This window comes from Culex quinquefasciatus, chromosome 1 (genome assembly GCF_015732765.1).
Source record: "Culex quinquefasciatus strain JHB chromosome 1, VPISU_Cqui_1.0_pri_paternal, whole genome shotgun sequence".
In the NCBI taxonomy this organism is placed as follows: Eukaryota; Metazoa; Arthropoda; class Insecta; order Diptera; family Culicidae; genus Culex; species Culex quinquefasciatus.
Window position 1 is genome coordinate 79852126 of NC_051861.1, and position 106291 is coordinate 79958416.

At 37.7% G+C, this 106291-nt stretch overlaps 4 protein-coding genes across 6 annotated transcripts; 1 reads left to right on the forward strand and 3 right to left on the reverse strand.

Annotated features, from left to right (window-relative positions):
* Nucleotides 1–2196: 2196 nt before the first annotated feature.
* LOC6039059 lies at nt 2197–12277 on the forward strand. 3 transcript variants are annotated; one of them, XM_038266611.1, is made up of 4 exons: nt 2200–2813; nt 2871–3122; nt 11031–11265; nt 11391–12277. In XM_038266611.1, the coding sequence occupies exons 1-4, from the start codon at nt 2516–2518 to the stop codon at nt 11506–11508; spliced, it is 903 nt and encodes a 300-aa protein (XP_038122539.1). In that variant the 5' UTR covers nt 2200–2515; the 3' UTR covers nt 11509–12277. The 3 variants fall into 3 exon arrangements, with proteins under 3 accessions (XP_038122540.1, XP_038122539.1, XP_038122538.1); XM_038266612.1 differs by having other exon boundaries at nt 2197–3122; nt 11031–11261; nt 11391–11519; XM_038266610.1 differs by having other exon boundaries at nt 2210–3122.
* A 4440-nt stretch (nt 12278–16717) lies between these two features.
* LOC6039058 (protein FAN) lies at nt 16718–24517 on the reverse strand. Its single transcript, XM_001848683.2, has 8 exons — nt 24090–24517; nt 23562–24018; nt 23256–23441; nt 18421–19327; nt 17919–18351; nt 17732–17860; nt 17219–17676; nt 16718–17062 (listed from the first exon to the last, which is right to left on the reverse strand). Exons 1-8 carry the CDS (start codon nt 24101–24103, stop codon nt 16962–16964), a joined length of 2685 nt encoding a protein of 894 aa, XP_001848735.2. The 5' UTR covers nt 24104–24517; the 3' UTR covers nt 16718–16961.
* Nucleotides 24518–28582: 4065 nt separating this feature from the next.
* Nucleotides 28583–31468, reverse strand: LOC6039057 (proteasome subunit alpha type-7-1). The gene is made up of 3 exons (XM_038248542.1): nt 31433–31468; nt 29458–29634; nt 28583–29380 (listed from the first exon to the last, which is right to left on the reverse strand). The coding sequence occupies exons 2-3, from the start codon at nt 29557–29559 to the stop codon at nt 28733–28735; spliced, it is 750 nt and encodes a 249-aa protein (XP_038104470.1). The 5' UTR covers nt 29560–29634; nt 31433–31468; the 3' UTR covers nt 28583–28732.
* Nucleotides 31469–37840: 6372 nt separating this feature from the next.
* LOC6039055 lies at nt 37841–71165 on the reverse strand. The gene is made up of 7 exons (XM_001848681.2): nt 70607–71165; nt 47625–47718; nt 43255–43358; nt 38989–39096; nt 38688–38922; nt 38508–38628; nt 37841–38452 (listed from the first exon to the last, which is right to left on the reverse strand). Exons 1-7 carry the CDS (start codon nt 70694–70696, stop codon nt 38044–38046), a joined length of 1161 nt encoding a protein of 386 aa, XP_001848733.2. The 5' UTR covers nt 70697–71165; the 3' UTR covers nt 37841–38043.
* Between the last annotated feature and the right edge of the window lie 35126 nt (nt 71166–106291).

The window sequence follows — 106291 nt, forward strand, 5'->3', positions numbered from 1 at the left end:
TTCGAAACCGATCCGGATGGCGACGGTGTGTCCACGGCCTGGCACAATCGACACGAGGAACTGCTGCAAGAGAAGAAGGTGCACTCGCTGGACAAGTTGGCGGAAGTTCATCTGTGTAGGAGCGATGGTGGAGGTGCAAAAGTGCTCCAGCAGCAGGTGCTGGCTGGATCGTGTGAAGCTTGTGGTTGCTGTGATGACGTCATCGAGCACCTGTCTGAAGCGAACCACGACTTCAAGGTACACTCACCGCCGGATCCGTGGCCCAAGCCGACGGGACCGTGGCAAAGTGGAAATGTTGAGTTCACCGGACTGACCGAAGTCCCACTGTCGTTGATCGTGAATGTCAACATCGGTTGCCTGCTGGTGCAGTTCGGCTCAGCTGTGATCAACAGAACGCAGAGCATCGCGGATGCTGCAAAAGATAATGCGGGGAGAAGTACTGATGCGGTGCACCACAACACGCTGCAGACTGGTTGGAGGTTCGGAGAGTGCATCCGTTCAAAGCTGGAGTACGAGCCACCCCCATCACCATCAGCAACAACTCGGCGAGGTGAGCAGCAAAAACGAAAATTTTGCCTGAATGTGCCAGACGCGATCAACAGAAAGGTCGGTCGTGTGCTGTTGTGGACAGTCGACCTCCGCGCAGTTCGGCGAATTAGTTGTTATGGATTGGAAAAACGTTTCAAGTCCATCGATGTCCGGTCGGTGTCGCGCAAACACCAGAAGTCCTCTGCGGTGTCGAGTTCAACAGCGCCGACGCGGTTCGGCACATCGAAGCAGCGAATGTGGAGTCTAGGACGGCCCCCGGAGCACCCAAGGATCGGTGGTACGGTGCTTCCAACGTTTGTCTCGTCTAGAACTTCAACAACAGCAACACCCTCGCGATCCGTTGCTTGCTGAGCGGATGTGCACGTGTACTGGTGCCACGTGGATCTTCACCAGGAAGATGCCTGACGTTGGTAGACCGTACCACCTCAATTGAAGAGGGGGGATGTTGTGGCGACTGGAATTGCGGCCCCTTCCTGGGTCTACGCCGCTGGACTCGCACTTGGCAGCTTTGAGCTTCCACCTTGCGACTGTCAACACAGCGCGTCAAGGGAAATGAGAGTTGTCATTGTTGTTGTAAATAAATGTTATTCTTGTTTTGTGAGTAGAAGAATCCTCATGTGTTTTACTTCGTTGGACGAAATTGTCTTTCTGTCCTTTTAATTGTTTATTGTTACACCCCCACGACCTGCAACTCGACCACCCTGCGGGTGTCGTCCGGGGGTTGTAAAAATATCAATCTTATAATAAATACTCATTTAATAATTTATTACATATTCAATCCTGCAAACCCATAATCCCTACACATGGTTTCAGAGGAATTTGATGATACTAAAAATACTAAAAATACCAAAATGTGGTATCCTGACTTAATTCTTTTTCAACAGTTTCAAGTCATTTCTCTAGGGGTAACACTGCCCACCATTGAAAAAGCGGCTAATATTCACTTTTGGCAAAAACGAGATATTAGCACCAAGTGGTAGAGGATGTTCCAACGCATCTTCTGGAACTTGAATTTCACTGAAATAGTGTTTAGACTTGGCTGCCGATGCGAAAAACCAAACGGCTAATATTCCACTCTTATGGGAAATTACCTTAACGGAAATTTTGTGACAAACACTAAAACGCGTTTTTCTCGGAATACTTGATTAGGCATAATAGCCGAATTTTCAATTATGGGCAGTACATCAATAAAAAATGATTTTTTTCCATGAAAGCATTCACTTTGAGGCATCATTTTAGCGCAAAATTAATTGTTTAAAAAATTTCTTCGGTTTCAGAGAATTTTGATAAAACACATGTAAATAAAGTTTTGTTTCATAAAAATCATCAAATAGGGGAACAGCATCTAACTCCATCGTGCCTCTAATGTTGCCATATATGCACTTTGACGTTCAATTACAGCTCAAAAAAGTGTTTTCAACTGAAATCGAGTGATAGTGAAAATCAGCACATTGGATGGAGTTAGGAGCGAGTGCTTAACCTGCAAAACATACGATAATTTCCCATACTTTAAAGCAATTCCCTTCGATTCCGTTAACGATTAGTCTCGTCATAAACGCACCAACCAGTATATATCTTCAACTAAGTTCAGCCAAAATCTGGGATCGGCAAATCACTGACTCGCGACCAACCTCAGACATGGGTTAAATTCGGTAAGCTATAAAAGGTTTCACCGATACTGTCAACCCGCTCATAACCGTGTGCACCGGGTATTCGAACGGACGGAACGGAACTCGCAAGAATCCGGAATTCTAAGGCAGGCTGCCAAGTCCGGACTGGTTAGAGTGTGTGCGTGTGCGTGTGCGTGTTTAAAGTTCGTGAACTCAGTGATGAAGTGAAAGTGCGTGCGTGCGTGCGTAGAAGATCAAGCGTGGCTTAAACTCAAGGATAGAACTGCTGGACAAGCCGTTTGGCAACGGGTACAAAGTTACAAAGAAGCGTTTTAAGCAAACACGCCACAGCCAACATGTCCTACATCGGAAACGCATCGGACGTTGAGCAGGAGAAGAATCTGACCGAGTACAGGCGGCAGCGGAGTTCCAGCAATTTGCTACCGGCCGGATCCAAGGCCGTTAGTAGCTCGAAGCTGTCGGACGTGCTGTGGAATGACAAACGTGCCAACCAGGGTAACCAGACGGACGACGATGACAGCGAGGTCTCGGACAGTGAGAACTTCCTGGCCAAGGGGGCCTTCCTCCTTACACCATCGCACGAGCTTTCGATGGATAGAGCTGCGCTGATTTGCGAAAAAATGAATTTCAAAGGTTGTTTTAGCCTTACAAAGACGGCCACTGGAATATTATTTAAATTTTCTAACCCAGAAGATTATCAGGCTGTGTTCAAAAAGGGATTTCACAAAGTGACGGGGGCACGTTTCTACAAGAAGGTGGCCATCCCATGCAGGCCCCAGAAAACTTTTATGCTGTACGTATTCGACGTTCCGGATGATGTTCCCGTGGAAGACATACGCCACTCGCTGTATCGCTTCAACTCGGTCGTCGAGGTCGTTCGGCTGGTAGTGCACTACCAGAAGCAATCGAATGCCCAGAACGATCAGGAACAGATGCAAGCAGGTACGAGTAAAATTACACTAAATCATTTACAGAAACGATTTCCTATTTCGAATCTCGCAAATTCTTGTTTATTCGAATAACCGCATCTAAACTCTCTAGTTTAAAATCTGCTCTGTATTATAGTATTTAAGCAAGCTTTCTATCAGCATAAATTTAAATAGTTAATGTAGCTATTAGTCTGGGGAGCAATTCTCTACCAAAACCGGAAATTGGCCTTCCCTATGACTAAAGAAGCTATTTTGTGTCATTGGTTCACCCATACAAGTCTCCATACAATTTTGGCAGCTGTCCATACAAAAAAAAAATTGAAAAAGTAGTGATTTTTGAAATTTTATGCACAAACAAATTTGAATTATTTTTTTTAAATGTAAAATTAAATTTGCAATCGGAAAGTACTTGACAGTTTTTTTTTGAAAAAGGGGTTTCAAGATATAGCCACCGAAAGTTTGATTTTAACGAAGTATTTGCAGTTTTTCGATTTTTAAATATAGTGATCATGAGTAACCATTTCTAATAATATTTTTTTAAAGGTTCAAAAAATTGGCTATAAATTTGTCTAAAAGATTTTGAAGATTGGAGCTCTGGTTGCTGAGATACAGCGGCCTTAAGAAAAAGAAACAGGAAAATTGAAGTTTTCTTAGTCTCACCCAAACAACCCACCATTTTCTAATGTCGATATCTCAGCAACTAATGGTCCGATTTTCAATGTTAAAACATGAAACATTCGTGAAATTTTTCAATCTTTTCAAAAACAATACTTTTAAAAAATTTAATCATGACTTACACTTCAAAAGGGCCAAGCAGGGCCAAAGCCCTTTTGAAATGTTAGTCTTGATTTAAAAAATTGAAAATATTGTTTCCGAACAAATCGGAAAATTTCACAAATGCAACTTATGTTTATGCTCAAATATCTTTTTATCACAAATATCTTAACCCGGGCATGGTCTTCGGGTCTATATGACCCAAGAGCATGATAAAAGTTATCGTATCTTTTAACCGTATCTTTTAACCTTTTTTCGCTGTTTCATGAAGTTTGATATGTCGCATGATATGCTTCCCTGCATACGCCGGAAGTGTCCCCCAGTGGCCACCGGTAACCGGTTCCGGCGTGAACAGGTTGGGTCAGAGGATAGCGGCATGACCTAAGATGGTCATAATTTTCAATTTCATGAAGTTTGATATGTCGCATGGTAGGATTCTTTGCATACTCCGGAAGTGTCCCCCACTAGCCACCGGTAACCGGTTCTGGAGTGACCAGGTTGGGTCAGAGGATACTGGTATGACCTCAGATGGTCATAATTTGCTATTTCATGAAGTTTGATATGTCGCATGATATGCTTCCTTGCATACTCCGGAATTGTCCAACAGTGGCCACCGGTAACCGATTCCGGCGTGACCAGGTTGGGTCAGAGGATATCGGCATGACTTAGATGGTCGTAATTTTCAATTTCATGAAGTTTGATACGTCGCATGGTAGGATTCTTTGCATACTCCGGAAGTGTCCCCCACTAGCCACCGGTAACCGGTTCCGGAGTGACCAGGTTGGGTCAGACGATACTGGTATGACCTCAGATGGTCATAATTTGCTATTTCATGAAGTTTGATATGTCGCATGATATGCTTCCTTGCATACTTCGGAATTGTCCCTCAGTGGCCACCGGTAACCGATTCTGGCGTGACCAGGTTGGATCAGAGGATATCGGCATGACTTTAGATGGTCGTAATTTTCAATATCATGAAGTTTGATACGTCGCATGATATGCTTCCCTGCATACTCCGGAAGTGTCCCCCAGTGACCACCGGTAACCGGTTCCGGCGTGACCAGGTTGAGTCAGAGGATATCGGCATGACTTTAGATGGTCATAATTTTCAATTTCATGAAGATTGATATGCAACATGACGGGGTTCTAGCGATACCATTATTGGAACTGTTTTGGTGGTACCCTGGAACCGGTTCCGGATTGATTACAGTTGGTCGGAACGATCCCAAACAGTCAGGGGTAGTATGTAGTGTACGTATGTAATGATTTACAAAAAATCCGGTTGAAAAAATTGACTAATGTGTTGATTTTATAACAAAAGCTGAAAAAATCATGTTTTTCGGATGTTCCGGGTTAACGGAACCGCTGTCCACTTTAGACAAATCATCTCTACGGGAGCTTAAAGTTGAGGTTATTACCCGTCAAATGCAACTGGAAGCAACCAGCTATGTGTTATCGTTCCGGAGATACAGGTCCTCAAAGTCGGGGCCTCAAAAAGGATTTTTTTCGGTTGTAGCAGGTTCCCGGTGGCCACAGTGCCCAAAACCGGTTCTGCCAGTCGGAATCGCTAAGTAGACATTCTAACCTTTCATTTTCAGCCAAGACATCCAAAATCGGTCAAGATTCCGAATTATGGCAGCCAAAAACATTTCTGGGTCATATAGACCCGAGTACCATAATTGTATGTTGTTGTTGTTGATTTTATTGGGGGAACTTTAACCCTATGGGTCATTGGGGTGTAATATCAAAATCGATTTTCCAGCACAGCAATTTTTCAGTTCCTTTTGGGATCCTAAACAACTCCCCAAAGTTTGGGAACGATTGGTTTAGTCCTCACTTTGCGCAAAGCGAATCAATTTTCCATATAAATTTGTATGGGAAAAACCATTTTTTTGGATTTTGATATTTATAAAATCCACGTTTCACGCTGTACTAAAACCGGATTCATATTCGGATGCTCTGGAATGTGCTCTACAACTTTCTCGAAGAGAGTATGGTGCTAGCTTGTCCCTGAAAGAAGATACAAACTTTGGGGAGTTGTTTAGGACCCCAAAAGGAACTGAAAAATGGTTGTGCTCGCTAAATTTGGACAACTTTATTTTTTTCCATACAACCATATTACACCCTAATGGGTCATTCGCTCCCGACCATAATTGTATGTACCGTAAACCGGGGTGACTTTGATAGGATTTCAATTTGTTTTTAGAATATTTTCCAACAGGTAAGATTTTTCTCAATATTATTATTTTTAAAACATGTACTGGGGTAGGCCACACAAAGTCCATGCACTATATTGGAAAAAAAAGTTTTTTCAATAGTGTTTAGAAAAATAGTTACGTTAAAAATTCTTAGTTTTAGTTCCGGGGTGACTTTGATAGTCATAGTTTTTCTTGTTAAAATCATATTTAAGATGTTCAAACTTTATTTGTACGTTAAATGTACCATCACTAAAGTAGCTGATATAGTTTGTAAGCAAAAAAATCAATGTTTATGTTAAGTTAACTAAGTTTATAAGCTTTTTAACAAAATACATATAAATTTTAGGTAAAATTGTTAAACTGTCGAAATTTTGCCTAAAATTTGTTAAAACTAGTTTTGTTTATAAAATTATCGATTTATATTGCATTTTATACTGAATTCGAAGCACGAATCACAAGTTTTCACATTTTACATGAAATTTGTTCAACTGAAATTGCCTATAAATTTGGAGATTTTTTTTTAATTGTGTTTCAAAAACACATATTATCTATTATTTACAAACTTATTTAACCTTCTCCTAGTGGAAAATTGTCCAAAGAATCCAAAAATGCATTCCGTTTTCCGATAAAAATCATGTTCATTGAGAAAATCTTGACACTTTGAGAAGTTTAAAATAATGACTTCCATCAACATTTTCTTAACTATAGTTAACTAACTTTATAAACCTTTCAAAAATTTATGAAAAGTTCTTCTTGAGGTACTTCGAACAATTCTCTACCACGGTCAGTATGTATCTGAACCATTCCTTACGTATTTTAATTGTACTCTTCATTTTGCGGAAAAATCGCAAACCAATCAAAGTCACCCCGGCTATCAAAGTCACCCCGTTTTACGGTACGAAACGAAAACCATGGCCGGGTTAATGGTTTTTGCAAAAAATATTCCTAAAGCCATTCCTTTGAACCTCATGGGTTGCAAAAATCGTCACATTGTTTAATCCAGTGATCCTCAGCCAGCTGAATCTCGCGGGCCTCTTTGGCATTTAGCTATAATGTTGCGGGCCGCATGTGAGACACAAATAAAAATGACGGAAACTTGAAAAAATGGCAACAGTTTGATAGTTAGATTTTCATAAACTGTCTTTTTGCACAACTTTTTAACTTGATTTTCGAACATAATTAAATGTTTTCCAATTTTCAAACTTTAACCAAATATACTTACAAATTTATCAATTCCTTCTAATAAATTTCTTTCAAATAAAAATGTGTAAAAAAATTCACATTCTTCTTTCCTGTTAGATGAAAATCTCACCAAGTTTAAAAAAATTTTGAATTAATTTTGATACAAACTTTTTCCGAATATAATCCGATGAAATCTTTTTTTATTCAATTTTATTGAAAATAACAACAAAGTTTTTTTTTTTGCTAAATATAAAGATTATGTTGTACAGTCCAGACTCGATTATCCGAAGCCTCGATTATCCTAATTTTTGTACGGGACTTCGGATAACCGAATAATCTCGACAATAAAAAATAAGACAACGAAAAACATTTTTATTGTGATTCGATTATCCGAAGTGAAATTTTGCCAAGGACTTCAGATCATCGAGTCTGGACTGTATTTCGAAAAATGAGAATTTTATTGCTAAACAAGACTGTAACATCATTTTGACCTGGCTGGAAAAAAAACTCTTTTCTAATAGATGAATATTCCACTTTAATTTTTATGAGGCAGGCAGTTAGTGATAGAAAACAATCACACATTGAAAATTTAAAGAAATATGATTGTTTTTCATTTGCCTTCAATTAATATTTCAAAATTAAATTAAAGTAAACAAATCATATTTTAAACCTATTTCTAATTACTTTTTTTCTAATTTTATATAGAATACAAGAACATCATATGTTATCATCAAATACTTTTTTTGTTTTTAAGTTCGGATAACAAAATTGAACTTGAAAATGTTGATTCAAAATCTATATTTCATTCTTTCTAAAATCAATGATTCTATGGAATTTTATCTCAAGTGCTTTTATTTTTTTTTTAAATGGAGTTTATTTGGTTCGACTTGTATACTCATTAGAGCATTTGCATAAAAAAACAAATTTCACAATTTTATTACATCTCTAGGTAATAATTTTCGAATGGAAATTTGGCAAAACATCAACAAATTATAAAACAAAGAATTCGGCCGTTTCCAAGACTTCATTCACTATGGTACAATGATATACAGCAATTCCCCACGAAAACAGCATGATTCGAAAAAAGTTCTCCGATCGGGCTCATAATTTTCCTTGGCTGAAATAATTAGACCCGTATTTTTTTTGTTTGGCCAATAGGTTACTGACGAAACGAGAAATAGTTTAATTTTTTCATTAAAATTGCGATAACTTTGAAATTTAAGCGATGACCTATACATGATTAGGTAACAAAGTTTGAAAGACGCAACTTTTGATACCCAAAACGCAATCCAAAGATTTAAATTTGGCTCAGATTTGTTGATGTGATTTGAATTTAATTGTGATTTTTTCAGGAAGATAGGGGAAATATACTTATTGTAATCACTCTAAGCCGTTCGCCCAATTCTCATCACTTTTGCTGTTTTCCGCTATTAAATCAACATTTTCAGTTAAGTTCAGTTTAGTTCAGTTAACAATGGAGAGTTTCTTGCTCACTTTTATTTGAGCTATTTATTACTTTGGAACAGTCAAAAACACTTCATGAATGCTGTAATTCACGACCAAAGTGCTGATAGGCCGATAATAGAAATAGGCTGAGAAAGGGTATACGAAGTTGTCTACAGAAACCAATCTATAATGTTTAGAACTGTTTGACATTTTTTTCTGATATCAACGGCATATTAAGCACCGTGGCTTTCAAATAAACAAAAGTTTTTTTTTTAAATATGGTTGGAATATAAGTCTACTGCCGCTCTAATCTAGTCCGTCCCATACGTAAATACAGCAAGCCTAGATAAATGCAAGGCAAATTTGTCCTGGCCGTTTTCTGGAATAAACTACAAAAATTAATTAGTTTTTTTTTCTGACAATTCACATGATTTTCAAACCAACTGCATCATTACATATGAGGCGGACTTGATTTGAACGGCAGTCTAGTGAAATGAAAATTTTCATTGATTTACAATTTTGTTTACATTTTAAACCCTTTAACGTTCTATATATACAGCAATTCCATTTGAAAAGAGCCTAAACCGAAAAAAAGTTCTCCGATCGGGCTCAAAATTTTTCTGGGGGTTCCTTGGCCAAAATAATTAGACCGTATTTTTTTGTTTGGCCTTTAGGGTGACCTACATCGTGCCAGGGTGGTTCAAAAAATGGCAATTTTCGTCATTTTTTGCAAAAACCTCTTTTTTCAATCATACCTCCGCGTCATTTCATCCGATTTTAGCTGTCTTAGACGCAAAAGAAAGTTGATGAGTTCGGCTATTTGGGAAAAATAGTAAGAAGTTTCAAAAATCTAGCCTAACATTTGAAAAAGTCGCATGAAAACTTATAATGGCGTTTTGACCGTGTCTGGACCAAAGAGCCTATGTCTGAAAATATTTTTATCGGATTCCTCGGAAAATTTCACATAACATTTAAAAAAATTGGCGATGTCGAACCGTACGTTTCGGAGATATGATTTTTTGAAAATAAAGACTGCGTTTGAGATAACTCTTGTTCAATACTTCCCTAATCCGAATATGATTGTAATTTCCAATTTCATGATAAAATTTTGTATTAAAAAAAAATTCTTTATAAAAGAAGTAAGTTATTTATCTAGAGAACAAAGCATGACCATTCCTAAGTGGGCCGGACCCCATATTAATTCTAAAACCAGTCCGCGGGTTACATGCGCCCTACGGGCCGTCGTTTGGTGTTCGCCGTGAGTGCTGATAAGCTTGAATTAGACAATAGGTAGGGGAAACATACCCTTTCTAATCAAACACCTATCTTCGTCATATGGAGAGTTTGATGCTCGATTTAAGCTCAAAAAATACTATTTAGGCTTTAAACTTACCAGCAACAGCACCGGCTCGAGTAAGCACGCAAATTTATGCCATTTACTGGCCAAAAAGATCAAATTTAATGCACTTTTGATCATAATTTCTATTTTGCGAGACCATTTCTCATCATTTTGGTGGCACACACATCCACACGCAAGATCAGCGGTAACGAAAGTCACTATCAATATCTTTCCACTTGCGCTAACGATTTCAAAGCGCTTAAGATATAAAATTGCTTCCAACTACCGGCAACATGTTCTTTTGACCATTACTTAGTCACTCACTTGAAAAAAAATCCCGAAAAATGTAAATAATTAGCAAGCACCATAAAAAAACAAACGCGCTAAGTCTTTTGACGTTTCAATTTTGAATATCCATTCCAATCGAAGGCTGAAGAAAACCGAGCGAGAAGCGAAGGCAAATAAAGAACAAAGGGTGGCCACCAATACCACCAACATGCTGGTGCAGCGCCTGTTGGAGTGAGCAAGTGCTGCCAGGAAACTTTCGCTATAAATGCTACTTTTCGTGAGTGTTCACTTAAAATTGCATAACAATTGGCAGCACTAAGCAGACCCAAAAGAGCGCTGGAAGAAAAAAAGAACTAAGCTGAAAATAGAAAAATGGGCGTGGCCCAATGCACTCGACTGATTAGAATGCGTTTTTTTTTTAAATGCTTGTAAAAGGAACAGCATAACCTTTAATAAAAGTGAAAATATACAGAAATGTTCACAAAAAGTTGCTCTACTCGTTGGTGTACTTGGTTTTAGTGAATTTCAAGGAACAATCCAGATTATCCAGCATCATTTAAACACGACCGCTTATTAGGCTTTAAATTGGCATATTTCCCCTAGATGAGTTTTTTTTAATATTTATAAGAATGAGTTAAATTTGTAAAAATATGATATCTCAATGTATAACTTACCACTAATCAAATCTTTCCAGTCCCAGCCACACCGAAGCCTCCGATGCCGAAGCTATCCACGGCCAAACCGATCGACGAGCAGGACGTGGCCCTGCAGCGGGAATCGCCCCCGCCGCCGATCCGCATCACGCTGGCCTCCATCGACGAGTACCACCATCTGCTGCAGAACGGGCTCGACTTTTACGGCGCGACCTTCTTCCCGACGGAACCGACTCTGCCGGCCCAGGCCTCCAAGATAGCCACTAAGAAAGGAAGGTACTAATTCTAACCATTTTGTAGGGGTCGCGAAACTTGAGCGGCCTTACAGGGGAAAAGCGCTCGTAACGGTCGATTAGTTGATGGCATAATTTAAATTGTTTCTTTTTCCTTCTCATCCACAGTCGCATGATAGACGGCTCGATCCCAGGGCGTGTTCGCGAACTGCTTCCGGTGTTTGACGCGGCCGGTTTCAGCAAGATTCCGCCGCCGGCTTCCAAGACGATCAAACCGCGCCCCTAAAAAATCATACCATAAATCGCTCTCTGCTCGCGTTCCCAAAACTCCCCTCTCAACATACCTACATCATCATTTTACTTCAATTTACGAACGCTGTTGTACTAGCTAGGAACTAGACTAAACGTTAATGTCTTTTTTTTTCTTTTATTATAATTTGTTTGTGTTTCTTTAGAAGCAGCGATTTTTTCATTGTTACTACACAAGCAAGCAAGTTACGCTCGATTAGCCTGACGAACGCGACGATCACGCGAAATGAACGCGTGGTGACGACCAAGAATCATTATTCGACACACCACTTATATTGCATTTACATTTAGGGTTTGGCTTTCTTACAATGGGATATCCAGTTGAGACAACATAATGTCCGCATATTTAATTAAACTTTATTTCTCTCTCTATTTAACTTATAGAAAGTAACTAAGATGTACTACGTTAAGCAATCAACAGTTCCTCTTCTTTAATGTGTGAAAGATTTTACTGATATCTGATATATTTAATTGCTTTTTGATATAAACATTTTTATTACAACCAGGAAGACAGTCCTAAAGTTAGAATGACCTGAGCATGAATGAAAGTCACACAAACAAGTTACAACATATATACAAGTTAAGATGTGTTTATGAGTTCGACTAGGTAGTAGTAGCAAACAATGACTATTCTGATAAAGATCTTTAAAAACAACATAACATGCTGATGCTGACGGCGATTCCAATTCTTGATGATGATCATATAATTATTCTGTATTAAAAGCTTTCAAATGACATCTAGAAAGTAATAACGCAGTTTTATTGAAACCCTAAAGAAAAGAAAATCCTTTGGAGCAACCAGCGGCGCCCACTTCACTTTGCACGGGCAAACTTCGTTATTTCCGACAATCGTATATCGCCTTTATGAGTATGGGAAAGGATGTTAGCAGCCAGAGAGCTTGATGAACTGCCAATGAGTTGTTGATGTTTTTAAGAAATTTTGAAATTAAATATGATTGAACTTAAATTTATGTTTTACATTTTTGCATCGATTCGATACATTTGGGTAAAAAGAAAAAAATCAACTTGACAACTAATCCTAACTTAAAACTAAAAAAGCAAATTCATTGAAATATTCAAAATCATTAGAACGAGTAAACTACGAGCTGTATTTCAAGTAAATCCTCCAAGCGTTCTTACTTGTTCCGCACGAGTTTTGCAACCACGCAGTGTTGTTGTCATCTCGATGAAAATGTTCAGAAGTTCTTGTGGTGAAAACAGGTCACTACTGCCTTCATCCGTTGATGCTGGTTTGTTTGCCCTCGGTTGCTGACTGAAGCCAGGAGGTGTTGTATTCTCTGCAACTTTTTGCCGCTGATTCAACGGCAATGGCTGCAGATTTGGAACCACTCGAACAGATCCCGCTCCTGGCGACGCCAAAGCAGGAAAATCCACGTCCGTGAAAGTTGGTGGTGTTTTGCGACGATTTGGTTGGTGCCTCGTCGTCGCTTGCTGCCGAATTTTCACAAACTCAGCACGTTTTGGGCAGCTTCGATTCTTGGTCGAATGGTCGCCGCCACAATTGAAGCATTTGGCTTCGATGTTCTCGTTGATTGTTTCGCAAGCTTGAGTTTTGTGCTCACCTCCGCAGGTTGCACAACGACTCTTAATGAAACAATTCCTTCCACCATGCCCAAACTGCAAACAGTTCGAACACTGTGTCACGTCACGGTGCACTGGACGATAACGTTCCCAAGACACGATGATGTTGAAAATTGCCCGAACTGCTTTCAGCTCAGACGGCGTTGTCGATCCTTTCTCGAGATGAACCAGGTACAGTTGATCACGATACTTGATGTCCTTGTTGTGTCTCGTCATCTTGAAGACTTCGATCAACTTAAGAGTTTTGAGCTCTTCTCTCAGCACACTCACATCCATGTCATACAGGCCACGGAGGACCTTTTTCATGGGGCGTTTACCTGGATCGTCATGGCTGTAGTATTCTATCTTTGTGTTGTTCAGGAAATCCCGAACGTAGTTGTAATCCTTTCTGGTAGGTAGCAGAATTTTGAGTCCATCAGCACACAAGCGAATGGAAGCTCGTAAAGCACCAGATTTGATAAATCCGGTCAGCCACTTTCGCACCGAATCCGATGACGATGTTTTCACAAAAATGGATGGACTCACGTCCACAGGGAGGGTAGCAAACTGGTTTCCAGATGAAATTTGAGCGTCCTTGCTCAAATTGCCTGGCTTTGCAGGTAGCGCTTCGGCATTCTTTAGCTTCTTCAAATCTGCCGATCCTGCTGGTGAGGACCGCCTCTTTTTCTTGCCGTGAGGTATTTTTTGCACTTTTTTGGTTTGTGAGGGACGCACGTCTGACTCGCTTCTCTGCTGATCGCAGACTCATGTTTTTAAGAAACATTACACATTCCTCAAGTAACTCTCCAGCACTACCAAAAAGTCATAAATCGGCAACAGATTGGCATTCTGTTGCTAATTAGTCAGCCCTTATTCAACTGCACTGTTCAAAGCTGAATAAGTGCGGCTTAAGAGCATTACACAACACTAACAACACTGTCATGCTATTTCCATCAAACTTGCAACATTGTTCTCATTCTGAGTGAAGAGTGAAATAGAGAGTGTGAGAAAACACCAACCTTTCACTTTCTCGTATCTGTAATTCTGTAATTTCGGAAACATTCTATCTTCATTTGTTTTTTTTTCTGAAAGCACACGATTTTCAACCAAACTGCATCAATAACTCAAAAGTGATGAAAATGCTACTTACTTTACTTTATCAGCAACAGGTCTATCGACCAACGCTGAGCTAATCGAAGATTTCCAGGATGCTCGATGCATCTTCGTCCACTGCACACAGCCAATGCGTACGAGGCCTTTTACGAAACCGACGACCCCGTCCAGGTTCGCTGCTGAACATCGTTTTAGCCGCCCGCTCATCCGACATTCTGGCTACATGTCCAGCCCACTTCAGCCTGTCGTGCTTGATGACTTTTACGATATCAGCATGTTTGTTATCTTGGTACAACTCGAAGTTCATGCGCCTGCGCCACCGGTCTCCTACTTTCTTGCCACCGAAGATAGAACGCAGGATTCTCCGCTCGAATACTTCAAGTGCTCTCTGGTCAGCCTCCTTAAGCGTCTACGAGTCGTGACCGTAAAGAACTACAGGGAGTAGCAAGGTCCTGTACAGCGTGATTTTCGTAGGCGTCCTTAGGCTGCGGAACCTTAGTTGGCTTCGAAGACCGTAGAAGGCCCTGCTTGCAGCACTAATCCACCGTTTCACTTCACAGCTCACATCGTTGTCGCACGTCACAAGTGTACCAAGATATACAATATCATCCACCACCTCATATCTTTCCCCATCTTTTTCCACCTCCAAAACACCTTCACCTGCACTGCGCTTGAAAGGGATGAACGCCTTCTCCACTGAATGACGATCGATACCAGTGATGTCGATGCCGTCAGCGTATCCAAGCAGCATGTTCGATTTGGTGATGAGTGTTCCGTTTTTTTGCACACCTGCCCTTCGAGCAGCACCCTCCAACGCTATGATGAACAGTAAGTTCGAGAGAGCATCGCACTGCTTCAATCTATCCAACGTAACGAAAGCTTCAGATGTCTCGTTAGCTATGCGCACGCTTGATTTTTGTCCGTCGAGCGTTGCAGGAATCAGTCTTATTAGTTTCGCCGGAAAGCCGTGTTCTAGCATAATCTTCCAAAGTTCCGCACTGGTATTCGTCAACAAAGGTCTCAGTCAACGGTCTCAGCTTGCTCCACAGGATTTGGGATACTATATTGTACGCTGAGTTGAGGATTGTGATACCTTAATAGTTGGCACAATCGAGTCTTTGCCCCTTCTTGTAGATTGGCGTGATGAGCCCTTCTAACCAGTCGATCGGAAGCTGTTCTTGGCACCAAATTCGCTGGACGATTTGGTGCAGAATCTTGATCATCCGCGCGCTCCCGTGCTTGAAAAGTACGGCCGGAAGTCCGTTCTTTTCCCGCGTATTTCGCGTTCTTGAGCTCCTCTAAGGCTTTTTACACGTCCTCCAACAAGGCTATCCCATCGTCCTCAACGTTTATCCTGCCCTCGACGACTCCCTCTCGCATCTCACCGTTCAACAGCAATTGAAAGTGCTCCTTCCACCTGGCCGCTACCACTATCTTATCTGTCAACAGGTTACCTTCCCTGTCGTTGCACATAACATGGGAAGGCGTCATTTTCTTTCTTACACCTTTGACAGTTGCATAAAACCTCCGCTTATCGTTCGCATTGTACTGTGCTTAAGCTTCGGCAAGTACTCTCTCGTCGTACTCCCGTTCTTTTCCGCGGTGGGTTCGTTTCTCAGTTCTTCGCAGCTCGCTGTATCGCTCACAGTAACCAGCATACGTTTCCTGGCCTCGTTATTCACGTCCGTCACTCGCTGGCACTCCGCATCGAACCACCCTTTGGGTTTTGGGTCCTCTGGTGGTGCCCATCACTTTGGTAACCGTTGTGTTTACTATGCTCGAGAGGCGTTGGGCGTTCAATTGCGCTATCCTCGCAGTCCTCGGGGTCAACACGTTCGACAGCCTAGCTCGGATTTTACACGCTACCAGGAAGTGATCAGAGTCGATGTTCGGACCTCTGTACGATCGGACGTCCATCACGTCCGAACGTGAAGTGTCGACCGTCTACCAAAACGTGATCGATTTGTGTGCACGATTCGCCATTCGGGTGGCGCCAGGTTTGCTTCCAAATGTTCTTGCGCGCAAAGAAGGTGCTACAGCGGCGAAATTGACTAAACGGTTACCTTGCCAATGACATGTTAGAAGAACGCTTCCCTCCCGACCTGCGCGTTTGCTTCTCCGATGACGTCGGCGCGTAGATGTTGATCAGGCTGTAGTTAAAGAATTTGCCCTTTATTCTCATCAAGCAGGTCCGGCCATTCACCAACCTCCACTTGATGACTCGGTTCTTCTGATCGCTTGCAGCTACCGGGACCCAGCTGCGGTTTTCTCTCGACACCGTAACGAGGGCTTTTGTCTCGTAGCCTACGGTACAGCTTCACGTAGTCTATACCAAAAATCTGAATTAATTGCACACAATTGAGTTTGTTAAGTCGAAATAAATAAGACGAGTGCTGGAAAAATCGACCTTTGTAACTAGTTACCTACAACATGTAATATACTACATCTGAAAACAAAAGGGCTTTCTCAAAATCAAATTACCGTTCAAAGTCTTTCCTCACGATAAACAGATGAACGAGATTCAATTTTATTGCTCGAAACGTAAAAGAGGTAGTAAAAATTTAACACGGAAAAAACGATTTCATTAAAAATATATATCACGAATAAATAGACGCTCACGCAAAGCGGGCAGACTTTTTTGTGTGTTTTTGTTCGCACGAAGACCGACTTTTTTGTTTGTTTAGAAACTGGGAAAGTTTAAAAAATGCGTTGAAAAACTTACTTACGCTAAACAGCTTACAAATTACTCTTCCATATTTTGACACAATAGTCGCGGTCATCTTTGCCACTGGTTATGATTTGGCCATCGCGCGAACAACCGACACCATAAATACAATCTGGAAAGGGTTAAGATTTTGTCTTTTTGCATCTTGGAATGGAGCTCCCGTAGTCGAGCAGTTTTTGCTTTTGTCTACAATGTATTTCTTATGGAGCGAACTGTCAAAAACTGCACGACGGCGGGTGCTCCATTGTTTAACTTAAAAATAACTTACCTGCATGTACTCGAATCTCCTTCTGGATCATGCCCTCGAGCATGTTCCACACGTACAAAACTCCGGCGCGATCGCCCATCAGCAGATACTTGTCGTCCTTGGCCCAGCAGAGAGCGCTCACAACGGCCGGCATTTCGCGCTTGAAGATCACCATCCCTGTCTTGATGTCTACGATGTTGAACATGCGATCTTCACCGCTGCTCACGATCATCGAGCAGGACCGGTTGAATCGAACGACCGTAACGCCGTCCCGATGCTGCAAGATCAACCGGTGATCCTCGGAGTCTACGGCGCGGTTTTGGTCGGTGATCTGCAGTTGCCACAGGAACAGTTCACCGCTGGCGCTTCCGACGAGTATCTTCAGACAGTCTTCGGTCTTGAAAGTGTCCAGACAGACGATTTTGTCCTCCAGCGGAAGGTAGCCGATAACCGCATCAATGTGGAAGTTGTTCCAAACTCTGCGGATGAAGGTGTTACAGATGATAGTTTTTAAGTTGTTTAGAAGTAACCTACTTGACGCTGCAATCCCAACTGCCGGACACCAGGAGGTTGCTTCCCTGAACACAGGAGATGCACGAAACCGCATCGTCATGGGCTGGAACTACTTGCGAGACTTTCCCGTAATCCAGATTGTAGATTATTCTACCAAATGCAAAGTCAAAGTTACCAAGTTGTCATTCTCTTTAAGCAATCGGCTTACATGCTATTGTCCCAGCACCCCAGAATGGCCGCCTTGGCACTCGTCAGCCGTATCGCGCTCAGCGGCATGTCGCTGATCTGGACGCTCCGTATCTGGCGCCGTTCGACCAGGTTGTAACACTTGAACGTGCCGTCCTTACTGCTGGTGAAGATGTTCGTCGTCGGTTCGTCCAACAGCAGCGACGTGATCTCGTCCTTGTGGGAAAAGTATTGCGCGTCCAATTCGACGAGCAGTTCGCAGTCTATCGACAAGCTGCCGCCGGAGTGCGCCAACGGTGAGTCCACCTTGAGGAGCTTGGACACGTGCGGCGTGCGGAAGAGCTGTTTCGGGATTTGGCCAAACTCGGAGATTTGTACCTCGAGGGCGTGTCGTGCGGCCAGGTCCTTGATCTGGTCCAGGTCGACGGACCCCTCGTAGCAGAGATGGTAGAACACTGTGGATGAGAATAATCATGTTTTGTCGCTCTGAACCCATCCCATAGTAATGGACCAATTTTACTCACAGTTATCCGCCTTTAGCGCTTCTTCGCCCCTCTGCTTGTACCCGAATATCAAATCGATCCAGTGGTGCAAATTTCCGGACACAAAGTCCGACTCGAGCGCTTCCCGCAACATCCCGACAAACTTCTCCGGCGAGCCCTTCGCCCACTTTGGCAGCTGGACGTGGTTCACCGGTGTTCCGTCGAACCGCGCCCCGAAGTTAATCTTCATCTTGTTCACCAAAAAGTCCCCGCCCGTTTCGGTGTCGTAAAACTCCGGAATCAGCTCCTTAAAGTCGGCCATGTTTATCATGCAATTGCTGTACACATCCTCCACCTTGTTGAACATGCGATCCGGATGGTCGAAGCGCCCATTCTGCAGGCATAGCATCAGCTTGGGATATTTCCGGACCAGATAGAACAGAACCAGCCCCGGTGCCGAGTAGTGCGATCCGTACAGAAACTTCTGATCGTCACCCATCTCTTCGCAGCGTTCCTTCAGTCTTTGCAGTCTCTCCTGGCTCAGTGCGCCGACCGGTTTCGTGAGGTCACGGTACACCGTCGGATCGCCCAGATCCAGCTCCTCCGAGGTGTAATCGCAAATCACCCACGGAAACACCGGATACTGGGTCAAGTCTTGGTACGTCCGGTCGGCCAAGCTGTTCAGATACAGCAAGTAGTCGTAGTTGGAAATCAACCCGTTTTGCCATTTGAGCGTGATGCTTTCCGGGATTTGTTCCACGACGGAAAAATCATCCTGCTGGGTTGTTTTGGCGTAGAAATCGTCCCGCACGGTCTGGTTACGGAAGGACACGTACAGCAGCTGGTCGGAGCCATCGGACCATCGCAGCTCGAGGCCCACGTGGCGCAGCAGGAAGCGACGCTTGGTAAAGCTCTGGATTGTTTTCAGGCGGATTTTGACAACGGGGTACTGGAAGAAATATGATGTTTATAGAGAAAAGTCGAATAATTCTGAGTTAGGGATCAAATCCCGGCTTCCTTGAAATTTGGAATCAGGAATTGAGCTTGGAATATGAACAAAAAACCTTTGAGAATCAGGTGTGAAACTCACACCTTGGGATTGATGGTCTGGGACGCTAACCAGTCGGCCATCATGGAGTTAATGGGGAAATATGCCCATTTTAAGTCTAATAAGTGTTTGAATGATGAATGCTGGAAAATCTGGATTGTTCCTTGAAACTCACTAAAACCAAGTACACCAACGAGTAGAGCAACTTTTTGTGAACATTTCTCTTTATTTTCACTCTTATTAAAAGTTAAACTATTACTTTTACAAGCATTTAAAAAAAATATTTCAAAAATGCATTCTAATCAGTCGAGTGCATTGGGCCACGCCCATTTTTCTATTTTCAGCTTAGTTCTTTTTTTTTTCTTCCAGCGCTCCTTTGGGTCTGCTTTGTGCTGCCAAAATTGATGAAATTTGAAGCGAACAGTAACGAAAAGTAGCATTTATAGCGAAAGTTTCCTGGCAGCACTTGCTCACTCCAACAGGCGCTGCTGGTGGTGTTGGTGGCCACCCTTTGTTCTTTATTTGCCTTCGCTCCTCGCTCGGTTTTCTTCAGCCTTCGATTGGAATGGGTATTCAAAATTCAAACGTCAGAAGACTTAGCGCGTTTGTAATTTTTTATGGTGCTTGCTAATTATTTACATTTTCGGGATTATTTTTCTAGTGAGTGACTAAGTAATGGTCAAAGAACATGTTGCCGGTAGTTGGAAGCAATTTTATATCTTAAGCGCTTTGAAATCGTTAGCGCAAGTGAAAAGATATTGATGGCGACTTTCGTGGATGTGTGTGCCACCAAAATGATGAGAAATAGTCTCGCAAAATAGAAATTATGATCAAAAATGCATTAAATTTGATCATTCTGGCCAATAAATGGCATAAATTTGCGTGCTTACTCGAGGCGGTGCTGTTGCTGGGAAGTTTATAGCCTAAACATTATTTTTGAAGCTTTAATCGAGCATCAAACTCTCCATATGACGAAGATAGGTGTTTGATTAGAAAGAGTATATTTTTCCTGAAAAAATCCAAAATCAAAAATTCTTAAATTTTTGAATTTCTAAATTCTTCAATTCTTAAATTCTTAAATTCTTAAATTCTTAAATTCTTAAATTCTTAAATTCTTAAATTCTTAAATTCTTAAATTCTTAAATTCTTAAATTCTTAAATTCTTAAATTCTTAAATTCTTAAATTCTTAAATTCTTAAATTCTTAAATTCTTAAATTTAAATTCTTAAATTCTTAAATTCTTAAATTCTTAAATTTTAAATTCTTAAATTCTTAAATTTTAAATTCTTAAATTCTTAAATTCTTAAATTCTTAAATTCTTAAATTCTTAAATTTAAATTTTAAATTCTTAAATTCTTAAATTCTTAAATTCTTAAATTTAAATTCTTAAATTCTTAAATTTAAATTCTTAAATTCTTAAATTTAAATTCTTAAATTCTTAAATTCTTAAATTTAAATTCTTAAATTCTTAAATTTAAATTCTTAAATTCTTAAATTTAAATTCTAAATTTTAAATTCTTAAATTCTTAAATTCTTAAATTCTTAAATTTTAAATTTTAAATTCTAAATTCTTAAATTTTAAATTCTTAAATTCTTAAATTCTTAAATTCTTAAATTCTTAAATTCTTAAATTCTTAGCTTAAATTTTTAATTCTTAAATTCTTAAATTTAAATTTAAATTTAAATTCTTAAATTCTTAAATTTAAATTCTTAAATTCTTAAATTTAAATTCTTAAATTTAAATTTAAATTCTTAAATTTAAATTCTTAAATTCTTAAATTCTTAAATTCTTAAATTCTTAAATTCTTAAATTCTTAAATTTTAAATTCTTAAATCTTAAATTTAAATTTAAATTCTTAAATTTAAATTTAAATTTTTGAATTCTTAATTAAATTTAAATTTAAATTTAAATTCTAATTTAAATTTAAATTTAAATTTTAAATTTTAAATTTAAATTCTTAAATTCTTAAATTTAAATTTAAATTCTAAATTCTTAAATTTTAAATTTAATTTTAAATTTAAATTCTTAATTTTAAATTTTTAAATTCTTAAATTTAATTTTAAATTCTTAAATTTTAAATTCTTTAATTTAAATTTAAATTTAAATTTAAATTCTAAATTCTTAAATTCTTAAATTTAAATTCTAAATTTAAATTCTAAATTTAAATTTAAATTTTAATTTAAATTCTTAATTTAAATTCTAATTTAAATTTTTCTTAAATTCTAAATTCTAAAATTTAAATTCTTAAATTCTTAAATTCTTAAATTCAAAATTCTTAAATTTAAATTTTAAATTTAAATTTAAATTTTTAAATTCTTAAATTTAAATTCTTAAATTTAAATCTTAAATTTAAATTTAAATTTTAAATTCTTAAATTTAAATTTAAATTCTTGCATTTTTTCATTTAAATTCTAAATTTTGATTCTTAATTTTCTTAGTTTCCTTAAATTCTTAAATTCTGCAGTTTAAATTCTTAAATTCTTAAATTTAAATTCTGAATTTAATGCTTTAATTTTGATATTTTAAATATTACAGAGAATTTGATATTTTGGAGCATGTTTGTTATAGTTTAGGCAAATAATTAAAATTTTGGAAAAATAAAAAAATTTAATGATCGCTTGAAATTATGGCGAGAAGTTCCCACAATCAAGTACGAACCGTATCCAAAATTTTCAAATCCTTGAATTTTGTTTTTTAAGAATATTTTTAGCAATTATATTTTTTCTTATTTTGTAATTGTAATTTGTTGTTTTATTGTTGTTGTTTTATTGGTTAATTTTGGATATCTTGATTTTTGAGTTTTTAAATATATTCAGTTTTTTTAATGTTTCTACAAGCTTTGGGATTCCCTATGTATATATGACAATTTAAAATAAAACTCTAGATTTAGATTTTTTTTTCAAATAAAAAATTGAAAAAGTTAAATTTTCGAAATTTTTGATTTTTGATTTTTATAATTCATTTTTGTCTATTTAAAAATGTATGATGCTTTGATTTCTTTTGAAATTTTGAATTTTTAAATGCATATTTATATTTTGATATTTAAATAATTGTATGTTGAATTTAATTTTTGGTTTCCAAATATTTGATTTTTTTTAATGTGTAATACAGTCCATACTCGATTATCCGAAGGCCTTGGCAAAACTTCACTTTGGATAATCGAATCACAAAAATGTGTTTTTTCGTTGTCTTTTTTACTGTCGAGCTGAAGTATGACCCCTCAACTACTCTAAAGTGATTTAGAATTTTTAAATTTAGGATCGCGGCCAAAGTGGTAGTGATGATTAATTGAAAAACTGCATTTTTCAATTTAATGGGCAATAAACAATTCAAATTGGACTAAAATGGGGTCGCAGCACTCAATTTTGATGTCAAAAGTCCAACAATATATAATATTTTTTTGTTCATAATTCGATTATTTGAAGTCTCACACAAACCTTCGGACAATCGAAACATCGGATAATCTAGTCTGGACTGTATTTGTATTTTAAATTTTTTGAGTTTCCAAATATTATTGAATTTTCGAATCCTTGATTTTTTTTCAACCAGAAAATCAAATGATTATTAATAATAATTAATTAATAATAATAATATTATGGCTTTGGACCATGGACGCGGCCATCCATAAACCTTGTAAACACTTTTTCTAAATTTCAGCGTTTCGAAACTATTTTTTTGAGAAGTTTGGAAAATGGAAAAAATCGTTGATTAATTGCAATTTTAAGATTTTAAAAGTGCAGTTTCAGCAGGAGCAGAAAAACAGCCTATTCTAAAAACTTTGTCTAATAAAACTTAAAACAGGAACGTTCCTGCTCGCCCATGACTCACCCGCTGAATGTTGTTGTACGGCTGGAAGTAAACGAACGCATTCGTCAGCAACAGCCGGCCGGGATTCACCACAAGAGGATTTATCTCGTCCACCTGGTAGTCGCAGATGATCTTCTCGTACAGGTTCTCCAACCAAAGCGGGTTAAACTTTACCCGATTGTGGCGCGAAAAGACGATCGTCGCAATCTGTAAAGCAAAAAAAAAATGTCTCAGAGATATTGCACAATTCTTGAATTTTGATTGATAACCGTGCGACGACACTCTTATCAGTGGCGGGGTTCAACCCCTTCGAGCACAAGTTCTTACCATGCTGTTTTGTTCGTACGCGTGCAGCGTCGAAGCCCGATGAAGTTGGCACAGTTGCTGGATGTAATCGTCCAGTTTGGCGTAGTGAAAGTTAAACAGGAATACCTTTCCGTCTTTTTGCTGGTACGGCTGCACGACGTTGTCGTTGAGCATTTCGGTGTAGTGACTGCACTCGATCGCCAGCACGTTGCATTCCATTGTGTCCAGCCTGGTCGGTTCCCAGCGACGGATCTGCAGACAGTCCTTGTAGGCGATCTTGACGAGGGGCTGTCGGATGTCATCCTTGGCTTCGAACACCACCGACTTGGAGCACATCTTCAGCCGTCCAATCAGCGAAGATTGGAACGACGATGACGACGACTTGGACTGCGACTGCTGATCATCAGGCTGAAGCAGCAGGTCCACGGAAAAGTCCTCAAAGTAAATCTCGCCGGGCTCGAGCAGCAGCAGCGAAAATCTGCGAAGAAAAAACATATTAATTATGAATCATCTTTCGCCACTCAATCCCTAGATCAACCGCAAGCTTACCTTTCTTTTTCCATTGCGTGTGATGGTGTGATGTGCGGCGAGAGTCTAGATCTAGATCTGATTGCGGGACAGACAGTCAGTCACACACAGAGTTCTTTCCCCTCGCAGAGTCAGCTCATCAATGAACCTGAACTTGGAGCACGACAACACCAACAACAACAACAGTATGGCTAGACACAACACGACATGAACACAAGAAATAATCTGCGACGTTTTCTAGCTAGATTAGAACTGACTTGGCCGTTTAAGTGACACTAATCACCTCTGAGTGCATCGTATAATTTGGAGCGCCCACTCAATTGAAAATTTTCAGCTCCCTTTTTTTTTAAAGTGACACGATTAAGTGGGGGCATACTTGAATGTTTTGGTTTTGTGCCCCCAGACACTACATGCACAAAGATTAATACAATATGAGCAGAAAAGACGAATAGACAGCAGAAGTGGCAAAGGGAGAAAGATTGTTGCAATTTGTCAGCTGATGGTGCCCTGGTGGTACTTTTAAGGTTTGGGCAGTAGTCGCAAAAGTGGCCTAAATGGTCACATTCTTTTTGAAAATAATTTCAATTTGTAACTAAACCTAGGAGAATGAAATTTTCATTTATTTTATATATTTTATTCACATAAACATTTTATATTTCTTTGTGTTCCAATAAGTATATCTTTCCCTGTTCCTGATGGGAACACCCGTGAAGAGTATCGGGGCCGGCATTTATAAAGCGGATTCAGTGACTGTTTATTATTAACTTAATGTTAACATGTTATGGTTAATGTTAACATTCCATAGGTTGCCTTCCTAAGGTGTCTTGATAAGGTCCAGTTTGTGACGATACACTACCTTCCCTTTACTAAGCAATCGAATCCAGAGGGGAAAAGATCACCAGTTGTGTTGGTCCGATCCGGGATTTGAACCCCGATCTACCGTTTACGATGCGGAAGCGCTACCACTGGGCTACGTGGCTCGGTCAGCTTTGTGTTCCAATGGTGGATAATACTCTACACATCAAACAGAAGATATCTGGTAGCTGAGAAGTGATAAAAGAGAAACATCGTTCTGTGATGTTTCAGGTACATCCAAAACAGTTGTTTCAACATGCTGCGAATCAAAACAATACCTTCTACAATCACAAATTACTTTGCATTCGTCCCATTCCCACATTGCCGCGTCCCTTTTTTTTAGCCGTCTCGACTCAGACCTTCGCTGGTCAACGGACTACGAACCGTCCATACAAGCCACCAGCTAAGTCACACGTGGATATAAGAAAATAGGACGCTTGCAAGGAACCTACAGTGATGTAAACCGTTATGGACAAGGGTACACCGAAACCCCGATGGTTTGAAACCAATTATTTTCAAACGAACGGGGTCACTTTTTAGTTTGACACCCTCTTTACACAGAGTTCACACACACTACCAAATGCTTGGTTTGATAATAAATGTGAGTCCCGTGTAAGAAGTGACAGTTCGAAGGGGGGTTTTGAAGAATGAAATACAAAGATTACTTTCAAAGATGTGTTTATTTGATTTACTTTTATTTTGTTTTGAACAAAATTGTATTGTAATTGTTTTTGTCGAATGAAATTGAATTCCCTGACATCATTAACATAAAATAAATACCAATATTTCGTCGTTGCAAGTTTTTATTCAAGTTTGAAAAATCAACGAGGCAAGATAAAATTTACTAAAACGAAATTTGGATTCAAATCTTCTCTACGAAAAAACAATTTTTGCGTTGTTGTGAACCTTTATTCAAATATTTTACAAAACATTTAATTTTTTTTAAAGACATGAAATTTAAAAAAGTTAATACAAATACATATCTGATTCGTCATTCTTCAAATTTCTTAGAATTATTGAAGATTATGAAAAAAATGCTATCTGATTTCTCAACTTCTTGAGATTGTCTTTTTAATTCTTTAAAAATATTTGCAGCGATCTTTTTCCCAGCAATATTGAAATGATAAGAATTGAATTCAAACATAGAGAATGTTTAGATGTGAAATTAAATCATTTTAAAAAATACAAAGGCATAACAAACGTAGAATTAGCAACACTGTATGTCAAAAGCAAAATAAACAAATAAATGTTTTGTTATAATAATTGAAAAATTGATCTCAAGATATTTTTTTTATTTAGACACTCAATTTATTTATTGAATATTTCATAAAGGGCCGGTCATAGAACTATTTTAAAAAGCCGTCGCGGGCCGGACGTTGGGCAGGCCTGTCCTAATCTATCATTCCAGGGGTGAGCACCAAAGATTTGACAACTTTTATATATTTTTTGGGACGGCCTAATGGACAGTGAAAGAAATATACTATTTGAAGAAATTAACAATAGTAAATAAATAGAGGTAACAAACAAGCTTAGATTGTATTAAGTGCAATTTATAGGGCAGATGAAAAATTATTCAAATAGATAAATAAAGATAAACAAAATTGGCATCGCTGCCAAATTAAGGGAAAACAGACAGTTTGTTACAGCAGCATCAATTAGTAAATAGAGTGGAAAAGCGTTGAGAAAAAAGAGAATCATGAAAATAGAATCGAAAACAAATGGACGATAATAAACAGAAGGCGTGTTTTAAAATCAGTGAAACAACATAAACAGAATATACAGTTGACTCAGCATACTGCGAATCAAAACAATACCGTCTACAATCACACATTACATCCCTGTTCCACATTGGCGCGCCCCTTTCTTTTAGCCGTCTCGATTCTGACCCGCGGCAGTCAAAGGTTTACGAGCCGTTTCCACAGGCCACCAGCAAGGTCACACTTTGTCATCATGATGACGAAACCAAGCCAACGTGGAGGTAAGAAAATAGGACACTTGCAAGGAACCAGAGCTATACTGTCTTGATCAAGAATGATCTAACAGGACTACGGACGTAGTCATTGACGCTCCTTCCAGGATGTTCCTCGCCTGAGCGTCAACTGAAGAGGTATCACCAGCATCATTCGCCCTTGGCCGGCAATTTGTCCCGAGAATTCCCGAAATTAAACAAAAAAAAAAAACAAATTTCATTCTGGAAATTCAGATTTGGTTGTGGAAACAGATAACAAGTTGATTACTTAGGGGAACTATACCCTTTCTCAGCCTATTTCTATTATCGGCCTATCAGCACTTTGATCATGAATTACAGCTTATAAAAAGTGTTTTTGACTGTTCCAAAGTAATAAATAGCTCAAATAAAAGTGAGCAAGCAACTCTCCATTGTTGAAACATCTGAAAATATTGATTTAATAGCAGAAACGGCAAAAGTGATGAGAATTGGTCGAACGGCTTAGTGTGATTAAAATGGGTATATTTCCCCTAGTAATCGATAAGAATTTTAAAGCATGAAAATTTTTATTTGGAATATATATCAGCATTCATTTGGCTTATTAGGGAAAATTGTTAAAATTTTTGTTTGCATAATGCCTACCCAAGTAACCAAACAGCACTAAAACAGGAAATTATTCAGCACTATAAGCGCATTTAGTGCAACGCATAACAGCTAAACAGTTTTCAAAATTGCACCAAAAGCGCTTTTATAACCGATTTGCAGCTGTTTTTGGATTTTATATTTCTGTTTTACAGCTGGGCCCCTACTGTTGGCAATCCATGCATTACTAGAAATCATAAATCAGATGCAAAAAAAGCATTCACCATTCACCATTCGAATATTCAGAAAAAATAGGTACACCGAAAAAAATCTTGCCGATATTTAATATACTTTTTTTCACAAAAGCTCAATTTCCCAAAATTGGATTTATTTTGTATTTTTGAGATTTTTTGATATGTTTTAGGGGACCAAAACACGCAACTTTCGAGCCATAGAGAAGTAAACATTTTGCCGGCGAGTTATGATTTTTTGAAAAATCGAAATTTCCTACATAATTTTTTTTTTAATTTTATTTTTGTATGTGAATTTAAATTTGCAATCGAAAAGTACTTTACAGCATTTTTGATAAAGTGAATCGTTGACCGAGCCACGTAGCCCAGTGGTAACGCTTCCGCCTCGTAAGCGGTAGATCGGGGTTCAAATCCCGGCTCGGACCAACACAACTGGTGATCTTTTTCCTTCTGGAATCGATTGCTTAGTAAAGGGAAGGTAGTGTATCGTCACAAACTGGACCTTATCACGACACCTTAGGGAGGCGACCTATGGAATGTTATCACTAGCCTTAACATGTTAACAATAAGTTAAGAATGAAACTGCCACTGAATCCGCTTTGTAAAGCCGGCCCCGATACTCTTCAAGGGTGTTCCTCTCAGGAACAGGGAAAGATTTACTTTTTTTACTTTTATCGTTTGAAATTTTCCGATCTTTTCGAAAATACTATTTGATTTTCGAAGCAAGACTAACAATTCAAAAAAACTTAATATTGAATGTTTGGCCCTTTAGAAATGTAAGTCTTGATTCAAAAAAAAATAAAATTATACTATATGATTAATCTTATCGTGCATAGAAGGATGTTCGGATAATTTGCACAACATTTTTCCACCAGCCGTTTGTTTTATACTGATCCTCACAGTTCTGTAACCGTAAAAAGCAATCATTTATTCCAAATTGTAATTACTTCGATATCTTTTAAATGTAGTGTGTTTCAATCAATGCAAGAAGAACCAGAATCCTTACCGCGCGCAACGTCCTTCCCCGTTCACTTCTTCTGCTTCTTCTTTTCCGCTTCCTCCTCCTTTTCCTTCTCGATAATCGCGACGTACTTTTCGATCGTTTCCGCGTCGAGCATCTGCATCGGCTGGCTTCGCTTCATGACGGCCACCTCGAGGTTCTTCTGGCCGGACTGTACCACCTCCAGCAGGGCCTTGATGGCCAACTTGATGGCTCCCTCTTCGGACTCGACCAGTTCTGGGGTGTAGTACTTTTCCAGGAATTCTCGCACCGTTTTGGCGGATCGCCCAGTGGCGTTGGCCTTCCATTCGTAGTAGATTCCCGAGGGTTCCGTCTGATAGAGGTGCGGCAGACCGTCGTAATCGAAGCCTCCGATGAGGCAGGAAATACCGAACGGACGTCGTCCGTTGCTCTGGGTGTACTTTTGCTTGAGCCCAGCGATGAACCGGGTGATGTACTCGAGCGTGACCGGGTCTTCAACGTTCAGCTTGTGGCTTTGACACTCGACCTGGGCCCGGTTGATCAGGATTCGAGCGTCGGCAGTTAAACCGGCAAATGCCATTACTACGTGGTCATCCAGCAGACAGATCTTCCGAACAGTTCGTTCCTCCTGCAGCTTAGCCACCGATTTCTTCTCCACACCCAGCACGACCACATCCTTGCCGCGGACACCGACCTGCAAGCAGCGAATGAACCAGCTCAGATTCCGGAATGACAAGCAAAACAACGCAAGTTTGAGGTTAGTCTACTCACGGCGGTGGATCCTTTCCGGACAGCTTCCTGGGCGTACTCCACCTGCAGCAGATGGCCATCCGGGGAGAACACGGTTACGGCGCGGTCGTATCTGGCCGACATGGTTGCGTTTTAAGGGGAATTTACAGCGGAAACTTGCAAAAATTAACAGCAGCTAAATCACTTTGCGGCTGCGACCAGGGAGTAGACGACCTGTCAAACTCCATACAGTGAGAGCCTACCTCTCTTCTTTTGGTACTTTGACATGTTTTGGTACTTTGACAAGTTTTAGTGTCATTTTTGGTACTGATGAATTGCCCCAATATCGCACAACTTACTTTTCATTCGAGTAGTATGTCAATTATCAATCATACCTATTTAGAGAAATTTAATTATCAAGTGGTTTTCAATTACTTTTAATCCTCGTTTTCTTAATGAAACAAACAGAATTACAGTTTTTGGATATTGTTATTTAATTTTTATTTATTCCGCCGCCGATCCGCTGACCTCACGATGCTTAGTTAACCCAGTGAAGTTTCAAACTGCTGCTGCAAAAAAGTAAACGCTGCTCCTTTTCCGCTGGAAGCCTCACGCGGCCAAGAGTAAACTGTTTTGCGTCCCAACGTTCCGGGTTAACAGATCGAGAAGAAACGGGTCGAGTTGATGCGACTGCTCAACAAATATTTATCTGGTGTCTCGCGCTGGTATGGTCATCCGATCGCGCGAGGAGGACGAAGCCGAGAAGGCGAAGGTTCAGTGGACTAATGAGGAGGGGATCCGGAAGAGCATCTATTCTAGAACGGTTGATGGCAAAGAAGACGCGGACCAGGACCGGCAGGGATAGATCGAGACTAGCGGCCGATTGGAGAAGGAATCTGGGCAAAACTTTATTTATTTTAATAGATATATAAAAACGTTGAACTTTGAAATCTTTCCTGGGAAATGGTGCTGGTTGAAGCCCTGCTTTACGTGTCAGCAGCTGCTGATCCGGCTGATGTGTGAGTCCTAGGTTCTTCAGCTGTTGAAACCGCAAACATAATTCTCCGGCAAACATCCGGTGGCACACCTTTGTAGACGTGTGTCCCGTGCGAATCTGTTCAGGAAGGCTTGCGGATCTGACGAGCGGGAGGGTTTGATCGAGCGTGTTACACCGACGATCCGAGGGCCGGGTCCGAATGCCCCGCAAAAGTTGGTTGTTGTGCTTTGGGTTGACCACGACATGGCAATTCCGGAACAGCGTTTCGTTCATCGCAAGCGCCGTTTGGATAAACTCCTTTGAGCAGAACTGGGTGCAGCTAAGATGTCCATCAGCCACACCGTGGATTTCGTTGCACAGATTTGTGACACGGTTGTTGGATCCAAATCCGGAACTGCACCAGGGGGGAATTTATATTTTATGAAAAGATATACAGTAGTTGTTCGGTAACTGGGCTGAGAACGTAGCCCAGTCATCGAATGCTGTTCGCTAACTGGGCTGAACGAAAAATAACGAGGGGACTACCGATGCATAATATTTATTTGATGAAATATAAAAATTAAAGTAACTAAAATTTATTTACAATGATTACTATTCATATTTCTTTAATTGTGACTTAAAAAAAACATAAAAGTTTGAAAAAAGTTTGTTAATTGTTGACCATGATTTTTGCATCCATTAACCCCTCGGTGATTTCGGTTTGTTTTGGTTTTTTGACGTTTGTCTGCTTTTTAACTGGGCTACGGCCCAGTTATCGAGCGCCCAGTTAAAAAGCAGCCCAGTTAAACAACGCCCAGTTACCGAACAACTACTGTATTATACTGCTCTCTTAATACCTACCTCGCCAGGATGGAATTTGATCGCAGGATAATTTGGTAAGAATTATTCAAACGATTCGAAATAATTTTGCTCCTTTTGCCGTTTATATACAAACACCCATTGTTTATAAACACACGACGCCATATTGGAAATGATGTGCGGTAGGCTGAAATCCCCATCTGTCATCCCCCTGGCTGCGACGACGATGATACGGGATTTTGTTTGGGTCGAGTTTAAGTGACGTTTGAGTCGACGAAGAGAGGCGCAAAATAAAAATCGACGAAGGCAGATGGTTGATTCGGAGCGTGGAAGTTGACGTGATTCTTCGCAGCAACACGTGGTTGGGGAAGATACGAAGAGAATGTAACGGGAAGGTGATTATTTTCAAATCATCTGAAATTGGATATTTTTGGATATTTTTTTCAGTTTTAAGTTTATTATAGTGTGAGCTATGTACTTCCTGAAAAAATAATTGATAAACCTGATAAAAAGTTGTAAATTAACAGGCAGTCGTCACAGATAAATAGGCTTAGTGATTTTTCACGCTCGAAAATTGCAAATTTCACGGGCACCTCAATTTCAAAACACCAAATTTCACGCAAATTTCGCGGAACTTGAAAAATGTTAAAGTTAAACTACTTTTTATGCTTCATTATGTATTATTATGTAAAACATTCTTCCAATTTTCAAAATAAAAATCCTCCTGGTTATTGGATGGGCTCTATATTTATTTTGAAACAAAATGTAGGGCACGCGTATTCTCATTTACTGAACTGCTCTTTTAATATTCGACTAACAAAGCTCAAATGTTTTCGCTAATTTGCTTCTGTTATATCATTTTATATTTTATTGAATTTCATATCATAGCTAGATTTGTCCAGTCAAAATGAGTAAAATAAATTGAATTTTCTGCGTCATTTAGCCCATAAAACATATTTTTTAAGGGTTTTAGCTCATTTTTCAAAAACTAAATTTATAAACATTTTGCAAAAATAATATAATTTTTAACAAAATCGAAATTTATATTCTAAATGAGAAGAGAAAACAAAAAAGTAGTATTTTTTAACTTTCATGGCAATCCAGCCAAATAAACAAATATTGTTAAAATTTAACAGGCCCAAAAAATTTTTTTTAAGGTTTTAAAAAATGATTCCAAAGATAAAAAATACTCTTAATTTTATTTTGAATAAAACAAAGCTTGATTCTTTTAATTTCTTTCAAAACTATGCCTTTCAAATAAAATAGCACTAAAATTTTTAATATAGCGAATGAAAATATTACTAAATTTTGATAGTTTCTGAAAAACTCAAAAATCTCAACATTTCTTCAAATGGTTCATATAAACTTGACACACATATATAATGAAGCTTTTTAATTGAAAACTTATAAAATTTCTTTTCTTTTTGGATGAAATATTTATTAAGTTGTTAGGCTGGTACAAATTTTACTAAAAGTTTTTGTCCCTCCCCCCTCCCTATATTTTTATTTTTTTTGCCTTTCACGCCGTCTACAAAACCGAATTTCACGCCGTCTACGAAACCGTCAAAAATCATTAACCCTATATTACTAATTAAACCAGGATGTTCACTCGCTTAGTTCTACAGTAGTTCATAACATAATTTTTATTCCTGTTTGAGTTTGATAAGTTATTTTATGAAAAATTGTTACATTTTTTTTTAAGGAGCGGCCGTGGCTGACTGGTTACGGTGTTCGCTTTGTAAGCGAATGGTTCTGGGTTCGATGCCCATCTGCTCCCAACGAGAAAGTTAAGAACACATAAATTTGAAATTGAACGAAAAATCAAAGTCGCTCGAGGCGGGGTTCGATCCCCCGTCCTTTGGATTGGTAAGCAAAAATGCTAACCACTAGGCCATGACGACTTGGTGAGCGTGGACTGGAATTAGGAATACTGTTACAGAGAGCGAGTTGTGGCGCTTTAACCACGGCAAATAGTGTCCAGGGCATTCGTGGAAATACAATGTCCCATCCCAGAGGGTCCCGGAGTACCAAACCTTCTTAGCATGGTGCTCCCAACGAATACAACCAAAATCTCGGAGCGTATGGTGGTGTGTCCCCACGCTTCTTCCTCCCCTGTCGATTCAGAATTGTGTTGTTGTTCGAACACTCAGTGCTCAAACTCAACCCAATTACGAGTCATCTCTGCGATACGGCTTTACGCAGTAGGCCTGGCCGCTTTAACGCTTGTGATGTCTCAATGCATTTCAATGCAATGGCGCACTACAAATGTTAATAAATGACAAGAAGAGTGCTAAGCGTCATCTAACCTAAGGCACTCTCCAGGATCCCTTCGAAAGATTGGCTGCGCTAGGGTCTGATTAGATTAGATTAGATTTATGAAAAATTGTTACATTTTCACACAAACATAAAATTTCGCGGATAATGCCAAATTTCGCGGATTTCACGCTGTCCGCGAAATCGCGAAATTTCACTAACCCTACAGATAAACAATCAATTCAAGCAAAACAACGTAAAAGGGCCGAAACCGAAGTGTAAACAAAGAGTCTGTCCTGCTCACGTCAGTTGATGTTTACATTAGAAACGAGCAGGCTCTTTGTTTACACTTCGGCTACGGCCCTATTAAGTTTTACGCCGACTCAATTTTTAGGTTAGAAATTTGACAGCTTGGCTGCACTGTTTACATTTTTTGCACGTGTGTCTCAGTAAAGATGTGTGTGCGTGTGCGCTCGTGACGTCACGCTGTAAAACCTAATTAGGTTTTACGCCGACTCGGTTTTGAGGTTAGAAATTTGACAGCTTGGCTGCACTGTTTACATTTTTTGCACGTGTGTCTCTGTAAAAATGTGTGTGCGTGTGCGCTCGTGACGTCACGCTGTAAAACCTAATTACATTGTTTTGCTTGAATTACAATTACAATTAAACGTCAACGTAGGGTACGTTATCCATTAGTGGACCCCTTTCCTATAGTGGACCCTCTGAAGGGTTTTTGATGAAAAATTCAATAAAATCACAATTTCAAGCGTGTTGTTGTCTACAAATCTTTTATTTGGCATGTTCAGCATCATTTAAAACAATGTTGACTGACATTGAATTGTCCTTTTCACCAAAATAAGTGTTTTGAGTTCGATATCTGAAATCAGCCATGGCCACTAGCATTATCACAACAAAACTGCATTTATATTTTTATGATTGAATTAACCATCCAATCATTTTTTGACTGATTATTTAACTTCAGCAAGTCGAAATAATGTAAGTTTAAGGATCTTTACTAAAATTAAGCGAAGAGCTGTCATTTTCGAGCAAAAATTAGGGGGGTCCAATATAGGACAACGAAATCCAAACTTTTCCAAAAGTGGACCCCTGTTAATTTAACCTTCAAAAATGAAGAAAACTGTGTATTCAAGTAAAAGTTTCTCTAAAACATACAATAAATGCATGTTGTTATCAACCTAAACGCATATTTTTTTTCAATTTTTTTTTAAATATAGCTGTTTTCATGTTAAAAGTATCAAAAAAGCTGAAGCCGTAAGAATTTATAATTAATCAAAACTATAGTTCATTGTACTTAACTGAAGCATCATAATTGCAGTTTGAAATGATATTTTATAATAATGAATCAATAACAAAACATTTTTTAAATAAACATGCGTGGTTTTATCAGCAACTGTAAACAAATCTATTATTTAGTTTCGGTCAACCATTTATGTATTTAATATGGAAAAATTGCTTCAAGATTACTTTTTTTTATTTTTATGTTTATAGTGGTTTTTGAGACGTTTTCTCTGATCTTTTCGTAAATAAATGTGTTTAAATGTCTGTTGGGTTTTTTATTGTTTAAAGCCAAATTTGTTGACAAAACATATTTGTTTATAATGAAAAGTGAGCAAAATCCATCTTTTATTCATTATATCTATCATTAGACCTACACAATGCATCAAAACATCAAATATCGGTTAAATTTGGTATAAAAATAACAGTTTGCCTATAATGGACCCGGGTCCACAATCGGATTATGGACCCGGGTCCACTGTAGGAAAAGGGGGTCCATAACAAGGCAAAAAAACTTTTTTTTCAAATGGCTATTTTTCTGCTCAAAACAAATAACTGATGAAACAAATAGTCAAAATTGTTCAAAAGACTTCAGATTTCATTGTTTTGTACAAAGGGTTATGAAAAAGTGCTTAAAATATTGAAAATTTGTGAAAAATGTGCTTCGGCTCTACTAGGGGGTCCACTAATGGTTAAAATACCCTACTGATTAACTCAAGCAAAGTAATGTAAATGGGTCAATGTCGAAGCGTAAACAAAGAGTCTATCCTGCTCACGACAGTAACGGCGTTTGACTATTTACATTGTTTTGCTTGAACTAACATTAGGTGCCAGACTCGGTGCCAGATGTATTCTCATACTTATCATATCCAGCTAATTTAAAACTCTGTAATCTTTCCTCTTCCACTATCCACCTTAAAAAGATGAATGCACAATAGGGTGCCCAGAAAAAATGACCCCCTGCTCCACAAGCGGAAAACGGTTTATTGGGTTATTTTAAGCATCTGTGCAAATTTTGAGCGAAATTGGTTGAGATTAACCCATTGATACCCGAGCCTAAAGTTTGTGAAAAAAATGTTTTTCATACAAAATTGACTTTTTTAGATCGCTAATAACTTTTCAGGATTAAGTTTTACAGCTTTGGTATGTTCTACAAAGTTGTAGAGCATTAAAGTTCCAATGAGAATCTCACTTTTGGGAATATTTGGATGTAAGTAGCGCACCGTGTAGACCAAACTGTAAGAAAATTGGGTTTTCCATACATTTTTTCGATTTTTCCCATACAAACTTCACCCCCGAGTATCAATGGGAAAATGTTAACCGATTTTGCTCATATTTGGCCCAGAGTCCTAAAATAGGTCAAGGAACAATATTCAGGTTGTGGAGCGAGGTTTTGAGAAAAAGTCCCGTATTCTGGGCACCCTAATGCACAATGGTGTAAAGTCTCTATAATCAAACAAAAAAAAAATCCAGCTAAATAAAAACACAAGTTAATGTACTCAAACTAGTACATTATATGAAAAAACTCAAAAAAAAAAAAAAATAGTAGCACCGTACAAAAACATATTGCACAAAAATTCAAAATAAACAAACATCCAGATTTTTTTAAATAAAAGGGCCAATAACTAGGCCAATAAGCTTTTGGCTTTCGTATGTTTATAGGACCATATAATAAAACTTTGGATATGTATCGGGAAAAAGAAATCGAATACTCACTCAACATTTGAAACAATTTTTAAACTGGAATGAATCGGCCTAAAAACACTTTTAGTAAATTTCGAACTATCAAAAAAATGTAATAAAAAATTATGGAAGCAACAATAACTTTTAACACGTGCATGTTGTTTTCAACTGAAGACGTTCGCGTAAAAGTTGGGGAAATAAAAAAAAATGGGGGTTGCGTGATTTGAATCCATCGATCGTCAACTCTCTGGGGAAAGTTTCTATGATGGCTAGGAGGTACCAAGGAAATACATTTCGCTTTTTTAATGATGTTAAAAACACATTTAACATAAATTTACAAAAAAATGAAACATATAGTTTATATGATAAATAAAATTTGTAATTTGTTGCTATTTAATGTTAGAATATTTATGTATTCGTAATTTCCCAATATGAAAAAATGAGGATAAGAAGACACAACAGTTTAAATCGTGTGTGATTTTTTTGTCGACACATTTGACGCTAATTATTTAACTAGCGCTATAAACATAGGCTTTGAGTGAGAAATAGTGCTATTTGAAATGTTAGAAGGGATTTGAGCTCATAAAGTCGTGACAAATTTTATTTAAAGTTTGTGTCGCTTAATCCAGGGTGAAAAAATCAAGATTTATTTTAAAAGAAATACGATTGCTGTGTAACTTTAAAAAACAAAATATCTAAGAATTGGACATGGACAAATTTGCTTTCTCAGTTTTATGTTTTTATTATTACCAAAATCAGACCATTCGGGAGATTTTGAACGGAGACACAAACTAATCATATCTTGCTCATTTTAATCTGCATTAAAATTCTGTCAGTTCGAGTGAATTAAGACTGCAAGTTAAAGAGCACTTGAGGCTCTTTCATTTACGTGTCCTTTTGGGGGTAGAGAGGGGAAGGGGTTCCATATAAAAAAGTAAACAAAATACGAAGAAAAAATTACGCAGGGGAAGAGGAGAGGGAGCAAAAATTTAATAATTTTAAAAGCCACGTGGTGCATGCACGATCGTCGTTTTGCCGTCCGAGCGTCGCCTAAAAAAGTCAAAGCTACTTACCGATTCTCAGCAAAACTACACCAAAATGTAACTTTTTTCAATTTAAAATACATATGTAACAAATAAGGTCAACAAACCATTAAATGGGGGAGAAGTTTTTCATAAAATTTAATTTAATTAATAATTAATTAATAATAATAAATTTAATCTGCTCCTTTCGTTGTCCCGGTACGCAAAAAAAAATGTTGGCAAAAACTCAAATTTCAACCAATTTGTTCAGTTCAAGGAGAAAAAGAATTTTAATCGAGCTGCAAAATCTTGTATTGTGAACGTATTACAAAATTTATTTCTTTTTGTTTTATTTCAGTAAAACCTCAACACGAGCTGCGTAAAGCTAACGTATACTTTAATTATAAATATAACGAATAGATAATAAAACAATGTTCAAGTATGTAGTCCATCTGAACAAACAACGTGCGTCCCGTAGACGTTGTTTTGGCCTAAATGGCTCCAAAATGTGTATGTACTATGTTCCTTAAATGCACAAAGCCCTTCGAATCCGAAATTATAATTAAAACAAAAAAAGAGTTAATCCTTGATCACCAGCGGCATCACCACGAGAGGCGCATTAAACTTCGGGTTGTCCGAGTACAGTGACCACGTGCGGCGCTTGCAGTCGAAGATTCCCACGCACACCGTTTTGATGATGTCCTTGGCGTCCTTCTCGCGGAACACGGTGTGCTCCTGGGCGCTCTGATCGCCCAGCATCCGGATCACGTCGTTCAACGTTTTTGGCGCTTTGAACGCGTTAAACGTCTTCATACGCTCCACGCTGGAATCGATAATAAGGCCATTCACCTCGGGCACCGGCAGCCGGAGATACATGTTGGCGTGTGTACTGTACTCGCCGGGGCTAACGGTTAGGATGTTCAGCTGGGACTGGTCCCGTTCGGCCGGGCCCATCTCGGCGTTGTGGAACAGACGGTCACCTTCTTGTCTGTAAGAAATTTTGCTTTAAGTATTTTGAAAATTTTATTGCTCAAAGAACTCACTTCAAGAAGGTCATATTAACCGAACACCCGTCGGCAGCTCCAACTCCGTTATCTCGCAGAATTTGTTGCGCTTGGACAAAGTTTTCCGCCGACAGCAGAGCACGTGTAATAAAGTGTCGAGCTGTAACGAAAATCGGGGATTAGTGAGCGCACACGACCTCAATCAGCCCAAACACTTACGAGTTTTACCGCCGTGAAGACGGGCCGCACTCAGCGTGTTGATTGAAAACACCAGCCCATGATGGTTGTAGTTCATGGTGTAGCCAGGCAGGTGTCCGGCGTAGCACAGTGACGTGAAGCGTTCCTCGGTTACGTTGTAGCGACCCTGGGGAGAGTCCGACACGATGTGAGCCGAAACGAAGTAGTAATGGTTGAGCACCTCGCTCAGCGCGTCTTCCGTGTGGGCCAGGATTTCCTGAAAGAAAAGAGTTTTTTCATCAGTTTTAACATTCCTTCATAATTGCAACAAGCAGTTGCTTACGCAATCGGGCTCGTTGACGCAGATGGTCGAACATCCGATGGGTTGGTTGATGCTGTTCCGACCCTCGACGGCCACCGGCAAAATATCGTCCATGTGCAGCAGGAACAGCTGTGAGAAGCAATCGAAATCATAAGGTTAGGTTAAGCTCGCGTAATTAGTCCAAGTGCATTCACACGGGGCCGATTGAGGGGTGATTTTTTTTTATTGGAATTTAATTGCCGGCCGACGCCGGTGGCGTCGCGACGTCTAAGGTGAGTGGGAGGTGTGAACTGATGTTTTGCACCAGCGATCATAACATGCGAATAAACTGCATGTGGTGCAGAACTGGCTGCTGAACCGGGCTGGCTGGCGTTCAAATTCAAGTGCAAGAGCGCGTTGTGCACGATTGAGGGACTCATAAATCATATGGCAGGTGGTGTTTGAAGATCGATTATGCAAATCGTGGCCAATGCTGAATGTTTCTTTCAAAATGATCAATGTTTAAATCAGTAATGGATGTGCAATGTAAATTATTATTCCATCCATTCTTTTAGTTATGCCCAAAAATGGCATATTCGAGATGCTTTTCTAAATAGTCAAAATATTAAGAGTTTCATCCATATTCAAATGAGAAAAAATTCTTCAGATCAAAAAACCCTTCAAAATAATAAAAGAAATATTTTTTAGCAGATGTTTATTATATTTTAAATACAAAAAGATTATTCCAATTTTGATTCCTCTTTCATGAGACAAAAAACATTCTCTAAAGAACTAATAGTAGACATTAGGATGTAACAAAACGGGTCAATTTGGCGGGCATTTCAGGGCATGAAATGCGTCAAACCTAGGAGAGTGTACTGAGCCCGAATCCCAAATATGAGCTTGATTGGTTGCGACAGGACCTGACCTTTGAATTTTAAATGGGGTATAACCCGTAAAATCGGTGGCGGTGCGTTTTGGTTTTTGTCAGTTTTCAGCCCCTTAACGATTTTTACATTTTTCAAATACCTCATGAACTCATATTTCGTGTTCCAGGAAACAAATTTGCCAAAGAGTGCGAAAAGATTCATCCTTTATTTAAAATGTTACAAAATTTATAACACCGCCGCTGAAAACATCAACTTTTTCTTCACCCTCTTCTGGCAGCACTTGCTGCCCTTGCTGCCTCTGCAGAAAAGGTTGGGGCTGGCGTCGCGACGTTTATGCATCCAAGCAAGCTGATGGTGCTGCCAGAAATGAGTAAAGAAAAAGTTGAAGTTTTCAGCAGCGGTATTACAAATTCGGTAACATTCTTAATATTTGACGAACCTTTTCGCACTATTCGGCAAAGTTGTTCCCAGGAACACGAACGATGAGCTCGTGAGGTTTTTGAAAAATGCTAAAATCGTTAAGGGGCTCAAAACGGACAAAACCCCAAACGCACCGATTTTACGGATTAAATCCCATTAACACTGGAACGCCCAACGCATGTCCAACTTACACGGACGCCCAAGCCTCCCAAAAAAGTTGGAACGGTAACTTCAACTCGCTGGTTCTCGGGCATAACTCAACCAATCGGGACGATTCTTGTTTCCAGTAATTTGTAAGAATGTCTAGATGATCCTAGAACTTTGCAGAACTTAATTTGATCAAATCTGTAATTTCTGCGACCGAAAACATCGTTCCACCTTTTTTCAAAACGACTGCCTCCGCGGAATTTTTGGCGAATTTTTTTTTTTTTGTACGCGAAAAAAAAGTTGGAACGATGTTTTTAATCGCAAAAATTACAGATTTGATCAAATTAAGATCTGCAAAGTTCTAGAATCATCTAGACATCCTAACAAATCACTGGAAAGAAGAATCATCTTGATTGGTTAAGTTATGCCCGAGATCCATTGAGTTGAAGTTACCGTTCCAACTTTTTTGGAGCCTTGGGCGTTGGAATGTTAAAAATTCAAAGTCAAAGCACCAGGTCCTGTCGCAACCAATCATATTTGAAATTCGAGCTCAGTACACCTAGGAGATCCTAACCTGAAATGGCCCCAAAAATTACCTTCTTTTTTACATCCTAGTAGACATACAAATTGAACTAAAATTAGGTCCAAAATTTCAATTGAATTTTACTCAGTTGCACTTTTTCGAAAAAGGGCTAATAATGCGTAGAACTCGTAGAATGCGTAGAGTTCGTTAACGACGATAAAGCAATGTAAGAGTGTTTCTACATTGTATGGTTAAAAAACACAAGACACTCAAAATAAAATTACAAATTACAAATATATGGCTTTCAGTATCATGCTTCCCAACTATCAATTAGTCAAAATAATAATGGTCCATCAGTAAAACTATACACAGCACGAAACCCCCACATTAGTCACACTTTAAGTTAAGACTAGCCACTGGCTAGACGTTCGGCCGCCACCCCTTCAACCGGCGCTGCATGCTCACAGCACAGTATTCCGTCGATCCCCCGATCGACTCGCTAATAAATAACAATAATTGGATAATTGGCTCTGTCACACTCTGCTTTGGTGCTCAGTAAAGCGCCGCGGAATTACGCGCGCATTGATAAATATATGTCCCAGGACGCGTAATTGACACTGCTGGGAATGCATCAGATCGGATTGTATTTATTTTACTAAGTGAGATTGATGGAAAGTAATTGACGTAATTGATATATTGAGGGTGCAGAGTGATTTATTTGAAATTATGCTTGAAAAAAGCTTCAGAAATTGAAAATCTGTTATGAGTAAGGCTACCAACTGTACGGATTTTTTCCTTACCGTACGGATTTTCGACCTTCTCCGCGGATTTTTAACAGACCGGAATTTTTGTACGGAATTTTTCGCATAATACGGATTTGTACGGAATTTTAACAACTTTTTAAAAATTTCATTGCTTTTTGATTGGGCCAAAGCTTTCTCTAATTAGATATTTTTATTTAACTATCAGTTTGATTTTAAAGGGATACCTTGCATAATTTTCCGGGTTTTCTCAGTTCAAACTTGATTGTCAATGATTGTTCTTTTCAAAATCCTTACAAAACATATTTATTAAATTAAAGATCAAATTTTGGCTTGAAAACCTTGTGTTGCGCTTGTATTTATAGGATCTCTAGAAATGTTTTCGTGAAAACACTAACAGCGATATTATTCGTAAAAGCAAACTTGACATTTCGTAAACTTTTAAACGTTTAACAAAAATATTTTTTCCGTTCTATAATTTGATAACTCCTTCTCTCGACGGTCTCTTCAATATCGACAACTGTAATTCCTTGACAGTTTTTGTTATACAGTCGACTCTCTGGCTGTCGATCTTCTCGATATCAATATTGCTCCATCTATCGATGAATTCTTCAGTCCCTTCAAACAGCATACTTCGATTGGCTTTATTCCTCGATATTTTCTCTTGCTTGAAGGATCTCTTCCTCGACGGTCCCTTGGATTCTGTTTGCTTTAAAAATCTCTTCCGGTTGTCAATAATTTCACTTTCTCATGGCTTGCATAGACATTTTTCTTGGCGAAACGAAGCATTGAAGGGTGTTTGACATTAGTTTGTTTTTGTTTGATGGACGTTGCCATGATTCTCTCCCATAGCTGGGTATCAAGAAAAAAATATTTTCAATCGAGTCTTCATTTTGCATCGTTCTGTAAATTGATGATTCTCTTCCTCGACGGTCCCTTGGATATTGACAACCAGAGAGTCGACTGTACAATGGTGTCATATCGGTAAAGTACACTGGTTGGTCACTTTTTCGGTTGACACTTTTTTAGTTTGTTCCCCGTTGGTTGGTCAAAGTCAAACTAAAAAGTGACGAACTGTCACTTTTTACACGGCGCTCACGCACACTATCAAAACAAACGTTTGGTAGTGTGTGTGAACTCCGTCTAAAAGGGGTGTCAAGCTAAAAAGTGACCCCGTTCGTTTGACAACAGTTGGTGTCAAACCATCGGGGTTTGAGTACGGATTTTGGCTCAGCAAGAGTTGGTAGCCTTAGTTATGAGTGTTCAAATGTAAGGAGTCAAGCCCAAATAACTCACGACATTTAAAACTAAATGAGCTCTATTACACTTGAAATAAAGACAACATTCAAAACGTGATTAAGTTTCATGATTAAGAATGGAATGTTTATGAACTGTCTGTAAATCCCTTAAAATTTTACTGTTGACAAAGTAGTAAGTCAAATCAATCAGCACAATCAATTAATTCTAACGATTATTCAAAACGGCTGGTGATAAAATGAAACACAATCTCGTAACATCAAACGTCGAAACGTGAACATTGACGGAGCTACAATGTCTGACATCATACCTTGTGGAACTCGACCTGTGCACCGTCGGCCGTTCCCTCCAGCTCGCGGATGTACTGCGGAAACGACTTCTTAACCGTCTCCAGTGTGGCGTTGTACACCTTTCCTGAAAAAATAGAAGGATATTGTGAGTTTTAATTTTACGACACCATTTATTGAATTAATGGCCAAACCGTCCACAACCCAACCGACAAAAACATGTTTCAACAATTTAGTTCTTCAAAAGCTTCTAAAAGAAACATTAAGTTGCATAAGCAGTTTTGACTAACTGTTTCATCAGTCAACTGTTCTTAAGCTTAACATAACAATATTAAAACCAGACTTAGTTTATTAAGAGGAAAATAAGACTATTTGTGTGAGAAAGCGCGACATTGTTTTGGAAGTATCAGAAAAGCATATCTGGAGTTTTTTTTTTTTTGAAAAGGTCCAATAGACCAAAGTTTCAGTTTTTGCTTTTTGGGTGTTTTTAATACCCCTGACTCAAGGCGGTTTCAAAACACCCAAAAAGCAAAAACTGGAAATTTGGTTTATTGGACTTAAAAAAAAACTCTAGATATATTATTTTAATTTCAGCAGATTAGATGATAAATCGACGTAGACAACAATGTGGTAATTTCATATGTTTTGCAGTAGGTAGGTAGAATAAATTTTAAGCATAAAATAAATCTAAAAAATAAGGGTACACAGCAACCAAGGAAAGTGTTGATGTCTTGTTAAAAAAAAGTTATCTTAGTGAGCGTTCTTTTATTACGAAACACAAATTTGGGGTTTTTGGGTCCCCTCCAATTTCATTGAAGATCTGACAACCCTATCAAAATTTATTAGCACTTAAGTGTAATTTATGCACTTTTCGGATGTCGGATCTCAGATATTTCAATAAAAATGATTTCCGGGTCCATCATGCGACCTGTTGTTGGTTAGATAATCGAAAGTCCTTTCAAATGAGCCTAGAACATCGAGGATCTGACAACCCTACCAAAAGTTATTATCTCTTAAGTGTTATTTATACATTTTTTGGAGGCCGGATCTTAGATATTTCAATGAAAATGATGTCCGGGTTCATCATGCGACTCATCGTTAGTTAGATAATCGAAAGACCTTTCAAATGAGCCTAAACCATCAATGATCTGACAACCCTATCAAAAGTTATCACATAGCACTTAAGCGTTATGTATACACTTTTTAGAGGCCGGATTTCAGATATTGTGATAGAAATATTGTCTGAATCTTCCATGCGAACTATCGTTGAATAGGTTTTTTTTATTAGACCTTGCCGATGAGTCAGAAATATTGAAGGTCTGCGAACCTTATCAAAAGAAATGAGAAATAAAGTTGATTTGTTAAACATGTTAAGGGGGAATGTTGCTATTATTACTGAATGTATTGACTTTATGAATGTGAGGAAGGTACCAACCACCTAAAGGTGGATTAAGTAGCGTTTTTTCTGTGTAGACCAATCCAAATATGTTTGCAAAGAATTTTAAAAGTTTAAATTTCAATGTGTCATTATGAATAAAAATATTTTTTGCAAAGAAAATTATACTGGATGAAATTTATTTGGAATGAACTAAGTTTTTAGTTTGTTATGAAAAGGGGCTCGTGGCGCGGTGGTTATCGGCTTCGGCTGCCGATCCCTAAGTTGCTATGGGGCGCGGGTTCGATTCCCGCCTTATCCTCCTGGCCTTCTATCGGATGGGGAAGTAAAACATCGGTCCATTTGCGTAAAAGAGGTTTTGGGTGACTCACCACACATAACCTTCGGACGCCTAAAAATGAGCAGAAACTTGCAACAAAGCCCTCAAAAGACCCGGGGTCGTTAAAGTGGATTGCTTTGCTTTTTGGAAGTATATTTGGTCACAATTTTTTTATTTGGAAAACAATGAATTGCATTTCCAAATGGAAAGAATTAGTTGATTAAGGAAATTAAACTTTCAATTTATGCATGTTCTGTAATTTTCAGTAATTTTTATTGATATTTCACATACGGCCCGCGATTATGGCGCAAATTACCAAAATTGCCCGCGAGATTTATTTGTACGATCTTTTTTTATGTTATTTAAATCGCGGCATGTTTTCTGGGCATGTTTCAGGAGAAATAAATAGTCATTGCTACTTTCAAATGTTTCTTATAAGAAATTTTCTCAGCTTTTCAATGCTTCTAAGAGCGAAAAGTTTCATTTAGAAATCTCTGAGATATCTATGTTTAAAGATTTTTGTTTTAAATTCGTTCATCAATTTTTGGAAACTTTTTAATAATAGTCTGGGAAACATGTAGAGAGATGTGTTTTATGTGTCATTTACTCAGCAAAATGTGCAAAATAAGACAAGACAATACTTTGTAAAAGGATGCAAATCGCTAAACATTTTAAAAATCAAGTTTTAACCGAGTTTTCGAATAATCATAAAATCGTACAAAAATGATTTTTTTCCAAGAATTTATAGATTATTACATATTTTTGTGTTCAAATATCAGGCGTCTGCCCTGATTTAGCTTGGATTTAGCTGATACAATCAATTTTTTTGAAGGTTTGAAATGGTTAAGAGTATTACTAGATTTTCATTAAAAGTTACATATTTCCTTAATGAATCATTAAGGGGTTACATACATGTAAAAAATCACAAAATTTCATATTACAGAAAATTTATTGAAACCATTAAAAAGATGATTTTCAATCACTTCTGAAACATTCATGAAGATATTCCATGATTAAACTGAGTTAGAGACGATTTTAGGCTCAACATTTTGCCGTGCGCAAAGCGGACTGTCAAACTTTCTGAGTGTTTTTCTCGAAACACCGAGTTGATTTACGGGTGCCACGATATCTCGAGATGGGATGAACCAAATTGGCTGAAATTTGGGGTAAAGACATATCTCGTGTGCATGACGAAGCCCGATTTTGAAATTTTACTTTTTAAAAAAATACAAAAATCAAAAATTGACGATTTTTTATATGAAAAACAGAAAAATATTTTTATCTTTTTTTAAAATTAGTTTTTTGAAAATCGGCCTTCGTCATGCACACAGGACTGGTTTAATGAGTCTTCACCGAAATTTTGAGCCGATTTGGTCAAGGCAGTGTTGAGATATCGTGGCACCCGTTTTTTGAAACTTCCAACTTCAAATAGCTATATCTCGGCAATGATACAACCAAATGTCTTCAAATTTGTTTTGATAATAGATAAAAATGAGCATGAGCATGAGCATGAGAGACCACCCATAGTTGTCCTTCTCCGTTGCTGAACAGGACCATAATATCCCATCAGCACAACCGGTCACACGCTTCAACGATCAAATGATGTTTCCCTTATCAACAGCATGCATGAATGCGCTGAAAAGATAAAACATCACGATCATCAAAACTAGAGCCGGTGCGAATAGAAACAGTCGTTGGCCACCAACGGCGCCCACCATGTCAGTTTGTAGATCTCGAGGAATGGGACGGGAATGTTAGTTAGCACAGGCTGCTACCAAGGGTGGGTTCTATACGATATCCACACCCCGCGTGTGCCGGAAAACTACTTTTACTTGGATTTTGTTAGTGGGTAAGGGTAATGGCCAGGATTCAACATAGAGGATGATGATGCGACCCAATAATCAATAAATTTTGTTTAATGGTGTGATGTATTATGCATTCTCAAGGCAAACAGTCGGAGTATGCGGATGAGACTATTCCCGGTTATTTGGTGTTGAGTTTAGCATAAATGATTTAATCTTAGACAGCCGGCTGTGGAAAGATAAAACCAACTAAAATGCGAAAACGCGAAACCGCCCGGATCGAAATACACGCACAATCGGGGGGACAACAAAGACGGAAACGGCAACGAAAATCCTGCGCGAGGACCGCGACGCACACCGTTCAAATTCTCCAACTCAACTCTGTTTTGATAATAGATAAAAATGTATATTTTAATACCCCGAAAACAGATTTTAAATAAAATTAAGTGTGTACTCACACAAACCTCTGACATTTTTGTCGATTTACAAGGGGTTACTTAAACAGTTGCTCGGATACCAAAACATGTTATGTACTCGAAATTGATCTACAAACTACTGTGAAAAGTTTCAGGAGAAATACTTTTCATGAGTTTGAAATGTTTTTTTTAGATTTTAGTAAATTTTTGATTTAAAATCATGTTTTGTATCCATGTTCCTGGTTCATGTTTGCTATGCAAATATCATATTCATTCAACAAAATCCAATAATACCCTTAACAATCTCACACCTGCAAAAAATCGGCTGTATCAGCTAAATCAGAGCAGACACGTGATATTTGTACAGAAAAATTACGTAATTATCGATTATTTTTTGTAAAAGTATATATTTTAATACGGTTTCATGATTTTAATTTCTTAATAAAACCTTCTTACTTACTTCCTTCATCCGTATTGTAGAGTGGCAAGTACGTGTCGTTCAACGGTCCAGAAAGCTGGAGAAAGTTTTTGATGAGCGCTGCAAAGGTGCGACCCTGAAAAACAAGAATAAAAAATGGAAAGGTATTAAATAATTATCCCAACAAGTGCCACTTAGAAAAATATATATGGAACATTTCAGCCATTCACTAACGGCAAAGTCTTTTTTTTTTCAAAGGCAATAATTTAACGTCAACCCCGACTGACAACTGGAAGATATCCGGAAGCGTTGGCGTGATTGCTGTCCGCCGCCGGTACCCCGTTGGTGATGTCTAACCTTCGAAGGCCACGAACAGCCACGATCATCGACAGTCGCAGTCGATTTTATCTGGCTCAGCCAATAGATGCTTTTTTTTGTTGTTGTTCACAGAAGGGTTTGGCACTGGCACTTAGCACACGGCTACGGTTCTACGGAATCGTCAAGTACCTGCACAAGCCAATTATAAAATGAGCCGTTAATAGGTTGGAAACAACCAACCAGCTAATCCAACCATCCAATGCACGGTGATTATTCAATCGCCACGTCGTGGCTTATCGGCTAGTTGTAGAGTAACGCGGACCAGGGATTTTTTCCTCCTCCTTCGGGTGAACTTTCACGTTTCTCTGCGGCCTCTGCGGTTATTACGGGAACTTAACGCCGACAGGGGTGGTTGCGGCTAGAGAAAGGTTCTTTGTCGGATCAATTTCTATCGGGGGGATGGCAACCCTATTCCCACCAAAGCAATCTGACAACAGTCGACATTAGCACGGTTGTCAAATAAGAGCCCACAACAAAAGCACTAGCTGTCAAATGGTAGCCCATAACAAATCATTGTTTGGGTTTTTAATCTTCAAATTTCCCGCAATTCAGACGATAAATACCTGAAAAAACACGTGAATTGTGTTGCTGATGGCTAATTGTATCATATCCTTGGAGATTTCATCCCAATATTGGCTGAAAATTCATATCGAAAAAAGTGATTTTTCTGTTTACCCTTTTTTGCTTTTTTTTCATTTGGTCGATCAAGCAGTGCGCCGGTACACTGTGAATCGGCATTACACATTTTTCGGTTTGGTTTTACACATTTGCATGGGACTTTTGAGTTTAAACAGGATAACACACTTCGTGTTACCAAAGTAATGTGAATAATACTGATTCTGAGTGTTTGTTATCTGAACTTCCAAGATGGCGGCTTCTTCGCTACCCCCTGATTTCTATGGTCACGTTCTTCGGTTTAGTGTTATTTTTTTATTTTTCATTGGCAAATTCCAAGAAAGTTTCTGAGTTTTTTGGATTTGTTTATGCTGTAAGTGAATCCACTTGCTGAAGACAAAAGTGAAGCACTGCGTGATTTGTTTTCGTGTGGTGTAACGGAAAGGATTTCCGTTTGGTTCCAGCCGTTCCGAAAGGCAAGAAACTGTTCACAACCTGCGGATGCCTGGATTCGATGATGTTCTAGTGAAGCAACTGCATCGTATTTGATGTATATTCGGTTTGTCGAATGTTTTGAAGTACCTTGGTGAGATCTTTCCATACTTTTTTTTTGCTAGATAATATATATTATATTCTATTTATCAAATCAAATATCATTCCTACCCCACCCCATCTTCCATGTCCTTAATCCAAATTCTACCTCCTCTTCCCCCTCCTAAAAAGTAATAATAACATGCCAAATTTCCACTTACACACCCAACCACAACTCATTTGGAGCGTTTGGTACGGTATGTCCACGCATCCTTCCTCCCCTGTTGATTCTGTGAAATGTGATCCGTTCTCAGAATCTGTCTCTGCGGTTAATGCAACGCAGTAGGCCTGGCCGCTTTAATTTTTGCAATACATGTTTGGGGTTACTTGGATGTAATGCAATCATTAATATTGACAAGAAAGAACTTGGGGCGTAATCTAACCACAAGTTCTTCCAGGATGCTTTCTTCGGACTGGCTGCGCTTGTGTTCGATTAGATTAGATTAGATTAGATTAGGATCAATTTCTATGGTCACGTTCGGTTGTTGGAATTGTGTAGACTCGACGAAGTTAGGGGATATTTTACAACCAAGCTTATTAAGGGCGTTCAACTTCTACCATTAGTGGTTTATTTAAATTTAAATAATATTTTCACAGTAGGTGTTTGCTGTCAGAAAGTTTAGAAAGTTAGAGTTCAGTTTTTATTGTCATTTATTATTGAATTATGTAACCCAATTGGAAATAAACATACTTAACCCAGTGAAGCCAAATAAATAAGAATACGTTTAAAATTCCAAGCAGTTTTTTTATTTTTATAAAAAGTATCTACGTTGTACCAGTAATGCTCCTGTCAAAAAAATCCAAGTTTCAATTAATTAGTTAAAATAAAGACGACTTGTTTTGTCTATTTTGGTACCAAAGTTTAAAATTTATAAAAAAGCCTATGAAGCCTTTATTGCTTTAAAACAAAAAAAACTTTATTTTTTATCAGAATAGAATTAAATTTAAATTTGATATCTTTGGTGTCTCGAACAAGTAGAGCAAATTTTATATAAAACAGATAATAAAAGTAGTGATGAAGATATTTTCACAAAAGGTTGCACCAGAAAACACGCAGATTGAAGTGAAATTTCCGATTATTATTCTACGTTTCTATGTCATGCCATAACTAAAGTAAATGTTGATTATGCCATTGCACATTACGTACTTTTGATTGAAGGAACATTCAAGGAACAATTTGTCAGCGCTTGCACTGATTGATGATTTTGTATTTTTTTATGAATGAAACTTGTCGTCCCTGCGGTTTTACGTCTATCAATCTGCATATGAATTAAAATAGTAAACATAGTATAGTAGTAGTAGCAGACATTAATGCACTCGAATTAACGACTTCAATCTAACGACCACGCGTGAGTCTGCTGCAACTGCCAAAGCATATGGGTCATTCCATCTGAAGCAGAACAGCATTTGAAAATTACCCTCTCCGATCCTGCTCAAATTTGGCAGAGCTGTTGATACTATCAAAGCATGCAAGAATCCCGAATTTCATCCAAATCGGACCACCCCCTCCATTTTTGTACCTCCCCAAAAAATTGACTTTTTGGCGATTTTTGATCAAACCTCCTAGTTTCAAACGGCGATAGCTCAGGAACCACAAATCTCAGAAGGACGGTCTTAGACTCAATTTTGAAGGAAATTGGACGTAGAATCCATTTCCGTGATCAACATTTTGATTAATTTATTTTTTCTACCTGTATTGCGCAATTGAAAACTTTAAACGGCCGTATCTCAAAACACCCCAACTTATTTTTTTGATTTGACCTCTCCATCGTGTTCCCCGGCCAATTTTACATAAGAATCACTTATCGACAGAAATGAATATGTTTCATTCCAGAGATATCGAATTTTAAAGTTTAGTGTTTTCGAGATTACCTACATCAGCTTCATTCGCCGCATCTGCTAGAAGCACACAGGCGAGCTGATCAATAACTGCTACCTGGTCATTTATTGAAATAATATTTCATCATAAATAATCTTTATCAAATTGGGCAAAAAATAACTGTATAACACTGTAGGAAACTGGAGTTTCATCGCGAATGTTTATTTGCTCAAAAAAATAATGAAGTGAATTTCTGTGCTAACCCATAGGATAGAGTAATAACGACACACAGTTAAGGGCAAAATTGGAATCCGACGAAGCGAGCAGGAAAATGAAATCTTGTTAGTAACACTGAACAATAAGTGCACGATACATTATTGAGTAAAACATATGAAAAAAAATTGTTTATACGTTATACTCTAGTGGAGTATGAAAAGGATTTCTGGATACCTTCCAGAAATCCTTTTCATACTCCACTAAAAATTCAAGAAAATAACAAAGTTTGATCTGCTGCAAAGTGGCTAATTCCCCAAATTTAGTTGCGATGATTTTGACACCGTCCGAACTACAGTTTTTTTTTTCTTCTTTAATTCTTAGATTCTTGGAACACAATACGGCTGCTGTCCTCACTCCTCACGTATAAGGATTTTTTTTTATTAAATGTACCTTGACCAAAATCATCATTTAATCAAATGGAGCTGGCTCACAATATAAAAATTGATTTAATATGATCAATCTTTTAAACCATAAATCAGATTTGCCAAATTATGGCAAAGTGTCAATAATAAACTATAATAATAATAATAATAATAATAATAATAAAGCAGGTTTTGGGGTTTTGCTGAATGGCACTATTTTGCTACCGCCCATGACAAAGGCCCTAGTCATGGCCTCGAAGGTACTCTAAAACGGTTAGCAACACGTAAAAAACGGTGCATTCAAAATAACCCAATAAATATTCCTTTCACAAAAATAGATTGATCAAGGTAGGGGAACAGCATCTAATTTCAGCGTTCCTCTAATGTTGCCATAGCTTATTAAAAGCGTTTTCAACTGAAATCGAGTGATAAATAGCTCAATGAGAAGTGAACAAGCAAGTTTCTATCAAAAGTTTTGCAAATTTGGTTGTTCAAATAGTGAAAATGAGCAAATTGGATGAAACTAGGAGCGAGGACTTAACCTGGCAAACATACGAGAATTTCCCCTATTAGCCATTTGAATAAATATTTGCGTAAAATTATAAAAATATAAATTAAATTAATCATCTCCCAGAACACCAGGTAGCAGTTATTGATCAGCTCGCCTGTGTGCTTCTAGCAGATGCGGCGAATGAAGCTGATGTAGGTAATCTAGAAAACACTAAACTTTAAAATTCGATATCTCTGGAACGAAACATATTCATTTCTGTCGATAAGTGATTCTTATGTAAAATTGGCCGGGAACACGATGGTGAGGTCAAATCAAAAAATAAGTTGGGGTGTTTTGAGATACGGCCGTTTAAAGTTTTCAATTGCGCAATACAGGTAGAAAAAATAAATTAATCAAAATGTTGATCACGGAAATGGATTCTACGTCCAATTTCCTTCAAAATTGAGTCTAAGACCGACCTTCTGAGATTTGTGGTTCCTGAGCTATCGCCGTTTGAAACTAGGAGGTTTGGTCAAAAATCGCCAAAAAGTCAATTTTTTGAGGAGGTACAAAAATGGAGGGGGTGGTCCGATTTGGATGAAATTCGGGATTCTTCAATGTTTTGATAGTATCAACAGCTCTGCCAAATTTGAGCAGGATCGGAGAGGGTAATTTTCAAATTTGCACTTTTTCGTGCACAGTTGAGATGGAATGACCCATATATCAATCTCTACACAAATCGAAAGTGTTTTTTCCCTCAACTATTAACATGGGCAATTAACCGGTCAAACACCCATCTCAGCTGGGCTGTTTCGTTGAAAAAAAAGTGTGCTCGTTAGCGTAAAACTACACTCGACAGCAATTATTCCATCACAAGTCAGCTTTATAGTGCGACTGCATATCGCACTCCCAGCACCTGTTGGTTTAGGCGGCAGTGATTTAGCGAAATTCAATTGCAGAATCATCTAAATCACTTTGGTCACCGCCACCGAGTGTCCGATCATTGCCAAACGACAAACGACGTCGGAGCCCCCCACGTGTCAAGCTGGCAGGCTGCAACTTGAACTTGAATCAACTCCTCTGTAGGTTGTACGACGCGAGTCCTTGCCGGAATCATTTTTTGCTCTCTTCTTTTTGACAGAATGAGTGATTGTAATGAGGCGAAAGAATGTGCTAATCCTCGCGAAAATATACATCAATGGACTTGATATTGTCGTAGGTTCTGAAGTCCGAGAGAATCTGGTTAGGTGACTTGAATGTGTTCTGATTAAAGTCACTTTATGATTTATTTTGTATTCTGCCTTTTAGCAAAACAAGTTTGGGCCAGTTGATATTTGGTTCATGTTTTTTTACTCTGATTTATATCATAAATGCTTGAATTTTAAGTAGTTTGTTTCTCGAAGCTTCAAGTTATTTTATTCTTTGGTATAGTCAAAGCACATTTTGCATTTCAAACGAATGCAGCATTAGGTGACAAGAAAAATTGATTTTTTTTTGGAAAATGTTAAGAAATACCCCCTGGCTCTTCTTTAGGCAATAATAAGTTAACTTGTCAATTTTGAGCCAAATCGGTTAAGGTTTAAGGGTCGCTTTTTGTCGATGAAGTTTACATGGGGAAAATTGCGAAAATGTATCGGGAAAAACATCGGTTCATAATTTTGGCAGCAGATGGCACTGGTCTCGCTCAATTTTGTTCAAGTGAGAGATTCTTGTAGGAAATTCAATTTCCTACAACATTGTCAAAGAGTGCACTTTTTTTTGTGTAATCGTAGTCGAATTGAAAAAAAATCGTATGAAAAAGTGTGAAAACGAACTCAGCAAAGTGCGATTTTCAGTTATAGTGTACTCAACAAAATCGAACATAGTTTAAGAAGGCAACAACATTTCTTTCTGCTTATTGCGAGATAAAATCACGTTTCTCCTTCGCTTCGATTGACAGTAGGTTAAAGCCGCTGAACTACCGCTGTGGAAAATTAGGCAAGTTGAACTGAAATTCAGCGTTAACTTGGCTGTCAACTTGGTTTGTTTTTATTACCCAATAGGTTCTGAAAATTATTTTTTCAATCCTCTGCCACATCACACATTTTAAAACAATTTAGAATCAATCACATTGTGGAGAACAGTTTTCTGTACAAGTTCCATAAAATAGCATCAGTTTTGGTTCATTATATGCAGAGATATTCCCAATTTACTGAAATAATTAGTGCCTTTCTCCCAATTTTGCCTTCCTCACTGAGGTAAGGCTATAATCCTGCTCTAAAATTGAACTTGTTATTTAAAGCTCGAAAACCCACCTTGATGTATACATATCGACTCAGAATCGAAAACTGAACAAATGTCTGTGTGTATGTGTGTGTGTATGTGTGTGTGTATGTGTGTGTGTATGTGTGTGTGTATGTGTGTGTGTACAGTATGTAAAAAAAGTATTTACACCCCTTGGGCACTATGTACATATTGTGATGAAACATCTAAACAATTTAATGTTGACAGAAACCTAGTACTACGTTTTGTTCAGAAACTCATGCCAGACATTTTGCTACAAAAGCTCATGAAAAGATGATTTCTATAAAAGTTATATAACAAATACTATTACAAAAATAAAAAGGTGCAAAAAAGTTTGTACACCTTTCGAAAAATTTACATAAATAATGTTATTTGTTGACAAATCACCATAAATCCAGTCTCCCAACTCCAAATAGGCATCATTGACTGATTAAAAATAATTTGGATTGAATATAAAGTTTACTAACTACTTAGTATAAAAGTTTATATAACTCTGGAAATTCTATATAAAACTTATCTTAACTTAATTTTGAAATCTTCTAATTCAACTAAATGTCAATATATTACCATAGAATTGCTAAATAAACATTTTGGAGTGAGTATAACACCGTTTTGGGGTATTTGTATCGATAGAATAGATTTTTCGTTGGAATTTCGTACCAACCTGGAATTACGTCGTCGGAAAATCCGCCGGCATCTGAACCGGTCCACAATTCACAAGTCAACCTATGTGGCATCAGAAAGGGCATACAATTTCCGATCTTTTGATACCCATACATCCAGGTTTTTTATAAAACCCACGTTTTTAAATACCTAAGCAAAAACGTTGTTATGGTTTCGTTTGAGCAACCTGTCAAAAATGTATCGAGAAATTAAATGTGAGAGTGTGTGCAACATGGAGTTAAACTTTCTGTGCAGTTGCTGTGAAGGTTCCCATGGCACTTTGAAAAATTTAACTCCATGTTGCACGCACACACTCTCACTTTTAATTTCTCGATGGAATTTCGTAATTTTTGTTCTCGTGGATCAAACTTACTTTTTGCCCAGGTATTTAAAAACGTAGGTTTTAAAGAAAACCTAGATGTTTGGGTATCAAAAGATCGGAAATTTTATGCCCTTTCCGATTCCACATAGGTTGACTTGTGAATTGTGGACCGGTTCGGATGCCGGCGGATTTTCCGACGACGTAATTCCGGGTTGTTACGAAATTCCAACGAAAAATCTATTCTAGCGATACAAAGACCCCCAAAACGGTGTTATACCCACTCCCAAATGTTTATTTTGCAATTCTATGGTAATATATTGACATTTAGTTGAATTAGAAGATTTCAAAATTAAGTTAAGATAAGTTTTCTATAGAGTTTCCAGAGTTATATAAACTTTTATACTAAGTAGTTAGTAAACTTTATATTCAATCCAAATTATTTTTTTAATCAGTCAAGGATGCCTATTTGGAGTTGGGAGACTGGATTTATGGTGATTTGTCAACAAATAACATTATTTATGTAAATTTTCGAAAGGTGTACAAACTTTTTGCACCTTTTTATTTTCGTAATAGTATTTGTTATATAACTTTTTATAGAAATCATCTTTTCATGAGCTTTTGAAGCAAAATGTTTGGCATGAGTTTCTGAACAAAACGTAGTCCTAGGTTCCTGTCAAACTTTAAATTTTTTACATGTTTCATCACAAAATGTGCATAGTGCCCAAGGGGTGTAAATACTTTTTTTACATACTGTATGTGTGTGTGTATGTGACCAATAATGTCACGCAGTTTTCTCAGCACTGGCTGAACCGATTTTGACCAAACCAGTCGCATTCGACTTGGTTTAGGGTCCCATACGGTGCTATTGAATTGTTTGAAGTTTCGATAAGTAGTTCAAAAGTTATGTATAAAAATGTGTTTTCGCATATTTTCAGAAGTTGAATAAATGGCAGTAAACTGAACCAAACATCATCATGCTATACATCGTTAGTTAGGTAATTGAAAGACCTTTCCAATGAGTCCAAAACATTGATAATCTGGCAACCCTGTCTCGAGTTATACCCACTTAAATGATATTTATGTACTTTTTTGTAGCCGGAACTCACTTAAATGCATGTAAACAATGTCCGGATCCATCATCCGACCCATCGTTATTTAGGTAATCAAAAGACCTTTCCAACGAGTCTAAAACATTGCAGATCTGGCAACCCTGTCTCGAGTTCTGACCACTTAGGTGATATTTATGTACTTTTTTGTAGCCGGATCTCACTTAAATGTTTGTAAACAATGTCCGGATCCATCATTCGACCGATCGTTGGTTAGGTAATCGATAGACCTTTCCAACGAGTCTAAAATATTGAAGATCTGGCAACCCTGTCTCGAGTTATGACCACTAAAGTGATATTTATGTACTTTTTTGTAGCCGGATTTCACTTAAATGCATGTAAACAATGATCGGATAGATCATCCGACCTATCGTAAGTAAGGTAATTGAAAGACCTTTCCAACGAGTCTAAAAAATTGATGATCTAGCAACCCTGTCTTGAGCTATGACCACTTAAGTGACATTTATTTACTTTTTTGTAGCTGGATCTCACTTAAATGTATGTAAACAATGTCCGGATCCACCATCCAACCCATCGTTGGTTAGGTAATCGAAAAACTCTTTCAACGAGTCTAAATTATTGACGATCTGGCAACCCTGTCTTGAACTATGACCACTTAAGTGATATTTATGTACTTTTTTGTAGCCGGATCTCACTTAAATGTATGTAAACAATGCCCGGATCCATCATCCGACCCATCGTTGGTTAGGTAATCGAAAGACCTTTCCAACGAGTCTAAAACATTGCAGATCTGGCAACCCTGTCTCGAGTTCTGACCACTTAAGTGATATTTATGTACTTTTTTGTAGCCGGATCTCACTTAAATGTATGTAAACAACGTCCGGATCCATCATCCGACTCATCGTTGGTAAGGTAATCGAAAGACCTTTGCAACGAGTCTAAAACATTGAAGATCTGGCAACCCTGTCTCAAGCTATGACCACTTAAGTGACATTTATTTACTTTTTTGTAGCCGGATCTCACATAAATGTATGTAAACAATGTCCGGATGCACCATCCAACCCATCGTTATTTAGGTAATCGAAAGACCCTTCCAACGAATCTAAAACATTGAAGATCTGGCAACCCTGTCTCGAGTTCTGACCACTTAAGTGACATTAATGTACTTTTTTTGTAGCCGGATTTCACTTAAATGCATGTAAACAATGATCGGATAGATCATCCGACCCATCGTTAGTAAGGTAATCGAAAGACCTTTCCAACGAGTCTAAAACATTGAAGATCTAGCAACCCTGTCTCATGCTATGACCACTTAGTGATATGTGTGTTTTTTGTGTTCCGGAACTTAACGAAATCAGACGAAAATTGTGTCCAAACCCATCATATCACATATCACTCATTGTTGGAAAAGAGTGAGGAAGGCTCCAACCACATAGGTGGATTAAGTTAGTTTTTTTAATTTAATTCCCTTTCACATGATGCGCACTGCCTACTGAGTTTTGTAATGAATGCTATAGAATAATTTTCATGAATTTCGTCAAAACTTGTTATAATTTTTATGTTTCAAAAACAATATTATCATCATCAAAAATATCTTAGTAGGCGGTGCCGATCATGTGAAAGGTAATTAAATTAGAATTTTTTTGAGAAAGGCACTAATTATTTCAGGAAATTGGGCATATCTCTGCTTATAATGAACCAAAACTGATGCTTTTTTATGGAACTTGTACAGAAAACTTTCCCGCCCGTGTGGATCAATCGGACCGCGCACTGGACTCACAATCCAGAGGTCGCCGGTTCGTATCCCGCGGCGAGCGCTCTAAAATTCTTTGTGTAAATATGGGTATTTGGCGCCGTCGCTTCGTGCCATACTTTCATACACTTAGGAGCCCAGGGTGGCGAAGTTTTTGTAGATAAAAGGAAGACACTAGTGGTTGGCCGACAGCTATAAAGTCAACTTCGTTTTACTAATTATTTCAGGAAATCGGGCATATCTCTGCTTATAATAAACCAAAACAGATGCTTTTTTATGGAACTTGTACAGAAAACTGTTCTCCACAATGTGATTGATTCTAAATTGTTTTGAAATAAAATAGTGTGATGTGGCAGAGGACTGAAAAAAATAATTTTCGGAACATATTGGGTAATAAAGTGTTTTTGTTCATGCTCAAATTTGTATCCGCGAAATGTGTATGCTGTAATGCTGTATTTTCATGAAAAATTGTACAAAGAAAAGATTTATTTTCGGTCGTATCGGGGTTTCCAGCTTGGATTTTGGAGTAATTTCAAAAAAAGCTAGAAATCTGGTAAATTTGGTTTGACTTTTTTTTGGTGGAGTTCAAATATGTGTCAAATATGATTAGTTAGAGTCCCCAAGGCATATTTATAAGAAGTTTGAGTGATATCAACATGAATGCACCGAATTTCTGTGATTTTTTTGAACAAATATCCCATAACATTGAAAAATAATCTTCAAAAAAAAGTTACTCTAGCCCCCCGACGAAAAATTTCGGTAAAACCCGCAAAATATCGGGAAGGAGCCCTTCTTTCACGGTGCCAAATATCAGACATACCGATTTTTTTTATCTTTGGGGTCTCGAAAAAATACACCGTGATGCGGCCATTCTCCTGCGGCCATATCACCGCACGTGAACTCTAATTATTCACGCTCGCGATAATATCTTCGACCAAATTTTAGCATTTGCTGTTGGCTCTAAAATGTTGTTCGTTTTCAACAAATATTTAAGAAAATTTTTTTTTAATGATTTGTTCGAACTCAAAATGTATGGACACAAATTAAATCAAATCAGAAAATATAAAATTGGAAATGGCGTGAAATTGCAATTTGCTGTGTCCATATATTTTGAGTTAGAACAAATCATAAAAAATTTAAATTATTCACTTTTTACTATCTTTTATCATATAATAGTAGTTCATGCAACAAGTTGCAAAAAGAAGTTTTTTTCAGCACGAGTCGTACATTTATCCAACGAGGTTTAACGAAGAAAAAAAAATAATACAAGTGCACAAAAAACAAGTTTTGCAACGAGTTGCTTACAACATTTTTTGCCATTTCGAAAAACGCTTCTAGAATGGAATTTTATGTCAAACATTAATGTATTTATTAAAATTCACCGTTCAAAACAGAAACATATTGAAATATGTTACTTTTCGATACTAGTGTTGAAAAGTTCGACTTTTCAGCACCCATTACAGTGTTGAAATTTTTGGCGACTTCGGCTGCCGATCCCTAAGTTGCTATGGGGCGCGGGTTCGATTCCCGCCTTATCCGTCTGGGCTTCTATCGGATGGGGAAGTACAACGTCGGTCCATGTGCGTAAAAGAGGTTTTAGGTGACTCACCACACATAACCTTCGGACGCCTAGAAATGAGCAGAAACTTGCAACAGAGACAACAAAAGACCCGGGTCGTTAAGGTATTAATTTTCCATTCTGTTATTTTTGGTAGGGAAAAATAGGCCGTTTTGTTTCTCCAGAAGGACAGGAAAAGTTGACAGTTTCACAGCGGAATTGCAAAATAATTAATTATTATTTAGAACGTATTTCTCTTGATCAAATTTTCCAGTTTTTTTTTTTGAAAATGTTAAATAAGACTCAATATTGAAAAAAAAATGCTGAATACACATGGTGTTCTAAATAGTATTGTTATTAAAATACTAGCTTCAAACATAAAGTATTTTTAAAAAATTAATTCCCTCGTTGTGTACTATTTACTATTAGATTCAAAATTGTCCGCTGTCACAAAACGCATGTTCAAGTGCCTAACCGCAACACAAACAGGTATGTCGTGATGATGATTGTAATTTGATTCAATCACACACGCACTTCAAGTGCCTGCAAAGTGTCAATTCATTAGTTGCTATCGTTTTAATGCTGCCTCACTCCACCTAGCCAGCCGGTCACTAGTAAAAAAACCGGCAATTTCCTTCCCAAGAGACACTACACTAAATCGATACAACATTCCTTGTGGAGTCGACACACCGGCAAAATGCCGCAAAAGTAGATCAGTAGGTTCAAGTGCAAGGTGGTTGATGTCGATACCACTGCTGGTTGGCTGGTAACCTTCCAGAAGTGGTTCGCGGTTTGTCCAAGGTAAAGGTCTCGAACGGTACGGCTAGGGCAATGCAGAATGTTTTATGAGGTGGAGAAAGATTTGTACAGGTGCGTTGACCGCTAACCCTTAACTAACCTTCTATTGAAGATTTTATGGACTTTTGTATAAATCATATACTATAAAGAATACACCAAAAACGATACTTGAGTTGAAGATAACCTTATAAAAGAATAAGAAAATACCAAACAAGAAAAGTAAAGTTTCGGTGATATTTAGCGTATCAATTAGTACCTCGGGGATATTCCGTCGTGATTTTTGCAAGTTTTAAAATCACCCACACTTTGCATACATAAATCCCACCATTCAGCGGGAAGGTCAAACGACTGCGAGGTGGTCGTGCTAATTTGATTTAATGATTCTGGCACTGTGATTAGAATAGAATAATCACGCGCCAGGTGCTTTACTGCTCTGTGCTTTTCTGAAGGGTAGGGACATGTAGCTCAATTGCAACAACGACCTCGTTGTTCATTAATTAAACACATTTTATATTTGGAGAACCCCCCACATCTTATAGGTTAGTGTCTGTATCTTTCCTCCAGGCGATTGGACGAGAGCTTTGTAGGTCGAGGTACCAATTCTTATTCCTGACACAGTTTTTCATTCTCGATTGTCACGAACCTGATACAGGTGATTGGATTTTCGTGTGACTGCATTGATCTATCCTTTAGAAAAAAAAGAAACATATCGTGTGTGTTTTATATTGTAATCCGTGAGTTGTCTGTCGATTCGCAAAAGACTGGCAGGTGCCGGACTAATTAATGCAAAGATGGAATTTATTAGGTCGTTTCTGGGCCACCTTTTTCTGTCGTTAAGAGGGAGTAATTTATGGGATTCGCTAACTGGACGTTTGCGTGATTTTTATTTGATAGAGTAAGTTTGATTGCAGTTTATTCCGACTTCATTTATTCCGCATTCCCATAAAGTAACTAAACGTACAGTGGCATTGCGTTTGTCAGGTGTAAATAAAAAATAATTGGTAGCATTCGTTTCAACTTGGGTATCTACTGTGATACTATTCTCAATTGATTAGGGGCTTGGTATTAAGACCTAGGTTTACTTTGAGAATAAATCAGTTAATTCATCGACTTTAGATATACTGTGTAACGCAGAGGAAATTTCTTCAATATAAATATCATTTTTATAAACAACTGAATGTATCCTGTGCCAGGCAAAAACTATCACGTGAAAATCATTTAAACGATATTTAGTGATTTATTTAAAAAAATCTTTTTAACTGAATTTAATTAAATTAAATAGGGTATATGGCCATATTTTAGACCTACTATGCAAAGCAGCAACATATTTTGCATTGTTCTCAGGGAAGGTCTAACTAATTCGGCTCGTTTCAGGATTGTTTTGTGCCTTAATTTATGCTAAACAAAGTGTACTATTGAAAAATGAAAATAATTTAACCATTTCATAGTAATAAGCATTTCAAGTAAAACATTTTTGGATGCTTTTGGACTTATTGAATGTATTTTGGAGACATCGTTGAACCTATTTTGGACCCACACTCTGATTGGTTGAAATTTTGACAACTTGAATTGCGGCGTGCGGCGTCAACACGTACACTTACAAAAACTTGGGTTGATAATCCATTTTAACCCTTTCAAAAATGAAAGTTAAAAAAATCTTCGATTCACATTTATTGAAAATCAAGTTCGTTTCCAAGGATACTAGATGACACCAGAAAAAAAAACAGCTTCTTAATTTTTTTTAACTTTCATTTTTTATAGGGTTAAAATGGATGAAAATAAACATTTTTATGGATGTTTCTGTTGTAAAATTGTCTCAGGAACACGAATATGATAAAAATATCACCAGAAAATGGGATCTAAGGGGTCCCCCGAGCAAAAATGTACATCCAAAAAATTCACAAAAAGTAAAAGTGTCTATTTAACATGTTAAACTGCCTTACCCAAAGCGTTCTCAGTCTCAGATGGTAGTTCCAGATGTCCCCTACAAGCTGCAGGTCGAACCGAATTGATATCTGGATGGAACACTTTTTTATTTGAGTTTGAAAATTATGCTATTTTTTCACTAAAATGCCAATTTTTTAAGCCCTTTCAGATGCATTTTGAATTTTGAAATTATATTGAGTTTTGTCAAAGTTATAGCATTTTTAAGATTTTTGACGTTTTTGAACCTTCAAACTTTGTGTCCCGATTTGCCCCACTTCCCGTTGACCTAGAGTGCTCATATTTTGGCCAGATGCTAGTTTTATATGTACAAACAACCCCTGAAAATTTCAGGCATATTGGTGAGGTCGATGCGAGATGGGTATGCTTTGCTCGTGGACTCGCTCTTAATTATATTGAATGGAAAAATCACGTATTCTTAGCAGGTCGCTGTCATATTTTCCAATTTGCGTATTCTTCCGACTAAATGTTCATTTAGAACATAAAAAAGGGTTGAGACGTTATTATTCGCAATAAAACCACCTCAACTTAAGTGAAATGAATGACAGAGATACTTAAAAAGCTACAAAGATTTTTTATCTTCAGTTCTAAATTTTACGCAGAGCTGAAGTTCAAATATTACCTAGTCACCAATCAAGAAATTTTAAAGGGAGATTATAGCTTGTAACTTGGTGTGAAACTTTCGCATCTGTTATGTTAAACTTTACAGTCGCTTGACAGAAAGTTTAACTACATGTTGCACTTTCAAAAAACAATGTAAGATTTGACAAGATTGCCTACCGTTCGGATCGGCTAAGAGGGGCGTAGTTTCAAAATTGATGATATTACACAGAAAAAAAATGATGGTAATATTCATCAGGAAATGGTGACAGATTTTGTGGCAAAATAAATGATAAATTTTACCCCAGAAAATGATGAATTTTTATCAGTTTTTGATAAATATTCATCAGGTTCACATTATTACACCTTTTTATCATATTCAACCTACCAAATTTTCAACATTCCAAAATTCAACATTTTTTTCTGTGTATAGGTGTTGAATAAACCATGTAACTAGTTATATCTCAAATCATAAAATACATGAAAGTACAAAATTAGACTACATCCTCAAAGTTAACATCGCATTTACCTCTAATGCTACAATTTTTTTCGAAGATTTTTATTTTTCTAACAGTTGCAATGATTTAATATTATCTCTCCTTTCCGGAGCTTGTAGGAAACGATCCGGGATGCTCTGAAAGCTGCAATTTGGCCAACTAGCAACACTGCGAAGTGCCCAAAGACTCAACTAGCTCTCCATTCATCGCAATTGTTTCACACACCTCTTCTTTCAAAATCTCTTAGATTGTTTTTTCGAAATGATTTAAATTCCCACAAAAAATTATAAATTTTCAAAGCTGGAGATACAGTTACACTTACACTTCAGAACAAGGAAAATTGAACAATCATCGAAATATTTTGATCAAATTTATGGTTTATTTGTGTTTCTAACATGAGTGACGCAGTCATCTAAAAGTGTAATTTATTATTAGCCACCTTAATACTTATTTTTGCTCAAGGAATCGAGTCAGAGGGTATCCCTGATGTGAATTTTTTTTATTGTTTTCCAGTAGAGAGCATTTAAAAGACGTGCAGATGACAATTCAATGCATTTTTAAGTTTTATAATTCGTAAATTCATCGAAAACTGATCGACTAGCACTTAGGATCTTTTTAAAACTAACCCAAGATTATTCATACGACCTTATCAAAACCACTCTTGAGCAAAGTTGACAGCGCATGTCGCGGTGACAGCTGACGATTGAATGAACTAGGCCCTTTTGGTTTTTCAATCGTTTCCAGTTCAATTCCAGCAGGGTAGCCAGATTGCATTTTTGAAGCAAACAATTATTAATAGGTGCAGCTTAATTGGTGAAAATGAGGTTGCGAGAAAAATATATCAACATCAGTTTAAATTTTAGGCCAGATTGCAATTAGTCTTAAAAATCATCCCTATCTTTATAATTAATTTGCATTGCTATCATTAAAAAATCAAATTTTCATGGTTTATGTTTATCATTTGCTTTTTAAAGCTTAGTTTTATTTGAAATAATTACAGTCGGAAAAACTAGTCCAAGTTATTAAGTAAAAACTTGGCATTAAATTTCAATTAAGTATCGAAATAAATTCATAAACAAAACTGGCAACACCTAGTTATACATGTATTGGTGATAGCCTTGAATGGAGAAAAAGTAGCTCCAAAAACTGATCCAACGCGGCTGATTTGAAAATATTTTTTCAATTGAGTTTTTTTAACTATAGATCAGTAATTTCAACGGTTTAGTGACTAAAAACATAAAAGTAATCAATAAATAACACTTACATTACTCGGAAACCGGCTGAAAATAGCTTAATGCTAGTGAAAAACAGAAAGTTAAACAAGGTGTTCCGAGCCAAAAGTGATAAGCAACGAGGCCGAAATTTTTGGACCTAATCGATGTGCTAGGAAAATTATAGGAAATGCGAGTGGCATTGGAAAAAGTGGCTGAAAAAGCGGAAATAATCAAAAATGTTAACATTTTTGGAAGAGGTAAGCTACAAAACGATCCTGCTTACACTTTCTGTTGGTTGGATTCAGTAAATTCGTACTTAAAAATCCTGAAATACCTCGATTAATAAAAATAGGTCCAAAATAGGTACTAGGTCCAAAATAGGGTCATATACCCTACAAGTTTTTTGACATGTTTCTATAGAGAATGAAATATAGAAAAGTAAAGCCAAATTTTCAAAACTATCTTTGCAAATTCTTTAAATTTGCTGTTCCCTCCAGACATGCATCGGCACTATGAGCTCTTTTTAACGGCACTCAGCTTGTTATAGATGACATTTTCGTTTAAAGCAATGTTATGCTTGTTGCTAGGTAAAAATCTCTTGATTTTGATTTGAATAATGTGTAGAAAACATTGGTTCATTGGAAAATCCGATTTTAGCTATATGTTTATGTAAATGTTCTCTTAAGCTCTCAAGAAGAACTTCTTAAAAGCTCTTTGAGTGCAATTAAGAGTTCTTAACCTATATCTCGGTTGGGTTTCAAAATAATCTCTCAGGGTCTTCGGGAGCCTAAAAGACAAGCGTAATTATCGTATTCTAATCACTGGCACAACATGCTGGGTATCTTCTACGTGAAATGCCAAACAAGTTCTTCTAAAAGAGGAGTTAGAGCGGATGCATGTCTGGTTCCCTCCACCAAATCGAAAAAAAATCAGGGGTAAAACATTGACTGCTCAAAACAAAATTTTTCGTTTAGCTAACCTGTTTAATCGATTGTGAACTTTTTACACAGCAAAAAATTGTGTAAATTTGCAAGGTGTAATTTTAGAAGGTTGAATATTACATCTTTCGTGGTGAAATTTCACCTCGATTTAGACTGGAAAAGTGACATCACATCAGAATAGTGGTAAAATTACACATATTCAGAGGTAAAATTACACATTTTCAGAGGTCAAATTGCACATTTTTCTGACATAAAAGATGAACCCCTTCCCAGATGTAATATTACCATGATTTTTTTTCTGTGTAGAATACATTGAAATGGGGAACATTTTTTATGGAAATGCGAGCAATTTTAAGATTTTTTATGTTTTTTGGACCTCAAACTTCAAAGCTTGTTTTACCCCACTTCCCTTTGTCGTAGAGGGCTAATATTTGGCATAAGTTCATCTCATGTATGGACAAACAAACGCTGAAAGTTTCATCCAAATCGGAGCACCTCGAAACGACCTCTAGAACAAACCGAGCAATATTTACAAATACGGCCTCTTAATAAATGTTTGATTTTTATGACCACAGGTAGGAAAAAGACACACATCATGAATTCATTGTTAATATGTTTTTTTTCTGTAGGCTATTTCAATTTGCAAAATTGTCTTATATGCATTTTCATCACTTTCAATGTATAATGCAGTTGGTTATTAAGTAACCATCATCTGGGGAGAATGGGGACAGTTGTTTTATCTATGGTTTTGCACAATGTTTTGATAAGTTTCATAAGAACAAGAAAATTAGTTGATGCTTTAAGGTGCTCTTAAAACTGCTAGCTTATTCAGACTGTTGTCTAGAGTTCTGGTTGACGATACTTTAGCAAACTCGATTAAATTCCTCATTTTTTTTACAAAATCCTGGCACGGTTTTGAGAAAAATTTCTCCAATTTTTTAAAGCTCATTGCAAATATTTGACACGATTTAAATATTCTAATCTAAAGTCATATAAACTTTTTTCAACTACTTCTAAAAAATTTAAAAAAAAACCGGGTTGTCTTTGTAATTCTAATTTATTTAAATCATTTAAAGTAAATAAAACATTTTATTCACGTAACAAGTTTTCATTGAAACCGAGTTTGAAAAATTTGTCCTCATAAAATTGAGGAAGATTAAGACAAAGTATTGTGAATTAAACTCAACCAAAAATCCCGATACATTTATTAAAATCCACAAACTATCAAAGTACACTCAAACCCCGATGGTTTGACACCAACTGTTTTCAAACGAACGGGGTCACTTTTTAGTTTGACACCTCTTTTACACGGAGTTCACACACACTACCAAACGTTTGTTTTGATAGTGTACGTGAGCGCCGTGTAAAAAGTGACAGTTCATCACTTTTTAGTTTGACTTTGACCAACCAACGGGGTACAAACTAAAAAAGTGTCAAACGAAAAAGTGACCAACCACCGGGGGTTGAGTGTATTAAAATAATTTAAAATAAGTTGAAACTTGAGTTTCAACCTGTAAATGCGTCCTACGTTGAAAACTTAACATAAACAATGTGTACCGTAATCTGGGGCGAATCGGGACTTCAGTCTGAATAGGGACAGCAGTTTTTAGAGCACTTAAAGCTTTTAATATTGGAAATGGATGTACACATTTTGTTGGTCTGAGACTATTCTAACCGAAACCAACCAGAAAAATCAAAATATTGTGCTCCAACATGGTTAAAACTGCTGTCCCAATTCGTTTTCGACGCGCCACGCGCAAAGGCAGAAAAATGACGAAATCGACAAAAAATCAACTTTTTTCACTAAAATAATAACTAATAACTAATAACTTAAAAATTTCAGCCTGTACATGTTTGGGTACCAATTTTTTAAATTAAAATACGCAACTTTTCGTACTCAGTTTAAGCTCTTTACAAATGGAATTGCTGTATAAAGATAATCTAATTTAAAAACGCATAAGTCATTGCACCCATCAATTTTGCTGGCATCCTCGTTAAACAAATCATTTAGATCGTTAAACAAATTTAACGATCTGACCTCATCAAGTGAAGTTTCCGCATCTAATGCTCAATATAATTCGTCGCTGCTTTTTTATTTGGCTGCTCCTAAAACATTGACTTTTTTTGGAATTTTAACTAATTCCACCAATCCGAGGAAAAAAACAGTCACAGTCTGTCGATTTCAGCAGCTTCAAGCAGAAAAAAAAACCCAACCACTTCTTACTTACCACCATACATCAACTAGTAACTTGTTGGGGTAGGTTTAACCGCGATTTCGTGCCCAGACTGTAAACAAACCAACACGGCTTAGATGTGGCTCGGACCAGTTTTAATATTTTATTTCGGGAAGGTGATTAATTCAACGACAATAAATCGAGAGTTAACATCAAGCGACCAAATTTGGGTAATCCTATACCGACGACAAACAAAAAAGTCATGTCAAATTTTGGAGGTGGAGAAATAAAACTTAATGACGGATGATGTGGATTTTATCCTGTTTTTATTTTTCTGCGGAGAGATCACTAAAAGCGGGAAAAACGCTCGCTTGAGCAGGTCGTGTGATGATAAACCATTATCGCAAGCTTCCACAAAATTCCGGTTTCAAAGAATTCAGACAAGACGGGGAAATTTTAACAGCACATTGTTATTTATCAATATACTGTTTCCGATTGTAAACAATTATCCGATTGTAAACAATTATCATATTCTTAGCCTTTAAAATTTATAAAAATTATATTTATCAAGACAGAAAAAAAATATAAGAATATAAATTAATAAACAAATTAAAACAAGTCTATACAGCAAATCATCACGAAACAGCATGGAAAAAGCGCTCCGATTGGGCTCAACATTTTACTGGGGTTCCTTGGCCAAAATAAAAAGAACCGTATTTTTTTTTGGGTGGCCTACGTCGTGTTAGAGTGGTCCAAAAAATTGCCATTTTCGTCAATTTTCGCAAAAACCACATTTTTCAAAAAAAAAAATCATAGCTCCGCGTCATTTTAACCGAAAAAGTTTTAAAGTTTTAAAAATATGCCCGACATTTGAAAAGATCGTATGAAAACTTGAAATTCTATTTCTTTGTAATTGAAAGGCGCAATTTTTGATACTCAAAAAAGTATTGCTAAAATTTTGAAGTTAACACAGTTTTAGTGAAAAAGTAGATTTTTCACCGATTTTGTCACTTTTTCGTCATTGCGTGCGGCGTGTCGAAAAACCTAGTATTTATTTTCAAAAATCCGAAATCCTGAAATTATAATTTTACCATTTTTTGATATGTTGTGTAAAATTTCTCCAGGATTCCCATAAGGGACCATCCATAAACTACGTGGACATTTAGGGGGTATTGCGATTGTCCACGATCCATACAAAAATGTTTTTTTTGTATGGACAATTGTCCACGAGGGAAGTGTCCACGTGGTTTATGGATCGTCGCTAAGAATATTTACAGACATAGACAAGATTTTTGAAACTTTAAACTATTTTTCCTTAAGGGGTTACATACAATCGTAAAAAATGTCAGAGATTGGTATGAGCACTCATTTGATTTTTTTAAATCTTTTTGCAAGGCATTAACATATACATTTTCATCTATTAACATAATAAATATCAAGCAAAACAATGTTAATGGACCAAAGCCGAAGTGTAAACGAAGCCTAATGTAAACATCCACTGACGTAAGCAGGACAGACTGTTTGTTTACACTTCGGTTTTGGCCCATTTACATTGTTTTGATGATATGAAGATATTTGGATGTATCATTGCCGAGATATAGCTATTTTAAGTTAGAAGTTTTAAAAAACGGGTGCCACGATATCTCAACACTGTTTGACCAAATTGGCTCGTTAAACCGGTTCCGTGTGCATTACGAAGGTCGATTTATAATATTTTTTTTTTCAAAGTGGCAAAATGTTAAAATCGGGCTTCGTCATGGACACGGAGTCCTCATCCCAAATTTCAGCCAATTTGGTCCATCATATCTCGAGATATCGTGGCACCCATAAATCAATTCAGTGTTTAGAGAAGAACCTTCACAAATTTTGACAGATCAATTCGCGCAAGGCAAAATTATGAACCTAAATCGTCTCTAACTCAGTTCAGTCACGAAATATCTTCATGAAACATTCAGGAGCGATTGAAAATCATCTTTTAAATGATTTTAGTGAATTTTATAAAATATGAAATTTTGTGATTTTCTACATGTATGTAACCCCTTAAAAGTCTACCTAATAACCTTTCATTTGTGTCGAACACAGCTTAAATCGGTTTAAATTCATATGAAATCACGAAAAATTGATTAAATTTTCATAAAACAGTTTGAGCTGCTAAAACTTTTTACCCATTCTGAGATATAAACTCAGAGCGTAAGGGACTTCATGCATTAATTGATTTGTTCGCCACATAATTCACACAATGTAGAATTCGAGAAACAGAAACTTAATGTGCTATTCGAATCGGCAATAAACAAGACCTTTTAAAATAAAAGGAAACAAACTTTTTCAAATGACTCTTTTTTTAGCGGGAAAATTTCGACCAAGCAAAATGAAAAAAATAGGTAGCATTATTTCACAGAGACAAATTTGTTTAAGAAAATGCTTTTATTGACCATTTCTGATTATTGAAACTTTTTGTTTCCAAGCCCTTTAAAGTTAAAGTTCTAGGAGAATTTAGGAAATGGTGTTCAGTACCACAAAAAGTTTTTAGAAAAAAATAATCTTTCACTGGAACTACGATTTTTATAAACTTAAAACAAAGCAACTGTAATTGTTTATCATTAATATAACAATACATTTATTTTGAAAAGTTTCATGGCCTTAAAAATCAGAAACACAAGTGTCCCAACATCAACTTACCACATCGTACCCAACGTCGTAGTGAGTTCCTCGGGTGTACAGGATCGGGATCGCCTGACGGCGCGGGATGTTCTTGATCTGGGGCGACATTTTGCTCGATTCACTACCAAACAAAAAAATGCACAATAGGTAACCCTTTAAAATTCAGCAGTTTTCGCTAGAGTTCTTCGAGTTTTTTTTTTTTCACTGGTCACAAAAATGTCACTAAATCTTCACAATTCGCGCGCGCTTTTCGTTCAGTCACTTAGGGAGCACTACTAGCGTACTGGGGAGATCCACCTCGGGCAAGAATTGCAACGCAACTAAGCCTAAAAAGTGCCCCGTCAAACGGCTTTATACACTATTAAATTATAGAAAGAAGGCAAACGCAAGCTCTGTACAGTGTAGTGTAACAACGACGACGTAGTACGTTTGAAAAGGAGGAAAAAGAAGTTGAAACCGTAACGACGTAACGTGCACGATATGCGATAACCAAGTAATTTCAGTTAAAAATATAAATACACTACTTTAAAGCTGCGAGCCTTTTTTCCGTGACTCTTGAGTGACTGTTTTAAAAGTTCTCACGAAACAAGACGTTAGAAGTAGTTCTGTTCGAATTCACGATTGATTCTGAACCGTCGGAGGTGCGATGCTCGACTTAAGGCTCCGATGGCTTAAGTTGCCGCTTATAAATGAGCCGACGACGACGACGCGCCTGGATATGGTTACGATCATATTGTTTCAACTGGGAGTTTTTTTTATCGTAGTGTCTTTCGGGCGTCAATCGGCGCGTTGCTGTTTTGTTTTATTTTATTAAACATTATTTTATGCACGAGTGATAATTAGCGGGGGAGCAGCGTTTATTCACGGTTAAAGATTTGAGAGGAATTCACGTTTCTCAAAATATTACACAAAATTAAATTCCACAAGCTATACAGGTCTCTATTGAATATGTTGTTTAATTTTAAAAATTGTACGAAGATTCGTGACATCGTGAAAAATAGTCATGTCCAGGCTAATGCGATGTTCTGCGCTAATGCGACATGCGTTGGCGTTCTCAACCGATTATACAGAGAGCAGGATGTGGGTCGTAAATAGTGGAAAAGATCGGAACAAGAAAAGGATTATGGTTTAAGGTTAGCACACAGGTGTCGTTCTATAGATTTGATCTTTGACCTATTTTGAAGAAGAAAAATTTACTTGTTTGTTTGACCTGTGACTGACTTATGGTTTATGGTGATCCTCTTACCTCAATATTCCGAATAGTATTTTTTATCAACATGCTTACTTGGTAATATTTACTTAAAAAAGAGATTTCATACCCAGGGGCGCCCTCTAGAAATAATGCGAGGGGCAGCCTATACACTGGAAGAAAAATATTCCTAGTAAAAATATTCAAAATAAAATTATACAGAAATAAATAAAAATAATATTGAAAACTTTATTAACTTTATTAATTTTTGAAGGCGAAACTGTAAAATCAATTTTCAAACACATTTGACACATTCCGGCGTTGCAACGCCACGAAACTTTGATATCGTATGATGAATCGTAAGTGAAGTTGCAAAGGAGTGAGAAATAGTGAAATTTCGACCATTTTTGGTTTCATACAAATTAGTCATGTTTTAGTTGTTATAAACATTTCTAATGATTAACTCAGCCGTGATTGATGATTGGAACAATAAAACAATGAATAAATAATTAAAATGTAAGCCCTATCATCCAAAACGTGTCGTTTTTATCGCTGAGAACATGTCTTTCGATGTTTTCAAATTCAAAGTTTTGTTTTTTTAAGCAAACTTGTTTGAAATTGTCTGAATTTTGAAGCAAAAAAAATGTAATTTCTCGATAGCACCTATCAAGTCTTTTGGCGCCAACAAACTGAAATATTTTTTTTAATTTCCGACTAGATCATTTACAAAAATGCTGATAAATTTGCTACATTTCGTCAAAACTTGTGTACAGTCGATAACGTCATGATTCGAATTCCCGGACGCTTCGAAACCCGGACACCTCATCTTGTTTTATCAATTATTTGGATATAAGTTCGCATTATGAGTGTCAAAGCTGTGTTATTTGATGAATTGTAATATCAACTTTCATTTAATAGTAGTTTATGCAACAAGTTGCAAAAAGAGGATTTTTTCAGCACGAGTCGTACATTTATCTAACGAGGTTCACCGAGTTGGATAAATACGAAGAGTGCTGAAAAAATCAAGTTTTGCAACTAGTTCCATACAACATTTTTTGCAATTTCAAAAAACACACACTGAGTGAAATTTAAAGTCGAATTTTCATGTATTTTGTCAATAAATCTTTTAAATCAAAAAAATGTTGAAAAGTGTTACTTTTCAAAACAAGTGCTGAAAAGTTCAACTTTTCAGCACCCATTTGAGTGATTTATTTTGAAAAGTGTTGCTATTCGATTCTGTTATTTTTGGTACAGAAAAGTAGGCTATTTTGTCGTTCAAGAATGACAGGAAAAGTAAGTAGTTTCACGACGGAATTGCAAAAAGTTTGTTTGAACGCTATAGTTAATGTCAAAACAATAAAATAAAATTATAAGTTTACCAAAAATGCGAAACATTTCACGTGAAATATTTCATAGGCGTCCGAAGCACCGGGAATGCAAAGCAGAAATTTATGGTTTTTATTTCCTTAAATTCTAGCAATTTTCAGTCCAAGTTTGTGCGATTCATTAGCAAAAACGAGTGTCCCGAATTCGAAGCAAAAGTGTCCGGATTTCGAATCAGCTTTTATCAGTGTCCGGGATTCGAAGCACAACAAGTCATTTTAATTTTCAAATTCTGATGAAAAATTGTTGGAAAAGTCATATTTTGTATGCAGGATGACGGCCAAAATAATGGTGATTATATATTTAAAAAATGTGTTTCAATTTAAAAGACAATCAAATATTCAAATTTGACCAAAATTTGATGTTAAAAGTGGGTAATTCTCCGCCAACTCACACAGCAGTTGCCCCGACCCCTCTTCGATTTGCATGAAACTTTGTTGATATCTCGTGACGGAGGGGCGGCCCTTTCATTTTTGAACATGTGAAAAAATAGGTGTTTTTCAATAATTTGCAGCCTGAAACGATGATGAGATAAAAATTTGATGTCAAAGGGACATTTATGTAAAATAAGACGCCCGATTTGATGGCGTACTCAAAATTCCGAAAACAAACGCATTTTTTATCGAAAAAAAAAACACTATTTTTTTAACTCTGTAATTTTCCGTTACCTGTAATTTTTGACGAAGAACTTCGTCTTAGGGCTCTATACAGGGTAGCAATCCAAAATTTCCAAATGAAACCGAAAAATGAAACGCCTTCCCCAAGCAGAGGGGAAAATCACAGAAGCAGCGCGGCCTACGGTTTTGATATAAATATAAACGCCACCCCCTCCACAGCATTAGTTTAGTCGGTGGTCTACCACCGAAGCGAGAGGAGCTCAGCTCTTCTCGCGAGCGCCAGCCTTCTCTCTTCCCTACAAAACCACGGGAAATTTGAATGCTGACTTCAGTCGGTGGTCTACCACCGAAGCGAGAGGAGCTCAGCTCCTCTCGCAAGCGCCACTAGGTGGCGTCTTCAGGAACTAGCCTTCCCGCTTCCCTACAAAACCATGGGAAATCGGAAGGCTGGCTTCAGTCGGTGGTCTACTACCGAAGCGAGAGGAGCTCAGCTCCTCTCGCAAGCGCCACCAAGCGCTTGGCAGTAGTGGCCACCACCTGGAGGCCCCGGGGATGTTCCGATAAGGGAACATTTGCGGAACCATAAGAGTTGGGGCAATATGGGTATCAAACTTAAGGGATTTTGATACTGGACATGAAATTTGACATATTGGCAGTAATGGCCGCAACCTAGAGTGGCCGGAGGCCCCGGGGATGTTCCGATAAGGGGACATTTGCGGAACCATAAAAGTTGGGGCAATATAAGTATCAAACTTCAGGGTTTTTGATACTGGACATGAAATTTGACATTTTTGCAGTAGTGGCCACCACCTGGAGTGGCCGTAGGCCCCGGGGATGTTCCGATAAGGGAACATTTGCGGAACCATAAGAGTTGGGGCAATATGGGTATCAAACTTAAGGGATTTTGATACTGGACATGAAATTTGACATTTTGGCAGTAATGGCCGCAACCTAGAGTGGCCGGAGGCCCCGGGGATGTTCCGATAAGGGGACATTTGCGGAACCATAAAAGTTGGGGCAATATAAGTATCAAACTTCAGGGTTTTTGATACTGGACATGAAATTTGACATTTTTGCAGTAGTGGCCACCACCTGGAGTGGCCGTAGGCCCCGGGGATGTTCCGATAAGGGGACATTTGCGGAACCATAAGAGTTGGGGCAATATAAGTATCAAACTTCAGGGTTTTTGATACTGGACATGAAATTTGTAGTGGCCGTAATCCGGAGTGACCGGAGCCCTCGGGGGTGTTCCGATGAAGGGACATTTGCGGAACCATAAGAGTTGGGGCAATATGGGTATCAAACTTCAGGGTTTTTGATACTGGACATGAAATTTGAAATTGGCGGAACCATAAAAGTTGGGGCAATAAAGGTATCAAAATGTAGCTGCTCCTCTGTGATGTTGCTGCACGGTTACGCAAAACGGAAATGAAATTAAATCCAGCCTCGGAATAGAGTTATCTACGTGCGTATGTATTGCGTGTACATACACGAAAAAGATTGAGGTTAAATTTTGTACAGTCCAGCAAAACAAATGGCGTGCTAGTGTGCGTGAGAGCGGGCTTAGATAACTCTATCAGAATCACCTCGAAATTTACGAGCGATTACATATGTGTGTGTGTGAGTGTAAGCGCGTACAGTCCAAAAATCTCAGCCTGCTGCGCCCCACTTCAGCTAATAATTTTTGGATCGTCGTCGAGGCCACATCAGCTGCAGCAGAAGAGGGCGCAGAAGGCGAAAATTTCCCTAGGCAGCCTAACGGACAAACAACGAAGAACAACCGCTCCACCGCAGGAGAAGCAAACCACAGGCCAAGGTTCCGAAGGAGAGAGGAAACCGGCCAAGCCCGCGGCCCGTCCGCTGGTTGACGAAACGAATCTGGCCGCCATCACCCCGAAGGATCGGAACTTCGGAACGAATCGCCACTGCAGACCATCGGGAAAGAAGAAGAGCAGCTCCTCCACCATCGCAAGTGTAACGGACAAGAAGCAAAAGCCCCGCCGCAAGTCGCACTTAGGAACGTGGTGCTGATGCAGGTTGACCCAGACCAAAGCCATGGACATCTTCCTCAACGTTGACCGGAGAAGCGGCCCGAATGAAGCACTACACCTTGCGGAAGATTTGATAAACAAACGGCCCTTTTCAGGGCCACCAAATATCTCACGAAAGAGTTGTTCCTTCAAAATTTCCCTCTAAGAATGTTCCCTAAAAATTTAAAAAAAGATCGAATAAAAATCATTTCACCACAGAGTTAGCATGAAACCAATGTTTCTGTGTGGTAGAATGTCATACGCGCTTGTGTGTGTGTGTGTGTGTGTGTGTGTGTGTGTGGAATAACTTTTTCGAAAATTTGGAGCCGTCGCCGATTGCTGGCAACAGCCTTCAAAAAACACTGGCTCAGAAAAAGCCCCATCGAAACGACGTTGAACGCTTCAACTTTATCCTCAGCTCAAGCATCTCCGCCGTCAGGTATTCCCGGTTTGGTTGACTCGTCCGACCGGGAACTGCGGCCCAGCTCGAGACTACCGTGTCTGTTTCTCGCCTTCACCTTTCCTCATTTGCTGACGCGTCGTCCCTTCCTCTTTGAAAGTCGAGTGAAATGATTGCGAAAATGACAAATCGACCTATATTTATAGATTTTAGTTTTGGCATATCGCGGAACGATAAAATCTTGGTGGCGAATGCAGTAGGAAGGCAGAGATAATGCAGTAGGAACGGCAAAATGAGGAAAAATCTTGCGTGCTTGTGAAAGAGGGGAAGTAATAGCGAAGTAGAAGTATAAAAATGCGTTCTACCCTTTCCACTCCACTTAGTTGCCACCGAGATGCTGAACAAGTCGGGTCGGCTCATAATAATTATCTGAGCCGCAGACGCTGAAGCAGCAGCAGCAGGAGAGAGCCCCAAATTCTCTCTTCCGGAGAAGGATTTCTTCTGAAAAATTACCTTTATTTTCTAGAGAGAGAGAGAGAGAATCGGAGAGCAGCACCGAAGAGGGCAAATTGTGTGCGAATGCCGTAGAATGACACACCATACATACACACTCCCGTTTCATGGTACACGCTGATTGGGTTCGATGCGTCGAGTTTCCCTTACACGGATGTTCGATTGATGTATCTAAATTCGTCACCTGAAAAGGCCATCAAAGACTGCGACTAACTACAGATACACCCGGGGACGAGCAAAACCGCCAGCGGAGGCAACTTTTAGGCAGTGGAGTAAAATCGTTTAACCTAGTAGACTGTGTGAAAATTGTTGTAGCCCTGTTGTATGGGTTAGTACAACGAATCTACTACGAGCTCGTGTAATTGGTCACGGCCCCGGATGCACAGCCGGGTCAGTCAGGAAGCTTCCCCCAATTCGTTCAAAGATTTTGTTTACGCCAGTGGTGGCCAAAACCTGGAGTGGCCGGTGCCCTCAAAGAAGGTTCCCCCGGGGCCTGGGGGGACATTTATAGAACCATACGAGTTGTGGCAATATGGGTATCAAAATTTATGGTTTTTGATACTGAACATGAAAATGGCCATTTCGACAGTGGTGGCCAAAACCTGAAGTGGCCGGTGATCTCAAAGCAGGTTCCCCCGGGGCCTGGGGGGACATTTACAGAACCATACGAGTTTTGGCAATATGGGTATCAAAATTTATGGTTTTTGATACTGAACATGAAAATGGCCATTTCGACAGTGGTGGCCAAAACCTGGAGTGGCCGGTGATCTCAAAGCAGGTTCCCCCGGGGCCTGAGGGGACATTTACAGAACCATATGAGTTGTGGCAATATGGGTATCAAAATTCATGGTTTTTGATACTGAACATGAAAATGGCCATTTCGACAGTGGTGGCCAAAACCTAGAGTGGCCGTTGCCCTCAAAGAAGGTTCCCGCGGGGCCCGGAGGGCCTTTTACAGAACCATACGAGTTGTGGCAATATGGGTATCAAAATTCATGGTTTTTGATACTGAACATGAAAATGGCCATTTCGGCAGTGGTGGCTAAAACCTGGAGTGGCCGGTGCCCTCAAAGAAGGTTCCCCCGGGGCCCGGAGGGCCTTTTACAGAACCATATGAGTTTTGGCAATATGGGTATCAAAATTCATGGTTTTGATACTGAACATGATAACCATTTCGGCAGTGGTGGCTAAAACCTGGAGTGGCCGGTGTCCTCAAAGCAGGTTCCTCTTGGGCCCAGGGTAACATTAACCGAAACATACGGGTTGTTGCAATATGCACCCAAAGGAAAAATATATCTCAAAATCTGCAACAGTGGATTTGCTGCAGAAAATGTCACATTTTATAACATTTTTTGCAGCAAGCCCGTAGATCATTTTTGCCCGCGTGTAAAAATTTCAGCGATCTGCAGTTCTCACCAACACATATAAAGCTGGCCCGTCCCCGAGCAACACTCAAAGAGAAGCATATCTTGGTGCTCTTTCACTCACTTTTCGTCAAGCGTCCATGGCGCGGTGGTAGCGTGTCGGATCAAAAACCAAGAAGTTGGTGGTTCAATCCTCGATCTGTTAAGGGTTTTTGTAAAATACAACCAAAAGCCTTCGGTAATGTCGATAATTGTCGGTAACGGGCAAAAATGTCATACCCCTATATCGCAAAAAATGCATGAGGACAGATTTCATGCAGATTCTGATATACTTTCATGCCGCCATGTATCACAATCATGCGACCGCCGGTTGGGTGTGGGTATCAAAATTCATTGTTTTGATATTGAACCTGCAAATGGCCATTTCGACAGTAGTGGCCACAACCTGGAGTTGCCGGTGCCCTCATGGAAAGTTCACATTGGGGGAACATTTAGGACAATTTTGCCGACAAATCTATGAAACAAGATACAATAATCTTATCCCAGATTTCACTAGCAATCCAAAAACTCATTCAAAATGTTTGGTCCTATGTCTTTCGGTTATGTCTCTGACATACCATCTTGAACTTTTTGGCAATATGAGTAATAAATCGCTGGGGGTAATAAATCGATAATTGCGAAATTATTGAAATTGAGAATAACTCTTTCGTAATCAATTTGAGCCCTAAAGGGCTTTTAATGCTGCTGTTGAAATTTACTTGGCTGTCGCTGATGGCTGGCAAGAGCCTTGCCAAAACATTTCCCCATCGCGAACAACATTGAACCCCCAGGTTCGGTCTGCCCCTTCGCCACGATGCTTCTCCGCCTTCAGCTATCTTTGTTGCCGCTGTGTCGTCCCTTCCTCGTAGACTGTCGAGAGTGATTTGAGTACGCAAATGAAATAGATTTTCGTTTTGGGATTTCGTGGAACGAAGAAATCTAGGTGGCGAATGCCGTAGGAAGGCAGAGAGATCGCCGTAGAAACGTCAAAACGAGAAAAAAGTCTTGTAATGTGTGGGAATAAATCGTTTAATGTGATTCAAATTTGTTGTGACGCAAAGAAAATCTTTAACACATGGTTCAGACTGGCTCTTTGTAATGAATTGGAGTCCTGATAATGGCTTTCAATTATTTCAAAATATTTCTGAAAAATTGTTCAATGCCAAAAGTTTAATTGATGAAATGATTTCAAATCAACTGGCACGAAAATCTTGACATTACGATTAGCTGTGAAGCGTTTCAAAACTTTAGACGTTATCCAACGTCAAAATACCATAAGATCTTAGAGCAGAAATACCATAAGATCTTAGAGCAGAAATAAATAGATCTTAAGAAATAACCGTTTCATGATTGATTTTGTGGCCAAGAAACGCAAATAATAAAATTATAAAAAAAATCAATGACTTTTGTGTCCGAAGTTCTTCGTCATGATGGTTATGCCTGTAGCATTACCACTGCACCTTTTTTTGCAAATAATTTTTAATTGGGCATATTAATTTGGCTTATTGAAGAAAATTCTTAAAATTTTAGTGTTCTGATCTGAATTGCCTTCTTTAAAAATATTTTCTTTGTAATTTTAAATACATTAAAAGGTGAGTATTTCACTATTGCTTTCTGGATAAGACAGAAACTTAACATCAAAATAAGTTCTCTAATTTCAAATTATATGCTGTAAAATCTATTCTCCTAATCAGACTGTAGTCCTGATTTGATTCAGTGACTTATGGAGATGAAGAGAATTTAAAAAATGTTTTCATTTCTAAACATATTTTATATTTAACATTGACATTATCGTTATCATTATAAAATCCATGAATTATTTATTTCGAAAAACTTCAAAATTTTACTGAAAATAGAAGTCTATTCGACTTTCCTGCAGTTTACATCATATTCAGCATGTTTGGTATCGATAAAAATTTTTTTTTTAACATTTAGAAGACCAGTATCGCAATTTTTTTCTCGGACCAACAAAAATCGTCAATACATAGATATTTTGAAAACTATGATTGCAAAACAACAGGGCAGGTATAAAATGCATTTTAAACACTTTTTTCATTCAAATGTCGAGGGACATACAATTAAAAAAAATTGCGAAGGCCTTATTAATTTTTCAGCAGGCTGGTCAGGCTGTTGATGTTTACATTGGGAACGAGCAGGATGCACTGATCATTTACAGTTCAAAGTAATCTCAAAATTCCTTTGTTCAATTCTTCTGTCCATAAAACACAGATAATTGTCATTATTCAATAAGTATTGTACGCAAATAGCTTCTAAAGAGAACTAAATTGCCTATGCATGATGAGAGGACTATTAGGGTAAAATGGGCTATTTCAAACAATTCCAAAATATAAATATTTAATTCACTTGGTCATCTTACGCGTTACAAAGTAATTAATCTTTTACCATATTTTGCAAATTGTTCGAAAAACAATTCAAATTATATGAGATATTTTGAAAAAGGGGCATGGGGTAAAATAGGAAGTTTCAAATAATTCCAAAACAGTGTCTTTCAGTTCTCATGATCATTTTGTACAAATAACAGTGATTAGTTTATGAAAATAATACGCAAAACACTTATAAACAAATTTAATTAGGGAAAATTGGAAAAAATTGCTAATTGGGTAAAACGGGTTATTATGAATAATCCTAAATAAGCATTATTTGATTCTTCTGCCGATTTTACATAGTAGAAATAATTTTACGAAATTCCTACGATAAATGCTATAAAAAGGAGTAAAACTACTTAATTCGCCAAAAAGGGCCCATAGGGCAAAATGGGTTACTCCAAATGGTTCAACAATGTCACCATTCGATTCTCCTGCTAATTTTACGTCAAAAAATGTATATAGATATCCTATAAATGTTAATATGGTTAACTTGTAGAGTGAAAATCAAGAAAATTCCAATTTTTAGGACAAATGGGGCAAAATGGACCTTTCCGTCATTTCCGGTGGGTTTGCTATGCGGCAATCGATTCCTGAGATTTTTTTACATAAGAAAAACTATTTTTCAGAAGAAAAAAACAGCGGCTTCAATTTAATGGGATTAGAGGTGGGTTTCCGCCCACTGTGCATTGTTCCTCTTGCCCCAACGGGTTGTTCGTCTTGCCCCACTAGTTGAGTAGAACGCACGGAAAATCAAAAATTTTAAAATAAGTTTTTTATAGTCAAAAACTGGATTTTTTAAAAACCTGTTCTATCAAAGTCTTAGTCAAGACCTGGAATAAGATGATTATAAAAAAATCCGACAAATTTTTCACGTTTTAAATGGGTTATAACGAGCATTTCCTTAGCTTGTTACACTTGCCCCACTTTCCCCTACATTTACTAAAAAGCTGATTACTTTGAGAACTTTCATCAAAATTTGTAAGTTTTGAACAATTTTTGATAAGAGTTTTGTAGTTCTGAACAATTTTACGTAATAATCTTAAAAATCAAAACAAATTTTCTTACGACCCATGAAAAGTACCGGGCCGCATTTACAAAGCGGATTCAGTGGCTATTTCTTAACTTAATGTTGACATGTTCAGGTTAATGTTAACATTCCATAGGTCGCCTTCCCTATGGTGTCATGATAAAGTCCAGTTTGTGATGTTACCTTCCATTTACTAAGCAATCGAATCCAGAAGGGAAAAGATCACCAATTGTGTTGGTCCGAGCAGGGATTGGAACCCCGATCTATAGCTTACGAGGCGGAAGCGTCACCACTACACTAGGCTACGTGGCTCGGTTTACGGTCGACAAATTCATTGAAAGCTCTTCAAATTTCCTTTCCTAAATTGCCCAATACAGTCCAGACTCGATTATCCGAAGGTTGTATGGGACTTCGGATAATCGAATCACGATAGAAAAAAAATCGTATTCTTACTACTTGGGTAATTCTCTACCAACTCACACGAAATCGGGAAAAGTTGCCCCGACCCCTCTTTGATTTGCATGAAACTTTGTCCTAAGGGGTAACTTGTGTTCCTGATCACGAATCCAAGGTCCGTTTTTAGATATCTCGTGACGGAGGGGCGGTAAGACTTCTTCTAATTTTGAACATGCGAAAATGAGGTGTTTTTCAATAATTTGCTCCTGAAACGGTGATGAGATAGAAATTTGGTGTCAAAGGGACTTTTATGTAAAATTGGACGCCCGATTTGATGGCGTAAATGGCATGTTTAAAAAAAGGTGCAGTGGTAATGCTACAGGCATAACCATCATGACGAAGAACTTCGGACACAAAAGTCATTGATTTTTTTTATAATTTTATTATTTGCGTTTCTTGGCCACAAAATCAATCATGAAACGGTTATTTCTTAAGATCTATTTATTTCTGCTCTAAGATCTTATGGTATTTCTGCTCTAAGATCTTATGGTATTTTGACGTTGGATAACGTCTAAAGTTTTGAAACGCTTCACAGCTAATCGTAATGTCAAGATTTTCGTGCCAGTTGATTTGAAATCATTTCATCAATTAAACTTTTGGCATTGAACAATTTTTCAGAAATATTTTGAAATAATTGAAAGCCATTATCAGGACTCCAATTCATTACAAAGAGCCAGTCTGAACCATGTGTTAAAGATTTTCTTTGCGTCACAACAAATTTGAATCACATTAAACGATTTATTACACATTACAAGACTTTTTCTCGTTTTGACGTTTCTACGGCGATCTCTCTGCCTTCCTACGGCATTCGCCACCTAGATTTCTTCGTTCCACGAAATCCCAAAACGAAAATCTATTTCATTTGCGTACTCAAATCACTCTCGACAGTCTACGAGGAAGGGACGACACAGCGGCAACAAAGATAGCTGAAGGCGGAGAAGCATCGTGGCGAAGGGGCCCGAACCTGGAAGGGTTCAATGTTGTTCGCGATGAAATGTTTTGGCAAGGCTCTTGCCAGCCATCAGCGACAGCCAAGAAAATTTCAACAGCAAGCATTAAAAAGCCCTTTTAGCTCAAATGATTACGAAAGAGTTATTCTCAATTTCAATAATTTCGCAATTATCGATTTATTACCCCCAGCGATTTATTACTCATATTGCCAAAAAGTAAGATGGTATGTCAGAGACATAACCGAAAGACATAGGACCAAACATTTTGAATGAGTTTTGGATTGGCTGTGATATCTTGTTTCATAGGTGGCAAAATTGTCCTAAATGTTCCCCAATGTGAACTTTCCATGAGGGCACCGGCTCCAGGTTGTGGCCACTACTGTCGAAATGGCCATTTGCAGGTTCAATATCAAAACAATGAATTTGATACCCACACCGGCGGTCGCATGATTGTGATACAACGGCATGTGCTATCAGAATCTGCATGAAATCTGTCCTCATGCATTTTTGCGATATAGGGTATGACATTTTGCCGTTACCGACAATTATCGACATTACCGAAGGCTTTTGGTTGTATTTTACAAAAAAACCTTAACAGATCGAGGATTGAACCACCAACTTCTGGTTTTTGATCCGACGCTACCACCGCGCCATGGACGCTTGACGAAGTGAAAACGCCAAGATATGCTTCTCTTTGGAGTGTTGCTCGAGGCAGGCCAGCTTTATGTGTTGGTGAGAACTGCAGATCGCTGAAATTTTTACGCCGGGCAAAATGATCTACGGGCTTGCTGCAAAAAATGTTATAAAATGTGACATTTTCTGCAGCAAATCACTGTTGCAGATTTTGAGATATATTTTCCTTTGGGTGCATATTGCAACAACCCGTATGTTTCGGTTAATGTTACCCTGGGCAAGAGGAACCTGCTTTGAACACCGGCCACTCCAGGTTTTAGCCACCACTGCCGAAATGGCCATTATCATGTTCAGTATCAAAAACCATGAATTTTGATACCCATATTGCCAAAACTCATATGGTTCTGTAAAAGCCCTCCGGGCGGGAACCTTCTTTGAGGGCACCGGCCACTCCAGGTTTTAGCCACCACTGCCGAAATGGCCATTTTCATGTATCAGAAACCATGAATTTTGATACCCATATTGCCACAACTCGTATGGTTCTGTAAAGGCCCTCCGGGCCCTCGGGAACCTTCGAGGAGCAACGGCCACTCTAGGTTTTGGCCACCACTGTCGAAATGGCCATTTTCATGTTCAGTATCAAAAACCATGAATTTTGATACCCATATTGCCACAACTGGTTCTGTAAATGTCCTCAGGCAGGGAACCTGCTTTGAGATCACCGGCCACTCCAGGTTTTGGCCACCACTGTCGAAATGGCCATTTTCATGTTCAGTATCAAAACCATAAATTTTGATACCCATATTGCCAAAACTCGTATGGTTCTGTAAATGTCCCCAGAGGGAACCTGCTTTGAGATGCCACTTCAGGTTTTGGCCACCACTGTCGAAATGGCCATTTCATGTTTCAGTATCAAAAACCATATTTTGATACCCATATTGCCACAACTCGTATGGTTCTATAAATGTCCCCCAGGCCCCGGGAACCTTCTTGAGGGCACCGGCCACTCAGGTTTTGGCCACCACTGGCGTAAACAAAATCTTTGAACAGGTGGGGAGCTTCCTGACTGACCCGGCTGTGCATCGGGCCGTGACCAATTACACGAGCTCGTAGTAGGATTCGTTGTACTAACCCATACAACAGGGCTACAATTTTCACACAGTCTACTAGGTTAAACGATTTTGCTCCACTGCAAAAGAATTATCATGGCGTTTGCTCGTCCCCGTGTGTATCTGTAGTTAGTCGCAGTCTTGATGGCCTTTTCTGGTGACGAATTTAGATACATCAATCGAACATCCGTGTAAGGCTCGGCATCGAACCCAATCAGCGTGTACCATGAAACGGGAGTGTATGTATGGTGTGTCATTCTACGGCATTCGACCTCTTCGGTGCTCTCCGATTCTCGAAAATAAAGGTAATTTTCGAAGAAATCCTTCTCGGAAGAGAAATTTGGGGCTCTCTCCCTGCTGCTGCTTCAAGCGTCTGCGGCTCAGATAATTGTATGAGCCGACCCGACTTGTTCAGCATCTCGGTAACTAAGTGGAGTGGAAAGAGTAGAACGCATTTTATACTTCTACTTCGCTATTACTTCCTCTTTCACAAGCACGCAAGATTTTTCTCTCATTTTGCCGTTCCTACTGCATATCTCTGCCTTCCTACTGCATTCGCCACCAAGATTTCGTTCGCGATATGCCAAAACTAAAATCTATAAATATAGGTCGATTTGTCATTTTCGCAATCATTTCACTCTCGACTTTCAAAGAGGAAGGGACGACGCGTCTGCAAATGAGGAAAGGTGAAGGCGAGAAACAGACACGGTAGCTGAGCCCGCAGTTCCCGGTCGGACGAGTCAACCAAACCGGGAATACTTGACGGCGGAGATGCTTGAGCTGAGGATGTTGAAGCGTTCAACGTCGTTTCGATGGGGCTTTTTCTGAGCCAGTGTTTTTGAAGGCTGTTGCCAGCAATCGGCGACGGCTCCAAATTTTCGAAAAGTTATTCCACACACACACACACACACACTGCGTATGACATTCTACCACAGAAACATTGGTTTCATGCTAACATGTGGTGATGATTTTTATTCGATCTTTTTAAATTTTAGGAACATTCTTAGAGGAAATTTTGAAGGAACAACTCTTTCGTGAGATATTTGGTGGCCTGAAAAGGGCCGTTTGTTTATCAAATCTTCCGCAGGTGTAGTGCTTCATTCGGGCCGCTTCTCCGGTCAACGTTGAGGGAAGATGTCCATGGCTTTGGTCTGGGTCTTGCATCAGCACCACGTTCCTAAGTGCGACTTGCGGCGGGCTTTGCTTCTTGTCCGTTACACTTGCGATGGTGGAGGAGCTGCTCTTCTTCTTTCCCGATGGTCTGCAGTGGCGATTCGTTCCGAAGTTCCGATCCTTCGGGGTGATGGCGGCCAGATTCGTTTCGTCAACCAGCGGACGGGCCGAGGCTTGGCCGGTTTCCTCTTCCTTCGGAACCTTGGCCTGTGGTTTGCTTCTCCTGCGGTGGAGCGGTTGTTCTTCGTTGTTTGTCCGTTAGGCTGGGAAATTTTCGCCTTCTGCGCCCCTCTTCTGCTGCAGCTGATGTGGCCTCGACGACGATCCAAAAATTATTAGCTGAAGTGGGGCGCAGCAGGCTGAGATTTTGGAACACGCGCTTACACACACATATGTAATCGCTCGTAAATTTCGAGGTGATTCTGATAGAGTTATCTAAGCCCGCTCTCACTACACACGCCATTTGTTTTGCTGGACTGTACAAAATTTAACCTCAATCTTCGTGTATGTACACGCAATACATACGCGTAGATAACTCTATTCCGAGGCTGGATTTAATTTCATTCCGTTTTGCGTAACCGTGCAGCAACATCACAGAGGAGCAGCTACATTTGATACCTTTATTCCCCAACTTTTATGGTTCCGCCAATTTCAAATTTCATGTCCAGTATCAAAAACCTGAAGTTTGATACCCATATTGCCCTCTTCTATGGTTCCGCAAATGTCCTTCATCGGAACACCCCGAGGGCTCCGGTCACTCCGGATTACGGCCACTACTTTCATGTCCAGTATCAAAAACCTGAAGTTTGATACTTATATTGCCCCAACTCTTATGGTTCCGCAAATGTCCCTATCGGAACATCCAGACCGGCGCCAGTGGTGGTGCCTGCAAAAATGTCAAATTTCATGTCCAGTATCAAAAACAAGTTTGATACTTATATTGCTAACATGGTTCCGAAATCTCCTTATCGGAACATCCCAGCTCCCGGCACTCTAGGTTGCGGCCATGCAAAATGTCAAATTTCATGTCAGTATCAAATCCCTTAAGTTTGATACCCATATTGCCCAACTCTTATGGTTCCGCAAATGTTCCTTATCGGAACATCCCGAGACCGGCCGCTTTCCAGGTGGTGGCCACTACTGCAAAAATAAATTTCATGTCCAGTATCAAAACCCTGAAGTTTGATACTTATATTGCCCCAACTTTTATGGTTCCGCAAATGTCCCTTATCGGAACATCCCGGGCCTCCGGCCACTCTAGGTTGCGGCCATTACTGCCAATATGTCAAATTTCATGTCCAGTATCAAAATCCCTTGTTTGATACCCATATTGCCCCAACTCTTATGGTTCCGCAAATGTTCCTTATCGGAACATCCCGGGGCCTCCAGGTGGTGGCCACTACTGCCAGCGCTGGTGGCGCTTGCGAGAGGAGCTGAGCTCCTCTCGCTTCGGTAATAGACCACCGACTGAAGCCAGCCTTCCGATTTCCCATGGTTTTGTAGAAGCGGGAAGGCTAGTTCCTGAAGACGCCACCTAGTGGCGCGCGAGAGCTGAGCTCCTCTCGCTTCGGTAGACCACCGACTGAAGTCAGCATTCAAATTTCCCGTGGTTTTGTAGGGAAGAAGGCTGGCGCGCTCGCGAAAGAGCTGAGCTCCTCTTCTTCGGTGATAGACCACCGACTAAACTAATGCTGTGGAGGGGTGGCGTTTATATTTATATCAAAACCGTAGGCCTGCTCTGTGATTTTCCTCTGCTTGGGGAAGGCGTTTCATTTTCGGTTTCATTTGGAAATTTTGGATTGCTACCCTGTATAGAGCCCCTAAGACGAAGTTCTTCGTCAAAAAGTTTATGAGAGATTTGCTTTGTCATGTTTGACCTCTCCTCACTTTCGCAAATAAGAAAAGTCCACCAGCAAAAATTATTCCATATCTGGTATAAATTTTCAGCCCAAAATTTCCTAACTTAATTAATTTTAAATATATTATTATTTTTTAATATTGGTTTCTCAAGCAGTCATATCCGTATACCGGATTATTAAAGGCATTATTTTCTTGTGCTTCAAAAAAAATAATTCATAAATATTTCCTTCTAAGACAACTGAAATAATTAAATGCAAAATAATAAGAAACAATTGGGTACTAAAGCCCTTTGTCAATTTTTATGTACAACGGTAAAAAACACGATTAAAAACCATTTCTGATCTCTTTTTTTCATTTTAATGCAAAAAAAAAAATATTGACAAGACAACATTTTTCAATGGATCAACTATGGTCCCCTTGAAACGAGCTGTCAAGTAGGAGCTTTTCTGTCAAGAAGAACCGCGAGGATAATTTTTCAAAATTGATTTAAAAATCCATTTCAAACTCTTTGTGGTCGTACAAAGGGTCGTTGTACTTAGAAAAATAAGCTTTATCGCTGTAAACAATAATATCAGAAATCTTAGCTTTATTTTAGGACCCAATTACTGACAAGTTTCTGGAAATCAGTATTTGATTAATTCTTGTATTTCTGCATTATTATTTAAAAGCAGATGAGCAGATAATATGTTTATCAGCATTTTATTTATTCACTTAATATTAAACGAAATTATTTTCAAATATAATTAAACAATTTCCGGCTTGTTGTTACATGTTAACTTTGCCAATGATTCTCGTTCATCTCAGAGAGCCATTTTGCATCATAAATTTGTCCATATAAATCTTCATAGCTGTTTGAAGTAACATTTACAAAAAAAAATTCTTGATACTTCGGCAAAGTTGCAGGTAAAGATGAGAAGACATTAGGAAACAATAGTTTTGTTATGACAAAATAATAGTAACCAACAGTGGCAACACTTTCAAATAATTTGTATGGAAATGAACTAATAAATAAAGATTAACGTATAAAATGATAGAAACCTGAAAAATAATACAACAAAATTATCTATTGGAATTTGTCAACAAGAAGAAAGAATGGAAATGATAATCAGAAAAGAAATCAAAAACAATTGTTTTAAATACATAAAATCTTATTGGTTGTTAAAAAAAAAAAGAATATGCTTTTAAAGTTATTTACTCCAAATGTGTTATTTTTTAAGCGTTTATTGTAAAAATTTCTTTATAAATTTATTTTTAAAAATTTAAGTGAAAAAAATAAAATAATTATTTAGCCTGATATTTGATCCTTTTTATGAAGCAATTTTATCAGAATCAAAACTCTGTTCCGCAAGGTACCATAGTAGAAATGTTAAACATAATATAATTCTTCCAAAATATAAAAAAGAAGAACAAATCATATTAAAAATTGAATCTTGCTAACAATTTTGAATATATATATGTATATATTCAAAAAAACGAGGAAAAAAATATAAATAAAAAAGAAATTTATGTTTAAAAATAAACATAAAATATTTTATTTTGAAAAAATAGTGTGAAATCTTTTGCGAACAATTTTAAGTATATTTCATCAATTCAAATAGATATTTCACTATAACATTTAAGTTAACTTTAATTTAAATTAAAGTAAAAAATCTAATTATTTCTTTATTTCGATTGATTGTTTTGTAAATTCAAACAGCTTGATTATTTGATTCTAAAACCTCATACATATTTCCCTTCGATATTGACACATAGAGTATACCTGTACAAGGATTTGCAAATTCTTGGAAAATCCATCAATTAGTTACATGATTTATGTTGAAAAGAAAGTCCTATAATTTATCAATCATTTCTTCGAAAAAAAGAAGAATTAAATAAAAACTTTAAAAATGACATTGCATTATCTATTTATATGGTTAAATTATGTTTTTCTCAGTTTGAAATAATTAAATTTCACTGAAAATCTTTTGTATTTACACCTTAGTTTTTCGATGGAATTACGGTTCTATTAATTCAAAAAAAAAAAAACCAAATATATTTTTTATTTACTTAAAATTTTATCGATTGAAATGCAGTGATCGCTATAATATATATTTTTAAAGATTGATATATAGATCGCTTGAGTTGATCCACTAAGGTTATGAAGATCAATTAATCAAGTTTTCATTCCATCACATCTTAATATTATGTTTAAAAGAAGTTAATGAATTAAGATTTTTGTATTTATTATTTTTCAACAAGATCAATCAGTTACAAACTGTTTATTCTGGACAGGCTGTAGATGTTTACATTGGGAACGAGCAGGATGCACTGATCATTTACAGTTCAAAGTAATCTCAAAATTCCTTTGTTCAATTCTTCTGTCCATAAAACACAGATAATTGTCATTATTCAATAAGTATTGTACGCAAATAGCTTCTAAAGAGAACTAAATTGCCTATGCATGATGAGAGGACTATTAGGGTAAAATGGGCTATTTCAAACAATTCCAAAATATAAATATTTAATTCACTTTGTCATCTTACGCGTTACAAAGTAATTAATCTTTCACCATATTTTGCAAATGGTTCGAAAAACAATTCAAATTATATGAGATATTTTGAAAAAGGAGCATGGGGTAAAATAGGAAGTTTCAAATAATTCCAAAACAGTGTCTTTCAGTTCTCATGATCATTTTGTACAAATAACAGTGATTAGTTTATGAAAATAATACGCAAAACACTTATAAACAAATTTAATTAGGGAAAATTGGAAAAAATGGCTAATTGGGTAAAACGGGTTATTATGAACAATCCTAAATAAGCATTATTTGATTCTTCTGCCGATTTTGCACGCATAGTAGAAATAATTTTACGAAATTCCTACGATAAATGCTATAAAAAGGAGTAAAACTACTTAATTCGCCAAAAAGGGCCCATAGGGCAAAATGGGTTACTCCAAATGGTTCAACAATGTCACCATTCGATTCTCCTGCTAATTTTACGTCAAAAAATGTATATAGATATCCTATAAATGTTAATATGGTTAACTTGTAGAGTGAAAATCAAGAAAATTCCAATTTTTAGGACAAATGGGGCAAAATGGACCCTTTCCCGTCATTTCCGGTGGGTTTGCTATGCGGCAATCGATTCCTGAGATTTTTTTACATAAGAAAAACTATTTTTCAGAAGAAAAAAACAGCGGCTTCAATTTAATGGGATTAGAGGTGGGTTTCCGCCCACTGTGCAATGCATGAAACAACATGCTAATTTGCTTACAATTTAACTGTTATCACTTAGATACATCAGATTACAATGTATTTGAAACGTTTCTTTCATTTTTAGATTAAAAAATAATATTTTACTAAAAAATTTATCGTTTTTACAAAAAAATATTATTGAGATGATAAAAAGTAAAATTTCATGATATCACTATATTTTGTTTGAAATTTTTTGTTAACAATTATTTATCAGTTTTTAAGTACTTTTAAGTATTTCTTTCCCAATAAAATATGTTGTTGCAGCTATTCGTATTTTTTCTATACTAAAAATCTATATGGTACACTTGCCCCACCTAAATTAGATTTTTTAAAGCTCTCAACAAAAATAACCAAAAGTTAAATCATACTTTGTAATAGGTGCAAGTCATTGGTAGGGACACTACTGATCTAGGAAAAATTGCATTTTGAAAAAAATTGCCATAAAACGAATCCTATGCCTTATTTTGTACTTTCCAAATATTATAAGAAAACAAAGGTTTTGAAAAAAACTTCATTAAATCTTATGCTCCGTGGCGTTTAAGTCGTTTTGGCGGTTATGTGGTAGTAGAATCAGCTAATTGCATTGCTAGCAACAATTCCTCATACTGGAAATAATCAAAATTGTAAAAATTACGGCCGTACGAGCGATTGTTCCTCTTGCCCCATATGGTCGTCTTGCCCCACCTTCCCCTATACAAGTCTCGGAAAAAGTAAAAAATGGGTTTATTACTAACTTAATCTGAACTTGATATCAAGTGAAAAGAGCACAACATTTCTCAAAACATTTATTTTTTACATTGGAAATCCGAGATATTGTCAATATATTAAGTAGGAATAAATAGGTGACACTGAACAAAACTTCATTATTTCATATTAAATAGGCATCTATAAAAAAAATAAATGTTTGTAGTTGTTTAAAAAAGATGGTCTTATTTAGTTTCCTAAGTTTGTTGAACATTTCCCTAACATGTTGCCAAAATCTAAAAAAAACTAATGTCACCCCAGGTAACTCCTAATGACAAAACACAATGCCGATGTTTAAACTTTCAATAAACTATGTATCGTAACCCGGGGTGACTTTGATAGGATTTCAATTTATTTTTGGAATATTTCCCAACTGGAAAGATCTCAAGATTATTATTTTTAAAACATGTACTGGGGTAGGCCACACAAAGTCCATCCACTATTTATGAAAAAAAAGTTTATAATGTTTAGAAAAATTGTTTTTTAAATTCCGAGGTGACTTTGATAGTCATAGTTTTTCTTGTTGAAATCAGTTTAAAGGTGTTCAAACTTTATTTTTACGTTAAAGGTACCATCACTAAGGTTGCTGACATAGTTTTTAAGAAAAAAATCGATTTTTATATTTAGTTAACTAATTTAATAGGCTTTTTAGCAAAATTCATATAAATTTAAGGTAAAATTGTTAAAAAGTCGAAATTTTGCGTGAAATTTGTTAAATTTAGTATTTTTCAAAAAAAATATCAATTTATATTGCCGTTTAAACTGAATTCAAAGCACGAATCACAAGTTTTCACATTTTATTTTAAATTTGTTCAACTGAAATTGCCTATAAATTTGGAGATTTTTTTGAATTATGTTTTAAAAACATATATTATTTAATATTTACAAAATTATTTTACCTTCTCCTAGTGAAAATTTTTCCAACAAATCCGAAAATGCATTCCATTTTCCGATTTAAAATCATGTTCATTGGGAAAATCATGACACTTTGAGAAGTTTGGAATAATGCCTTTTAAAACTTTTCAAATTGTTATGAAAAGTTCTTCTTGAGGCACTTTGAGAACTTCTCTTCCACGGTCAGTATGATTCCAAACCATTCCGTACGTATTTAATCTGTACTCTTCATTTTGCGTAAAAATCTCAAACCTATCAAAGTCACCCCAGCTATCAAAGTCACCTCGTTTTACGGTAGCTCTTTCCAGTCCAAAAACTCGAAAAAGATCTCGCATTTTTTCAATATCCCAAATAATATCTTTTAGCAACTCTGTGTGGAATTTCGAGGTTCTGCTTCACTTTTTATTGAATTGGTCAAAAACTTCCACTCATGTCTAAAATAACTAACCACCTAATTGAAATATATCTTGTTGAAATTATTTTCACATTATTTCTTAGTTTCACAAATTATGCTTCACTAACGTCAATCCCAAACTGAAAAACAGTCCCATCTGTTGTACACATGGCATCTCCATGGAAACGCCTTTGGCACGAAACAGCAAATCATAAAATTCTCTGCGTGGGTCACAAAATCACCGTCTCGGGTGAGTTTTTAAATAATTTTCTTTGCCATGAGCGTGATGCATGTAGAGACTGCATACATGCAAATGATATGCAAAATTGATTGACAGCTTAAGTTTTGGTTGACGTACGATTATTCATGATCATGACAAAGTGATGAAACCACATTTCTTAGTTGAAAAGATTTCAAAATGATTCTAAATAAAATAATATGATGAGCAATAAAAAAAATCATTTATCACCGTTATTCTCATTATCGCTCAAATTTGAATACGGAATCCGAATCAGATCATTCACCACCGCTTAATTATGCTTTAACACCTTTAGGTTAAGTTTGGTAAGAGCAAAAAAAACAGTCAAGCAACGTATCCGCTAATTAAAGTGGGTGATGCCAAACGGTTCAACTTAAGAGGCCCCCCTCCAGCCCAGCTACAAGTTTACTGCACCCTTCAATTAGGAAGTGCTGTATTAATCCCAACTCGAAACTAATCGAACGGTTTAGAACAACCAACGCGTCGGTCGTGATCTGGCCAATCTGATGACGGTTGCCTCTTTGGGCTTGGATTTGCGAACTCTACGTCTGTTGAGGGCTGTGTCACTTTTCTAACACTTCCGTTCTTTAGATTTTAAGATCCCCGGAAGCCAAAAACGTCGCACGTGCATTTAAGCCATTTTGACACGCAATTTGTGGTTTGAGTTGAAACGCCCTCTAGCAAAATAAGAGATGGTGACTTATGGATCTATTTTGAAGATCTATTTTTTGTAGAAACCGCAGATAAATTCTAAATCTAGCACAACATAACTCGTTTTACCACAGGGCGCTGAACTAGTTTTTTTTTTCGTTAGTAGAATTTACCCCATTTTTAGCCAAATTTTGGTCACTTGGTCACTTTTAAGGAAAACACGTCTCTTTTGGTGAACAGCTCACGTACCGAAACGCGACTGTCTGTTCTATCTACCGGCAAACGACGGCGGCTAGAGGACAAGAAGTCCAACAACACGACGAAGACGACGCGTGTTTACGTTGTTTGCATGATAAGAGAGTGTGGTATTTAAATTTGAACAGCTCGAAAAAATAGAGCAATGCATTATCGTGGCGATAAGTCCTGCCAGTCTTAGTCTGATGGTCGAGGTTTCCCAAAACAGCAATGTGGGACGTTTCCTTGATGGTAATGGTTAGTTTGTTCACTCATACTTAGAGATAAACAGCAAATGGTTCTTTTTTCATTCAAAATTATTTAAGTTTAAATGAACGATTTGAAATTAATTCTTATTAACAGTGTGTTATGGTACCTTTTTGCACTCAAAATTTCTATATGGCGATATTTCATGACGAACAGTACACATAACGTCAAGTGTAGGCTTCTCGAATAATCATCAGATAAGAATTATTGTATTTTATGAAGTAGATAACCCAAATGAAAGTTTTGCTGCAATACGACTGCTCAATAAACTGGTAAGTTAAACTCATAATATTTTTTTCAGGAATCGGAGTACGTTGAATAAATTGAATAAAATGCAGTGTGTTGCCAAAAGTAATTGTTAAAATAATGCAAGATTGGTAAGTAGCATTATTGATATGTCTTCTTTCCTCATTATAATTACATTTATTTACGTTCCTTTTTTCAGTTTATAGCCGAAATTAAGAAATTTGTATTAAATAACTAATAAATTTCACATGTCTATTTGCAGCAAAAGGTTCACTCTGGTGAAAATTCTGTGTCCCACCACAAGAAAAATAACTAAACCTGAGACCATTGTAGATGATGATGGCTTATCGGATGATTTCACAGTGATGGTAAGTGAATACAACACTTAATTTTATACACGACTGTCTGTGTTTTATACAACATAATAAAAATATAAGCTTAAAACTTGGTGAAAATTTTGCTCGGTTTCTATTATTAAGGAATTCACGAGTAATATGTAATATGTTTTTTCATTATTTTTTTAGATTAATGAAACGTAATTGCTTAAAACATTAGTCAAACTTTACATGTTTTATAACAACAATTGAAAAATGTTTTGTTTTGATGCTTTTTAACAGTAATTTAACAACTTAATGCAAAAAAAACAAAAAAAAAACAAATAAGTACATAACGTTAATTTTTTAGGCAGAATAAATGCGAAAACACTCAGCATTAATGTGTGAGGCATTATTACAAAATTTACTGCAAATTCAATAAAAATATTGCTAACAACAGCTAATTATTGACTACATGTACGAATATTTTTCTATATTCAAGTAAGACATTAGTTAAAATATAGCTAGAAATTCGGCCCAGCCTATATCGTTAGATAATTAAAGAAAATATATATCAACACTTACATAAATTATGTCTAATTAAGAAATGTTTTGTTATAAACCACTAATAATTTGCTGCATGCAAAAATATTTCGGTTGATACAACGAAAAAATATGTTGAAAAATAGTTGAATAATATGTTCCAGCCAATTTTTAACAGAATATTCCACAATATTTCAGCAAGAAATTTTTAGTTATTTTTCTGAAAAAAATATTCTAGCAGTCGACTGCTAGATTTTTTTTTTTGGCCAGCTCCAACTATTTTTTCAGTTAATTTTAATTACTGGTGGTCAGCAATTTCTGGTTAGCAAAATCAACAATCGATTGTTGAAAAAAAGCTGTGTAAAAAATTAACCCATACTTTTAGTTAAATTAACCAAGATTTTCTTAGATTTGCCCTGGCCGGTCTCTCCGTGTACGGGACAATTATGTGTAGAAACACAGAAAAAGGTCGAAAAATTTCTATCGCGTTTTTCTCAGTTGAACTTTTTTGAACATGGGACAATTATGCGTAGAACGGCAGTGTACTGCTCGAAAAATAACCTCAAATTCGTGATCAGGGGCCAAAATTACCTCTTAAGACAAAGTTTCAAGCAAATCGAAGAGGGGTCGCGGCAACTGCTGTCTGTGTTGGGGTAAAATAATCTTATTACAATGATTTGTACAGATTTTGACCGTATTAAAATTGGAGATGTAAAATGCTTAATTTTTTAAAATACCGTTGTTTTTTATAAATTAAAATTTCAAAGTTTGAAATATGTTGTCAAAATACACAAATTTTTAATTTTTTTTAATATAGCTTAGTTTGTGATAATACCCAAATTTTCAGAATTTGCAACAGAAATGAGAACACGCGTTTTTTAGTTCCATAACAAACTATGCATTTTTTTTTTTGGCATCTTTTGATGTGTTTCAGTGATCCAAAAGTGCCAACTTTTGCACCTTCCCAGTCACGAAATGTTCTAGCAGAGCTGGTTCTGCCAGAAATCAACTCAAACTTGCTAAAAGTGATTCTAAACGCAGGGAAACGCATTTTAAATTAATTTCAGTTGATTGTATTTAAATTTCCATTGAAATTTTGAAGTTTTTTGAAAAAATATGTTTTGCCCCCTGATTTTTCGAGCCAATTTTGAAGGGGGGGGGGGGAGAGACAAAAACTTTAAATAAAATTTGTACCAGCCTAAGTGCTAATTTAGCATAAATTTTAAAGAGTCCTTTTAAAAATTTTAAACAGCATTCCCATTAATTTTATCATTCAAAAAAGGAGATAATGTAAATTTGGAAGCTGTAATTTTGAAAGGTTGAATATTACCTCTTTTATTATGTAATTTTACCTCAATTTAGACTGAAAAGTGGTAAAATTACACATTTCCAGAGGTAAAATTACACCTTTTTCTGACATTAAAGATGTACCCCTTCCCAGATGTAATATTACCATGATTTTTTTTCTGTGTACTTTTGTTGAAACAAAACATGGATAACAAAGATAAAAAGCTTTTTAAACTGCACCAAAACTAACCGCATCGATTTGTGACATCATCGTCGTATCGACCGCGCAGAAAACAAGCTTCTATTCTACTACGTTCTGCGTTCCAGGTTCTAATCGTTCCATTTTCCGCAAATTAGATTAGACAGCATTGGTCAATGTTCGATCGACTGAGCTCCCCCTTATTCCAACTGTTGCTGCGCGAGGCGGTCGGTGGTGTTACGTTACGATACACTGTTTGTTACGTGACCACGCGCGAGGCTATTTTGCCGGTAATGCTCGGTTCCCGGAGGACACCTCAACCTGACCGGTCCGTCATAAAATAGAGCCACATTATATGCGACGGCATTGTCTTATGGTTTTTTGCTCCCCAAAAAAAAATGTTGATGACGTAAAAGCGTCCAACCCGAAATATGGAGTATAGCATAATGAACGCGGTGCTAAATGTTGCCGAAATGGTCGCGGTCAAGGCCACAGAACTGTTAAAGGTGTTGAGAATTTGAATTTAACACCTGCCTAAATGTGCAGTTTTCCGGCACTCTGCGGGACCATTAGTCTCGATCGAAAAGAGTTGCGTTCTAGGAAACCCGAATAAAACTTCACAAAAGTGTATAAAAATAATTTAAACGTTTAAGAACTTGTTATTCAAATTGCTGAAATTAAAATAAAAGACTTCTCATATATATATATATATAACTAGTTTTCTCATCACCGTTTGAAAAAGCCGGGAAGCATTAAAAATCAAATTAAAATATAGTAAAAACTAATCGTTAATGTCGAAATAAATCTCCTAGTCGGGTTTATCCTGAGAGAAGAGAGTGCTTTGCGTTGGTGTACCACCGAAATCTCAGATCGGTGTGATTTATGCCCCTAAACTTAATCATTCTGCGGGTGGGAGATATGGGACAAAGCAAATGTTTTGATATTTTTGTAGTTATTTGTTTTTTTTTTTCAATTTAATCATCTCAAGTACTTATAATATTTTTGTCTACTTAATGGTGTTAATGGTCAAAAAATAGTAGTCGCTCAAAAATGGTCCTCTGTGCACTTTTTAAACATTGTGTAATTAGGCCGTTACTAAAATTTAAAAAAAGTTTTTTTTCCCACGTTTAACAGAAAAAATTGAAAAACAAGCAATAGTCTCAACATTTGAATGAAAAAGGTGTTTTGAAATACATTTTACACTAATTCAGTTGTTCAGTTGTTTTTGTACATCGAAACTTTTCAAAAATTCAAAAGATTTTTTTTATAAACCCAGACATGTTAAACATGGTTTTAAACGCAGGGGAATGATATGAAATTGATTTCAGCTAATTGCACTTGAGCTTTCATTGAAATTTTGAAGTTTTTTGAACAATATTTTTTACCGCCTGATTCTTCGGGCCGATTTTGAAAGGGGAGGGGGTGACAAAAACATTTAAACATGTTTGTACTAGCCATTGCACACAAAAAAAAAGATTATCAAGTCGAAGTTTTTTTTTTCATTTTCAAAAAAAAATATGTTAAAGGTAAATTAAAAAGAAAGCGAAAATTCATCATAGTGCTGAATAATGTCCAGTTAACCCCACACCAAACTGCCTCATCCTCACGATTCGCAAGTGCTTTTCGGATGAGACAGTCTACAACCGTCCGACCGCTTCTAGAACGTGAGTAAACCATTAAAAGCACCCTGCGTTGACCAGTAAGCAAGCAAGCAACAGTTATTTGTCATTGATCACCAGCCACCTCCGTCACTAGCCACAGCAGGAAGGTCAAATACAAAAATTTACCAGGCGTAAAATCTTTCTGGCGGTACTAACTAAGCACGACCGTTGACGACGATGGGGCGCTGGACCCGGAATTGAAGCCTTGGAAAATTTGGCGGGAAGAAGAGAGAACTTCCGGTTTTTATAACAAATTTTAGCTGAAATACTTCACAAATAAATTTTATTAATTTTGTTAATTTCTGAAATATTTCAGTAAAAACATGTTTCAGTTTTACAACATTTTTAAATGAACATGTTTATTAGGGTGTTTCATCCAATCAAAAAAGTTTTCAGAATCAGGCAAACCGAGGTTCCCCTAGTAGAGGATACCCATAGGGACTCTCATGCCAAATATCAGCCCATTTGGATGAGAATTGGCCTGTCCCCAGCGGTTTAAAGTTCACATGGAAATTACTATGGGATTTTTGTGCTTTTCGTTCAATCGTTCCTACAGGTCTTGGGACAACATGGATTCACTCGGAATAAAGACAGGTGTGTAGGGGTTGTTCCAATGAACAAATTCCAGAAGGAATTAGGGTTGTCCATTCTGTCCCCAAGGTGCGCATTGGGTCGACGTCCGGTGTCTCCAGAATCAACGATTCACCCTTCAAATGTACGCATTGCCCCTAGTATGCTATGACGGCTAGCTGAAAATTACGACGCCTCATGTCAGACGGTGAACACGTGGCAGAGCATTCACTCAAGTTTTGGCTCAGAAACATACTTTAAAGTAAAAAATATATAATTTTTGATGTTCCTGTAACAATTTGAACAATTCCAAATAACGTAGCATGATGATTTTGTAATAATAATGCAATCGATGCTTCCCCACGTGTTCACCGTCTGACATGGGGCATCGTAATTTTCAGCTAGCCGTCATAGCATACTAGGGGCAATGCGTACATTTGAAGGGTGAATCGTTGATTCTGGAGACACCGGACGTCAATCCAATGCGCACCTTGGGGACAGAATGGACAACCCTAATTCCTTCTGGAATTTGTTCATTGGACCAACCCCTACACACCTGTCTTTATTCCGAGTGAATCCATGTTGTCTCCAGACCTGTAGGAACGATTGAACGAAAAGCATAAAAATCCCATTGTAATTTACATGTAAACTTTAAACCGCTGGGGACAGGCCAATTCTCAACCAAATGGGCTGATATTTGGCATGAGAGTCCCTATGGGTATCCTCTACTAGGGGAACCTCGGTTTGCCTGATTCTGAAAACTTTTTTGTTTGGATGAAACACCCTAATGTTTATGCTTAAAAAACGATTTTTGAACAATTCTACCCAAATTTATGGGCAAAAAACGATTTAAAAATGCTCATTTTCAAATTGAGATTAAATGAGATGAACAAAAAAGACCTCCGAGATATTTTCAGCAAATGTACTCTAGAATGTGTACTTTCAGATGTTTCCAAGAGCGAGGTCAAACTTCACCACTTTTCAAATTATTCACATTTTAAAATGGCGTCTTTTCCGTCGTAGTTTGACTATAACTTTGGTCCGATTTTCGCTCTCTTGGAAGACATGTAAATGTGTGTGTGAAAATCGCGTTTTTATGTTTGACCTTTAATAAACAAAAACGAGAGCACGCAATGTAAACAATAACAAACACATTTTATTTGGTTGACCATTCTGTGCATTGTTCTGAAATTTGGTTGAATTTGGTTGCTGGAGTCCAGAGTAATAATTACAAATGTTTACGGTAGTCGAGCTCGTTCCTGTGTCAAACGCGTTTAGACCTGAAATCCCTTTTGCTAATTGTCGCACTTATATTATTTTTCTGGCTGTGTCAAGATAGAACGACACAATTTCAACTTCTTTCATATCTGGAGTTTTTTTTAAAGGTCCAATGAACCAAATTTTCAGTTTTTGCCTTTTGGGTGTTTTTTAATAGCCATGACTCAAGGCGGTTTAAAAAAAAAGACCCAAAAAAGCAAAAATGGAAATTTTGTTTATTGGACCATTTCAAACAAAAAAAAACTCCAGATATGAAGTCCGATCAACAAAGTGAAGGAGTCTGCGATCAGCAGAGAAACGAGTCAGACGTGCGTCCCTCGCAAACCAAAAAAGTGCTAAAAAGTGCAACAAATGCCTCACGGCAAGAAAAAGAGGCGGTCCTCACCAGCAGGATCGGCAGATTTGAAGAAGCTAAAGAATGCCGAAGCGCTACCTGCAAAGCCAGGCAGTTTGAGCAAGGACGCTCAAAATTCGTCTGGAAACCAGTTCGCTACCCTCCTGTGGACGTGAGCGAGAAGGAAGAATTTGAACGACGGGAAAAGTTGCCACCCATTTTTGTAAAAACATCGTCATCGGATTCGGTGCGAAAGTGGCTGACCGGGTTTATCAAATCTGGTGCTTTACGAGCTTCCATTCGCTTGTGTGCTGATGGACTCAAAATTCTGCTACCTACCAGAAAGGATTACAACTACGTTCGGGATTTCCTGAACAACACAAAGATTGAATACTACAGCCATGACGATCCAGGTAAACGTCCCATGAAACAGGTCCTCCGAGGCCTGTACGACATGGATGTGAGTGTGCTGAAAGAAGAGCTCAAAACTCTGAAGTTGAACGTGATCGAAGTCTTCAAGATGACGAGACACAACAAGGACATCAAGTATCGTGAACAACTGTACCTGGTTCATCTCGAGAAAGGATCGACAACGCCGTCTGAGCTGAAAGCAGTTCGGGCAATTTTCAACATCATCGTGACTTGGGAGCGTTATCGTCCAGTGCTCCGTGACGTGACACAATGTTCGAACTGTTTGCAGTTTGGGCATGGTGGAAGGAACTGTTTCATCAAGAGTCGTTGTGCAACCTGCGGAGGTGAGCACAAAACTCAAGCTTGCAACATAATCAACGAGAACATCGAAGCGAAATGCTTCAATTGCGGCGGCGACCATTTGACCAAGAATAGAAGCTGCCCAAAACGAGCTGAGTTTGTGAAAATTCGGCAGCAAGCGACGACGAGGCACCAACCAAATCGTCGCAAAACACCACCAACTTTCACGGACGTGGATTTTCCTGCTTTGGAGTCACCTGGAGCGGGATCTGAATCAGCGGCAAAAAGTTGCAGAGAATACAACACCTCCTGGCTTCAGTCAGCAACCGAGGGAAACCCAACCAGCATCAACGGATGAAGGTAGCAGTGACCTGTTTTCACCACAAGAACTTCTGAACATTTTCATCGAGATGACAACAACACTGCGAGGGTGCAAAACTCGTGCAGAACAAGTAAGAACGCTTGGAGGATTTATCTTAAAATACAGTTCGTAGTTTACTCGTTCCAATGATTTTGAATATTTCAATGAATTTGCTTTTTTAGTTTTAAGTTAGGATTAGTTGTTAAAGTGATTTTTTTTTCTTTTTTACCCGATTCAATTCAATGCAATAATGTAAAACAATTTGAAGCAAATAAATCAATGTCATCAGTTAATAAGAAAACGAAAAATACAACAAAGATGAAGAGCATTAGGCCATACCACTTAGCATGTAAAAGAAATGTAATTATTATAAAAAAGTTCAATAAAGACATATTTAATTTAAAAAAAAAGAAAGCAAGCGCCATAAAAAAAACAAACGCGCAAAGTCTTTTGACGTTTCAATTTTGAATATCCATTCCAATCAAAGGCTAAAGAAAACCAAGCGAGAAACGAAGGCAAATAAAGAACAAAGGGTGGCCACCAACACCACCCACATTGACTGGGCAGCCCGCCAGCGGTTCACTGGCGGACCGCCAAACCGCTCTGGCGATCCGCCAGCGTTTGATTTGGCGGACCACGGGCGACCCGCTGGCGGATAAAATTTGCAACAATTTGGCGCACGATCAGTTTTTTTATCGTGACGTTGGTCCGCCAGCGACTCGCCCCGGGGTCGCCCAGGTTTGCCTTGAAATGTTTCACCCTCCGTTCATCCGCCCCACATACGCCGTTTTTGTATGGTTCAACCGCCCCTATAGGATGGTCCGCCAGCGGGTCGCCCTCGATACGCCTCCCATAGAAAGTTCATCCGCCTAAAAAGCCCCAACCGCCGTGGCTCGCCCTCGACCCGCCTTTCATATACGGTTCGTCCGCCCCTGTAAGATGGTCCGCCAGCGGGTCGCCCTTGATACGCCCCCCATATAAAGTTAATCCGCCCAAAAAGCCCCAACCGCCTTGGCTCGCCCTTGATGCGCCTTTCATTTACGGTTCGGCCGCCCCTGTAGGTTGGTTCGCCAGCCGGTCGCCCCCGATCCGCCCCCTATATAAAGTTCATCCGCCTAAAAAGCCCCAACCGCCTTGGCTCGCCCTTGATGCGACAAAAAGCCCCAACCGCCTTGGCCCGCCCTCGATTCGCCTTTCATACATATTTCATCCGCCCAAGCAGAATACCCGTTCAGGTTCCTTCAGGATTCTGATAGTGTTTTTTCAAGATCATCTAAAACTGAAAAAAAAAAAACACAAAGTGCCTTGTATAGAAATGCAGATCTTTGTAGGTTCATGTGTGCTGAAATTTAGAAATAAAACAAAAATAGGAAAAAAAAACATAATTTTCAACATAATTTTGTTCTCAATAAATCTTACGTGCGTTGTTAGTTCACTGAGGTGAAATGATGAAAAACATAAAGAAACAAAATAATATATTGATAAGCAAACTTGTTGCGAAGATTTTCCATTTCCTGCAAATAAAAACAATTCTTTAACTAATTCTTAAAAACTAAATTATTTAAAATGTTCATGTATTATTGGTACTTACATATAAACAGGCAACGTATTGAATGTTAACAATTCATACTCTAATCTAATCAAACACAAGCGCAGCTAATCCGAAGAAAGTATCCTAGTAGATTACACCCCATGTTCTTTCTTGTCATTCAATTTGATCATATATTGTATGGGGGAATGGTAGATATGAATATAAAAATAAATCTTACAGTGAAAAGATAAATACAAATAAGCAGTAATTTTAAAGATGATTCCGGAAACAAAACAAACAACTATAATTAAAAAGACAAATGCTCCAGATGGTTCCATTGCTGAAAGAAAAGGAATAGGATAAGGAAGGATATAAACATTTAAATAAATCATCTAGTGAATAGATAAATTGAAGAAGATTCCCGGAAGCTGGAAGAAAGATAATTATATTGTAAAGAAAAATTCTTCAGATGGTTCCATTGCTATTAAAGTAACTGTCGTTAGTTCATGAAATTTGATCATATATGGTATGGAGGAATGGTAGAAAAAAGGACAAGGAATAGGAATGATATAAACATTCAAATAAATCAAATGAAGAATAGATAAATACATCCCAAGTAACATTTTTTTTTCCAGGAGTTCTACAAGAGCTCTTCAAGATAGCCACAGCATAGCAGTTTGGACCACGGTAGGATAACATTCTCTTCAAAACTTCTTCAGGAGTTTGGAAGAGTACTTGAAGAGAGTTTTATCCTACCGCGGTCCAAACTGCTATGCTGTAGCTATCTTGAAGAGCTCTTGTAGAACTTCTGGAAAAAAAATGTTACTTGGGATATAAGCAGTTCATTTATAAATGATCCAGGAAGCTGTAAAAAAAATAAACACAATTTTAAATGATATTGTTGCCGCTGAACTGATAATTGAAAATAATTGAAATTACTTTCTACCCACGTCCTGCATCATGCACACCTAAAAAACGTCAAACAAAAGAAAGACAAAAATCGCTGCTGCACCACTAATTGCCTCCACTGCTGGCACTGAACCCGCAACCTTTGGAGTGTTAACATTCACACAAAAAAAAACAATAACATTAATTGAGTAAACATTGGCACGAAATCCGCTTTGTAAATGCCACCTCGATACCCTTCAAAAGGTTTCCCTGGGAAAGATATACTTTTTACCAAAATGTACACCAAATTTCCATACAAACATACAAAAAAGAACAAATCAAATCATAACAACAATGAAACATATCAAATTCTAAGTATTCCAAATGATTGCAGATCTGCCAACAATATTTATAAGGGGTGTCACATAAATTACACCAACAATAACGATTCTTGCAAAACAACCTTCAATCAATATTTCAAACGCACTTTCAACTGTTTGTTTACATAAGTAAACAATCTAAACAACACAACACTTCTCCCAACACAAACTTAACAACGAAAATCAGCAGCCGCCGATTAAATAACAACACCCACCGAAGCTCGTTGAAAACTGACTGAAATGTCAAATTCGAAATAAATTCCTTCAGATGCAAACCGCCACGGCAATCAGCCTTTGGCTCGCCACGGAGATTGAGGGGCGAACGATATTGAAACATTTCAGCGATCAGTTTGAACCGCCCAGGCGATGCGCCCATGGCACGCCAAGGCGGATGGAGGGCGGACGAAATTGAAAAATTTCAAATGTCAAATTTCAACCGCCCAGACGGCCCGCCGTCGGTCCGCCAGGGCGGTTCTAGGGCGGACCACACGATCAGTAACGGCCGCCGATGCGTAACGTCCGCACTGAGTTAATGTGGGCACCAGCAGCGCCTGTTGGAGTGAGCCAGTGATGCCAGGGAATTTTCTCTATAAATGATACTTTTCGTGAGTGTTCATTTAAAATTTCATCACAATTGGCAGCACTAAGCAGACTTAAAAGAGCGCTGGAAGAAAAAAAACTAAGCGGAAAATAGAAAAATGGGCGTGGCCCAATGCACTCGACTGATTAGAATGCATTTTGGAAATATTTTTTTTTAAATGCTTGTAAAAGAAATAGCATAACTTTTAATAAAAGTGAAAATAAACAGAAATGTTCACAAAAAGTTGCTCTACTCGTTCAGTGAATTTCAAGGAACAATCCAGATTATCCAGCATCATTCAAACACGACCGCTTATTAGGCTTAAAATGGGCTTATTTCCCCTACAATGGTAAAGGGAATTAATGTTTTATAAATAGTTTTAATCAGTCTTCCCGAAACGCCCGCACGCCGTACACGCCGTACAAGTTTTCAGTGCAAATGAACCTCAAACACACCAGGCTGCCATGTTCGAGTTCTCCCCGCACGGCGCACTCAAGTTTACACGCGGTGTAAACACGGGGTGCACACCTCGGGTACAACGCTGTGCGAGCGAAGAGCGTATAAAGAGACGAAAAAATGACTGCTTCTCATTCTCTCTGTGGCAAACACTGTAGTGTGACTGCAGCGGAGAATGAAACACCACTTTACAGCAGAGGGAGCGTGAGGGAACTATTTTTGTCTCTTTTCTGCGTCGTCAGCCTGTACGGGGTTTGTACCCGGGGTGCAAGGTTCGGTTTTAAACTCGAGGTTCGTGTGCGCGTACAGACTGTACACGGCAGAGTTTAGGTTTGCTTGTACGCGTGCACACGCGGTGCTGGTGTTTGATCGAGTACAGAAAACAGAGAACGCGGTTGAACGCGGTGCACGGGGATCACTGGTTTTAATAAATTCCGAGGGGCAACCGAGAAAAAATGTTGAGCTAGAGGAGATTCGGAGAAAAACAGCAGACCAAGCAGATGGTGAGATGTTTGAAAAAAATTATCTTGGGCAAATCATCGAAGAAAACGTCACA

What these genes read in the sequence shown, in the direction of transcription:
- LOC6039059 (XM_038266610.1), top strand. Translation starts at nt 2,516, where the DNA reads ATGTCCTACATCGGAAACGCATCGGACGTTGAGCAGGAGAAGAATCTG. An exon ending in TCAGGAACAGATGCAAGCAG is followed by an intron (nt 3,123 to 11,030) that starts GTACGAGTAAAA and finishes AAATCTTTCCAG; the next exon opens with TCCCAGCCACACCGAAGCCT. An exon ending in ATAGCCACTAAGAAAGGAAG is followed by an intron (nt 11,266 to 11,390) that starts GTACTAATTCTA and finishes TCTCATCCACAG; the next exon opens with TCGCATGATAGACGGCTCGA.
- LOC6039058 (XM_001848683.2), bottom strand. An exon ending in CGTACGAACAAAACAGCATG is followed by an intron (nt 23,442 to 23,561) that starts GTAAGAACTTGT and finishes TTTGCTTTACAG; the next exon opens with ATTGCGACGATCGTCTTTTC. An exon ending in CGTACAACAACATTCAGCGG is followed by an intron (nt 19,328 to 23,255) that starts GTGAGTCATGGG and finishes TATTTCTTCCAG; the next exon opens with TACCCCGTTGTCAAAATCCG.
- LOC6039057 (XM_038248542.1), bottom strand. Translation starts at nt 29,559, where the DNA reads ATGTCGGCCAGATACGACCGCGCCGTAACCGTGTTCTCCCCGGATGGC. An exon ending in TCCGGAAAGGATCCACCGCC is followed by an intron (nt 29,381 to 29,457) that starts GTGAGTAGACTA and finishes CGCTGCTTGCAG; the next exon opens with GTCGGTGTCCGCGGCAAGGA.
- LOC6039055 (XM_001848681.2), bottom strand. Translation starts at nt 70,696, where the DNA reads ATGTCGCCCCAGATCAAGAACATCCCGCGCCGTCAGGCGATCCCGATC. An exon ending in ACGACGTTGGGTACGATGTG is followed by an intron (nt 47,719 to 70,606) that starts GTAAGTTGATGT and finishes CTTGTTTTTCAG; the next exon opens with GGTCGCACCTTTGCAGCGCT. An exon ending in CACAGGTCGAGTTCCACAAG is followed by an intron (nt 39,097 to 43,254) that starts GTATGATGTCAG and finishes TGCTTCTCACAG; the next exon opens with CTGTTCCTGCTGCACATGGA.